The following is a 139,099-nucleotide window of genomic DNA, read 5'->3' as shown; positions in this document are numbered from 1 at the left end:
CAAAACAAAATCAAACATTTGAAAATGTGTTTCCAGGTGTTTTGAGTTAATTAGACGATTCAAGTGATTTGTTTAATACCCTACTAGTATACTTTTTCATGATATTCTAATATTTAGAGATAGGATATTTGAGTTTTCTTAAGCTGTAAGCCATAATCAGCAATATTAAAAGAATAAAAGGCTTGCAATATTTCAGTTGATTTGTAATAAATCCAGAATGCATGACATTTTTGTTTTTTTAATTGCATTACAGAAAATAAAGAACTTTATCACAATATTCTAATTTTCTGAGACAGTCCTGTATATATATATATATATATCATTATCATTTACTTGTGTAAAAGTATTAGCCACAAAAGAAAGTAAAAGTACTTGTTTTGTTGTTCTGTATTGGTCAAAGGAATAACGTACATACTGACAGAAGCCACCAATCTGAGGGATTGTCAGATGATTAATGGAGAAAAGAAAAACAAATAATGTGTAATTATTTATTTTATAATCATGGCTTTTTGTCAAATATCAAAGACATCATATCATGTTTTATTTAAATATGTATCTGAAAAGTAAGCAGTAACTATCAGGTACATGTCGTGGATTTAAAAGTTAAAATCTTCCCTCTCAGATGTCATTGAGTAGAAGTACAAAATAACATAGAAAGTAAATACTCAAGTCAAGTACCTCCAAGCTGTACTTGAGAAAACCTACTTAGCTACGTCCCGCCATGTCCTGCTTGTATGCTGGAACACCAATCTCTGTTGGGAACTGTCCTATTTCTTCTAATTCCATCACACAAAAACAGTGATCCCGACATTAAACCGTACGATAGATGCGCCCTTACCACGAGCTCGTCCCCCTCCTCCTCTGCCCGGCCGAGGCTGAGATGGAAGGCAGAGAAGACGGCGGTGCCACAGGCCGGTCTGGACAGAGTGGCGAAGGCCCGTCCCTCCGGCAGGCTGTGGCAGAGCAACCCTGCAGAGGCTCCCCGAGGAGGCGTCTGTCTGTAGAAGCAGTGGGAGCAGAGGCTGTCGGAGTCGTCCTCAGCTGGGAGAGACAGGCCCGGGCCCAGAACAGCCAGCAGCCAGACTGCAGCAGCAGCTGCCCTGACAGCAGCAGGACACGGCATGTCGGGGGTGAGCGCAGAGCAAATCCCTCTCTCTCTCACACAGAGAGCGAGACGGAGAGGCGTATAAATAATCCAGTAGTTTCCGGATATAGATGGAAACGATAGGGCGGCCAAGGTCGGCCGCTGATGCTTTGTCGTTTCCTTATTCGCGGCTTGTTCTCTCCTCCAGTTTGTGTCCAACCATGTCTGCCGTCTTTTGAACTCAGCTGCACTGTGTGTTGCAGGCACAATCTTGCTTACTCCTTTCTTTCCCTGACAACCTCGCCCCTCCTGTCAGTTCCACCCTGTGACTCTCCCTCTGCTGTACCTCCACTTCAGCCCTCCCTCTTGAACGCTCCATGGTTACACCTTTTACTCCTATTACGGTTATGTACACAAGCCGAGCACACACCCTTAGAAAGCTGGCAATTACCTGTAAGGCTGCATTCCAAAACAATGGTCATTGGACAAGCCAAGTCCCATGAATGGCAAACTGCTAGTATTCTTGCAGCACATTCCATCATAAGATGATTCTGTATGCAAGTCAAAACAGTGGCTTTAAAATACTTCCATATCAAGCAGGTCTTCACACTTGAAGCCCCAGGTAGAACGTGGGCGACTGAGCTCTTTAACGTCAGATCATGAAATCCTCATTAAAGCTTAATCCTGTCTGAACCACGGGTCATTGCTTCACTCGGAGCAGTTCTTGATTTAACTAGCCAGACAAAACACAATCCCCGTCATGCTTTGCAGAATAGCTTTCCTTAGTATTAGAAACATGCCTGTTGAGACAATACTGGCACAAATTGTTCTGAACATGTGCATTTGTCAGAGTAAACTTGAACAAAAAACTATCCGGCTCTCTTTTTGACATCGAGAAGTGAAGCCCTGCCAGGCTGCCTTCATGTTGCGTAATTATGGGAAATATGAGCCATAAAATACCCCAGGGCTGTTCTCAAGAGAAGCAGAGGCCAGGCGTGCAAAGAGCATGAGCAAAAACCAAGATGGGCTAAGTTCACATGAGCGTTCCTGGTTCATGGCTTCAGTGCAGTGACTGTCGTCACATGAAGCGCATGCACCAAGTGATCACAGGCTGGAGCATACCTCAGGGACTGACTGCAGCGCTGGAATGATTTAAGGTGTGATGCTTTGGGCGGGGCATCAAGTCATACGATACAACACTCGATCTAAAATTATGCAATCAGAGTATTTTTTTTAAACAAGATAAAGACAACCTGAACTAGAATGGGCTCTCGGTAGAGCGCATACCTTCGCATATCACAAGATTGGGCATTGAATTATGAACATGTTGGCATTAGTTGCATGCCAATTGGATAAAAATTGACCGCGCTATGGTAAAAAGATTGACCTTTTCATGACCTTGACCTTTGACCCGATCGATCCCAAAATCTAATCAAATGGTCCCCAGATAATAACCAATCATCCCACCAAATTTCATGCGATTCGGTTTAATACTTTTTGACTTATGCGAATAACACTCGCGCATACAAATACACGGCGATCAAAACATAACCTTCCGCATTTTCAATGCGAAGGTAATAAATTGACTTATTTAAAATAGGGTGTGTAGCATGTCGTCAGAAGAATCTGTGAATGAAACTCGACACCATTTAACTATAAACAAAAGCTTTTAGTGATCTGAAATGATACGATTTTACATTGTATTCTGACGCACACAATTAGATAGGAGCAACACAAAATACATCTCAATTCACACGACGTAGCTTTGATTTTTCACAAGTTGTTGAACAACAAACAGTAGAACGACAAAACTGCATGTACGAGCAACGTGGATGTAACATTTGAAAAATCCAAATCATACTCAAACATCTTTAATGGACTGCAGTATTAACGCGTTCCAAGTGTGAGATGGTGAAGGACAAAGGAAAGCCGTCTTTGTGCAGGACACACCGAGTTGCAGTCACAGTTCATAGATAGCTCGACTGTTTAGTCAAAACAGAAACGCCTTAAAAAGCAAAGTATCCTATCAATCCAGGGGCAGCGGATTGTTCTTAAAGCTTATAAACTCTTGTTTTTGTCACGGATTTATTTCTGAATATAATTAAAACCGTCGCCCTCCTTTTGTTGTGAAAGTAGCCAACGCGCTATGAAATATACATTCAGTCTCATTCTGTCTTTCGCTGTCACACACACGGATGTACAAACCTTCCACCCCTTGCTTAGAAGCACATCAACACACACCGGCTCTCACTCATTAGGGATGTCAATGACCAGCTCAGCCTCGTCTCCCTCCCCTCGGTCTTCATCTCCTCTGTCGCTGTCTCCATCGCTCTCGCCCTCCTCCTCAGCTGCATCCCCACTCAGCATCTGTCTGGGAACCCAGCTGAAGGGGCCGCTGGCTGCCGGAGGGACCGCAGGGGCTGATGGGTAATTAGCTGCCATTGCAACCTGAGAGACATTTTAAATGAATATAGGAATATATTTAGGAATGGCAATGCCGATGTGATGAAGGAATGTGGGTCATGGCTGGCCGGCTGCATCACAGCTGGACAAAGCATGCAGCAAGTACATCAACGTACAGAACCAGAGGGTCTTTGCAGCGCAGTGACAAACGTACATGTCTTAGCGACTAAACATAAATGAGTTGATGTGTCAACATTATAGGTAATATTGAATATAGTTCAGTTCAATGTATATGAAAGCCTGTCAGCAATATTGTGCAACAAAGTCAAATTCACAGTAGAGTTTTTTGGACTATCTAAGAACATAAAAGTCAACCCATATTACTTCCTATTTCTAATGTAAATGTGCTGCAACCAAAATATAACCAACTGTAAATGGTCTAATACACCATCAAATATAAATGGCACATTCATATGAAGGATGTAAAAAGCAAGCGGCTTCTCTGTATGAGTATTATTTGTCCCCTTTTCTCTCACCTTTCCCGTTGTGTCTCTCTTGTTTTTAGGCGTCTTTGTTTTTCTCTCTTTCTTCATTCGTTCAGCTGGAGGAGCCAAATACTCTGGTGGGAAGGGCATCTGCCCAACACGCATGCGGGTCCCAAATTGCCAAATGACCACACAAACACACATGCACACAGGCATGAGCCATTTACAAGACAGACAAACACACACACACACAAACCACAGAAGAGTGAACAATGCAAGGACAGTGAAGCTATAATAAGCATCAAACAAAAAACTAAACAAATAATAGAGACAAAACAAACTTGTGGATAGAAGGACAAAATAATCAAATTGTATAAACAATGTCAAATCAAAACAGGGATTATGTTTGCTGATGAGGAGATGACAGGAAGTCATGCAAATGTTGCTTCGTCAGAGGAAAGAAAGGGAAGAGGAAACTCACGGTGTTGAGGTAGGGTCCAGAGCCCGATGACGGCAGGGGATTTATACCGGGACGGGAGAGCAGGGACAGATGAGGGGAGGATGAGGAGGGAAGACACGACCCAGGAATATTCCTTCGCCTGAAAAAAAAAAGAGTAGCAGAGAAATGTATAGAAAGTCATTTAGAGCTTAAAATGTTTTCCCCACATTGGTCCATTTGGTTCAACGAGTAACAGCAAGCCGGCGTCATAAAGTTGTATCCTTCCCTTCCATTTGGTACTATAATGCATGGTTGGTCCTGCTGATGCCCCGCCCACTCCTCCTCTCTACCTCCATCTGCCTGATGGATCATGGAGGTCTGGATCGTGGTCCATGCCTACTACCAACTATTCATACACTCTGTCATACTCATTGAACGTGTTGTAACTCTGTAATGATTCCTTCTGTACACATGGCATCTATTCTTCTGTCCATCCGGGGAGAGGCATCCTCCTCTGTTGCTCTCCTGAAGGTTTCTTCCCTATTTTAAAAAAAGCAATGAGGGCGATTACTTTTTTGCTCCGTCTCGTTCTCGTTCCCTCTCCCTGGGGCCTTCTCCTTCGCTGTTGTCTGAAGAAACTGTTGCTTCTGAATCTGCAACAGAAGACAAGCACACCTGAACCAACGCCGGAGACGATCGTCTTCGACTCTTCACATAGAAATGACAGTTTGCCACCGTGTTGCAGACTCAATGGTTTCAGAGGTCATAACTACCGGAGGAGTCTTCATCCACCCTCTCGTACTGCAGCAGTCTGTCCAGGAGGAAGCTAGAAAACAAGTCAATGGCAGCGCGGTTTACACATGTTAGCACGGTTGTGTAACTTTATTTCATTTATTTAAACAGGGACCGTACACATTAATCAACCCAGGGGTAAATGTGTCAGTCTTAGCTAAGGCTACATTTCAACTGTAGTCCCTGTGGTCAGATATTACAGCCGTCACTAATGAAGAGAAAGGTTATCACAGAAACATCATAAAAAACATCATAAAAAAGCAATAAACATACAGGTTACGATCAAATACTGGCCATCATAACATCATTAATAAAAAATCATAAAAAGCAACTCCCACACATCTTTGTGTGACCTCACCTTTTGTCTCTGGAAACTTTGAGAAGTTTTCTCTGCGACCTCATCAGCTCCTCCTGAAAGCATTCCTGCTCCTGGGGAAAGAAAAGCAGACACGTGTTTGTTTTAGTAAAAAGCTAAATGATGAGCACGAGCTGACCCTTCAGACTCGGAACAATCGTACTCACGTAAACAAGAAACTTTAATTTTCGTTTGAGGTTTTTGTATTTCCGCTTGTAGTCGACTTCAACGTCAGCTTGGCCGTTCATCTCTGAAACAAAACGTGCACGACGAAACACTGAAGTCTACCGGCTGCTGTAGTCGGCACAGTGGGAGTTACGTCCTGAAGTCGCTCGTCTGTGAAACTACACAGCGGAGGTACTGTGTGCTAAGCTAAACAGCAGCTAAACAGGAGCTCAATAGACATAGCTGGTCTCACAGGCTCTAAACATATACAACCGGATGTATTTTAATTGTGCACGTCATATTAAAACATGCTTTCGGTGTATCACATGGATATGTTGAAGCCCGTGTGGTACCTCTTGACTGAGTCTGTCTGTTCGACATGCTTTTGTTTACTTCCGTGACGTCGTCGTAGTTTTCTTCTTCTTCTTCTGTTGCTCCTCCTTCTTCGGCTTCATCTTCTTCTTCTGCTCGGGTTTTAATGGTAGCTATCGTATTCATTCGGCTCATTACCGCCCTCCTCTGTTTCTCATGTGTACCACTGATTAAATCCCATACGCGCTCCTGTTTGGATTATTTGTCTGATCGAATCAAATAAATTCAACTGGTTATTTTATGTATTACATATTTAATAAATTCAACTGTTATTTTATGTATTACATATTTAATAAATTCAACTGTTATTTTATGTATTACATATTTAATAAATTCAACTGTTATTTTATTTCATACATATTTAATACATTTGGGATTCCATCCTTCTGGGAATCTTCTTGAATACTTTGCCTTTCTTGTTAAATATTTACAATACATTAGACTAAATGACGCAGGATGCAGAATATGTTTTAATTTTTAATACGAATAAATAAAATGTAATTATGAATATAATTTTTGTTTTGCTATGGAGTATTTAAGAGTGACAATACAATCTGTATTGTTTTATATATATATGTATTAGTTTTAATTTGAAATGACATCCATGACTTCTTGCAGTGTTCCTTTGTATTTTATTGAATCATCCTCTCAGTGTCCCCTCTAGCTGCCGAATACTGTAATGCACCAATGCAGCTCAACCCCGGCTCAGCGCAGTGACTTGCCACAACCGAGCACTATGAATTATAGATGAGGAACATTTGCAGATGCTGCAACAGTGCACATACCCATAGCCAGACCCCCCTGTGAGTCGATGGGGAGACCGGCACAAACCAAAAAATAAGTAGAGGTACAACAACTTGAGATAAGAGGCAGATACAAAGAAAAAATATTATTGTCTGGGCAGTGGGATGCACATACAGGCTGTACTCCTATAGATGGGAAGAGAATGGAAATGCTGTACGTAGAGAAACAGGGCCCCCTCAGACGATATGAAACCCAAGACGGAACAGACAACAAAACAAGCACTGAATCATCTCACCCCCCATAACATTAAGGGAGCCACCTTGCAAAAATATACCTGCATTGTCACCCTTCCAGGCCAAACAACTGCAGATATGAAGCACAGTATCTGCCTCTTCCCAGCGGCAGATTCTTCTTTGATTCCAAAGACACTGGCAGACAGAAATAGACTCTTCTCTGTCTACTGCCATAAATCACTGTGCTGCCAGCCAAACAGCAAGCCACACGCCCTCCTGGCAGCTAAAGTCATCTGCCTCCTTTCCACCCCTCCTCCATATCCTCTACGCTCAATAGATCCATATATTCTCAGGCTGTGGACATTGATCTTTGCTTGTCAATACAATTTCTTCTGTTAATTTGCTGCTTGCATGTACATCCTCTTTGCTCTATTAGTATGTACTCTAACTGTTGTTCTCACCGTGCTGGCATGTCTCTCTCTCTCTCTCTCTCTCTCTCTCTCTCTCTCTCTTCTCTCCCCCTGTCCTTTGCATTCTTGTGCCCTCAAATGTGTCCCTCCCTCACGTCTATCACTTTTATTGTACTTTTCTCAGGAGTCTTCTCAATTTCTGTTTGGTCCCATTTGAAGAATCTGGAATGTACCGAAACCAAAGCACAGACACCAACAGCCACTGCAGCGAAGGCCTTCTCAACGATCACAAGGTAAGCGCCATGTTTTATGTTGTACACCTGCTGCTTTTAGAACAGCTGACGCTGGACACTCTCTATAATGTGTTCGTACATTTTATGGCCAAAGAAAGTTGATTTAATCATTAACAATCCTATTCCGTGTGCATTTGTTCTCCAATGCTGTGTCTCCTTTGTGTGTGTGTGTGTGTGTGTGTGTGTTGCAGAGAAAGCTTATCCAGTCTATTAAAAGAATCAAGCACGAGGTAGATGAGAGCAGCGAAGCACAGAGTGAGACGTACATACAGTCCGTGAACGTTGAGGTACTGTTGCTGCATTATTAATCTTTGTATTTTTTTAAAATACACCCTTTTCACAGTGATTCCAGTTATCACAGACTAAACTAGAACGGGCACTCGGTAGAGCGCATACCTTCGCATATCACAAGATTGGGCATTGAATTATGAACATTTTGGCATTAGTTGCATGCCAATTGGATGAAAATCGACCGCGCTATGGTAAAAAGAAGATGTTGACCTTTTCATGACCTTGACCTTGACCTTTGACCCGATTGATCCCAAAATCTAATCAAATGCTCCCCGGATAATAACCAATCATCCCGCCAAATCTCATGCGATTCGGTTTAATACTTTTTGAGTTCTGCGAATATCACGCATACAAATAAATAAATACACGGCGATCAAAACATAACCTTCCGCATTTTCAATGCGAAGGTAATGAGTGTGTATTCATGACAATCACACTGGGGCCAATTTTGAATCGACTATCCACATGGTCACACTGAAATAGTAGTCCAACGTAAAGGCTGAATTGATAATCATTCATCCTCCTCTCCGTCTTTCAGAACTCTTTTGAAGACCTGGAACGAGAAATCCGAGCAGAGTTTCAGAACCTCCATCGTTTCCTGGATGAGGAGGAGTATAACGACCTGGAGCGACTCGGGAGGGAGAGACAGAAACAACTGAAGCAGCTGAAGGAGAGGCAGAAGAAAATAGCAGCGCAAGGGAGAGACCTGGAGAGAGCCATCGGAGTGCTGAACAGCAAACTGACCGAGGAGAACAGCCCGACGCTGCTCACAGTGAGGAAGCACTTTCATCTAGAACAAATAATGAACAGGAAGAGATGTCATGTGACCAGCACTTCTGTTCGGCTTTCACTGTAACTACACAAAGTGGCGATGGGGTGATTTAAATGTGGAGCTAGAGGGAGCTAATGTGTGAACGGGGACAGAAGGGGGAGGTGGGAAATAGTTTGGACTCCCTTCATAAAACATTCTGTGGACTTCTCCTCACAGCAGCAGAGCCACATGTGGGGTTTCCAGGGTCACTGGGAGCCAGTACTTTACTGAACTGACTCATGACTTGTCAAAATAACTGTCTCTAATTGCTCCTCGTGTTTGGCCTCCTTTGAGCTGAGCGCTGCTGGGAAATAATGTGACTGTGCAGGTTTACATCAGAGGGACCCATTCCCAGAGCCGCGGTGCAGCCCTGCCTGTCGGCACTCATTTGATCAATTATAGACATTGATTGTTTAAACTGTTGACGTTCCTAGTTTTAAGAGTCGCAATCAATTTCTCTTTTAAAAGTGAAAGGACTAAAGGAAGTCGGCACATTAGTCAGCAGCTAGGAATGGGCAGCACAAGGCAGTCAGGCTGATGTTTGCTTTTGGAGTTCACAATGTGGTTGATTTTAATGTTCCTCTCATTGCAGGAAATTCAAGATCTCATAAAAAGGCAGGTTTTCTTAACCTACTTTCTTTTCCCTCCACTGTCTTCCCAACGTCTCATGATGCATATTTAACATTTCCTCTCATACAGTATCTGTTCACTAACCCGTCTCCATAATCCTCACCGTGGTTATATTCTACCATTCATCATTCAGTCCTCCCCTCTTCACATCTGGTCCAAGCAGGTCTCAGGTCAGCTTTGTTCCTCCAGCAGAGGTGCACAGTGAGGTGCGCTCCGGCCAGTTTGTGGGGCCCATCCAGTACAGGATATGGAAGCACATGAAAAGCTGCCTCTACCCAAGTATGTTCACACGTCACAGTTTACACATCACATGCAACACAAGAACCAAACTCACCTTACTTAATCTCTAACTGCCTACAGATATCACATCAATGACCATTGACCCTGAGACAGCCCACCCAAATCTGACCCTGTCCCAGTCTTGCACTTCAGTGTGGTATGAAGAGGACAAGGACACCAAGCAGTGCCAGGCCAACCCACAACGGTTCCACATGTATTACTGTGTGTTGGGCCATCAGAGCTTCACGACCGGCCGACACTACTGGGAGATGGAGGTTGGAGGAAAGACGGCGTGGAAGTTGGGTGTTGTACGAGAAGATGTCCCAAGAGGGGAGACGCGTACTACTGGCAGCGCCAGTGGCTTCTGGACTCTGGCCCTGATGGGCGGATCTGTCCAAGCCTGCACCGACCCAAAGCCCACCAAGGTCAACGTATCCCTCCGACTCGCCCGCATCGGCGTGTTCTTGGACTGTGAAAAGGAGGAGGTGTCTTTTTATAATGCGGTTACCATGGCGCCAATCTATACCTTTTCTATGGGACTGGTTGAGGTTCCTCTGTTCCCCTTCTATAATCCATGTGATGCAGATGATGGGAAGAACACGGCAGCCATTAAAATCTTCAACCCTTCACTATGATGAGCGGCTGCAGCGAGAATTATTCGGACATTTAGAGCTGAAGTGATTAGAAAAAAATGATTGGGATTAATGGTTAGTAGGCAAAATTATCAAACACGAGATATATGCTTTATTAGGATTTATGTGAATAGTTTGGAAATGTCAAGATGGACAGAACAATCCATTTGAAGCCATTACCTTGGATCATTTTTCAAAATGGTATGACTTTTTATGGACAAATGTATTAATTGGTAAAAGACAAAGACAATAATTGTTAGTTGGAGCTCTAATTATATGATGTACTTGCTGAAACTATATAATAGAGAAAGTCCACAAGAAAATACATAACACATTGCTGTTACTATACCCACAGACATGTGTATCTGTTTTAAATGCAAATCTTCTTCTTATGTGATTAAGGTTAGTGGAAAATAAAGGTGACGTGAAAATCGGATGCTTCGATCTTGAGCCGATGTATTTGTAAAAAGAATGAAACAAAGCGCCGGTTGTAATCTGCTGCTTAGCAACAGCATTATGATGTTACCTTTGGTCTGGTTATTAATATCCCTGTTGTGCCTGCTCAGCGATGATGTGTGCTGCCTGCCGATGTTATGGAAGCTGGTGCTAGTGGGACTCGAGGCCTGAGGGGGGAGAATGTGACACGTCACATAAATGATGACTGACAGCGAGTGAGACGCCTCTCTGACATAAAATAGACCGCTCCGAGACAGAAGCGTCCTTCTGCAGAGAAAAGGAAAATCAAAGACAACGGGACGGCGCGTGTCATAATCGCTTGTTTATTCGTAGTATTCCTTTAGACATGAAATAAAGAAAAAACGATTTTCTTTACAAAACATCTGTGTGAAGTGTTGTGCAAAAAGGGAGTACAGAGAGAACATGTGGGCTGTCACACCACACCCAGGCCAGAACAGCAGAAGTAAACAGAGAAGATCGGGGCAGAGACGACTCACGTAGTGCAAGAAGTGCCAGTAGTATTAAAAGTAGTGGTGTGTGTTAGTTATCAGCGGTGGGTAATAACTCCAACCCCACTTGACTAAGCCTTCTTAAAGATGCTGGTAACGTGTAAACCAAAGGCTTGTCCCGTCTGCCTCTCTCACACCCCGACTCCCTCTGGAGTGGTCTTACAGCCACTGACAGGATACAGTAGAGGTGACTGATTTAACAGCCTTACCACAACATAACCCCGAAGGTTACCAACATAGAGCTTTGTCCTTCATCTGCTGCTGTCATGGATTCACTCGTGTACTCCTACCTGTGCCACAGACTTGATTAATGTAATGGTTATACACCCTCTCTTACAAATAGAGCACACTCAGCACTCCTAATGCTACCCAACGTCACCTAGAAAACCTGGAAGTTCGACTTTTATTATCACTTTCAATACATACCTGTCACATATCTCCAACACGTGAGCATATCATAGGCCAGTGAGTGGTGCAAACAGCTTTCTTGAATATCCTTCCCATTAAGAAAAAGGTGCCATTAGGAGTGTCTTCAAATGAGAGAATACAGGTCAACTATCCAGTACACGTTTTAGGCACTAAACAAAGAAAAAAGTCACTCAAATATCTAAAAGTTACAATATCTTTTACAATATGTTGTGGCATTAAACATTCATACTCATGACTTCAACACAGCACACGTTGCAAGACGATTTAAGCCGGCACGTGAATACCTCACAACGGACGGATGAGCGCACAAGACGTGGAGCTGTGTCCTTCTGTACAAACGGCTTGTGCATAGGTTCAACACGCACAAACACTCGGTTGTAAATCATCACACTTAGACATATGTGCACAAACGCTGGAACAGAAAAAGCCCAAACACACAATGATGGCAACAGTAAAACATCACTCATCTGGTCACAGACACAACTTTCGGACAATAAGAGCCTGTTTTCATGTTGTGGGCATGCTGCAGTCGGTGCTTTCAGTGGCATAGGTTAAACATTTGAATACAATATGTAAATACAGTGAGAGGTGCCGTATGCTGTGAGTATAGTCAGGTTGTAATGCAATAAATGCAGATAATTGATCTCAAAAGATCTAATAAAGTCTCGATGGATTTTTACAATATTTGGTTCTTAAATTAGTTTAAGACGTTTGTGAATATTAGTTTATATAGTACTGTATGTGTATATATTTTATATTCTGGATTTAAGGTTGGTGAGAGATTGTAATTAGTTTTCTTCTTTATTATCAAGTATAATACAATAACCATTCTATACACTAGGAACATTCAGCCTTTAGAGGGTTAAACCGGCGTACACATGCAATATTTACAAGGCTGGAATGTGTGTGTGTGTGTATCTATGAAGAACATTGTCTGAATTGGATTGTGGTTATTTCAGACTTTTTCTATTAAAATGCATTTGTTAATGTGTAAAACATCACACCAGCTGATAATGTTTGTCCATTTCACATGAAAGCCTCTTAATTTGATCTCTTTTTTATATATTATATTCAATGATCTTAGTGTCAAATACTTCATCTAAACATATCTTCTAATCATCTGGCTTCTTAAAATGCTGATGTTTTGCCTGACATCAATTTATTAAGACAGCAGAGCAACCCAGAAAGGCGGGTTGGTTGTAGATGCATCTACCTCTCACTATGTCTGTCAATGTCTACTTATTAAAAATTAGTTTTGGAGATGTCAGTGGTTTCTCAGTGGTCGGTAAAAACACGAGGTAGAGACGTGCATTTAGTAACACAAAAATGAATCTGCACACCTCTGTCCAAGAGTTTCAACTCGGTCTGATTTGTGTTGACTGAACATCCACATTGATGATGTCGTGGCATTGATGAAGACCTCTTTGCAGTATTTTGGAGCCATTTAAGATGCAAGGCATTAATGTTCAAGCTTGTGCCAACCGCCAGAAGGCCAAAGACCCAGACGCTGTCAACTCAACCAAAAATATCTAGTTTAAACACAAAATCATGACCCTAACCTCTGGTGAAGCCTGTGTACTCAAGAAGTTAGGAATGGTGCCGAGCAAAGGAAAAGAGAGGAAGGAGGAAGGAGAGAAGGGGAGGATCATTGAAGGAACAACGTACACAGGAACAAGGGAACGAGATGGAAGAACGGAGGATAATTAAAGGAATTCAACGCAAGCATTTTCACGTAGGCAGATGTACAGCAGGAACACGGTGGTCCCATTAAGTGCCGGAGTTGCTGCTGGCAAGAGTTTGCTATTAAACTAAAGAAATAATGTGTTTTATAGAGCCACGGGGAAATCCAGATCAAAGGCAGTAAAGTGGTTGATCCAGACTTCAGGGATCAGTCTGCAAAACACATTTAATCATCTGAGATATCCACTGGGAGGCTAAAAAATAGAAGGGTTAGTAGTATTAGTTTATGTTCTCGTAAAGTCACGTTTAACAAATATTTTTTCTACGTGTGATGATGCAGATGTAACTGAAGCGTATGACACCCATACGTCAGCGATATGTACAGTGTGGGATCAGGAGGACTTTCATTTCCAATTTGTAGATGTCCAATCTAAAGTGTTGAGATGACATTGGCTGAACATTGCATGCATTTAGTCTTTTCTATCCACATGCTGATGAGAGGAACGAGCATTTTAAATGGTAGTTAAGGTCAAATAAGGAATTCTAGAATATTCCTGTTTTAAAGAAATGCTGTGAACCTTTCTGGATACCTCACTATGTTAGACATTTTGCAAAAGAATTCATTTGCAGTCCATTTTTCTATAAAGTTACCATAAAACTGCAAGTGTTACACAACTTCAATGTTTAACAATCAACAAGCCGCATTTGTTACGTGAAGATTTTTGGATTAGAGCGTCTCAAATGTTATGTGTTAGTTGGTGAGTGCGATACTGTTATCAAAGTATTACTGTGTTCAGGCATTAAACATGTTAAAGTCTTTGCCCAAATTTCAGTGGTTTCTTCATTATTTGGGGGCCGGGGGGGGTCGACCGTCTCCAGAAGTGTTAGACGGAGAAGATCTCCAGGGCGTTCCTCTGGTTATCGCGGGCACAGTCCTCAAGTGGTGGTGGTTGGATCCTCAGCCACGGTGTCGTCTTTGCTCGCCTCCAGCGCAGGACCACTGGATTTCTGCTCTACTTCGGGGGTCTTCGGGGGGGCTGCTTTTGGAGCTCCGATAACATCATGATCTGGGCTTGATTTGGAATCCGGGCCTGGCTCAGGTGTACCGTTGGTGATAGGCTCCGGTGTGGTTGGTTTGGGGGACTCAGGTTTGGGTGTCAGAGCGCTCTTACTTTCCGGTGTGGGAGTGGTGGCTTTAGGAGTGGCTGGTTTCGGCTCTAGGCTCGGGCTGGATGCAGGCTTTGGATCAGCTGGACTCAGACCAGCCTTGGGCTCAGGGCTCGAGGCTGGGCTGAGCTTAACATCTGCTGGTTTGGGCACGTCCAACTGTGCTTCCACTGGCTGATCGGGGGTTTTCTTGGTCTCCGGTGCAGGGCAGGCTTTAGTTTTAACTTCTGGACTGGAATTAATTTCCACAGCTGGAGGAGCGCTTGGCGTGGACTCAGCGGCTGTGGCAGACGGTGGACTTGGTTTGGGTGGTTCAGAGTCAACTGAGATGCTTACGGCCACGGAGTCAAGGTTTTGATCAGGGGCATCAGTGTCAGTGTCTAGTGGGAGGGCGGTGTTGAAGCCGACTCCGGAGTCACTGGTGTCTAGGTCACCGACCCCAACCTCTTTAGAGGAAACCTCCAGACCCTGAGGTTCACAAACAACAAGGTATGGCATGAATAGTTTTATAGCGCCAACAGGAAGTGCTTTCCAGGAGACAAGAACGTATGTTTAGACAAGATAGAACAGACACACAAGGCAATAGAAAGGGAGCATATATATATATAGGATGTAAAAAGAGTAAACAAAACTGAAGGTAATAATAAGATAAAATTGAATTAAACAGGAGAATAAACATCACAGCTCAGCGACAGGGCAGTGCAAGAATAAATAGTTCCAAATGAAATGAAATAAGAGGCAGAGGCAAAGGGAAACGTGTCAAGCCTTGTTTTAAAAGAACTGAAATTTGGAGCAGATCTCAGGTCTTCTGGGAGTTTGTTAAAAATATTTGGGGCAGATAAAGTGCATCCCTAATATAGTTTTGACTCGGGGTACAGTAAGCAGGCCCGTCCCAGAAGACCTGAGAGGTCTGGAGGAATCATCACATAGCAGCAGATCAAAATCGAGGTTTGGACCTCAACCATTCGGTGCTTTATAAACCATATTATAAAAACAATTATCTGTTACACAGGAGGCCACTGCAAAGATCTGAGACCTGGACTGATGGGATCCACTTTCTTGGTCTTAGTGAGGACTCTAGCAGCAGCGTTCTGAATAAGCTGCAGCTGTCTAAACGCAGAAAACAGTATGAAATGGAGACATTATTAAATCCTCTCAAACACTCAGTTTTAAGAAGGAAATATTCAAAACCCTTACTTTAATATCCACCTCAGTGCTCTGAGATTTCTCTGTATTGTCTGCCTGGGAGGGCTTGGTCTCCTCACTGAGTTTGGTGATGTTCTTGACCACCTGCACACAGAAAAAAACAGTTTCATTCATAATATTCAGACACACATCATCACCATTGTCTTCTCATTGTCGTTTGCATATTGGTTCCTCCGACCTGTCGGAAGGCCTCTCCTTCATCCTCTTTGCCAGAATTCTGGGCAATCTTCTTCAAGTCAGCAGCCCTCTTGGCCCTCTTCTTCACTTTGATCAGGCAGGACAGCAGACAGACCAGCAGAAGGAAGACCAGCAGGCCCATCAGGGCAATGATGGCCACATACAGGGACTCCAGCTTGTAGGCTGCATGGAGATAAGGCGGGAAAGGGAAGAGAAAGATGGGAGTGGGAGAGTAAATATTTCAACTGACCCGTTATTGATAGTCTAATACAGAAGACAAAAGAAAGGGATTATTCTTTCTTTCTGAGCCACACAACAATGATTATTGTTTTAATACCACCCTTTGACAGCAGCCATAACAATATAAACCGATTGTTTATTCAATGTTTCAACTGTCCCATCCTTACGTTGTAGTTCCAGGTAGATGCTGGACACAGTAAATCCCAGTATGTCAGTAATTTTGAACTGGCCCCGGTCTGTAGGCTTGATATGATCCAGATAAACCAATGAACCCTCCGTAGAGAGACGTTCCTCCAGACCCAGCTCGGTTCTGGCCTGTAAAAGACAGACATCATACACTTAACTCAAAAAAATGAACCGCAAAGATACATACAACATGAATGAATGATGCAATATAGAAAAAGACGTAAACACCAACTATAAGCGTTAAAATTTAGAGTTAAATTAAAGGCACACACTAGAAAAAGTCTAAATGGATTTGTCAGACATCCCATAGGTCTGTATATGTTGTTATATATATGTGCATAATTCTTAACCACAACAGTGGTGGGATAATTAAAAAAATCATTACACTGGTAAATTCCCCTCTGTCCAGCAGCAGACGGGGTGTGGGGTCATAATCCGGGCTGTAGTAAAGGTGGACCAAGGAGCTGTTGAGGATCAGGTTGATCTTCAGTCGTTTACCGAGTGGCAAGGTCACAAAGTGTTGGTGCTCTGCGAAGGAGACGGACAAAGAGAGGAGGAGGTACAATAAATACACCATTTTAACTGCACTGTTCACGGCCCCACGGTTCATCTAAAAGGCATTAGCCTGCTTGAGCCCATTAACGGTTGTGTCTTTAAAAAGCCATGATGTCGACAAAGAGCGTCCTTACAAGAAGAAAGGAAACAACAGCGTCCAGATTGAAGGTGCCGACCGTTTGAAACAGGTCAAGCACGGAAGAAGAAAAGATATCCGTCCTCATTCGGGCTCTCACCTCTGACGTTGAGACACTCCTTCCTTTGGATGTTGCCTTCAGCGTCTCTGATGGTGTAGCTCCCTTCGTCTGCACCCGTGACCGCCCTGAGGGTGACGTGGCGCTCGTTGACGCTCATTCGACCCTGGTAGCCGTCCCTGGACATCCCTGTGCTGGTGAGCAGCACCAGAGCAGGTCTGTAGCAGGAGAAAGTCAGAGAGGATGAACATTGGAAAAGGCCATCACTGATTCTGTTGGGTTAAAATGTCCGTGTCATTTGGCTGGCTCTACTTAGAGGTCTGGTTGGCCTCCACAGCACTGGGCCTGTACTCCAGGGTGATGGGAGGAGTGATGCCTGACAGCGGAACATGGTAGTTGTCTCCATATTTAATGATCTGCTCGTTGGAACAATCTAGAAGATGAAAACAGGGTGGTTAACGGTTTGTTCTTGAGTCAATGGAAGCAACACGGTTATTCAAAGAGGAAAGGAATTGAATTCTTCCTTAGTGAAGGAAAAAATCAAGTTGACGAGCGGGAAAAAAAAGGACATATGGGAGTGAAGAAGAGGGAGGAAGAGGGAATAGCTTGACAGAAAGGGGGACAGAGTGTCACGAAAAGAGCACTGATCCAAAATTATCAGGCAGCTGAAATGAAAGGGTAGGAATACAAAATAGAGGGAAAGGCAGCGAAGACAAGATAAAGACAGCAGGGAGGAAGGAGAGAGGAGTGGGTTGGTGGTTAAAGAGCTGCATAATTATTGCCTGGCTTCTTCTCCGGCATGCTCACACACACACACACACACACACACACATTGCTCCCTCCATATCGCACATCCCTCGTATATTGCTACGCTACAGTCGCCTTTATCCACGCTGGGTTTGAGCCCACCTCCTCCTCCTCTCATGTGTGTGTGTGTGTGTGTGTGTATCCAATCTCATCAGAGCTGCTGCAACTTGTAACCCTCTGAGGAGAAACAGGATGTGTAACCCAGACGTTTATCTGGCTGCTGACTGCATGATTAAAGCAGGAGAAGAGGCAGCACCTACACCACCACAGCTCTGACTCTAGATCAGGAGACATATTCTTCATCCTGGGGTTGAGGTCGTCATCCAGTTGTGAAGGAAGTATTTTAGATACTGAAACTTAAATCTAAGTAACTATACCGCAATGTGAACACACTCCATCATAAGTAAAAGTCCAACATTTGAGAGCATTGAAGTATTATCAGAAAAATGTATTTTAAGAATCAAAAGTATACAATGAGGAAAAGGGTTATAGGATTAAATATCATATTATTGGATTATTATTGTCATGAAACCTACAACATAACAATTAATTTAGCTGTAAATGTTGTCAAGTCAAAAGTATCTCATATTTCAGAGATTAAGTTACATTCCACCACTGAAGTAGCACTTTTATTAAAAATGCTGCTATTTGAAACTAGAGCTGAAACGAGAGACGAATACTGTATTAGTCCATCAATTATTATATATTATTTCAAGCAAATATAACACTTTTTGCTTTTGGACCAGACAAAGCAAGTATTAATGTCAAAAACAAGATCTCTGCAAAATTGTGATCGATATGTTTTCCCTGTTTTGTGACATTGTTCTGACTCAACAGTATAAATTAATTTAGTTGAAGTAGATTATTCAATAATGAAAATATTCATTCTTGATGGTATGATTCATAAAATGAAAAACATCCCCAAATTAAAACAACAATTGCATTTTTTTATTAATTTAAAGATTCCACAAAAGCAAAAACTCTAATTCTTTAAATAGAGAAATGCTTATTTTGGATTTAAATGATATGTTGCTGGTCTGTATTGTATCGACAGTGCAATTGATAGGTCTATTAATGTATAAGAACCCCCACTGGTGACATTTAGTTTCCCAGATTAGGTCGTCCAAAAGGTATCGAAATAATTAGAAGATGTTAATAAGAGTTTTGAGTTGAAGTCCAGTTCTGCTGTGAGAGTGAAACATGTTCATCACCATTCCTCGTGTAACACGCACTCCTTTGATCCCGTACCTCGGACAATAAGCGTGAGGCGTCTGACGTCGTCTGGCTTCTCTGGATTCTTCACGGTGTACACGCCCTCGTCTCCCTCGCCCACGGCGTCTATAATGAGGTGGCTGAGGTGGCGGTTGAGTTTGGCCCGACTGTTGACCACGATGCCGCCGCGCATCAGGAACACGTCGCCCAGCCGCGGAGTCGACCTGTTCCAGAACATGACCTCCAACGCGAGTGAGGGCAGCATGATGTGGAAATCCTCCCCGTAGAACAAGGTGAAGGATTCCTCTTTAGCTGGATGACATATATGATGGACAAGGAGGAGGAGTTGAACACATCGGAGGGCAGGGAAAGTTCATCATTTATAATAGATGAGTGACACACTTAGAAAGAAATGTACGTCTTACCGGTCACAGGCGCAGAAAGAGCTGGAAGAGAGGATGAGAGAAAAGTAAAAACAGATATGACTTTTTTTATCATCAGTGTCTTTTATCTCTCTATTAAAATCAAGTAGTACTTTTGTTTTATACACCTTTTCTCACGTGCTCTTCTGGATTACTAGTGTCTATTTTTTATTTCATTTTTTTCCTCGTTTTTTTTCTATTTCTTGGGAGTTGTTCCTGATCCGATGTGAGGTCAAAGGTCAGGGATGTCGTATGTGTACAGATTGTAAAGCCCTCTGAGGCAAATTTGTAATTTGTGATTGTGGGCTATACAAAATAAACTGAATTGAAATTGAAATTATCCAGCACATTTAAACTGAAAGTAAACTGTGTGATAAAGCAGTGCTTCCTGAGCAATTCATGAAGTGTTATGATCAGACATTGGTGGGAAAAGACAACATTTCCATATTTCCAGATCTCTGCGAGAGGCAGCAGCCTCACGCGTGTTTCTGAACTCACCTGTGGAGAGCAGCAGGCTGAACGCGATCACACTGACTGTCGCCATCCTGACTGATTGTTGTGAGCCTAGAAAGAGACAAGGAGGACGTGTGGGTTAACAGAGTGGTGAAGCGTCCACTGAGGCCCAAACAGTGAACGTCACACTCATGCAGAGCATTGAGAGTGTTGCTTTTGATTGGAAGTGTCAGTTTGTCTTCATACCAGATTTAGATTATTGTCACATTTGAATATTGGCTGAAAATACAATCACAGCCTTCTGGCTCAAATCATGCAGATCACCCTCAAATTGTATCATTGTTCTTTCGATCTGTGTCTCTATTGGTAATCTGTTCATCGGTGACACAGATTTCCTGCTGTCATATTAGCACAAACACTCACACACACCATCTCGACACAGGTAAAACAACACCAAAAATGTCTCCTCGCTTTACTATCAAGAGAAAAACTGTAAAATAATGAATAATAAAGCCACTGCAGCCAATAAAGAATACATTGACACATTATTCTTACGTGCTTCCTCGTTCAGTGGTGTCACTGGCAGTATATTAATCTAAGGTATAACATATTCCTCACAGTATAAATCTCTTTGCTACAGAGACTCGAAAAAATCTATTCTGCAGCACTGTTGCTTTAAAATGTCTTCCGGAGACATCCAGAGCAGAAAGAGGGAACAGCATCATTTCAACCAGCAGCTTTCTGCAGAATCCTGATCGATCGCAGCGCTGAGTTGGATATTGATGATGTGAACGTCTCTCTTCTGCACTCGGACACCACAGGAAACACATCAAGGGGTTGAGGCAAAATAAACTCTCCCGTGGTTTTCATATACCGGGAGGGGAGCAGGAGGAAATACCTGCAGTGCTCACAGTCAGCATGCAGCCAAGGTTATCGATACGCCTCAAAACTGTCCTTACTATGGGAACGTATACAGCCTTATGATAATGAAATGCATATGCTTCATTATTCATACATTGCAGACGTCTTTCTGTCGTCTCTTCCTCTATAAGTTATTTAAAGTGGATTGGATTAAGAAATGCATTAGGCTATCGAATCGCACTAAAGATCTAAAATAAAACTCCCCGAAGATAATCTTGTCGTCCCTGTAAATACAATTCAGAGCATTGTCTGGAGGTTATTATTGGACTTCAGAGGATAAAGAAACAGCCCCATGATACAACTTTGGTTTAGAAATCAAAGGACAGTGTCAAGATAACATGACACCTGCACTCAATTTATACCCTGAACATGAGAAGGTTTATGGGTCAAAGTTAGTGTTGTTAAAAAGCCATAACAACAGGCATTTATGTCCTAAAGGGGCCATTTAAGTGGATGTGCATGTTTACCAGGGCCACCTGGCAGTGGCTCACTGGCAAGACTTGTCTATTGATTATGTGCCTGATTTTAAACACAGAATAATTCATGAATCTTGAGATAATTAGAATCACGGGTTTTGAGTGACGACTGCTGCGCTGGCCGAGTTCCCAACAGCAAATGTCCAGAACGAGAAGCGCCGCGGCGACAACACACTTCCTACAGCACATTAGGACGGCTTAATTGCAACACCGGGGAGGGGGGTTACGATGATGAGGCAACACATCAAGAGAGTTTGTGCAGAAGAGATTTTGCTGCGGTTTTCATTCGCTACGCCCAGGAGGGAACTTGGAGGGAACACCTGCAGTGCTCACAGTCACACCTTACAGCAGATAATAAACATGCAGGACAGATTAAAGCGTCTCATTGTAACACAGGAGACACCAGGAGACACCAGGAGACACCCCATTCCTGCTGGATATGACGAAGCATTCAGCCATCTTCACGCTGTGTATCAGCCTCTGTTTGACTGCTGTCTGTCTGTCTTTGAGCAAACGACATCTGAACATATTTCTTAAAGAGCAGCAGCAGAGAGGACATGTTCTCTTATTGTTTAATATTTAAAAAGTTTGCATCCAATCTGACAAAAGTTGAAAGTTGCTGATTCACAGAAGGCTTCACAGCCCTTTGCACTGTCTGCATCATCTGCACAGCAGACTCAGCACACTCAAGGGCCAAACGCCCAACGATTTTATTGTATTTGAAACCAAATATGCAACAAAGCTGCGTCACACAGAACAATGTCTCTTGGCAAACAAACATGTGTTGTCCTTTGCACCAGTCCCTGTGTGTTGAACACTGCAATTGTATTACTGCAGTCCCCATCCTTGTTCCAGGAATGGATTTGCTTTCTTCTCTGTATTTCAACATGCATGTGAGGCCATAACTTCCAACTGTAAAACGGACTGTTGACCCCTGTAGCCATCCACGTTTAATTAATGCAGCATTCTGAGATGTAAGTTGGCTCGAAAGAAGGGGAGAAGTGAACCGTGTCCATCTGTTTGTCACAGCAGCCAATCTGGTGTTTCTTCACAAGATCTGTGAGGCAAATAAAAACTAAAAGCCTCTCTCCTTCATTTGTGTGTGAATGTGTGTATTTGAGGCCAGAGCTGAGGCCTCAATGAGCTCCAACATGCAAGCACACGAAAACATATGCAATAAGCTATATTATAACTGGCTTATTCACACACTGCCCTCTGGGCTGTCTCCCATGGACACAGACGAGTATGCCATCTGCTATCGCTCCATGGCTTTCCCTCCCTTCACTTAGCCTCAAGTCTTAATTTTACCTCACTTGACTCTCAACATTCTTCCCTCTCTTCTTCCATTTCCTCACATCAGTCACCATTCTCACGTCTCAAAGTATTACTTTCTGCCACCGTTACGACCTTGTCCAAGCCTCCCTGTCCTCTTCTGTTGCCTCTCATAACTTTATGCACCTCTGATGTACAGCTCTGCATCATCTCTCGCTTTCTGTCCACCACACTTTATCTTCTCAGTATGGATCTTCGCAACCCAAACCCTACGCTGCTGATCTCGTGACACCTCTCTCATTTACTCTTTTCTGATCGCTCTCTATTTGATCATGTCTCGTAAATTTTTTCCTCCTCCTTATATTATATAACCCAAGCCAGTGCATCCAACTCTGAAATCAAAGCCAGTGCCTGTGTTCCTTCGAACTCCAGCCTCCCTACTTACTGGAAGGACAGACTGGTCTTTGTACGTGTGGTTTAAAGAGGCGGAAATGCCTTCAATGACTGCAGATGTGGGGTCCCTACAAAGCCACCTCTGTGTCTTTACCCTTCATCATTTCGCTTTCCTTTGCACTTTACTCCTTTTCTTTGCATAAGTGATGAGGAGAAATGGCTCTACGTGATGATGAGGCGGCATGCGAGAAGGGATTCTAACAGCACTCGACATTTATAAATTATGAGGCATCAAAAAAGGGGGGGGGGGATCGCTGCACCGAGAGACAAATGTGGAAAATGGCAGGAAGTTTTAAAAAGTTCAAAGATGCAGTTTCCCTTTGCTAACATGAGATGACTTCAACATTCTATTTTCTTCCACTCTGATTATCCCAAATGCCCAAACTGGTACCGTCTGCATCACAAGAGCACACATCACATTTTAGAAATGATGCATGGCTCAAACCAGCAGAATATGTTGTCGAGACAAAATAAAAGAAAATGACATTTCTGAAGTGTATGGGAGAGAGCCTGTAGCGGCTGGCACATATTTCCCTCCAAAGCTGCATGGCTGCAGTGAACTAGAGGAGAAGACAGGGTTTCCACCATATTGGCTGCACCTGTCAGATTCATTGACCTCTGTGGACGTGAGGGAGGAGAGGGGGAGCTGTGTACAGCATTGACAAAGATGCAAAAAACAAGAGCACAGGAGAAGGAGAATGTGCTGTTGGTAAAAGATGAGATTATCATCGAGCCATTGCACTCATGGGCTTCGGCCTCCGTGCAGCTGGTCACTTTCTGAGCAGCATCACTGCAGGCGGAGGCAGCGCAGCATCAGGCTGGCGCATCCTCTCAGATAATGGATGCTTTTAAGCTTTTAAGTGTTAACTGTACTGGAAATATCGACTACTGACATGACCTCCTTAAATGAAGAGACGGCAGCCTCAGGAGATAAGATATATGAATTAAAAATAATTAAGCTTTTTTTTTCTATAATAGAAATAATGCAGGTCGTGATAAGTTTTCTTCTTCTTCCATGTTTCAGACTAATGACCAGCATAGATTGAACATAGACTAACCTGGTTTTCTTAATGTAAGCCGGTAAAAAAAACGGTAGTCTAATAAGACACATCTGACATCATTCTGCATCATACAAAAAAAACATGCGTTATATTTACTCTCATATAGGAAGACTGACTAATGTAATGAAATTAACCCAAAATATACAATAATGGCGAAGCCGGCTCCATCCCGGGACCGCCCCGGTACACGGTGCCGGGATTAACACACGTCTATATAGTCCGATGTATAAATATATATACGCATTTATAAACCTTTCCTCATTGACAATAATGTCTAGTTGGGGACAAACCTCACAGATGTAGGTCTGTCCAGTCCCCTCCGAGCCAGGATAGTCGATTAAGCGCATCAACCAAAAACCTGCAGAATTTAACCCGTCGCGCACCCGTCAGATTCAGGACACGCATCCAGCCGCACATGCATGATCCGGGAGGAAAAGCGGCGCAGTGCAGCTCACCTACCGTCAACGGGCCGGTCGCAGCAGCGGTGCGGTCCGCGGAGACGTCGGGATGATTTCAGAGGAATAAATCTGGACGTGGCCCGTGTCCTCCCTTCGTCGTCTCCTTCTCTTCCAACCTCGCCCCCCTGAAGATCTGCACTTCACGACTCGGGCTCAACATTCGGAAGGTGTTGAGAATAAATCGGGCTCTGCTCTCTCTCTCTCGGAGCCACTCGACAAGTGTCGGCAAACACCGGCCAACCTTCGCCCCCTGAAAGACACCTATATGGTGATCCGACAGCGAGGAGGGGGTTTATTCCACGAGATGTACCACAGGCGAGCTCCAGAGGAAGATGCTGATTCAGCACAAAGTTATGCGCCAATAAACAAATTAAAGCCATGACATGATGGCCAAAGAGGGTGATAATGCGTTCGGATTAAACTACATGGATGCTCTAATGCATTGCTTCCCATCACATCACATTTCATTTTCCACAAAAACAAGAGCATTAAATAATGACTTGAAAAAAATGAATATCATGGAATTCAGCCAATAAGATACCAGAAATAAAATAACTAAAATCTGCACATTTCAACCTAAAATCGTAACATCTTTTCACCGATCAGTCTTAAAATACAAGTCAGGTACGTTGGAAGATGCTCATCTGTTCAGTGCAACCCAAACATCAGGAACTCTTCAACACCTGATCATCAGTGATCCTCAAGCTACAGAAGAGATTATCTGGCATATGTTTTACATTCTATGGATGAAGTGAGATCCTCTTCTTGGTTGATGAGCTCTCCGGCTGCAGTCTGTGGAACTATGAAGTCCCGAAAGCTGCAAAGTCAATTCTGAGCTTGAAAGTTCACCATTTGATAGAAATGATAGTTTGCCATACAATGTCCTGTTTTAATGTGTGGATACATGTTTTTACCTTTTACTGCTGTTCTGACTGATGAGTCACCAACTTCATTTCGGTGTATGTTTTTACAATGAATACACATCCTTAAGTTACTTCACATGTCCACATCAAAGCCTAAACCACACAGATAATCGTAACATGGCTGCATTATAAAATACCAAAATATGCAGATAAAAATAGTTTCAAAAATAAATACACATATAGTTACACATAATATCAACAGCATTTAATGTTTTCATAGGCAATAACTCTTTTTTTTTTTACAGATATTAGCTATTTGGTAGTTCTAAAAATCAAGTTGAATTACAAGCTAGTGGATCCACTTTTAAAACACCAAATGGTACAGAGATATGTCAGGAGCGAGTTCTGTGTACTGGTCATTTTGAACATCGCATGGACACATAAACACATCGCAGATCCACGTATGGCCATGAGATATCGCTGAGGAAGCATTCAGGCTCCTGAATATCACGTCTCACCCCTGGATGGATGAAGTGGGAATGGAGTAGGTGATGGTCGTTAATGAGTAAGAGAAAAAGACACAATAGGTTCATGATTACCTCGATATAAAAAGACACTCTGCGCTTATCAGGACGGAGAAACAAGCTTATTATTTCATCCACTGGCCACCGTAGCTGATGCATTTAAAACCCGCCCCCCCCCCCCCGCTTCTACTACTCCACCACCCAAACATGATTACACAACTCCCACTTCATCGCTGGTTACCTGCCAAACTGGCGGATTGAGCCAAAGCACTCGGCACGCAGAGAGAGCAGCCGCTATTCACCGTGGCAGCGTTAATTCCTGCTCCGCTTGTTACCGTACAAAGAGACTTGAAACGGTCGATGGGTAATTATGTCCCACCCTGCAGAGCATCAACACCGCTTTAAGATTTTACAACTTTAAAATCACGTGCAAGGCAAAAAGGACACTTGTAAGAATAATTTACCAAGACGGACGTGGCAAGTTATGTTTCTTCCATCGCTGTCTTACAGACCGGTATGCTGCGCAACAGCTGAACCTCTTAAATTACACCCACTCAAAATCCACAATATGTTGCAATACATTCTTCAAGTCTTTCATAAAGACAAACAGCTGGCCCACGACTGGATCGACTACACTCTGATTTTAAATGGAATCTATGTGTCATGGAAAAGCTGCACTGTGGCAGACTTCCTCCGTGCAAATATTTAGATTTACATGACAACTTACTGTTGTTTTTATTATATTATACAGTGTACCCTAGCGGTGCTACGTCTTCTTGCCTCGTCCCCTTCCTCCTGCGAGCTGTAGCGGCTTTGCAGGGGCGGACAGTTTGTGGGTCTGGAGGTCGACTTTCTGCCGAAGGATCCCTGTGAGAATGAATTCCGCTGTGACCACTGGGAGAGATTTAGAGAGGGCCGGGCCACAGAGCGGCCAGTCCTCCTCACAGGAAATCACCACAGTCTGAGGCTGAGAGGAGAGGGGAGCAGTGAATGATCACAGATATGTCGGATAATAAGATATACAGTGGATACGGAAAGTATTCAGACCACTTTAAAATGTTCACTCTTTGTTTCATTGCAGCCATTTGCTGCAATAAAAAAAGTTCATTTTATTTCTCATTAAATGTACACTCAGCACCCCATCTTGACAGAAAGAAACAGAAATGTAGACGTTTTTGCAAATTTATTAAAAAAGAAAAACTGAAATAAATGAATAAAATGAACTTTTTTTGATTTGAGCAAATGGCTGCAATGAAACAAAGAGTGAACAATTCAAAGGGGTCTGAATACTTTCCGCACCCACTGTATAGACAGACTATCATACAAAATAATGATAATTTACTGTATTCGAGGTCTGGTGGAGAAAGTCTGACTGGTACCTTGTGAGAAGAGGGCATCTTCGAAAGGAAGGTCGCTCCACTGCAGGAGATTATGTCTTTCATGTGAACCGGCTCTGGCTTCACTGACTTGGTGACATGGATCTCATAGCCCTAAGAGAAAGAGAAAAGCAGACGAGCGATGTGGTACACGACATGCGTCTCTGCAAGCCTCCTCAAATCAATACGCAGTAAGGCCCTTAGGAATGAAATGTGGTATTTCATGTAAATACCTGCTCTAATTTGAGCTAGTATCAGCATGGTAAGTGCTATTGAAGTATCTCTGATACTGATCTGAACAGCGCAGGGTAGAAAGTGGAAGAGAAATGGAAACATTACTGCCTGCATCCATCCGCAAAGTGCCCATAAAACATAATTGGTGCTTTAACCATGAGTGTAAACTTACTGACCACAAGCCAAAGTGTAATGGTGAACAATCTTCACTGACCATGAGTCCTCGTGTTATGGTTAACAATCGAGCCGATTGTGGCGAAATATCAAGGGGTTTAGATCTTTTGTACACACTAAATTCCCCAGTGTTAAAAATTCAGTGTCAAAGTATATTGACTCTTTCAGAGTTATTACAACACTAGCAAGAGTAAATAGCCCCCAGTGTTGGTGTAAATATTCAGAGTCAAACATGTGTGTAAAGTATTCAGTGTTAAAGTGAATGGAGTGTCAGAGTCATTACAACTAGAGCTAGAACGTTCACTGTTACTCTGGAAAGCTCCGGCCCCTCCTTCTCCTTTCAAATTCAGTTTCATCACGTGCGTTTTAATTCTAGAAAGAATTTCTCTAAATCAGTTTTTTATATCAAATGTTGATATTCCAGCAGAAGCAAACATTTTGAAAAAAACTCTATTCTGTGTTCAACTTACACTCGAGATGTGTTTGTGTCCTGAAATATCGAATTGCAGAAGACTAACGTGAGTCAAAAGCTACACAGTAGAATTAAAGAGTACATTAACACTAAGCCAGTAAACATATTTACTATCTACAGATTGTTAAAGAGCCACTGTGGGTCAGAGGTCAGTGGGTAGCAGGTCCGTCTTTCAATCAGGGGGTTGGCGGTTCAATCGCCACCCTAGTCGATGTGTCCTTGAGCAAGACACTTAACCCTGAATTATTCCCTGTTGCTGTTCTACGGAGTATGAATGTAACATAGTTGTAAGTTGCTTTGGATAAAAGTGTCAGCTAAATGTAAAGTAACACTGAACAGAGTGATATTTATATCAACATGTACACTTCTCAGTGTAGTGCAGAGTAAAATAATAACTCTTACCAGAGATTCGTTAACTCTGAAATGTTAACAGTATGTTCAGTGTTACTTTAACACTCTAAGTCTTCACTTCCCTGGCCTCGCGCGCGCATGGCCCCCGTTGAACTTAACCAGGCCCGACTCTCTCACCCACCTCTCCCCAACAACTTCTTCGCTCTCGCGCTCTCTCACTCCCCCCCCCCAACAACTCATCAATATTCTGTGTGGCCCTCACCCCCCCCCTGATTTTCTTTATTACACTTGCTACTGAAGTTGAATAGCCCTGCTCTACAGATAAGGGACTATGTGTTCACTGGTTAAATGTACTTAAAATGTACTTTTAAGTGTTATTAATTGACTCTGCCAATTGTACTGTGTATGTTGAAGATGGTTCTGACTCGTGTCTGGATTACACAACTCACTCTACCTCACTGTGTCATTATTGTTCTCCGATTGTGTGCCGTCAACCTCTCGCTCAGAGAAGGAATACGAGCACAGGAATGCGTGAAGCGTACCTGCAGGAGACGCTGACTGCCGGCAATCCTCAGAGACTCCTGCAGGCAGAAACTGAACTTCTTTTCCTGCTCGGGGTCCTTCACAACAAAAGCATTAGGAGACAGGAAGCTCCCAGCCTTACCACTCTGAAGCACGGGGGGAGGGGAGAAAGACAACAAGATCAGGCTTTGTGAGTGGAGTATTTCTGACTATACTTCCACATTCATTTATCAGAGAGAGAACTGCCCCAGACTAGTTTCAAACAGCTAATATAGCAACTGACCTCATCCAGCCAGAGAGTGTTGACAATGGGGACTCCTTTCGCCACCGCACACAGGAACTTGACCGTCCGGCGCACCTTATCCGTCACCAGGTAGTTCATGTCGGCCACTCCTTGAGCCATGCCGCCTCCCAAACTCTCCAACACTCTCTGCCCTTCTTCATCCACCACACCTGTGAACAGCACCTGAAGAGGGACGGAGTGTCAGTTCAGAGGGCGACAGCCACGTTAACCAGCCCGAATCCCACTGAACAGATTTCTGGTAATCGGTCATCCTGTGAGGTTAAAAGTTGAAGAAACGAGGCATTGAAGCAAATCTCACTGTGGTTCCTGTAAGCAAAGCGCGACGCATTTTGGTTCACATTAAATCATCACTCCCAGTGTGCTTAGAGGAAACGTAAGCTAAAAAGTAACAATTTATTTGCACAAACAAATCAAAACTAACATAAATTCTGTTAAGTTTGACTGAATCGCTATAAATCCTAAAACAAAAAGTATATGTACTGAAAACCTCAGGGATCAATTATCTGGTGAGTTTCTGTAGATTGCGCTGGCATCCAACAGCACTGGAAAGGATCTCGTCGTTATCTTTGATCAGGACTTGTCCTTTACCTCCCACGTCAAGCAAATCTCAAGGACTGCAGTTTTTTTCATCTACATAACTTTTAAAAAATCAGACACATCTTGTTTCAAAAAGATGTAGAAAAAAACGAGTTCACACGTTTGTTACTTCTAGAAAATTCTTCTCCTCACCTACAAAGCCTTGATTGGTGATGCTCCATCATATCTTAAGGAGCCTGTAGTACCACGTTGCTCCACTAGAGAGCTAAATGCAGGGCTACTTCACCCCTCCTCTCTACCTCCTCCTCATGGAGGTCTGGACATTTTCTTTCTATCCGATGTGAGGTCCTGGGACACTGATGTCATATGCGTACAGATTGTTAAGCCCTCTGAGGCAAATATGTAATTTATAAAATAAACTGAATTGAAAATGTATGAAGATTGTATTCCCCTAGGAGAAACTGCTTTGAAGAAAACATATGAAAGAATATCAAGAAAATGTAAAAAACATATATCATGTGATATAACATCATCATGATGTATTAACAATTTCATGAAAAAAAGCATCATTTGGGAAATTAACAACTCTTTAAGCAGTTGCAAGTGATGCCTCTTAGTCCACATTCCTACATCCTAAAGAGAACATCGGGTGGAGGGGATCAGCTGTGAGCTAAATGGATGCTGTTATCTTGCCACCCAGTTTAACAACCCTGTCCGGTCTGTTCTTGTTGTGTTCAAACAATCCCACCACACACACACACACTGAATGCAAAGATCAACATACTCTGAATGAAGGTCATGTAAAACAATATCAGCATTGCATAATATGATGTCATTTACGGTAAAATTGGCCTTTTCTGCATGATTTTGACGATCTGACAAACATGACCACATGTGCACCAAGACGTATAAACCTTGTAGGCCTGTCTGGCAGCTCGTGATTGGCCGCCGGCTGCCGGGGAAGCAGAGGAGGAGCGGCAGGTCTTGGCCACAGGTGAGGCGTCCACAAGAGCCCGTCGCTTCCGGGATGCCATGCTGGTCGGAGTCTGGGGCCGTATGATGGAAGAGAGAGATGGGGGAGGGGAGACGAGGACAAACACAAGCATGGAAAATAAAAGGAGAATGATGAGCAATATCTCTCCTAGAAATATGTGCATGAAAGAAAGCAAAGCTCAAACAACGTAAGAGTGGGTTGTGAACGCGAGACTACGAAACCACTTAATTCATGAGTGTATTTATTGCGCGGCGGACCGGTCAGGATGCTCTTATTGCCGAGAGAGTTGAGAGACGCGGGCGGCCTCGGATGTTGATTGCAGTACATTATGAAGGCTGGAGAGGCTGACTCGCAGAGAAACACGCAGCAGGGCCTTTTAGCCAAGATGAAGGCCTCCGCTCTCAAGGACAGGCGTTCCTGGACACTCATTATATATATATATATATATATATACTCAGCTTTCCACATTCCACTTGGTCTGATTTATTCTTCAGCCCGACTGTCTTCACGTCTCACTCAAACAACAACTTGGTTCAATGTATGTTTAAAACGTAAGTAATGAAGTCACCTCTGATTCCTCCTGGTCAAAAGACGCTCCGCTTTCCTCCCGCTTCTCTCTCTTCAGTATCTGGACCACTGATGGCCGACCTCTGACTCTCCTCTCAACTCTCCCCTCCTCCATGTTCTCACTCTCCGATTCAGCGGAGGAATCTTTAGCATCCTTCTTGGCCCGAGCGCCGGATGCCCGACCTTTTCTCTTAACTTGGACCTGACTCTCATCTCTCGTTTCCCCTTCTGCTGCCTCGGTCGTTTGGGCTCTCGCCTTCCCTTTGGGTATTTTGGAGCTACAGATGGCATCATCCTCATCCGGATTCGCCTCCAACTCTCTTTTTCTTCCGTTTCTTTTCCCTTTCGCCCGCTCCCCGCCACTGACTGCAGGAGCTACTGGTGTCTCCACAGTCTCAGTCTTTACCACCCTTTGGCCTCGGCCCCTGACATTCCTTTTAGGCAGAGGTGAATCTTCACGGGCGCTTGAAGGGGACGTCTTATCCCCAGCAGAGGGTTTAGAGACATCTGCATGAGCTCGCTGTCGCCCTCTAGTGGTACGAGCCTGCTGACCCTCGTCTTCCTCGTGGTCAGGGGGAACCTCGTTAGAAGATTCCTCTGCTCTCCTGCCTCTGGTCGCAGGTGTGGGAGCCACATTCTGGCCACTCTGACTATTGATAGGAGGGATGGAGTCTGATTCTGCCTTCCTTCCTCTTCCTCGCTGCCGGCCTCCTCTTCCTCTGCTTTGAGAGCCCAAGCTGTAGCTGGAAATCTCAGAGCTGGTGGAGTTGGACCTGGAGCGCCCTCCCCGAGGTGGAGTCTCATAACTGTCCTGCTGGGTTGGCTCTGCAGCTACAGTCCTCCGTCTGTTGCTTCTTCTGGCGATGGCTGCCGGGGGCGGGGCACCGGCCCTCTTGGCTCCTCGGCCCCGCCCCCTGCTCTCCTGGGTGGTCACGCTGGAAGCAGACCGCTCCGAGCTGACGGAGTTGGAAGAGTTGGAGCGAGACCGGGTTCTCCTTGCTGGGACATCATCAAGGGCCATCTGGGTGGAGCTCTGATGGCGTAGCTCTGTTGCACACGGGGCCGCTCTCCCCCCTTTTGTTTTGGGGGCGTTTGCTTTTTTCTTTTTTTCTTTGGCCTCTTTTTCTTGTTCCTTCCTCTCCCTCTCAAGTCCTTCTTCTCGTTCCCTCTTTACCGTCTTCAATCTCTCCTTTTCCTCCTCCTTTAATCTCAGTTTTTCTTCCTTTTTCCTTTCTTTTTCCATTCTTTCCATCTCTTCTCTTTCCCTCTCTAATCTCAGTTTTTCTTTCTTCTTCTTTTCCTTTTCCATTCTCTCTTTTTCTTCCGTTTCTGCCCTTTCACGCTCTAATCTCTCTTTTTCTTCCTTCTTCCTTTCTTTTTCCATTCTCTCCTTCTCTTCTCTTTCTGCCTTTTCACGATCTAATCTCATTTTTTCTTCCTTCTTCCTTTCCTTTTCCATTCTCTGCTTCTCTTCTCTTTCTACCCGTTCCTTCTCTAATCTCTCTTTTTCTTCCTTCTTCCTATTTTTTTCCATTCTCCCCTTCTCTTCTCTTTCAGCCTTTTCCCTCTCTAATTTCTCTTTTTCTTCCTTCTTCCTTCCCTTTTCCGGTCTCTCCTTCTCTTCTCTTTCTGCCTTTTCTTGCTCTAATCTCTGTTCTTCCTTCTCCTTTATTTCCCTCTCCAATTGTTCTTCCGCAGCCTGCACTCTTTCTTGCTCTTCTTTATCTTTTCTTTCCCTTTCTAATTTGTCTCGTTCTTCCCTCCTTTTTTCTTGTTCCTCTATCAAGTTAGTTTCAGAGTTGTTTCTTTCCGTTTCAAGCGTTTCCTCCTCTTCCTCGCTATCTTTCTGATGCCTCGTACATTTGTTCCCTCTAGCAGGTGTAGCCTGCTCTACCTCCTCCTCCTCCTCCGCAGGCCTTGAAGTTCCCCTCCTTCCTCTAGTAGTTGGCAAAGCCTTAATTTCCCCTCTTGCCGGTCTCTTGGGAGAGTCAGAACACTCTGCCTGCTCCTCCTCTTCTCTTAATCTTGCCCGTGTCCTTCTTCTACCCCCAATACTCGTGCCACTGGTTCCAGTTTCAGGTTGTATCCCTCTTCCACGCTGAGATTGTCGGACAGTTTTAGTTTCTTCAGTGGAAGCCTCAGAGTGTGTGAGTGGCTGTGTGTCCTCTTGTTCAATTGGCTTCGCTCTTCTTTTTCTTCTTCCACCTGCCACCAGGGGCTGGCTTTCATCAGCAGAGACCTCAGACATTGTGAAAGACTGTGTCTCCTCTTCAAGTGGCAATGGTTTTGCTCTCCTTTTTCTAGGACCTGGAATCAAGTCCTCTTCATCACTTTCTCCCTCTTCACCTGCGATCATGGGCTGCGTTTCGACAGTGGTGAGCTCAGAGTGTGTGACTGGTTGTGTCTGCTCGTCTTCGAGCCACAGTTGCTTGGCTTTTCTTTTCCGTGGACCTGGAATTGAATCCTCAACATCGCTTTCCTGATTCCCACTTGTAGCCACTGGCTGCGTTTCAGCAACCGCAATGTGCATCGGCTGCGTTTCAGTAAGTGAAAACTCACTTGTGAGCGATTGTGTCTGCTCCTCTTCCAGCTGCTGTGGCTGTGCTCTTCTTTTTCGTGGAATCAATTCCTCATCATCACTTTCCTCAATTTCACTTACATGCATGGGCTGAGTTTCAGCCACAGAAAGATCACCATGGAGGTGCCTCTCCTGAGGTGGAGTTGCCTCCATGTGTTCTTCTCCCTCTTCTGTTACATGCTGTGGGCTGGACTTCACTTGTCGTACAGAGGAAATAGGATTTTCTTCATCAGAACTCTCCTCGTCCTCCTCCTCTAAGACAAACATTGGTTGGGTTTCAGCCATGGCAAAAGTAGATGAGGTGGGAAGGTAGAATGGCTGAGTCTCAGCAGTAGCAGTGTTTTTTTCCTCATCTTCATAAGTTTCATCCTCTGAACTACTGTTGGGCTCTGAGATATAAGCCTGTGTTGCTTCCAGGGCTAAATCTTCTTTTTCAGACATTGCTGGACATCTTGCAGGTTCCTCATCCTCTCCGTAGGCCTGCAGATTTGAATCATCCTCCAAGGAAGTTATGTCTGCATATGCTTGGGTATCTTCCAGATGTGTTCCCTCCACCACAGAGACAAAATCTTGGGTGCCCTCATTGGCCAGAGCTCGGGCCTGAGCCTCCAGGTGGCTGCTGTCGGACAATCCCAGCTGGAAAGAGCCTCCTTGAATACAACGTTTGTCTTTTTCATCATCAGAGGACTGGGTGGGGTCCTCGTTGTGGTCCTCTGGAGGGTTGCCCTGGCAGTCTCTGGTCTGAAGAATGAAGGACTGGGTCTCAGCCACAGCACACAGGTCATCCTCCAGGCTGTCGGTGCAGGGAGACAATTCTATAGGTATGGCATCTGGGAGACAGAGAGGACACAATGAAGAAGTGTGAGTACGGTTAAATGAATGCTTTACCTCTTGTATACCCATCTGTTTATAAACAGACACAAAGTTATGTGTAAGGAGTCATTTACTCACGTCCAAGTGGACATGATGAGGGAATCAGGAACGCCTGAGTCTCCATCTCTTCCAGTCCTCCTTCTGGAACCATCCCAAAGTGAAAATAACCAAATTAAATATTAAAAAGGCTTTTAACCGGCTTATATTTCATATCAAAATGCCAAATAAATACAGTATATTATATCTTAAAATTGAGAAAAGGAGGTCCACTATAAATGGATCACTTAAAAAATATAAATAAATCTTAGTTTTTCTTGATGATTGTGATTATTTAACCAGACATTCTAACCGCTTTCTATTGTGTGCCAAAAACATGTATTTTTCTTGTTTTATATTGTCATTATTTTCGTTCATCAACAGTGTTTAAGTTGTATTAATGTTTTGTTTTCATACCTAGGAAGTTATTATATAAAGAGCCACTGCAAAATGCTTGTGCTGTCAATAACATGTATAAAAAGGCTTTGTGTCAAATCTTTACTGATGATTGGGAGTCTTTAATTGTGTAGATGTAAATTTATTTTATTTGTCATTGTTTGTACTATTGATACCATTTTGTGCTATTTTGTGTCTAAATACCAATACTAACAACCTGAAACAAAAATATATACAAATAAACGAATATGTAATATATTCTAGAGCTGCAACAATAAGTCAATCAAGAGAAAAAATTTAAAAAAAACATTTTGATGATCGCTTAAATGTTTTAGTCATTTTTTAAGTAAAACATTTCCCAGTTCCAGCTTCTTTAATGTGAAGTTTTATCCTTTTCATTGGAAACTGAATATATTCTGGGGTTTGGGCTGTTGGCTGACCAAAACAAGCCGAGAGAATACGTTTCCTTTGGCTGTGGATGAATAATATGGGAGTTCTTCGACTATTTTATCATTTTTTTTTTTACAATAAATTGAAAAAATTAGCGGCAAATGAAACAATACTGAACACCACCTGTAGCTGCAGTCTAGATGCATTCCATTAAGTTCACATTTGAAGATGGATTGGCTGATTACCTGACACATGAACCGGCGTAGAGCAGTTCTGCTGAAGGGGAACCAGCAGCCCGGGTGTATTTTCTCTGCGCAGGCTAGGAATCTGGTTCTTACCTGCCTCGCCAAACTCCACCTCCTTATCTTCCACGTCCGTGTCACTGTCCACTGGCTTGACTGCGCCCCCAGCAGGGGGCACGCTGGATTCATCAACATCTGTGTCTGCGTCAGAATCTGACTGAAGAGCTTCTGACCTGGTTCCAGGATCGACAGACGGGGTCGAGACAACCACAGGGACGAGCGGCGGAGAATCGTCTTCCTCCTCTGTGTCACTGTCCGACAGAACCTCCAAACCAGCTCCTGCAGCCGCAGTGGCGACAGACCCGGCAACGGCAGACACCGCCGAGAGGTCACTGACGGCAGCGGCCGGAACGGCTTCATCATCGGTGTCGCTGTCTAGATTCAGGCTGTGAGGCGCAGCAGCCACGGATTCAGGCCCGGTTGGCTTGATATCTAATCTCGTAGGAGTTTCATCTACTTCAAAGCATGAATTATTTGTTCCACATTGCTTTCCTTCTTCTTCCTCATCAATATCTGTGTCACTGTCGAGGTGAAAATCGTCTGCCGCGGGTGTGCTTTGAAGTGACGTTGGTTTTGCTTTAATAGCAGCGTCTGACACGGAGTCATCGTCCACATCAGTATCGCTGTCCATAGTGATGCCTTCTGATGGAATAACTGAAATAACATGAGGAGGTTTAGCGGGGTCAGCAGAGGAAGGCGCAGATGTGGGAACTCCGTGTAAGGCATCCTCATCCTCATCGAAATCTGAATCACTGTCCATGTGAAACTGGGCTGTGTTTGGTGGCTGATCAGCTTGTTGGTTTGTAGTCAAGGTCACCGGGCCAGCAGATGCCACACACGCCTCCTCTCCCTCCACATCAGTGTCACTGTCACTGCCCATGTCAAATACAGGGATCGCATCTGTTAAGACTGCTGGGGAAAATACGGGCATTTTATCTTCTCCGGTGAGACTGACATTGCTTTCCTGTTCCCCTGGCACATGCTGTTCACTTTCTTCAAAGTGTCTCCCTTCCAGCGCGGCTCTTTCTTCCTCCTCGTCACCGTCGGCCACAATTTTAAGTGTCTTCTCGTTCTTTAGCTGCTGTTGCCTCATATCTACGTCTGGCTCCTCCATAATGAAGCTGACATGTCTGGAAGGCCTATTTGTTGTGGAGGAGGACGGTGTGATGGGACTTTCATCCTCACTGTAAAAGAGTGGAAGAAAATGTGACCAGCATTATAATTCAGAAATAGAAAAAACAGGAATCAACTGTTTCGATGCGCATACTTACAGAGATTTGTAATGTCTGTGTTACATGTTAATATGTGATGAATGTACACATTTTAAAAAGCCTAATGTAAGATGTTACTAATATACCTTTCAGGGACGATTTTGTTTGTTGGACTCAGGAATGTTGAACAGGTGGGACCTGATTTAAGGGAGTCAGAATCGGACACTGCAAAAAATAAATAAAGATGTAAAACCACGATACGAAAAACAGGGCTTCATTTCTAGAAGTACTTGGATGATTTAATATACCTGGAGCCTTGCGCCTTCTTTCCCCTTTTTCCTCGTCTGAGTCCGAGTCAGATTCTGGAACCAGGGACCCCTCTGGCTGGGTTGGAGTTTGCTCAAAGGAAAGGCAACTGGTTCTGACAGGAGTCTTCCTTGTGTCCTCCTGACCAGGTAATGGCACCATAGACCCATTGACACATTTCTTGCTGCCTGTGCTTGTGTCACCTCCCTTTTCTCCCACGGCATCTGGCATCCTGGCATTTAACCCTGAATTCCTGCTCACAGGAGTCATCATGTCCCCTTTAGATGAGACTGTGTCTATCGTGCAGCTGACATATTGACATGGGATGTCTGCCACCACCAAACTGTCACCTTCACTGAGGGCATAGCGTACGTTAGGAGTCAGCTTGAAGCGGCCCTTGCGGGTCCCATTCATGCTCCCTAGGTCCCAAATCAAAGCCTCCATGTCGACGTCATTGCGACGACCTCTTCTCTTGTGGACAGAGAGCCTGATGGTGGCGTGCTGCTTGGATATTGAGGCTGCTGACAAGGGCAGGTTGCAGGTGTTGGGGTCGCGGCCCACCACATTATCTCCCAAAAAGAGGGGCAACTCTGGATGACAGAGAACGTTCATTAGAAGAAATGCAGAGACAAACAAGACCTGTTTATGCAAGTTAAATCAACAAAGTATTGGTGTAATAACAGCAGTAGTAAGCCACGCACCTGTCTCAGGGATGTGTTCATTTTTTAAGATGCACAGTTTTGCCAACGGCAGTCTCTTCTTGTTTTCATTCTCCTCTTTAGTTTCTTCCTCATCTGACTCCAAGATTGAGTCACTGATCAGTTGAGTGGCTTCCATGGCTCACACAGGACAGGGTAATGTTGACGTCTGTTTCCACCAACAGTCGCTTCAACTGGCCCTGAAAACATAAACAGTTCATAAACACGTCCAGACAACGGCATGCGGCGAACAGCTGATGGGTGATCTCTTGTGTTCTGGCTAATTTCCACTTTGAAGCATTAATATAAGCCGATTTAATTTACAATGACCGTGTACAAACGTGTCCGTTAATGCAAAAAGCGTGAGAACTAAAGTACAAAAAGATCTTAAACACTTAATATAGTTAGCGTAGCTCAAACGTCAACATCACATCCTCATTGTTATAGGAATCCCAATAACCCATTGTGTAATCAACGCTGCGTCTTTATTATGAATAAATAACATTGCGAAATCAATTAACAATCAGGACAATTAAATCTAACGTTACCTTGAAACTAGGCAGGAAGTTTAACGTTAAGAGATGCTCCTAGGGACTTGACCGTTAAACACCAAACCGACTGCATGCCGACCTTTTTACAATGAGCTCGCATATGTAATGTGTGTACATAACAAGTTTGTATTTGCATATTATTAGAAAAGTTGTACTCATGCCTACCTTCACACGCTTTACTCGGTGGCGATATACGAAAGGGAAATAAACATACACATCCTGGAAATAATAGACCACGCCTACAAAAGGCGTTTCAACCGCAGGTATTGGCCAATATACCCATCACTCACACTGGAATCTGTTTCTATTGGTCAATAAATCCCATTCCAACATTAATAGACTCTGATTGGACCACCATTTCCCGGACATGGGTGTCTTAAAGGGACAACCAAACACCCTTAACTCACAGCTTTGGGAAATGTTTTGATAGTTAGAAACATGCATAGTATCCAGTAGTTTAGGCCTACTTCATTGTTTTTGTTACTAAGTCTTTTTAAGTTTGCTGTTAGTTACATTTCATGAGGTGTTCCAAAGATATATTTTGTTTTAATACAGTCCAGAAGTTGCTTAATCTTCCATAGTTATATACTTTGTATACGGCTACACATATGATATATATACAGTGGTGTATAAAGTACCCAAAAGTCATACTTGAGTAAAAGTAAAGATACTTGACTGGAAAATTACTCAAGTAAAAGTAAAAGTCACCTATGAGAATACTACTTGAGTAAAAGTATTAAAGTATCTGATTTTTTTTGTACTTAAGTATTGAAAGTAAAAGTAAATGCTGTTAATAAAAAAAACAGAGGGTCAGAATTTTGAGAATTATGAAGTTTATTTGTTTGGGTGCTGTGGCCGCCATGAACAAGGAGTATGAGCTCGGATGAACTTAGCAATATATGAATACTATGAAATTACTAAAATATAAAAACACGATTAACACAGAAAAAAGCAGAACCAAAAGTAACAACCAGAATCATCACTTTAAAGTGAAAAATGTATTGTTCATCTTCAAAAGAAGTTGATTTTCAAAATGGACAGATTTCAGTGTCTCTCTTCTGGGGCTGAAGACGAGTCCTGCGATGCTGAAGAGCCGTTCACAGGCCCTGATGGTGCAGGTAGAGTGTGTCTAGCTTCACAGGCCCTGATGCAGGTAGAGTGTGTCTAGCTTCACAGGCCCCGATGCAGGTAGAGTGTGTCTAGCTTCACAGGCCCTGGTGCAGGTAGAGTGTGTCTAGCTTCACAGGCCCTGATGCAGGTAGAGTGTGTCTAGCTTCACAGGCCCTGGTGCAGGTAGAGTGTGTCTAGCTTCACAGGCCCTGATGCAGGTAGAGTGTGTCTAGCTTCACAGGCCCTGGTGCAGGTAGAGTGTGTCTAGCTTCACAGGCCCTGGTGCAGGTAGAGTGTGTCTAGCTTCACAGGCCCTGATGCAGGTAGAGTGTGTCTAGCTTCACAGACCCTGATGCAGGTAGAGTGTGTCTAGCTTCACAGGCCCTGGTGCAGGTAGAGTGTGTCTAGCTTCACAGGCCCTGGTGCAGGTAGAGTGTGTCTAGCTTCACAGGCCCTGATGGTGCAGGTAGAGTGTGTCTAGCTTCACAGGCCCTGGTGCAGGTAGAGTGTGTCTAGCTTCACAGGCCCTGATGGTGCAGGTAGAGTGTGTCTAGCTTCACAGACAGCAGCACACAGTTGGGAAGCATTTCAGCAAGTCAACGTGATCCACGTCTCCATCCAGCTGTTTGCTGCTGTCATGCGCTTGAGATGACGAAGAAGAAGTCCTCTTCATCAGATGAACTGGACCTGGTGGCATCACATAGCTGCAGGGAGGGTTCTTCCATGTGCTGCTTTATTAGTCCATTCCTGAAATAAAGTGAGAGTATTACAGACATGATAGAATTAATAACACTTCCTAACATGTCATGACCCCAACCTAAAGTTTTGTACAAAATAGTTTGTTTTAATTTGAAGTTTATACATTTAGTTTCATGCACTGTCCGTGCATCCAGAGTTGATTTGTGAATATGTACTTGTATCTCTGTAGTTAAACACAACAGTCCCAAATCAATATCGTCGCCATTACTGGACCGTCACTCTTATAATATTAATACAAATAATTATAATAATGCTGTAATGATTAGCATTATATTATAGCTAAGACGACTCAAATCAACAAATTCTCACAACTGTCAACACTTCTTCAGCTCATTAACTCGCTAGAGATCCGTCTACTCCACTCACGCTAATTGTCTCATTTAATTGACGATAGCTAGCGAACGTTAGCCTAACATACAACATGCGTAGGACAATCAGACACCTGCCTCCCCTCTCCTGCCAAAGATATATCGTACTCCAATCCTGAGGACAACACTGCTAGATATCTTAACAGGTTTATGATGACCAACCATTAACGTTGCGGCTCATGGGATTAATGTTAATTTACCTCAATGTGTTTCCTGAGGTTGGTGAGTTGTTGAAGGCCAATATCTCCGTAGCTTTCGGTCGGCATAAGAGGCACTTCATCCGGTAGGAAGAAACTTTCACTCCGACAAAAGAAAAGAGTTCGCCCAAATATGGCCACGGACGTTGATCTTGGTCACCGTGGTTGTTCGAGTAGCTTCCATTGCTGCTCCACATGAAATTAGTCGTATCTGTAGCCGCTCGCTCGCTAACATCCTGGGCATCACTGGGAAGAGAAAACACGCGGCAAGGACCACTGATCCCCAACCTGGTGCTCGTGCTGCGTTCAGGTGCGCTGCGGCGTGTTCCACAACAGTCCACGATGTTTCTCATGATTTTTTTTTCCGTAGTAACGAGTAACGATACTGTTTCAGGGGAAATGTATCGGAGTAAAAGTACAAGTTTTCATTGCAAAATGTAGTGAAGTAAAAGTAAACAGAAATATAAGTAGTAAAATAAAGTACAGATACCCAAAAAAACTACTTAAGTAAAGTAACGAAGTACTTCTACTTCGTTACTATACACCACTGTATATATATACATACAGTGCTAAAGCACAGCACCCTTGAGAAGGGCCTTGAGGTAGGTGCTGCTTTATTATCATTAAGGACATGTCTTGTGAGTCACTCGGCGTTTCTCAATTCAAAATACACGAGCACGAGTACAGATTTGTGTTCTTTTGGAGTCTGGACTTGGGAGTCACAAATCTCCTCTGATGCATCCTCCGGAAAGTGGGAGGATCAAGTCACATCCGGGTGTTTTGACCGTGCTTTGCGAGAAGCGAACTTTGAATTGGAGCATGTACCCGGGCTGCGACTGATGACGTTTCACGAGTCACGAGGACACAAGTAGAGGAAAGTACGCACAAGTACACATATTGAGAAACGCCGACTGTGTCAAGTCAAAGGTAGTTTAAGACCATTACTATTTAAGTTTGGTGATTATATTTTGGCATATATTGCCAGACAGTAACATTGGGGCGTGTAGAAGCAATATGGGAACAGCAGCTAATGTATGCCCTGGTGCCTTGTTGCAGGTTGAGCCATGCATTCTTTGGGCCACAGCAACAGTTTGAATTATTATATTTATCTCAAATAGTAATAATGTTACTATTACTTTTGGTGCACCTGCATCTCTACTTCCACTTTCTCCAAAGGTATTTGAATGCAAAGCCTTTCAATAAACTATAAACACATACAATTGTTAGTATTTGTTGAGTTGTCAACATATTTTAGTATTTCAAATCAAGTATGCAACATTGTTGCTTGGTGTAAGTGGAACGGGACTTTTGAAGTTTTATAAAGATCATATAAATGCTGCTGGGGTGCAACATGTATTCATAGATTTTAGTCATAGTGTAACAGTTTAGCTCCACACATTCCTTTTATTAGTTGTGTTCATCCTGTCTGCCTGTTTCACTAATTATCATGTCATTCCAGATCCTGCTTCCCATCTCGTCAATCCCTCATGCCCGTCTCACCTGTTGCCCAGTCCCTCATTAGTCTCTTGTCTACTTAGGTCCCCTCACCTGCCCTTGTCCTCTGCCAGATTGTTTTGTGTTCTTCCTGACCAAGCCTTCCAGCGTTACAAAGTGTATTTATCTCTTTTGTTCCTGCCGGTACTTGGAGTAAAGATAATTATTTTCCAGTTCTGTCTCCTGAGTCGTGAAATTGGGTCCACCCTAATACTGTGACATATAGTTGTGGGAATTAGTCTTGATGCAGAGAAGAAAATGGTCTGACTATCATCTTGCGAACTGTTTTATAACTAAAAGTTCATGTAACAGACATTAACCCTTTTAATCCATGCATGACAGTTAAATGTTGCAGCTTCTTTATTGCTGAAGGAAACGGCACATGAATGCACTTCAGAATCAACTACTGCAGAAACTGCTGACAACAGAATTAACGTTCATTCATCTGTGGAAATCGGTTTTGAAATGTGATTGAGATACGGTGGCTGAGTTGTAGTTGATTTATCAGACAAAAAAAGACAAATGTAATGCATTAATGAAAGCCACTTTTTAATTTGACAACTTTATTGGCAGTAAAACACAGTGGATGTCTATGCTAAAGTGTATTTCTAGAAATACTTCAGACACTATGTTGGTTCCTTTGTTACTAAGTGGTTGTTTAAAAAAAAAAAAATCAGATTTTCATTTCGGCATTGACGTCTTGACTTTCCTCTTTTTATCTTTAAGCATCATCGTCAGCCTCGTCATCAAATTCACCCTCTTCCTCTGCAGTGGCATCCTGGTACTGCTGGTACTCAGACACCAGATCATTCATGTTGCTCTCTGCTTCAGTGAACTCCATCTCATCCATCCCTTCACCTGTGTACCAATGCAAGAAGGCCTTACGTCGGAACATGGCCGTGAACTGCTCTGAGATACGCTTGAACAGCTCCTGGATGGCTGTGCTGTTGCCAATGAAAGTGACGGCCATCTTGAGGCCACGGGGTGGAATGTCACAGACGGCGGTCTTCACGTTGTTGGGGATCCATTCGACGAAGTAACTGCTGTTCTTGTTCTGGATGTTCAGCATCTGCTCGTCGACTTCCTTCATGGACATGCGCCCACGGAAGATGGCGGCAACGGTCAGATACCGGCCGTGACGCGGGTCGCACGCAGCCATCATGTTCTTGGCATCGAACACCTGCTGGGTGAGCTCGGGAACTGTGAGGGCTCTGTACTGCTGGCTGCCTCTGCTGGTCAGGGGGGCGAAGCCCGGCATGAAGAAGTGCAAACGGGGGAAAGGCACCATGTTGACAGCCAGTTTACGAAGATCGGCATTGAGCTGACCGGGAAAGCGCAGGCAGGTGGTGACCCCGCTCATGGTGGCAGACACCAGGTGGTTAAGGTCTCCGTAGGTGGGTGTGGTCAGTTTCAGAGTGCGGAAGCAGATGTCGTACAGGGCCTCATTGTCAATACAGAAGGTTTCATCGGTGTTCTCTACAAGCTGGTGCACGGAGAGGGTGGCGTTGTAGGGCTCCACCACTGTGTCCGACACCTGAGGACAGAACACACACCGCATCGTTCTTCGAGGAGAAAAACTCAAGGCAGGATCACCTCAAATCAAAACCCCAAAGGGTACGTTACCTTGGGGGAGGGCACCACACTGAAGGTGTTCATGATACGGTCGGGGTACTCCTCGCGGATCTTGCTAATGAGCAGGGTTCCCATGCCGGACCCAGTTCCTCCACCAAGAGAGTGGGTGAGCTGGAAACCCTGCAGGCAGTCGCAGCCCTCTGCCTCTTTGCGGACCACATCGAGGACGGAGTCCACCAACTCAGCTCCCTCAGTGTAGTGACCCTTGGCCCAGTTGTTTCCAGCGCCACTCTGACCTGGAGGAAGAGGAGGAGGAGCAACATACAGGTCATTCTCCTGCCCCGCTCATGAAAAGGCCGAAGTTATTCAGTATCGTGAGAATCTGGCTTTATTTCACTCACCAAACACAAAATTGTCCGGTCTAAAGATCTGCCCAAAGGGTCCAGACCTCACAGAGTCCATGGTGCCGGGCTCCAAATCCACCAGTACGGCCCGAGGCACATATTTGCCTCCTTCATGATAAATAGAAAAGGCAGAGAGAGAGAAAACATACTAATTCAATAATGCAAGAAACTAGTTTTTTAAAATGATACACAGGATACTTAATGTGAGAAAGTATATTATGTGTTCACCTAATATAACTATAGGTGATCTTACCAGTGGCCTCATTGTAGTAGACACTGATCCTGTCCAGCTGCAGGTCACTGTCTCCGTGGTAAGTCCCTGTGGTATCGATGCCATGCTCATCGCTGATGACTTCCCAAAACTGCGGACACAAAAATGTACGGTATCACTTGACAATTGCGTTCCTAATAGAGTACACTAGTGTCTACTTGCAATGCGGTTTATGGGACAGGAGACTTTAAACGAGGAATACAGCAGTGGGTTTTTGCATTCTTCTGAAAATAACAGATTTAGCTATTTCCTCCTTTCACCAAGCAATATATTAACCAAATTAAAAAGATGCTGCTGTTCTTATGTCCTGCTCTCTGAAAAGTTATCGACTAAGCAAAACGCAGTTCTTTCAGATGTGAAATGCAGAGGAGGGAGTACAAGGGGCTACAGATCACACTGAAAATGACCTCTTTTGGCAGGCAGTCACGACTTGTCTTCAGATCTGTATTCATGTCTTGTTCACTCTTTAAAGACCACACACACTGTGTATGCATTCAATCCCATCAGTAGGCGTGACTGCTGCATACACAGCCAGACATTTGCTTGCACATATCTTTGTGACATCTTCCAACCAAGGCTTTTTTTGGGGTCATTTTCTGCAAACAGCAGCAGTTGGAGGATTTACAGTAATCTGGATAAGCAGGCTGTATTGTTGCCCAGTATTTAAGAGATTGGGAGTCAGCTCTAGTCTCAGTATCATGACATTTAAATAAGACCATGTAAAACAAAAAATGACCAAGTGACCTCAATATGAGGGAGATCACAGCAGGATAAAGAGAACTAAGAGTTGAAAAAGAACGGCCAAAAGATGAACAAACTGACCGATATGACAGTGACAGCATAGGTGTCTGTCAGTAAAAACTGAATTTATAAGTAAAAGAATGGGGACAATAAGCAGGAAGGCAAAACCACACCCTGACATCATGCACCACAATGTCTTCAGCAACTCTGTTAATTATATTCCCTGGACATCTGAGCCAATAATTCCAGAGGAAATGGAAACCAATGTGGATCCTCACTCCCAGGAGTTATTTTAACACCACATTGGACATTACAAAGACACACATTGTGCTCCATGCTTTAGAAGGGCTGATTCACTGCAATGACTCCAAGTGAATAAGCATATACACTATTTACATGATGTGGTGCAACTGCTATACAAATGTCATGAAAGTATAACGGTTATATGTTGTATTTATTTCTGGAAGCCATTCTTTCAAGGCATTGTCAGCAATCGCATTTCAGTTGAGAACCCAATGACTTCACTGCGCATCAGCTGTCTCCTCCATTCCTCCCCCACCCTCCCCTAATATGGTTAAGAGGGGAAAGCAGCTGATTACAGAGGCAGGAACTGTACTGGACTAAAACCTCTCAGCAGAGCATCACAATGATAATGATGTATCCTGTGATATATCAGCCATTGTCTCTAAACTGTGTGTGTGTGTTTGAAAGGGCCCATTTAAATAACTGCTCTCTGTAGTAAATGATCAGTTGTAAAACAAAAGGCGGTTTTAAAACAGGGATAATAAGGGGGTGTAAAGACGTGTACTGTAGCTGACTGCGGTGGTGGTGTGAGGCAGACTGCAGCGCTACAGTGTGTCAGAACAATAAAGTGTCAAATGCATTCACATTAAATACAGAATTGACAAAAGCAAATATATGAGTGTATTTTATTTCTTAAAGCATAGATGATGCACTTTATCAGTCTATTTTAAAGGAACAATTCTTTCTTCACAAATGATCCATGCCACACCCTTTACAGCCCCCCCTCCCCCTCTTACTTTAGCACCAGCTGAAACAGCAGCTGCATATAGCCCATAGCGATAAAAACAAATCAATATGGGCTATTGATCCATCAGCCATGCTGAGGAGAAAGAACCAAGCCTGCCAACCCAGTTTCCACCTATTGTCTCTGAAATACCAGCCGTGTGTGTGTGTGTGTGTCAGCGGTCTGCTGCGTCACACCCGCCCACCGGCTACCGCAGTGCTCAAGATACAGGCAGAAAAGCGATTCAAAATAAAAATCAACATGAGTAATAATATGTTATGATCTGTGATGTGTTTGAATACACAAAGCAATATAAGTATGGACAAAATGTGTTTTTATTCATGCACAATGAGAGAAAATGAGTCCTTTGTCTTCTGACGCCAAACAATCAGCATCCGGATCAGAAAGACTTTAACAAACTAAATGCGTGTGTCTTGCATAATAAGCTGGTGGCTTTTTTTTCTCAGTGTGAGTAAACTTTATGAATGTACTTTATCAAATAAGTAATTTATCAAAAATGGTATTGTATTACCTTGGCACCAATCTGGTTCCCGCACTGGCCCACCTGGAGGTGGACGATTTCCCTCATAGTGGATGTGAAAGTAGTACAACGACGTGCAGACCAGTCACATGTGCCGCCGAGGAGCTGACTACAACACTAATGGAGAAGTGCAAGACAATGCGTATTTATAATGTTGGATCGTTTCCAGAGTGAGGCTGGGGCCGGGGAGTGGGCGTGGCTAGACCCAGACATAGCTGCTGCGACCGCGGATTGGCTGAGAGGACTGAGCCGCAGCCGGGATGAGGAGGGGCGCTGCTGCAGATCAGGGTGTGTGTTAATTGAGACTGATTGTGCTCCCAATTATTGTTTATACATTTCAGGTGTGTGTGTCATGTGACCACGGTCTATATAAGCTGATGCACCTGCAGACAATAAAGCGCTTGAGTACCATTCTTACAAACTTGCATCCAGTGTTTTTGTCCTCCCAAGTTTATATATGTTGAGTCGATACATGCAGTCAAGCTCTGCTTAACAGTGTGGATAGAAGATATTGAACATAATTGTACCAGCTGCTGCCCAGTAACAGCGGGTGACTGTCATGTAGTGATGGTTGGAGAAAGGGTTCATTTCTCGAAGCTTCATGTGCTCACGAAACCACCTACTGGCCAAGTGTATAATCACAGGCAGTTGTATCTGAACCACATAATGTGATGCATTGAATGTTTGTGTCTGTTATGGCTGTTGGGAATGACTATGAATTACGAAGATGTATGACCAAACCATTCTGTACATAAATTATCACATATGTGCATTATAAAATATTTTTTGAATGTATTCTGTGTGTGTAAATGTTCCCAAAATGGTAGTATCATATGATATGGCAGGTTGTGTAATAATGTTATTATGTCACTTTAGGAAAATGGCATGGGCTTAAGCAGGCAGAGAACAGTGAACGTGTGTGTGTGTAACTAGGAAGAGGGGACTGAATATGCTTGTGTAACTTGGACAGTGATGTACAGGACAGGGGACATTTTATTTATTTTTATTCAGAAATACCAGTTTCTCAACAGTTCCATCTTATCACCTATCCTTCTCTCCTCACTCTCCGAACTCTCCAAACTATCTCTCTCTCTAAACTCTCCAAACTCTCAACCAACAACCCACATTTTGAATGGAGCCTGAGGGGTTTATATTGCTGTCAAACCTCCAGGCAATATCTGAACCACTTCCCGAAGCAGTCACGTGGTACAGCCGGGCAGCGAGGCTTCGGACGTCATCATTTTTGGCTCCTCCCCTAAATGATGCAAGCCTCGATACGCGCTTCGAGGAAACGCCCCCTCCATTACTCGACACACGCTTCGAAGCGTCGGCACATCTCGTAACAACACTACTGTCATGTATTGCAGTTTGTTTTAGTCCAGATTTCAGATTTTAGATTTCAAAGCTGAATAACCAATCAGATTAAATTCACTCTACTTATGGAGATGGCAGACGTTTCAGTTTCAAACCAGGGACAAGTTGGAGTCAGCCAGCTCAAGCCTCTCTCCTCAGGGTCCTTTGTCTCCCCATAAGACACATGTAATAGCTGTTCTGGAGTTGTTGTTGTTGTTGCTGTTGTAGTTTGTTTGTTATTGTATTATATATCTCGTTGATTAAGTTAGGAACGCTTCTGACTTCCATGCTGTGAAATCAGAATGTTAGGGCTCAGTAGGCCAGGATTCACGTTACACTGATATACTTTCTTCTTTTAAGACCTGCAGCTGAGTACTGAACGTGAAAGCAAATAAGATAACTGATGTGTTAAGATATGAAACTTAATCGGAACTTTACTGCTGCACAGGAAAACAATTCAACTTAATTCTGATGGTTGTCCCTAATATTGAAAACAATATAAACACATTTTCAAAATAAGAACATTTTTTAACGTGCTATCCAGTGTGCAAATACACAACATCAGCATCTAAGGTAGCAGCAACAAGGTCTGAGTATCAGTAGCAGGTCGAGTTAACAAAAACAATCAATTAAACCAAAGTTACTATTACAGAGGTCAAAAACACTACAACAGGTAAGAAATCATAATAAAATACACAATATATTAAATTAAAAAATAAAAATGTATGTAATCCAATGCCAGTGAAAACAGATAAGTCTTTCATTTCTAAACAACTTCACCGAAGCAGCAAACCATGCTGCAGAGCACTCCATGGTGCTAGACTGCCTCGAATATAATGTCCTGTAACGCCTGCCAGAGAGGAGAAGGGACTTCACTCATCCTCAACTCAACAACCTGACAGAAGGGAGGAGGAACAATCTTTGCTCTCGGTAACCTCACACCAGGGCAAAGAGTCTGGGCTCCATGCGGTCTGGCCAGAGTGGACAGGATGAGTGAGCCAGGAGGTCCCTGCAGCTTCCATGAGACAGGAACAAATCCAGAATCCTCTTTGTGCTATACTCAGATTATAGTTTGCAGATTACAGAGTTATTAACTAATCTCTGCTGCTGGAAGATTCTTATTTATAAAATAATCTCTATCTTTATTTATTTTCCTAATAGAAGCGGCAGAAGTCCGACCACTGAGTCTAATGGTAATGCAAGACTCCATTGCAACTGTTCACATTATTAATATCGTTTCTAAATACATGAAATACACGTTGATGTGCACCTACGTCAGACGTTATTCCAGTGCATTTATCAAGTAGTTTTCAATCTGACATAAACCTTATCTGTGTTTTATTACTGAGGTCAACGTTTAAGGGGACTACTGCGAATGTAAATACGTTATATTGATAGGTGTTTCTGATTTGTTCTTCATTTTCATTAATATACAGAAGAGGCAAAATATGTAGCATACAACACTTTTATACAGATCAGTGCAAAACCATCACTAACTCGGACTTCAATGCAAAAATATATAAATTAATATAACAATTCGAGACAATGAAAAAGACAGACAGATATATATTATTTATATATATATATATATATATATATATATATACAGGACTGTCTCAGAAAATTAGAATATTGTGATGAAGTTCTTTATTTTCTGCAATGCAATTAAAAAGAAAATGTCATGCATTCTGGATTCATTACAAATCAACTGAAATATTGCAAGCCTTTTATTCTTTTAATATTGCTGATTATGGCTTACAGCTTAAGAAAACTCAAATATCCTATCTCTAAATATTAGAATATCATGAAAAAGTATACTAGTAGGGTATTAAACAAATCACTTGAATTGTCTAATTAACTCGAAACACCTGCAAGGGTTTCCTGAGCCTTCACAAACACTCAGCTGTTATAAATCTTTTTTTCTACTTGGTCTGAGGAAATATTAAAATTTTATGAGATAGGATTTTAGAGTTTTCTTAAGCTGTAAGCCATAATCAGCAATATTAAAAGAATAAAAGGCTTGCAATATTTCAGTTGATTTGTAATGAATCCAGAATGCATGACATTTTTGTTTTTTTAATTGCATTACAGAAAATAAAGAACTTCATCACAATATTCTAATTTTCTGAGACAGTCCTGTATATATATATATATATATATATATATATATATATATATATATATATATATACATGTGCAGTTATTATGATCCACCACTAGATGGAGACTAGCGGGTGTTTTAGTGAAGATGGGCGTGGTCACTGCACACTTCCCCCTCTCCCAACCGACATGTTTGCCATTCCAGTTGACGGGAAAACGGCTTAGTGACGGACCGTTGCAACGTGACACTGACCTCGATTCATTTATTTAAAAAAAGGATTTTTCTTTGTGCATTGACCGGATATCGGTAAGTGAAACGGGGCGATCCTCTCGGCTCGGCCCGTCAGCTAGTCGTCGTGAATAAACGCGCAGTCGCCAAACGATGTTTTTCACGGATTGGTGACGTGACCGACCCAGACCCGGTTCTGCTGCCTTTCTATCAGCTTCTGAGAGCCACCGGCCTCCTCTGCTAGACGGCTATTCGGTTATAAACTCCGTTTGCTTTATGTCCGACATGTATCCGTCGAGCTGCGAGGCGTTATTAGCTGGTCTAGCTATCGCTGCTCCTCGTAAACATGGTGCTCGATGGAGGAGCTCTGTTGGTCATGGGAGGGAGTGGCGAGCTACTCTTCAATCCATCAATTTACAAACTAACTCTTGAGATTACGATACTAACATATTAACAATTGTGTGATGGTTAATATTAGTCATTGTTGTATCGTAATGCCATCAATTTAAATAGTGTAATAAACCCATAATAGTGTTTATGACCATTGAGCAGTGGTGCATGTTCTCTAAAACACGAAAATACAAATATACTTTGATATCCATCTTTCTAGTTTCAATTATACAAATAACCCCAGTGATATCTATGAAAACATGGAGCTGTCTTTTTAGCTCACCCATATTTTGACACTGTCTTGCTTTCATTTTTTGTCCCTCAAATTAGAAATCAAGATGTTTTACACGTGTGGACCCAATGAAGCCATGGTGGTGTCAGGTAAGATATGTTCTCTTATCTCTCCCAATAACACAGGATGGTAAGAAAAGTTGAGTAAAGAAATAAAGACTGGTAATGTCATATTGTCACACATTTCCAGAAGGCCACTGTGCTGTAAAGGTTCATAACAATCATGTGACGCAATAGTTGTGATTACAGTGGAACAGAATTATTGCCATGTGATTTAATCATCACATGGGTTGTTAGGAAATGATATTGAGCAACACTTAAAGTCAGTTTGGAGTAAACTAGGACTGATCCATCTTGCTGGGAAGTGTTCTCTCAAGCTGTGGTGAATAAATAGCATGATATTTGTTGTAATACTGGTATCCAAGTTAAACCAGATCCTAGATCCAGTTACTCTATGAGTGACTAGCTTTATGTTTCTGAGTGGTCAGCTTATGTCACGTGTTCTCCCCTCCCTGCTTTCTCTCCAGGCTTTGGCCGTTCTCCTCCTCTAATGATTGCTGGAGGAAGAGTGTTTGTCCTCCCATGTATTCAGAAGATCCAGAGGTGATCCTGTTTTCAGACTCTATTTCTCATTGCTGCTTGATTTTATGTATTGGTCAGTTAACAAGGAAAATAATTGTTGAAAGCTATCTGCTAATCTTTTCTGACTGCCGTATCCATTACCGGCCTGCTTTTTTTTTGTTTTTTTGCGGCTGATAATTGACTTAATTTCCTCTGCCTCTATTTTATTGTGTTTTTTCATTCTTGCTTTTTGTTATTATATCTCACCCGTCCTTTTATTTTATGCCTTTTTCTTCTCAGAATTGCCCTCAACACCCTGACTCTAAACGTGAAGAGTGACCGAGTCTATACCCGTCATGGGGTCCCTATCTCTGTCACTGGCATTGCACAGGTATGCTTTAAGAATGAAAATACCATATGTTTTTTATTAAATTGCGTAAAATTGCTCTGCAAAAAAAACACCTGTCTACAGAAATAGCCTCTTGTGCATACAGGTTTGATGCTCTCTGTACAACTGATTAATTTACTGTATGAGTGGATGAGAATAAGTAACTAATGTGTAATTACATGACCAAATACAAAATATTGAAACACAAGTATATTAAGGAGGAAAGACTCCCAATGCCGTATATAAACCCACAGCATACATATTCAGTTAGTTTGATTTCATGTTCTGTGAGTAAACAAGGGAAAGGAGGATGACACTTTTCTGGATGGAGAGGGTCAACATGACAGATAGATAGATAGATAGATATATACTTTATTAATCCCCAAGGGGAAATTTGTCGTGACAGTAGCAGCAACACACAAGAATAAAAAACAAAACACAAAATATAAGAAACAGGGATGAAAGATATAGAAGTATACAAGTAAAATAGAACGCATTGTGTGAGTGCTTGGCTATTTTTATAGACTTTTTTTGTTGTTGTCAAGTCCAAAATAGACAAATCACCTGTCTGGCATCTCTAAATTTTTGTGAAAACATTTGTAAATTAAAAACTCAGTGAACACCAGATTTCTTTCACATTTATTACCTTCCACTTGCTTTCTCACATTTTCTTTTCCTGTCTCCATCCAGGTGAAGATCCAGGGCCAGAACAAAGAGATGTTGGCCACTGCCTGCCAAATGTTTATGGGCAAGTCCGAGGCTGAGATTTCCACAATTGCACTAGAAACATTGGAGGGACACCAGAGAGCCATCATTGCCCATTTGACAGTGGAGGTTGGTGTCCGGACAGTGGCAAATGGATTTGCTTCACATTTTCCATCCATAAAATATTGTTATGTTTATGACTCATCACTGACTTATCCAAAACGTGAATGCCCATCTACAACTATGGATCTATCTTTTCTTGTGTCCAGGAGATCTATAAGGACCGTAAGAAGTTCTCTGAGCAGGTCTTTAAGGTGGCCTCCTCTGACCTGGTCAACATGGGAATTGGTGTCGTCAGCTACACGCTCAAAGATGTTCATGATGATCAGGTACTTCATGTCTGTTTGGGTTAATGTGCGAATGCTAATAGAAAAATAAAGAAATGTTAAAAACACCTCGCACTAATTACTGGAGCAGTAGGAATCTTAAGTGTCGCTTTGAGCCTGAATGTTTTTTATATGAAAGCTTTTAGTGTCACATGATTTCCTTTGTTACATAATGGACTGAAGTGATGGTATTGACTCACTGTCTCTGAGACTCCCAGCTGCTCGTTTCATTGGTGATGAATTAGGTCTTCAGTGGAAACCACACCATCTCTAGTTTGTGTTTGCCTAATGGCCTGCCATCCTTTTGACTGCTCCAGATGTGTTGCCTGTCTCTGTGTCCCTCACCTCTGTCTCTCTCACAGGACTACCTTCACTCTCTGGGTAAAGCCAGGACAGCCCAGGTGCAGAAGGATGCCAGGATTGGGGAGGCTCAGTACAAACGTGATTCTGTCATGAGGGTAACATCTGCTTCTCTCTTCATCCTCGTCACTCTTCCTACATGCTCATATGGACAATCTAACAATGAACAATCTTTTGTTTGAAAAGTATACCAACATTCATTGGTGTCCGACCTGCTTCACGCTCTTTACAGGAGGCTCACGCGATGCAGGAGAAGGTATCGGCTCAGTACAAGAATGAGATTGAGATGGCAAAAGCCCAGAGGGACTACGAGCTGAAAAAAGCCGTCTATGATGTTGAGGTCAACACAAAGAAGGCCGAGTCCGAAATGGCCTATCAGCTTCAGGTACAGTTCATCATCTGATCTTCTAGGAGTTGCTTTAAGTTTGATTTCCGTGTGTCGTGCCGGTGACATTTAGTCTGTTTCGCATGTGCACACACATTGTCCACACATTTTATTGGGCTGGCTGGTTAAGTTTGTACTAATAGGACCAAATCCAGTTTATAGCTGATACCCTTTCAGTGATTGAGATTTTCTTTTTCTCCTTCTTCCTTCATCAGGTGGCCAAGACCAAGCAGCGCATTGAGGAGGAGAAGATGCAGATTCAGGTGGTGGAGCGTACCCAGCAGATTACACTGCAGGAGCAGGAGATCATCCGTAAGGAGAAGGAGCTGGAGGCCAAAGTTAAGAAGCCGGCAGAAGCAGAGAAATACCGCATGGAGAGGCTGGCTGAGGCGCACCGGTGAGGCCGGGAGGACTTGTCATCTAGAGGAACACATAGGAATCACTTGATGTGCATCCAACATCTCAACAACACAAAGAAGGACAGCATTCAATATGAAATCACATTTAAACACGCCTCCTCTCCTCTCTCCTGGCAGCCTGCAGCTCATCATGGAGGCCGAGGCCGAGGCCGAGAGCATCAAAGTGAGTCCCGGCGCATGCTTTAAATTTTTCTGTAAATATTCCATGTCATTTCCTCTTCACCCCCCCCTGTCTGTTGCCCTGTGCACTTCCATTGTAATAGTAATGATGCACATGTGTGTGTGTGTGTGTGTGTGTGTACAGATGAAGGGCGAGGCCGAGGCCTTTGCCGTGGAGGCTAAGGGCCGCGCTGAGGCGGAGCAGATGTCCAAGAAAGCAGAAGCCTTCCAGCAGTACAAAGATGGCGCCATGGTGGACATGCTGCTGGAGAAACTGCCACTGGTCAGTCTGATGAGAGAACGAAGAGAGGAAGATGAAGAGCTGTGTGACGAAATTCTGTGTGATCATCAACCCCTGCTTACCACGAATGACCATTTTCACAGCTTTGCATTAACACAAGTCAACATTACGTTCGACTGATGATAATTTCTTCACATTTTGACTTTTTTAAATCCCCCGTTCTCTGCATTAATGCGTCGGTTGTTTCCGGTCCTGCAGATCGCAGAGGCGATCAGCAAGCCGCTGTGTGAGACCAAGAAGATCACCATGGTGTCCTGCGGTGGCTCCGAGGTGGGAGCGGCCAAACTCACCGGGGAGGTGCTCGATATCATGACCCGGCTGCCTGCCGCTGTGGAGAAACTCACCGGAGTCCGCATCTCCCAGGTGAGCTGGAGCGTGAACGTCCGACGTGAGACCGGACACGCGGCTGCAGGTGGTAACGGCCTCGTGTCTCGTGTGCTCCTCTCGTCCACCCAGCAGATCGTAGGGGCGGCCGGCCTCGCGCGTTAAGAAGAGACCGAGAGGAGAAGTAATCAGGCGAGGAGCTTCCCGCCTCCTCCGCGTGCCTCGAACCACTGCAGAGCGTCGTCTTGTCGTCTCTGAGCATGCATGTTCCACCTGTTGCTCTGGCTCCTCCTCCATCTTAGCGGGAGTTCTCGTTTCTTATGTCCCTGAGCTGTTGTGCTTTCTGCTTTAATTGACAGCGACAGTAGCTGCAAGGGATATAATAATGAATTAAGATATTTGTTTTTACCTGGACACAAAACAACCCAAGGAGGACTTCCTGTCTTTTCTGTTTTATACGTGACCTGAAGTCTGCAATTTCTTGTCAAATCTAAACCAACCAGCCTCATTTCCTCTGCATAGGGACTTTATTAACCGACTGTACTTCATCTTTTTCCCTTTTAATGTAGACAATGTCAGCTGTAGTTTTGTGTGTGTTTGCCTGAGTTAATTAAATGTACCACAGCATCACCTCATAGTTGTGTGGGTGAACTGTTGCCTAGCTCCACGTCTGCTTGCGTTGTCCACTCGTCCGTCGTGAGGTCAACGGTTGGTATTGATAGTGTAACTCCACGTCTCTTTTGTAGTTGCTGGGCCCAAAATCACACCAGTGGAAATATTTGATGTTTCAGAATGAAGGGGAAGGAAGTGGTTGATGGGATCGAGTTGCTGGGTTCCTAGTGAAAGAAGTGAAAGTCTGTTGTGGTGGAGACACACAGTGGACGTTGCCGCCGCGTGTCCAGGAGTCTGGCCTCCTGCTCCCGGGACAGGAGGAGCTCGCATGGTCTGCTGCTTCGATGTGCTTGCTGTCTGACACGTGGGAGATAGTTTCTTTTATAGAGTGTTTTCTAAGATGTCATTGAGTATTATAGATGTTGACACATTTAGCCCTCGCCTGTTAGGCGAGTAATAGTTCAGGGTCCCTGATCAGGAGATCTTATTTTCAGACTAACAGCTTTGCAGCTGCCAAGCCATATGCATTTTGTTATCGCCAAGTGCCTGGTCAAACCACAACTGTCAAGACGAGTTTACTTCCTTAGATTAAGCTTATTACACTTTTTCTGTCAGGGAAAGCTGATGGTCACTAACGACGGCCGTAGATAAAAGCCAAATCCGTCTCTACTTTAGTTTCTCCTCGCGACTAATCTCTTATTACCCTTAAAATGTGTTGTTGCATGTCTGTACTTTAAGTTGACACATGATATAGCTTTAAAGTAGTGTACAATATTTATCTATAGTGAAATGTTCCAACAATAAAGTGATGCTTTAATCAATGTAACCTGTTGTCAGTTTATTTATTTACTTCACTGAAGACCACATGGAGCAGACTAGAGATCAACAGAGTATGAACTGTATTAATATTCTAATCAGTCAAGAACAATTAAAGTTCCTCATCAAGTGCAGAAGATTTGATGCTTTTCTGTTTTCCATCATTGTGAATTAAATATGTTTGTGACTTGGTCAAAATAAGCAATCTGAAGTCTCAGAAAATCTGAACGGCAATTTTCTACTTTGTTTTATGAAACAAACAATCACCAATTACAATAGTCACAGCCCTCTTGAATTTTTTGAAAAGGTTAACTTTATTAAAACATCTACAAAAATAGACAACGATGAATTACCATGGCATCAAGGTAGCAAGCGTTCTACAGAGATACAGAAGACCCCAAATGTTACGAAGAGTTTTCCATATATTAGTAAAGGAAATTACAATTCTGTCCTTAATATGTACATACTATTATGCTCAACCTAAAAAGACACACACGACGAAATCGAACATCAAGGAGTGTCCAAGTACATAAAGTATATATAAAAATATGGGTTTAGTTGAACTACATCGTATCAAAAATGACTCAAATGAACCAACCATTGACGATCAGTAAACATGGATTAATGGATCCTCGGGACTGATTCACTGCTATACGCATCAGTCAGGTAGATAGCATCGACTACCGCGTCAGCGTAATATACTGACATGGGGAAAGTCAGAATTGTGAGTAATAACGTAACAGTGTGTGTTTGGAAAATCGAAAAAAAAAGTTTGCCATACATTTAAAATGAGATGAATTCATGGTGCCATTCCTTTAAAATAAACATCTCATGGTTTGGCGATGCCTTGAAGGGAGAGGACTTAACGAGGAAGACGGACCGTCCCGATTTTTGCTCTTCATTCGTAAAAAAACTGAAATGACTGCAGGTGAAATGCATTCGAATCCACACCGACAGGAATCATATCGGGCAGAGAGGAGTCCGTCGTGGCCTAACCCCGACCCATGTAGGATTTAAAGTGCAGCTGGTTGTGGAATTCTCTTTCTATCCTTTGTGTCTGAGTCGCTGCCAGATACAAAGATGCCAAAACACCCGAGCAGGCGCATCGGAGGATGTCCCGCCTCCGCCCCAGGTGGCAGTATCGTCTCCGTGTGGAAAAAAACCTTTCCATTTGTGGGTCCCGTCTCATCGGCAGCAGCAGACCCTCCTCTGAGCCCCTTCCTCAAGTTTTAGAAGTCCACATTGGCATCGGGGGCACAGTTCTTCTCTCTGGCTTCATGAGTTTAAAATGGCTTGCAACTGGCAGGGGGGCGAGGGGGGGGGGGGTGATAGCTGATGTAATTGCAATGCAGAAATACTGCCGTTGTCTGGTCCACATCATTTCACATTAGTCCACAATAACTTGGGAGTCACGGCTGTGGATGAGGGCCACTGTTTTTTTGGGGTGAGATGAGGAGTGTCGAAAGTTGTCAATCAGCCATGTCTGAAAATGTTTTCATCGACTTGGTCAAATGATCATGTGTTGCGCCTCAGCGTGGAGTGGTCTAACTGATTAGGTTATACATACTATAAGTACTAAGACAACCCCTGCACGTGCACTTCCATGTCTAACCAGCAGGTGTGCCGTTAGCCTGCATGTAGCCCCAGCAGCTTCCTGTGTCCTCAACTCTACAGCAGCAGCAACACAAAGCCCCCGAATAATAAAGCACCCGCGAGGAGAGAGAGCTCCTCTGCAGACTGCACCCGTCACCAGTGAAATGTCGCTCGGACTGCTACCCGTCTAAGCGGGGGTTAGTTTTGCCTTTGGGGTCGGGGGGGGGTCTGATGTGGAAATACACCGAGCCAGCGGCGCCTCAGCCCCGTCCACCCACTAAAGTACAAATATAAAAGCGAGCGAGCGACGCACGCCGCCCTCTCTTCTGCCTCCGCCACGCCCCCCTCCCCCCCGGCAGCAGGGACGCAGAAAGGTACGAGGCGTTTCTCCTCTTCCCTCCGTGTCCTTCTCTACACCATGTTCATGGCGTCCTCGGTCAGAAAGGAGTGGATGTCGGCGAAGGCGGGGCGGAGCTTGCAGTCTCGGTTCCAGCAGCTCAACATGAGCTCGTAGAGACCCTGAGGACACACCGCCGGCCTGCTCAGGTACACCTGCGAGCGAGAGGGGAGAGGTTAGGAGGTGGGGATCATTGGATTGAGACATTGTTTTAAAATACACGTTTAGATAGATTGATTTTGAACATGTTACAATAGTGAGAATACATGTGATAAAGTCCACCTGTTTTCAACTCTGACGAATCCCTAAATTTATTCCAACACAGGTCATCTCCTGGATAGAGAAAGTCTTTCACTGTTCTTACGAATAAGAGATGTGGCTCACACGCCGGCCACTAGAGGGCCACGCACAGCATCATGAAGCTCCACAGAAATGGAGTCTGAGGTCAGTCCCACAGTGAAAACATCTCAGGAAATGAAGCGCTGCGTCATCGTCTGAATGAAGCGGCGGCCCTCCGTCGTACCTGTCGGCTCTGGTCTCTGAAGAACTCCCCGGCGTTGTCGATGACTTGTTCGTCGGTGAGGTTGGAGTACGGCTGCTCCTGACACACGCTCAGCATCTCCCACAGCGTGACCCCGAACGCCCACATGTCGCTGGCCGTGGTGAACTTACCCTGCCAACATACGACCACACAGATGACACGGTGCACTTTACATCAGGACCGCCGCACGAGCAACATTATTATCTGCATCATTATCATAGGATGACTCATTATTGGTCTGGGATGACACGTTTACTCGATTTCTTGTAAATACGATCATCATTATTTCACCTTTACATATTTTATCATTTATCTTTCTTAACGTTGAGTCATTTTTGTTAAAATGACGCCTGATTCATGTCTGTGGATCCAAAGTTTGCATTTCCTGCTCCACAAAGACACCGAGTGACGACCGAGGTTTACAGTAAACAAGCTCCTGTTTGTTGCACAAACAAACATTGGCCCGTGAAATAAACTGTTCAACAAATCAAATTCATTTTTGTCCCTTTTTTCTCTTCAGATGGTTATTTTACATAGTGGAAATAATATTATTAAAATGCTCACATGGATTTTTGGTAAAAAATATTTTTTCTTATTCAAATTTGACTAGTTTATTTACTCAAATTAAACAAACAAAATATATTATGTAATATCTAATAATATATATATTGTCGCAAGTGCAGTAGATCGCTGGAGATCTTGGTACACTCTGCACTTTAACCTGCTGAAAACTCACTTTGGTCACTGCCTTGTGCATCTATTTGGTATTTTTCTGTATATTTAGTGTTGTTATTGTGTTTTGTTGCTGCTCTAATGTGCACCCGCTGCTGTGATCCTTCAATTTCATCACTGTGGGACTAATAAAGGAATATCTAATCTAATCTTTTATCTTATTATATAGTTGGTCCTGGTTATACAGTATTCCTCTCACACATTCCTGTCCTCTCACCATGAGGATACACTCCCAGGCCATCCAGCGTATGGGCAGCACCGCCCTGCCCTGGATCCGGTAGTAGTCTCCTGCGTAAAGGTTCCTGCTCATGCCAAAGTCGGCTATCTTGATGTGACGCTCGCCGCCCTGATCCTCTCCGCTCTCCCCCCGCTCGCCCCCGACCAGACAGTTACGCGTGGCCAGGTCCCGGTGCACAAAGTTGAGCGAGGCGAGGAACTTCATGCCTGACGCGATCTGGCTGGCCATGGCGATGAGGGCCGGGTAACTGGGACATCGACAGAGAAGAATGAATACATCTCAACTTTAAACCGTGTGCTCATCTGAATCAGAAAACAGGTGCGATGTGTGTGCGTGTGTGTGTGTGTGTGGGTGTGTGTGTAGTTCTGGTTCACCTGATGGTCGGGGTGTTGTGTGAAAGTCCCGTCTTGTCCAGAAGCACCCGATGGGACAGATACTGGTTCAAGTCTCCACACTCCATGTACTCGGTGACCATGCAGAGGGGGTCGCTGCTCACACACACGCCCAGCAGGCGGATGATGTTCGGGTCCTTCAGCCGAGACAGGATCTTCACCTCTTTCAGGAAGTCGTTCCTACCACGACAAGGAGGAACCAAGATGAAGGGATATCGCACAGGAAAGATAAAGAACGAAACATGCGGATTCTAGGTAACAAAAATCAATACAATATATATATATCATTTTCATCAACACTCCCTCCTGCAGCTCTGGACGCCTGTCCACCTCATCGATTAGGAAGTCAATATATTTCCCTGGCTCCGGCTACACACCTCTAAATATACCCAGAAATCCAACAATTCCACGTACAAATAAAAACAATGACTGTCCAGCTTCTGTTTGGAGGAAGTCCTCCGTATGAGCTGACTGAAAAACATCCAAGGCCCTCTGATTGGAAGTTAAAAATACTAAATCATGGCTGTTGTCTCCATCAGGGTGTGAAGTGTGACAAGGACATTGCAAAACTCCATGGGTCATCTGACACTGCAGTTCAGTTCAAGATGAGTCTTCAAAAGGGGAACGAAGAAGAAGTGTGGACCACAATGACGCCCAGCTCGGCTGTGTATGACGTTACAGACCTGGCATTCTTGGAGGCGTCCGGGCGGAGGATCTTCACGGCGACCAGAAGAGGGCGACCTTTCCTCACATTGAAGGGGAACTCCAAGTTGGGAAGGTCCTGAGGGTTCTCGATTTCACACAGGTGAACCTTGAACCAAATGAATACAGACATTGTTAAAACCACACACACACACACACAGACACACACACACTCCTCACCTCTCCAAACTGTCCCTCTCCCAGCTTCTCCTTGAAGATGAGGCATTGGCGCGGCAGCTCCGGCAGCGGGGCGCCGTCGGCTCCGGGGCTCGAGGAGGCCAAGGCGGGCACGGCGTAGGTGTTGTTACCGCTGACCCCCTGCAGGCTCACGATGTCCGCCTCGGCGTAATGAGGGACGCTGGGAGGCATTGGGGGAGAAACGGGGGGAGACAGGGAGGGGTACGGAGGAGAGCCGGGGTAGGGAGGAGGCTCCTCTTGGGTGGTGGGGAAACCCTTCTCCATGTCCAACCCACAGGCTGCAGGGAGAGGAGGAAGAGACATTAAACAGAGGTCAGAAGAGCCGAGTGGTTAAAACACATCTGTTTGCTTTAAGACGATTTGTGAGTGAGAGAATGGCACGCCATCACAAACTGGTTATTAAAAAAGGGAAAGTTTGGAATTTCATTAGAAAACTAAAAACATTAATTCCTGAGCGTCTGATCAGCAGGTATCCAAATCACGAAGAACACATCACCGATGGCCCGTTCTGGGACATTGTATTGATCCGTTCTACTTTCTTTAAACTAAATATTACATTTTACAAAAGCTCTAAAAAGCTAACAAAATCAGCTTCAATGAGGCGCTGACAGCTCATAAGTCAGACTGGTGAGCGCTGTGGCTGAATACCAAGTTGTTACAACCGTGTTAAGATGATAATGCAGACAGCCACAAATGGGAATACTGCATCACAATGTAACAGATAAGATTGATGCTGCAGTCGCACAAACGTTGCACGGATATTGTACACAACCCTTAATTGGTACAGCAATGCCTATTTTCCTTCTGCATGCTCACATCCAAACAACGTCGGTTTGTTTTTGTTCAGCAGGTTTAATGTTTAACATGTAATGTTATGTCTAACTTACTTTAGCATGTTAACATTTGCTGATCAGTGCTGACCATAGTACAACGCCTACATTAGTTCAGCAGGTATTCAACAGATTAAAACCTAACGATGGAGCTAGAAGTCATCAAGTTCAGGAGGATTCATCCACTGGGCACCTGTACAACATCCATGTTGACTCAATCAACAGTTGTCGAGTCAGCCAGGAACAAACTGATGAGCCAGCAGTCAGACATCAGAAGAGACTAAATAAGTTTGAAAATCACGACAGTTCCCCAAATACCAAACTATCCCTTCACAACAACGTTATTTGGAGTGGTGAGTGACTAATTATGTGAGTAACAGGAGGGATGATGAAGGTCAGACACATGCAAAAGACTGTCATCAACATCATATCCCAGAAGCATCTCGGTGGCTCCGCCCCCAAAGGTAGGTGTGGAAAGAGGAGGGGCCTCTTACCCTGCGGCACATTGAGGCTCTTTTCCTGCGCGGCGCGGGGGACGACTAGGGGTCTCGAGCCTTTTCTGTGATCTGACGGGAACAGGTGATAGGCTGGTTGTTTACACACACACACACACACACACAGGACGAGGCGCGGTGCAGGCAGGAGCCGTTAGACGGATCTTACAAAGTGGCACATGACACAAAATACACAGACGATGAAACACGATAACAACCATCAGCATGACACGGTTAGCATTTCCAGTATGATATAAGAGGAGGAGGAGGAGGGGGGGGTTGCACAGACATGTGGAGCACAGAACAGAAGAGCAGAGCGAGAACAGGCAGTTAACACGACTCTCACAAGCATAACAAGAAAGAGGATTCAATAATGTTTCTGTTTCTCGTGTTATTTCAAACTCACACAGGCGCCTCGTAAAGACGACATGCAGACCTCCAGTGGCGCGAGGCAAGCGAAGGAATGCCTTTCCTCTCTTTACTCCTCTTTTTCTCCTCCCTCTCTTCTTGTTCTTCCCTTTTCCCAGAACAATAGCTCTTTTGTGCTCCCCTCGACGCGTTGCATCTTTATGGAGGCTCTTCCTCCCGGGGCGTTTGGTTGGGTTTACTTTTGTTTGGTGTGGTCAGATACTTTGAGGCCAATGTTTGATATGCAGGACACATTTCACCCCCGTTGCACATTGGTTGGCTCAACAAATGAAAAGCACGCAGACGTGAAGTCTTCACAGACCACATGCCTGGTGGAACTTTCAATTCTGCACATATGAAAAGTTGTCATTGTTTCACTTTTTTTCCCCACTGACTTGCCAAATGTGTGGCCGACGATCGATCAGTGTCGGTCCACGTGTGTTCAAGCGTGTGGACGGTGTGTGGGCGTGTCCTACATCACGCTGCTAAACTACAGACCCGTGATATCGACAGATGGACTCCGTAACGGAGCGTTTGAAACTCACCTGTGCCGTCTCTGGGGTCCCTCGGCCGCAGCAGAGCGCTGGGCTCTTGATACTCTCCCTCTCCCTCTCTGTCATGGTCGCGGTCGTCGGGGAAAGTGTGGATGCGCTGGTAGCGGCTGGAGTAGCTGTGTGTGTTGTTGATGACCACGTTGTCCAAGGGGACCGACAGGTGAACCCGCAGCTCGTCACTGGAGAGGCTCCCCTGGGCCTGGGGGGGGGCAGAGGATTCACAGGTCATGCAGGGAATACATGAGTCCTGTAATAAACCCTGTCCATGGTCAGAGAGGTGTCGAGTCCACTTCATCGACCATCATGTCCAATCCGAATATATTTACGAGGGTGGGCTACATATTCGCACGCACACCTCCCAGTGGAACAGAAAACTACCCCTTAACCCCTCTTTTTCTGACAGTATGAATGGCTGTTTCACACTGCCTCAGTTTGGCCGACCTGGCACCGATTGCAATTGTATAATTTGAATGTCTCAAGCAGATGGTGATCACACTGTGGAAACAGCCTCTATTCTTGAACTATTCCCATCCAGATGGAAATCCAGTGGTGCTCCGCCAAAAGACTGGCAGTTGTTATCTCAGCCTGTTATCAATCATTTAAATCGGGCTGGACACAGTTCAGCCCAATCACACAAGAATACATCTTCTCACTAAGAGTTATTTATTCTGTAGAAAGTCGTCACAATGAAAGCTGTTACGATCTGTGGATTATCCAGAATAACCATCACATTGTTTCTGGACAAGCGAGCCGGTTTAGATCTTCGAGCAAAACAAACAACGTTTATTTGACCTCGATGGCACTTGGGGGGGGAAACGGAAATCTCAAGATAGATGGTCCAAAAGTTTGCCTACTAAAAACAAGACTTCACTAGTTACATCCATGACAATGGGTGAGAGGCGGGGTTTGCTAGTCAATAATTACACATGCAGGCGACCATCATGCTCACATTCGCACCTACGGACAAAGAACTTGCGTCCACATGAGTCCAGTCACCTTCTTACTGCGCCGCCCACGACTAGTTACACACAAATTACCAACTGCAACAAGGAGTGGCTGTGAAAACACATGGCTATGTTCCCATGTTGACTCACCTTGCCCAGTATCTTCTTCCAGTACTGCCTCCACAGAATGACAGCTATCACAGCCAGCAGCAAAAGGATGATGCCCACCAGGCAGCCAATCAGAATAGCCGTATTACTGCTGTCATCCTTGGCTACAGGAAGCCCCGCCCTTGGTGTGATGGCACCAAATTCGGCATCTTGAGGAAAACACAGGCGGAAATGTTACGTTTCTGCATGTGAATGAGCTTGATCGTCTGTCACCTGGCGTGTGCTTTGTAGGTCTGATGGAATGTGTATGATTACTGAGCAACACGGTTTGTTCCACTGGGTGTTGACATGCTGGCATTAATGCACAGTTCAGTCTCAGTACACCCCCCCCCCAAGGTGAACTCTGTTTTGCTTCAGCTTTGCAGTTAAATATTAATCAGAATGATCCAGTTATTTGTTTCTCCCTTGAAGGTCAAAACGTGGCATGCCATTTGAATGACGGATGGAACTGAACTCTTCAAACAACTTTAACAGAATAAGTGACAGTTTGCCAAGGATTGCTCAGTTAAGCTTTAGTTTCCATGTCACGGGGGGGGGGGGGGACATCGAGGTGACATGTGGGCTCGGCATTGTGCCTTTATCGTCATCGGGGAAATTATTATAAAAGACGTTCAGACAAAATGCTATATTAACACGTAACATGGTGCTTTCATGTGTATACAGAAATATACACCTGCAAGCACACACACACACCCACACACACACACACACACACATCCAAGCCACCACGTTGTCATAACAACCGTCCCAGTCAGTTTAACACCATGCAGGTAATAAATAAAGCCAAACAAAACCAGGAACACGGACAAAGAAGCATACACGACACAGAAAACCCATTTCCATTTTTTTTTAAAAGCCTGTTATTGTTTAGACGAGTCGAACAGGGAAAGATTCCCAAAAAACAACAACATGCAGTTTTTGAGACCGCAGGAACCCATGTTGTTATTGTACATAAAGATGATGTACTTAAGCTGCGTTAGTTTCTTTTCCACAACAGCTGTATAACTTCAAACTCAGGGGCCAGAGTCCAGTGCCAAAGCCTGCAGCCCCTCCTCCATGATCCTCCCTCCACTCTGCGGAGCAGTGGGACAGCGTTAAGGCGCCGGAGGAGGGGGGCAGCAGAGAGTTAGCCCCCGTCCCTCGGCTCATCTCCTCCCTCCGTTTCATCGTTGTTTTCTGCCCTCTCACCTGACAGCGTCCAGTTACCAGTGGTGTCCATCATGAAGGAGGAGGTGGGGGGTTCTGGAGGAGCGAGGGATGGACAAAGGAGGAATGTGTGAGAGGACAGGAGGTGAAGACTCAGAAGAGGGGGATGAGCAGAGGAAGTCTGGAGGCTCTTTTGGCTTTTCATCCATGTAAAATCTAAATCACTCAAAGTTCACACCAACTTTTTAAAAGCCAGACTGAGATGATAAAAAAAACTCAAGAATTTAAAAATGAAACATTTGACCTTTAATATTAAGCCAGATTTCTCTTGCCCTTTAAGTACAATGACATCTATAAGATAAACATCCGGAGTCGACTCGAGTCCAGCAAATGTTTGGCTCAAAGCCAAAAGATTACAGAGCTTGTGATAAAGAGACGCGGGCCTCCTACACACTGCAGCGCAGGAGACGGCCACCGAGGCTCGAGGGGATGAGGGAGAGATCAGGGAATTAGAGAGTAGAAATGTAAATGAAGGAGCACGGTGGGTGAAGAAAGGGACCGCTGAGAAGGAATGGTTGGTGGAAAGGAAGATAGGTGGAGAGCAGGGAGATGAAGACGAAGAGGAGGAACAGCAGGACTCACCTGAGGGGCCGGCAGTGGTGTTGGGGGAGCTGTGGTTGGACGTGGGAGAGGAAGAAGTGAGGTTGACAAGAGAAGGAGAGGAACTGGTGGTCGTGATCTTGGGAGGATTGGGAAGAAATGAATCCTTCTCTGTTGCATCCTCCTCAAACGGCTCTGTGGAGAGAGAAAGGGAGAAAGAGGAGGGGGAGATCATTTAATTTAAATGAATCTAGTTGTAACCCTAAATTAACTGGCCAACCAACCATGGCTGTTTTTTGTTTTAATAGCAACATCAGCTGTCCCATATACAAGATTAGGCTGCGAGATGTAGTGACAGTAGCCGACTTGCCATGCCAGATCATTGCCGGGTCATTTCATTTCACAGAGTACGGTGTCACTAAGGAGCACTTTGACGATTCTCATCACACTAAAACTGACTGATTTGTCACATCGATCTCAGTCGGAGAGCAGCAGAGGTCCTCTGTCTGACTTCCAGTCGAGTACGCACACATCCCGTCTTTACAGAAGACATCAAACCCCTCTGAGTGTTTGCTGCAGGCGTTCCAGTCCGTTAACAGGACCACGAGGGAGATAACAGACAGGACAAAATAACTCTCCGAATCTAATTATTTTAATTCAAGAGGGTAAAAAGACGGTTTAAATGTTTTTTTGTCAAGGGAATCCGCATCATGTCTGCCTTGATACATTCAACCAATTAAAAGCAGACAAAACGGACAAAATCAGATCCAGTTCACAGAGTCTCTCCTGACTTGAAGAATGCCGATTGGACTTACACCCCCGATTACAATCCTCTTCAGGTATCTCCTCTCCTGTGGCGGCTGTCTATATTTAGACATTTTCTGGAAACAGACAAGTCTCTACTGGACCTCCAGGACAGTGCTGCGCATAGTTGATAACATGAGTGTGACAGAAAGGTCAAAAGCTTAGTAGAGGGAATAACTTCCTTTCAGAGACACAGAAACACGTTCCTCCCATGTGAAAAAACAAATGGTTGCTTCAATTGCGTTTCCTACCCGAGAGGAAGGATATCTCGCTGATGAGGAGCCAGCTGTCGGCAAAGTAGAATTTGCAGCGGAGGATCTGAGCCGGCCGGCCGCCCAGCGGGAGGGTGATGGGTCGCGAGGAGGGGTCTTTCAGATCCTCAAGGGGCACGGGCAGAGTGAGCTCCGTGGACCAAGGCTGGAGGAGGCCCGGCTTGAAAAGACACTCGACCTTGCTGAAGACTCGCACGCCCTGAGTGTGGCGGTTGTTACTGTGCACCTAGAGCGGGGAGACAGAAGAGGAGATGTCCTTCAACTATCCAAACACCAGATTTAGCTCGGCCCTCGTGCGTTAGTCCTTTATTATTCGCACATAAAGATTCAGTTAACACCTAAACTAATGACGCGTTCTCATCCTGTTCACACGTAAACGCTTCGGCGCAAATTTAGAAGAGCCGAGCAAGACGACAAATTAAACAAAATTAGAACACAGGGGGGGTGAAGAAAGGATGCGGGAAAAGAAAGTGTGTGACAGAAGACGGATGGAGGGGAGCAGATGAAACAGCTTTCCTGCTTTTACAAGCAGGCGAAGGCCAAAGAGAATCCAAACTCTAATCTACAAGGCAACCTTGTGGCTGCAAGGAGGATTCGGAGCTTGAGGAGAAGAGGGAGGATGAGGAGGGTGATTAAAGGAGCGAACGAGAGGTCAAAACTATAGTTGATGGAGGGAGGTTCCGCTAAGAGAGAGAGAAGGGGTGGCTGCTCTGACAGGTTAGCTATTAACCTCACACTTACAGCGAGGCCAGCCACTCTAACCTAATCCACATGTTGATGCACACACACGGCAGAAAGAACAGCTGCACCAGATGCAGAGTTGACGTGCAACTGATTCTATTTGAAAGAGGACATAAATAGGTGGGGGGGGGGGGGTGTTGTATGTGGATGCTAGTACTGAGGGACTAATAGGTCAACAGAACCAAAGTAATTCTCTCCTATTAGGAAACAGCTCCAATGACCTGCATGAAGCTTAATTTGAGAGCATACCAGTGCATTCATGATGTTTTGCTCGTTTCATCATAAATCTACATTCACGAGTCCCCTTTGATCTTTTTATTTTATTTCCCCCCTCTTCCATACGAGTTTACATAAAAAAAGGTTTTGCATAATTTCCCAGAGGACAGAACTGGATCTTTACAAATATTTGGGGTCCTGTTAAAAGGTTGTGTAGGCAGTGCAGGTTATGACTAACTAAAGGTCAAAGAGCAGATTTCCCTTCGGGAGTGATTAGCTGCAGGTTAAGGAACGACAGAGACAATACAAGCCAGAATTAGGGTCAGGTTCCCACTCTTTATTTATTTGACCTGTGACATATCCGCTCTGCCAGGCCAGCATAACGGTGTATGTCAGCTGAGGTTAGTGGGGGAAAGCCCTGGGGAAAGGCAGGAAAAACAGGATACACCTTGGAAAAACAAGAGGAATGCCGCTGGGAAAGATTTTAAAAAGGTAACTGAGAAACTCTAAATAACGGCAATGTGAAGGGAAAAAAAGCTGAGAGAACATTCTGATATTTTGGATCGCAATCAAGACCAAACCTCTGAATTAAGATAACTTGTCCCTTTACAACACTGACTGGGGATTCATGCTGTTCAATATGCACACAGGTCAGGGAAAACCCAAACCCCTCCCCCCAATCGCTCCATAGTGTCGTTGTCGTCGTCGTCGTCTCTCTTCCCCCCCCCCCCCCCCCCCAATTGCTCCACAAACCTAAAAATAAAAACACTAACAAACTGTGACGCAACTTGTTGGCACCCGGAGAGCCAAACCATGATAAACAATGGCACATTAAAACTAATTAAATGGCTGCAGAGCTCTTCCAGTTTAAATGCCGCTTCCTGGTGAGACGCACAACTTCTTCTTGGAGAGGTCGTAATGGAGGGAGCAGCAGGATTTGATGAGGAGTTTCATCAGACACTAAAAGAAACAATCAGCCCAATATCCTGCTACAATCAGTATGACATGCTTTCCTTGTGCTAATGAGGTCATTCTTTAACCAAATATGGGCATTAATCAACAAACCGGTCAGAATACTGGTCTTTACGACACACACAGGAAGCAGGGTCTCATTTTTTAAACATCAAGGAGTTCCATTCCATTCCATTATCCATACCGCTTATCCTCATTAGGGTCATGGGGCGCCGATCCCAGCTGACAGGGCAGGGTTAACCCTGGACAGGCCGCCAGTCCATCCAGGGCACATATAGAGACAGACAAGCATTCATTCTCACATTCACACCTACGGGCAATTTAGAGATCAATTAACCTGAGCATGTCTTTGGACTGTGGGAGGAAGCCGGAGAACCCAGAGGGAACCCACGCTGCCACGGGGAGAACATGCAAACTCCACACAGAAGGACCGCCCAGACCGGGAATTGAACCCACGGCCCTCTTGCTGTGAGGCGTGCAGCCCGCATCACGGCGTTATACAAGTTAAATACAATCAGTTTGACTTCTTTCAGTCAAACCATCTCCTCTGAAGGGGAAAAAGATTGCATTGTGAACTAATCTTATCTTTGAAATGAGTTGTTGGCACTGTAAATGAAAAGGTTGTTAATATGGTGACCGTTTCCCTCAAGCATTTATTTTGTAAGTCCCTTTGCATGTTTTATTTTGAAGCTCTTCTGGCGAGATCATAAGTAGTTGTAAATCTCCTAACATGACATCGCAAAGGTGTTTGTAAATATTTTTCTGAAGGAGCTACATAAGTCCCTTTATGAACGGCTAAGCACGGAGCTGGAACCAGAACACGGTACCGTCTGTTTGATTTGGGCTTTGACTACATGTTTAGTGACTTTATTTTTAATGAACTTGTCAAATGTATTGTCCTAAGATGCTAATGCTAGGTCTGAGCTATATGTGCCCTTTAACAAAGAGACAGTGTTGTGATTAATGTCCACACGTATACATGAATGTGTCATGTAATTCATATTTACACTCGTAAGAGCTCATTTCTGTTTTATTTGTTCAATAGCTCTTTCTGTGATACTGGACATTGACGGAAAAGGAGAAAGTGATAAATCTATGTTCGTCAATAAGGTTCATGGTTGAATATGAATAAAAGCAATCCTGGAAACATCAGTATCCTTCGCTGGGGTCCGCTGCAGGCACTCCTTCCTTTACTGGACAGTTGACCGCTCATGTGCAGACCATAAAAAGCAGGGAGAGAGAAATGACCGGCACCTTAGGCCCTGACCGTGTACATTCACTCCAGAAAGACAGCGTGGTCAGATCTGACCAGCGGGGAGATAAAAGACTGAATATGCATTAAACTTCACATTCTCTAGATTCTGCATGTTTCTTGGCTTCAGTGACTTGTGGACAAACTGCGCTGCAGTGCCTCTTAAGCCCCATCAGAGCATGTTTTATAAAAGGCCCCTGAGGACACGGACCGGAAATCTGGGCTTTTAGCCTCAACGGCGTCTCTGATTTACAGCTCCGTGCTGCCTGAGGTTCCAGTGGGATAATAAAGTCCTGCAGAACCCTCTCGCATTCCTTCACAGACAACTGCACACCAAGCTTCACGGCCTACCTGCATGTAGTGGAAGACACGTGGCTTCTCAAAGTGGAACTCAATATCCACGCTGCCGTACCCGAGGGCTTCCCGGCTCCAGCCCAGGTAGTCGTACCCCGGCCACACCCTCAGCTCTTTGGTTTGTATGAAGTCGTCTCCTCCTAGGACGCCGTCACACAGCTGACCCAGGCCGCCAAACTGCAGCCTGCACAAACACCGGACGGGTTAGCATGCAGCTCTGGGTCCGTCACTTTCCATTTACAAGCGTATTCATGCAAAGATGCATAAATAAGCATATGACACACGCACACACACACGTCTGGATTACATCAAACGTGTTAACTCACCCGCTAGCAAAACATTTCAGCCCCATTACCCACACAACTGAGGACCCCCACCAATTCCTAGTCCAGCCCTCCTTTGCACCCTGCCAAAACATTACAGCCAGGAAACGCGCCTCAAATCCCAGAGCGACTAAAAAAAGGAAAATGTAATTCCCTTTCGATTAGGCCAGAATTTCTTCCAAGAAAAGATTTGCCCGAGCCTCCACTTCAGATGTGACGAGCGCTGCGGAGGAGTTTCTGGCATTCCGTTGCTCGCTCCACGTTGCCGACCGTCAAAACGTTTTACTGTTTATTGTGATCACATTTGTAGAAGCAGTGTTGCAATTTGCACCCACTGCCGCATCGGTTTCATTATGCATTCCCATTAAAACGAGATCCAAGAAGGAGCAGTTTAAGGAAATGTATGGAGATGAGATACTTACTCAGACACAGAAATGAAAGTGGTGATAAAAAGAGAAGCGCATTGTGAATGTCTTACCCTTGCTCGGTGCTCCCGTCGTAGGTGGTGTCGTTCAGATAGACGGGCATGCCAGATATGCCAGACAGATGCATGACGTGACCCACTGGAACCGTGTAAGCCGTCAACCCATCTGAGTGACACATACACATGGACCAATATTCAATACTCGGCGTGTGAACGTTCAAATTAAACATTGCATGAGAAACTAAATATATTCATCATGAGCAGCAACACGTTTTACAACATTAAACAGTAGTCACTGCTGCGGAGGAAACGGCTGTAGCTGTTTTTTTAAAAAGGTAGTGAAACCAACGGGCCTGAACAGCCCACACAACATTTACCGGAGAAATTCAAGCCTCTCGGCCCCAGCGTACAGCGAATCAGCCCGCGCCCCGAGAGCAGAGGCCACGTCAGCAACAGCCCATCGCTCTGCTCCCCACAATAAACTAAGCTTCACGTCACATTTACAGTACAAGCGTGCAGTATTCTCCGTTTGCACATAAATGAGTGTGTGTGGACGTGGTTATGCACGTGGATGTGCGCTTCATGTCGGAGCGAGTGCAGGATTCTGAAAGTGGAACAATAAACACGGCAAAGACACCGCGGCGCCATCACATCTGATACGACATGAGAGGAGAGGCGGGTTGTGTGTAAAACTTGACTGAATCCTCTATACTCTCTGGATTGTGGGAGCTGCAGAGGGCACATTAGAGCACACTTTAGAAAGATGGTCTCCCCGAAGACCCGGATCGGGACCTGGGGCTTTCTGGCCTCTGTGACCGTTGTGATTTACAGGCGGCCAGATGCTGTCGGAGGGCGGTGGATGAGGAGGGAGCGGAGGTGAGCCGGCCATAAATACTCAGCTCGTCAGTGGAGACGAATACAATTTATTACTGTGTGGCTTCTTTCAACCGGGAAACCCTCAGCGGGTCTGTTAATGTGTTGCAATGCCTCCAATCAATACACGGGACGCATGGCGAAAACACACTGAATCATTACCATCTGAAATCCCCCTTGTTCCATTTGAATACATTTAGAAGGACCCTGACCTCAGTCACCTTCACCATGAAATGTGATCTGATAAATCAAGGTCTTGGGGAGCATGTCCCAGAATACACAGACGGATGAATAACAATAAGTTACAACAAAAGAAGGAACATTTTGTGTTTGGCTGATCCCTTCACAAACACTTACCATTCCAAAGACAACCGTAGAGCTCCACCCGGAGACAAACGCTCATAACTCGGTCAGCCAGTGGGTAGAAGCGCACCATGCGGGCCACGATGGGGGGGCCCAGGTCTTTCAGAACCACATCATAGGTGTTCTCGTTCCCCGACACCGCCTAGGGGCGAGAGGTACACGTATCAAATCACACAGTCCATCGCTCGTCTCCTGTTGTCTGTGGACTTGTATGATTCTTACAGCGTGAGCCTCTGGTAGTTTTTGTTGGCGCGGTCCAAACCAAAAGATTTAAGTTGGCTGGAAATGTCTGAAAATCTGTTGCTTGGCAATGTTCTAAAATAATAACTGGAAAAGGGGGACAAAACGGTAAGAGACCTGAAACATTGGCTGTTGGAGGTCTAAATTCCCATGCCATCATGTGGTAGTCGTACAAAACAATGCAGAGCTTAGTCAACAAAGAAAATGTTGGACATTTACCAAACACAGTGAGAAGCCTTTATCTGCACGAGGTGAGCCCTCATTGGAGCGTTGGAAACTGCCATTGAAGGCACATTTTGTCCAAGGAGAAAAGCTCGTGGACAGAGTTCAGCTGCTGCATCGAAACGGCTCCACTTCCCGATAATTGACAGATAAATCAAAAGCAGATGAATAATCCAGCCCTCTGCTTAACAAGACATTCATATTAAACAGCCGCAGGACATTGAGCTGTTTTCTATCAACCGTGGAGCCTCGGCCTCATCTGTACGTTCCTCTGTATGTTCCTCTGTATGTTCATCTCTATGTTCCTCTGTATGTTCCTCTGTATGTTCCTCTGTATGTTCCTCTGTATGTTCATCTCTATGTTCCTCTGTATGTTCATCTCTATTTTCCTCTGTATGTTCCTCTGTATGTTCCTCTGTATGTTCCTCTGTATGTTCCTCTGTATATTCATCTCTATGTTCCTCTGTATGTTCCTCTGTATGTTCATCTCTATGTTCCTCTGTATGTTCATCTGTATGTTCCTCTGTATATTCATCTCTATGTTCCTCTGTATGTTCATCTGTACGTTCCTCTGTATGTTCCTCTGTATGTTCCTCTGTATGTTCCTCTGTATGTTCCTCTGTATGTTCCTCTGTATGTTCATCTCTATGTTCCTCTGTATGTTCCTCTGTATGTTCCTCTGTATGTTCCTCTGTATGTTCCTCTGTATGTTCATCTGTATGTTCATCTGTATGTTCATCTGTACGTTCCTCTGTATGTTCCTCTGTATGTTCCTCTGTATGTTCATCTGTACGTTCCTCTGTATGTTCCTCTGTATGTTCATCTCTATGTTCCTCTGTATGTTCCTCTGTATGTTCCTCTGTATGTTCATCTCTATGTTCATCTGTATGTTCATCTCTATGTTCCTCTGTATGTTCCTCTGTATGTTCATCTGTACGTTCCTCTGTACGTTCCTCTGTACGTTCCTCTGTATGTTCCTCTGTATGTTCCTCTGTATGTTCCTCTGTATGTTCCTCTGTATGTTCATCTGTATGTTCATCTGTACGTTCCTCTGTATGTTCCTCTGTATGTTCATCTCTATGTTCCTCTGTATGTTCCTCTGTATGTTCATCTCTATGTTCCTCTGTATGTTCCTCTGTATGTTCATCTGTATGTTCCTCTGTATGTTCCTCTGTATGTTCATCTCTATGTTCCTCTCTATGTTCCTCTGTATGTTCCTCTGTATGTTCATCTCTATGTTCATCTGTACGTTCCTCTGTATGTTCATCTCTATGTTCCTCTGTATGTTCATCTCTATGTTCCTCTGTATGTTCCTCTGTATGTTCCTCTGTATGTTCATCTGTACGTTCATCTGTATGTTCCTCTGTATGTTCATCTGTATGTTCATCTGTATGTTCCTCTGTATGTTCATCTCTATGTTCATCTGTACGTTCCTCTGTATGTTCATCTCTATGTTCCTCTGTATGTTCATCTCTATGTTCCTCTGTATGTTCCTCTGTATGTTCCTCTGTATGTTCATCTGTACGTTCATCTGTATGTTCCTCTGTATGTTCATCTGTATGTTCATCTCTATGTTCCTCTGTATGTTCCTCTGTATGTTCATCTCTATGTTCATCTCTATGTTCATCTGTATGTTCCTCTGTACGTTCCTCTGTACGTTCCTCTGTACGTTCCTCTGTATGTTCCTCTGTATGTTCATCTGTATGTTCATCTCTATGTTCCTCTGTATGTTCCTCTGTATGTTCATCTCTATGTTCATCTCTATGTTCATCTGTATGTTCCTCTGTACGTTCCTCTGTACGTTCCTCTGTACGTTCCTCTGTACGTTCCTCTGTACGTTCCTCTGTACGTTCCTCTGTATGTTCCTTTGTATGTTCATCTCTATGTTCCTCTGTATGTTCATCTGTACGTTCCTCTGTACGTTCCTCTGTACGTTCCTCTGTACGTTCCTCTGTACGTTCCTCTGTATGTTCATCTGTACATTCCTCTGTACGTTCCTCTGTACGTTCCTCTGTACGTTCCTCTGTACGTTCCTCTGTATGTTCATCTCTATGTTCATCTCTATGTTCCTCTGTATGTTCCTCTGTACGTTCCTCTGTACGTTCCTCTGTACGTTCCTCTGTACGTTCCTCGATCCCATAGCTTAAATAACGGCATTCAAACTGCTGCCGTCCTTCATCATGTCCTCGTGGAGGAGTGGGCTCTGCTTACCGCTTTTCCCCAGCGGTCCTTCCAGGTGATCCATTTCACTCCGTCTCGGGAATAGCGGAGCCGATAACTGCGGGCAAACTCCTGGCCGTGCCCGTCGGCGTGACGACCCTGAGTACCAACCAGAGCTAGGAAGTGGAGTTTGTGCAGGTCCACCTGCAGGAGACGGGGAAAACATCAACACACTCGTCACTCACTAGAATACATGCAAACAGATCGAGATTCAGATAAAAGGATATTGGGAAATCATAAAAAAAAAAAAATTACGTTTATTGTACTACATTTCTAAATTCATAGGTAGATTTAAAAGAGGCGCTTGTGCAGTTGAAGTGCTCGTTGCAAGTGTATTCATAGCTGATGAGTCACTCTAAATATTGGCCTTGAGTGAATTAATGCTATGTAAAGAGTCTTTTACAGATCTATGACTAATATCATTTTCAATTAATTCTTTTGAAAACCAAAAACGATTAATTGAGCTCCACTTCAAAAGTGTAACGGTGTGAATGATAGCAGAGTAAACCAAGCATCTGACCTGAAGGTATTCTGATCCACTGGGGAACACGGCTCCTGCAGGACACCACGCCCCATCCCCCTCTCCGGTGCTCAACCTGCGACAAGCAGAGGCATATTAATGTTGGATAATAAAAAGGTGAAAGAAAGAAAAAATGACCCAAGAAACATTGAAATAACAACTTTAAAGTCCACCAAATCCCAGTCCCACACATTCCCATTCAGAGATACAAGCACACCCACAAAGAGACCCACAGTGCCACCAACACGCAGGCCGACTGCTGAGAAGTCAATACAAAGGCTCCATCCCTCCTCTACCAGCAACGCATATCGATTGCACAGCAGCCAAACGTTTACACATAAATGGCTATGGCTTAAGGTGCACAGCAGGCCGTGGGGAGGGGGGGGGGGGAGGGAAAGAAAGAAAGAGAGAGAGAGAGAGAGAACGAAAATACAGACGCATGCAGAGTTGAAAAGAGATGACGAGTCTCTTCAAACCTCACAACAACATGTAAAACACCAGGACCGATCTCCTCGGGCGGCCATGACCACACACGCGCACCACTAAAAGATGTTCGCTCAGTGTGACCTTCCTCCATCCAGCCTGGGGAGAAAAGTAATTCTGCCGCCGCAGACCGGCCACAAAGAGACCACACGCTTGGCTTGGCGCGTCCGTGACGTCGGACAAACTCTCACGAGGAGCTTTGGAACCGGCGCCAGGCCACAACCGCGCTCAGACCACCACGGGGCTGCTCTCAAAATGAAAGCTGCTGCTCAGACCGCCGAAACAAATAACTAGATCCACTCGGTCACACCGACGGTGGCGCAATAAGTCCCCTCGGGGGTGAGACCGTGCAGCCGGAAACCGCGAGATGATATCACATTAGTGCTGCACATCCTGTGATGGAGACGAGGATGATGAGGGAGAGAGGAGGAATTTGGCCGGGCAGAGTCCAGTCCCCCGCTCACCAGCAGGGTTGACATTACAGCAGGCTGTTCTGCCAAGTACCTCATTATCCTCCTCTTCCTCTTTGTCTTTCACTTCCTACCTAAATACCTGCCAACAATTCATCCCTTTCACGGTGTTCTCATTTCGGCTTTCCCCTCCAACTCGTGTCCACTCCCTCACACTCCTCTGATGTTTCACTGCCTCAGAGTAATAACAGCTGCTTAATACCCATCAGCTCTGCAACCCTCCCTTAACCCTACACCTTGCCTCAAACCGCTGTCAGCACAGTGATCCACCTTTCATTTGTTTTCTCTTTCTGCCCCCCCCACCCCCGATGTCTCTTTAAAAAAAGCTTGGGCTTATAATCATTTCCACATGTTTAAGACACTCCGCCAAGAGACCCAGCCCTTACATACCAATGGAGACACATTAACACACATACATGTTGTCATGACTATTGGGGATATTACATTGACTTGCATACATTTCCTGGAGACTGACCCAAACCCCAACAATAATGGGTACAAGCCTAAACTTAACCCTAAAGTTGAAGGAAGTTTTCACCCTAAAATGTAATGAGTTATGTTACCGGGGCGTGCAATTGTGGTGGTCACATACTCCCCCAAATGCACGGCTGAAGTATGTCGCGGTCGAGGCTCGGCTCTCATATATCTGACCTCCCTGCCAGGCAGACAGTGGGAATACAACAAGCCATTAGGCTCTACAAAGACACACCATCATCTTCTGTCATTAACTATTAGACAAATGACTCAAGCGTGGTGCAAGAAGACTAAAGATAGAAGCAGGCAGACACAGCCAATAGTCCACAGTGACATGTGTGAGTGTTCCAGTATTAGACTGTAATTTATTCTGTTACATTCTAACCTGTACTGCACTAATGAAGTAAATAAATCAGACCAATTTATAAATGTGTTACGTATAACGTGTTCTACTGAATAATAAAGTGCAGAACAAATATGGGCAGTGATTCAAGTACCATCCGACAACTATGTAGCCATTCTGTTTTCTATGTGAGACGCTTTGTGAACCGACTGAAGGATTTCAAGCCAAACTTAGAACTCTGTGGTTTTGCCTGTTTTATAACAATAACTTCACATCACAGCTCCTCGTTTTACAAATCAGGAGGCTAAGCTTTAGAAAACTTACTCGAGTTGTGTAAACCATCACAGCTAACCAGTGTGCCTCGATGGTACATTCATGGTCATGGAGTTTAATTGCAAACTGATTTGAAAAGTCTGCACTGCATTATCCCAAAGTGTATGAAAGCCAAAACGATATTGTCCTTTGAATGAAACTTTATCTTCATTAAAACTAAATCTAGCAACTTATCTCCAGCTCAAAGTGCTTTTGGCAGACTGTCAGAGGTTCACTTTTCACTTCGCTGCAGTGATGCAGACGCGTGCACGGTACGCCGTGACATCACTTTGGGGTGTGGTCACAGGTGCAACAGGGACGCTGGGGGGATCAGCTGGATGAGAAGCTACTTTTAAAGCAGAATTATAGTTTTCAGACTGTAACGACGCAAAGTGCAGTAAGAGAAAAGTCCACTTGATTACTGTGGTGGGAGTATTGTACCTAGTAACACACACACACACACACTACCTTCCATGTTTGGCCTCAGTCGAGTCCGACCAGGCGCTGGAGGCAGTGATGTCAGAGTCTGGGATGGCGCCATCCTCCATCCCGAGGGCGTACCGACACTGAGCTGTGGGGGAAAGAGAGAAAGAAAGAGCGATAAAGAGAACGTGGGAGAGAGACACATGAGCAACATTCTCATTCGTATGGAGAACTTGTCCAAGGGAAACTTAATATTTCCATAAGAGTGTCAGCAGTCATTATTGGTCACGGAGCATAAAGTTGTTATGTCTTCTCTGGGAAAACTTCCGGACGCCATGCTTCATAACTCACACAGACGGCGAGAGGAGGAAAAATACCAAACTCCACAAATCATGTTGCTGTCCTCTGTTATTTATTACAGAATCTCTCGGGGAGATTATGTACTAATGAGTTAATGTGAAACGTAATGGCAGCGTTTTGCATCCCTGATACCTGGGAGTCAACAGCAAAGATAGTCATTAACATTCCTCTGACGACGGTGTAGCCGGTGTCTCCGGTGAGATACCGTGACCCGTCGGCTCAGACTACAGATTTCCGATTCCCCCCCCCACACACACACACACAAAGCCCCCTGCGATCCTGCACAGCCCCCGTTATGGTTACCACCGCTCGGGGAGTGTGCAGGAACAGAACTAAAGAGAGAAAGAAATCAAATGAAGGGCAAATGAAAGAACACAGGCGGGTCTCAGATGTCGGCTCGGACTATCAAATGATCCAGATAGTGTGGTCCCAGGCAGGGATTAGCCTCAACCCAGCTATCCGCTCTGAAGTCAGTCATGGGGAGGAGTTGATGGAGAGGGCGTTTGTGATAAAGTGGAAAGGGGTACTGAGTGACAGTGATATGGAGGGGGAGCCGAGGGTGACAGAAAGAGGCGGGGGGGGGGGGGGGCGTCCAACTCCGTTTCTGTCATTGAGTCAGCGAACAGGAATGTCGGGCTGAATGACAAACCCTTAAAAACCACAACGGCTGCAGCAGACACACACTCTCTCTCTCTCTCTCTCACACACACACACACACACACACACAATTACATCATCACCCCACATCGCCAGTCAATACCCCGCCATCTGCAATCTTCTCACCTCTCCCTCGCTCCGTGTGTCCTCTGCTTACTTTCTCCTCTTGTTATTTTTTATACAACCTTTGGCCCACACACACACACAACTTTCCTGTTCACACTGTCAATATTGATTCTGTTGTTTCAAATTGTATGTGTGTGTGTGTGTGTGTGTGTGTGTGCGCCTGTATGCGTTTCGACAATCTAGATTAATTGAGTGCAGTCACGATTAGTCAATAAATCAATTAGCAGCTTAACAGACAGTATCACCATCACAAGAGCTGATTGATTGACTAATTGATTAATGTTAATTGTTTTACCTTGCATTAGGATAATCTATTAATCATATGAGATTTATAAGTCCAAACATCTGATGGATCCAGTTTCTTAATAATAATAATAATAAATATTCTCAGTGTAGATGGTCGGCCGCGCTGCGAACCGTGATCAGCTCACACCTGGCGGGCCCTCGTTCACTAACCCCTCATGCACTCACTTCCCCGAACATTGTGACTGACACTTTCATGAGCGGCCTGTGCATTAGCGGGCTTGGCAAGCAGGGAGGGAGGAGGGTGGCTGGCTTTCTCATTCTCCCATTACACACGACACAACTGGCTGGCAGACAGGGCGAGGACACAGGATAGCCTGTTGATAGCGAACAGAGAGCGAGCCTTACTGATCTGAGAATGTGAGGAGAATGTCGGGGCAGCAGGACGGACGATGGCTGTGCCCCGTGGACGCGAGGGGGTAAAAAGAGGGGAAGGGCTCGAGTATGTCGTAATAAAAACCTGTAAAAACATGCCAACTGCATTTCAAATGTGTCATTCTTTTTGGGAAGGACGGACAAAGAAAAAATAAACGAAAGAAAAACACAGAATTTGAGTTCATCCATCACCAATTCACTCTTTGTGTGTATACGACATCTTACCTGGGTTAAAGTCCCACTCATTGTCCCCAGAAGACGACACCAGCGCCACCAGGACCGTGACCACGGTGACAGGAAACAGCCGCAGGGTTGGCAAGGCCATGACGGCAGCAACACACCTGGTTACCTGTCCGGAGACGCACTGATGTCCACAGGCATACCTGTCGCAGAAAAATAGATAATTAAATTAAATTAAATTCACATCCACTTTAGGATTCTTCACTGCGTTTGTAGAAAATGCTCCGACCACCATCAAAACCACAAATGATTATATTTTCACTCCTGCATTCATTATGCACACACACACACACACACACACACACACAAAAGAACACACACATTTACTCTCCAGGCTGTTGAGCTCCGGGCTCACTTTCTCCATCATTAACTCCCTCAATCAAATCCTCTCGTCTAAAGCACATGGCATATCTCGCAGTCACTAATGTGTTTTTCTCTGTGGCAGCAGGATGCGGTGAAATAATAAGACTTTGCTGCCTGTAGAAAGGGTAAAAACAGTTTGGTAGTTGAAGATGGTATAATGAGACGACTCCATTTACTCTCAGAGAATGTCTTATTCCTTCCGGATGGCACGGAGTGTAATTTGGATCACCCGGTCGGAGAGGCTTGTTTGGAATAAATATAACAAATGAAGCTGCGAAGATTGGAGGAAGAAAAGCCGATGAGTGACAACGTATTTTGAGTTAATGGAGATGTAAACATATGGTTAGGTAAGAGGAACACAGTGTACTTGCTCATAACCTCGTCACAGACATGTTGGATGTGATGTTGAGTGAATTTGAAGATGCACTCAGTTTATTAGGCAATTCTACCTTCATGAAGGATCTAATGCGAGAGGATTCAACTAATGATCATGATGGAGGCTGTAGTTTGTGGTGCTGTTGAATTGTGCTGTACACAGAGGTGTTTCTAAATGGAGGTCATCCTCACTAATATAAATGGGATGGACAAAATAATAGCAACATTTCTCAGTATAACAAAACAATTCAATGAAGCAACAAACTACAGCCTCCAGAATACCCCGCAACAGTTTCAACTGAAACTCAACATTAAAACCTTCATGAAGGTAGGATGTTAGTACACGACTGTTGTATTAGACTGAATTAGTTTAAACTAGATGTAACTGCAGTAACAAACTCATATTTGCAAAATAACGTAGCGTACGCAATATGTGAAAGAAATAAGCACATTTCACTGCTTTAACCCTTATTTTACTTTTGAGATGTGTTCAAGGAAGACGACCAGTGGGCAAGCAAGAGGGAAGGAAAGAAACCTCGTGATAAGTGGACGGCTGAAGTGGGAGTGACAGCTGGGAGAGACAGAGAGGCCAGGCTGTCTTCCCTGTAGACCCTCTGTGTTTCGGCTTCATCTATCCGACGAGACTGGGACAGGCCGGCAGCTGACACACAGCTGTAGTGACAGAAGATTGGAGGGGAGTGGGGAGGTGTGTGTGTGTGTGTGTGTGTGTGTGGGGGGAGAGAGTTGGGGAGGGGTACGGCATGGAAACAGAGTGAAAAGTATCGTGGAGTTAACTCAGGAACAAGAGGGCGGAGACAGTGGAACCAGAGCAATTATGACATGGGTACATGTGTGTGCGTGTGTGTTTAAGAGCAGGGAGGTGGTGTGGAGAGGGTGACTTTTGACCTTGTACGGTGTGTGCGTGTGTGTGTGTGTGTGTGGGACGTGGGTTGTGTCTGTGGGCAGAGGAGATCTCAGGGATATCCAGCCAGTGCAGCTGTCCTGAACGGGAGACACGACGCAACCCACACATAGTTCATATGTTCGAGTAGGGAAAGGAAAGACAGGCGGACATTGGCAGAAACACACGTTGTCCAAATGACTAAGTATGTGTGCAAGTATGCCAGATCACCAAACGCTGAAATATGGAGTTTATAGGACTAAGCTGTGTGTACAAATCTGAGCTGAAAATTGGATGACTGGGGCCACACATTTGAGGTAATCAGTAATCACCATAACAACCACTGTGTTGTCAACAGACATTATCCTCGACAGCGTCTCATCACCGCTGTGTCAATGAAAGGGGAAACAACCTTTTATGTTTCAGAGAGACAAAGAAACAAAGAAGACCTTCCAGACAAATGCTTTATCGAGCCATCGGAGAACATTGTTGTTGGACAAGTCAAGTGGTGTCGGACAGCTGTGGTTCGCGCTCGGCGAGGCCGGAGGACCTGCTGTGATCTGGAGGAGGCAGCAGAGTGTGGAGCCCAATCTACACTTTAACATTTTCTCTCCGCTAATCCAAACGCAGCACTAATGAATACTTATGAGCAGCTGCCGTTTCCGTCCCGCACGACAAAACGCGACAGACAAGAGAGTCAAGGGCAGAGAGACGCACTGGGAAAGACTTTTTAGTTAGAAGTCATTACACAGTCTCTATAATTAGATGTCTTCAGTGAAACTGGCAGGACAGCGTTGGCACTGGTTAGTGTCTTTTCTAGAAAGCCCCTTATGTTGGACCCAAATGTTTGCATTCGTTATTCTTTCCAGTTGTATAATGAAGCCGGTCCAAAGTGACCTAGAGGATCGTATTCAGGTTGGTTCGCATAACCAATTAAAATGCCAAACTGTGTTTGCTTTCAATCACTGCAGAGAATGTCATAACTATTGGTTTTTATAGACCATACAGCCATTAGTTTCAGACCGTTTCAGAACCGTATAGAATAATCTTGCAGAGGTTTGAAACCTAGGAGAGGTAATCAATCACATTCATCATTTAGTCCACTTCTTTTTTATTACGCCAACATAATCAACATCTGAGACTCAAGAGAGCTGCTGCAGTATTTCAAGTCAGAAATGAGCAAACTTACAATATGCTTGATTTTGGAATAACAAATCATTTGAATGACATGATTCTTTGCAACTTGAGTTTTTAAAGCGACCACCCCTTGTCTTGACTAAAATATCTTTAAAACTATAAAAGATGGAGTGCCGTGAAATGTGGTGCATACATTCACGTCGCCCACAGAATTAAATGTAATCACGTAACCTTCCCACAACCTGTTGAACCAACATTCCCCTCAGCCTCAACTGCACTTTGTCGACAATTTATAGGACAGATAAGGAAAGTGACCTGCTAAGCATCAGCATGGTAGCCGTGTCACTGGGAGCATGATAGCATATGCTTAGCACAGCATTTACCTGCAGCCTAACAGAGCCAGAGCATGGCTGTAGACACACTCTCCAGTCACAGACCTGTGTAGAGGCTCCGGTCACAGACCTGTGTAGAGGCTCCAGTCACAGACCTGTGTGGAGGCTCCAGTCACAGACCTGTGTGGAGGCTCCAGTCACAGACCTGTGTGGAGGCTCCAGTCACAGACCTGTGTGGAGGCTCCAGTCACAGACCTGTGTGGAGGCTCCGGTCACAGACCTGTGTGGAGGCTCCGGTCACAGACCTGTGTGGAGGCTCCAGTCACAGACCTGTGTAGAGGCTCCAGTCACAGACCTGTGTGGAGGCTCCAGTCACAGACCTGTGTAGAGGCTCCAGTCACAGACCTGTGTGGAGGCTCCAGTCACAGACCTGTGTGGAGGCTCCAGTCACAGACCTGTGTGGAGGCTCCGGTCACAGACCTGTGTAGAGGCTCCAGTCACAGACCTGTGTGGAGGCTCCAGTCACAGACCTGTGTGGAGGCTCCGGTCACAGACCTGTGTAGAGGCTCCAGTCACAGACCTGTGTAGAGGCTCCAGTCACAGACCTGTGTAGAGGCTCCAGTCACAGACCTGTGTAGAGGCTCCAGTCACAGACCTGTGTGGAGGCTCCAGTCACAGACCTGTGTGGAGGCTCCAGTCACAGACCTGTGTGGAGGCTCCGGTCACAGACCTGTGTGGAGGCTCAGTCACAGACCTGTGTGGAGGCTCCAGTCACAGACCTGTGTAGAGGCTCCAGTCACAGACCTGTGTAGAGGCTCCAGTCACAGACCTGTGTGGAGGCTCCAGTCACAGACCTGTGTGGAGGCTCCAGTCACAGACCTGTGTAGAGGCTCCAGTCACAGACCTGTGTAGAGGCTCCAGTCACAGACCTGTGTAGAGGCTCCAGTCACAGACCTGTGTAGAGTCTCCAGTCACAGACCTGTGTGGAGGCTCCAGTCACAGACCTGTGTGGAGGCTCCAGTCACAGACCTGTGTGGAGGCTCCAGTCACAGACCTGTGTAGAGTCTCCAGTCACAGACCTGTGTGGAGGCTCCAGTCACAGACCTGTGTGGAGGCTCCAGTCACAGACCTGTGTAGAGGCTCCAGTCACAGACCTGTGTAGAGGCTCCAGTCACAGACCTGTGTAGAGGCTCCGGTCACAGACCTGTGTGGAGGCTCCGGTCACAGACGAGTGACTCGCTGCCTCAGTCCCACGTGACTCGCGGCCGCTGGGCGACTCAACGTGGCGAGCTCTTTGTTTTGGATGTCCGTCAGCGTGTGAGGACGCCGGTGAGATCATACGCACCACTAGCCTCCGAGTCCTGGAGAGTAGGAAGTGTGGATTAATCCCTGAACTCCACAACAGTTGGAAACGAGGTCATGTGATGGATTTCCTGTAAACAGTCTTGTTGCTGGTCCCGGAGGGGCCACTGTTTCCTGGTTATTACTACCCACTCTAACACACTGAGCAAGTTGACAAATTAACAAATGTTGAATAGATTGTTTGAATGACGGTTATTCAAGGTTGAAAAGTGAAATTGAAGCACATGTCTAGTCTTAGTTTAGCAACAATCTGTTCACAATAAGAGTAGACACAGTCTGTGCATATGGCAATAAATAAACCGTTATACTAGCTACGCAGGCGCAGCGCTTATTTACAGGTGTTAATGCGTTTTAAAAATATGTAAGGAGGCTTTGATAATACGGTTAGAAAATTGAGCTGTAGCCAATACATCTCTTTATATCAGAGCTAAATGATGCAATGTTGAAAGTGGAAAAGGCAGGAATTTTTGGCTACACCAGTCTGTCCATGCGATTACTTTTTTCATTTTGAATGAATTTTCTTTAGCTTGCATATGTAAAAATTCTACTTGGTGTAATATTGTCTTCACTCCAAGCAAGAAAACACAACTCCTCCCCCACTGAGGACAGAAACCAGGGAGCTCGAAAAACTGAAAAGTAAGGCGGTGCACTTCTAATAATAACCTCCACTGACATCAACAAATGAGCCACGATATCTCAGGAAGCTGCAGAGAAAGTCTGATATGCTGTTAGTCATAGTGCTGATAACATGCTGGTCATCAAACTGTACAGCTGCGCGTCACAATATCCAACTATACAGGGAAGTGCCAGTGACGATAGTGGAATCTCATCTTCCGGAGTTGTACCAGAGGTTAAGGACGCAGGAGGGAAGATGAGTCACTTAAACAGAATAATGGTGAAGGCAGCAGCGGTGGCTGAGTCAGGAAAACTAATTAAACCGCAGCAACAGGAGAAGGAGAAAGTGTGACCAAAGGTTGACTGAAAGAGGCGGTGATTACGATCAAACGGCAAAGGAAGCACGGAGAAGGGATCGTAAAACAAAACCTGTGAAGAATCAAGTTGTGCTGAACTCATGAAGCCCGCTCAGCTTCACCCCACAAATACCCATCTCAGAGCACACTGGTCAGAACACATATCATGAACTAGAACGGGCACTCGGTAGAGCGCATACCTTCGCATATCACAAGATTGGGTATTGAATTATGAACATGTTGGCATTAGTTGCATGCCAATTGGATACAGATTGACCGTGCTATGGTAAAAAGAAGATGTTGACCTTTCCATGACCTTGACCTTTGACCCGATCAATCCCAAAATCTAAGCAAATGGTCCCCGGATAATAACCAATCATCCCACCAAATTGCATGCGTATCGGTTGAATACTTGTTGTGTTATGCGAGTAACACGCATATAAATAAATAAATACACGGCGATCAAAACATAACCTTCCGCATTTTCAATGCGACGGTAACAAGCCGACACCGGATGACTCACGGGTAAAATAAATAAATAAATAAAAACGGGTAAAGAAATTGGCATCCTGAAGCTGAAATCGCTCATAACTTAAGAGTGAAACTTCCATCTTCTCCCTTTTCGCGGCCCGCTTTAAAACCTGGAGCGGGTCCACTTGGCGGCTGCGTTGCAGCAGTGCTCAGCATCTCTGCATCGTGGACAGAGACCAACGATGAGCGATTACCTCCGGCTGGTCTGGCAAAGAAGAATGCCTTCATCAACAGCCGCCACACAAACCACTTGGAGCCAGAAACACTTTTTGTTGGCCGGTAAAAGAAACACTTTGGTGGGAACTTCATTTGACAGGTTTATGATACGTGTACAATGACGTAATTCACAGAATAGTCACATTTATTCAAGATCAGAGGCCAGAACAAAGACGGTTCAAAAACTGGATTATGTAGGAGTCTGGTGGAGGTGGGTCATATTCTACATGTCTGGGTCATATTCTACATATTCTTGTTGTAGATAATGTTCAGAGCTAGAATATATCAACTGATATGGCGTATTGCCGATATACAGTGGTGTATAGTAACGAAGTAGAAGTACTTCGTTACTTTACTTAAGTAGTTTTTTTGGGTATCTGTACTTTATTTTACTACTTATATTTCTGTTTACTTTTACTTTTACTTCACTACATTTTGCAATGAAAACTTGTACTTTTACTCCTATACATTTCCCCTGAAACAGTATCGTTACTCGTTACTACGGGAAAAAAATAATCATGAGAAACATCGGGGACTGTTGTGGAACACACCGCAGCGCACCTGAACGCAGCACGAGCACCAGGTTGGGGGTCATTGGTCCTTGCCGCGTGTTTTCTCTTCCCAGTGATGCCCAGGATGCTAGCGAGCGGCTACAGATACGACTCGTTTCATGTCGAGCAGCAATGGAAGCTACTCGAACAACCACGGTGACCAAGATCAACGTCCGTGGCCATATTTGGGCGAACTCTTTTCTTTTGTCGGAGTGAAAGTTTCTTCCTACCGGATGAAGTGCCTCTTATGCCGACCGAAAGCTACGGAGATACTGGCCTTCAACAACTCACCAACCTCAGGAAACACATTGAGGTAAACTAAGATTAATCCCATGAGCCGCAACGTTAATGGTTGGTCATCATAAACCTGTTAAGATATCTAGCAGTGTTGTCCTCAGGATTGGAGTAAGTTATATCTTTGGCAGGAGAGGGGGGAGGCAGGTGTCTGATTGTCCTACGCATGTTGTATGTTAGGCTAACGCTCGCTAGCTATCGTCAATTAAATGAGACAATTAGCGTTAGTGCAGCAGACAGATCTCTAGCGAGTTAATGAGCTGAAGAAGTGTTGACAGTTGTGAGAATTTGTTGATTTGAGTCGTCTTAGCTATAATATAATTCTAATCATTACAGCATTATTATAATTATTTGTATTAATATTATAAGAGTGACGGTCCAATAATGGCGACGATAATGATTTGGGACTGTTGTTGTGTTTAACTACAGAGATACAAGTACATATTCACAAATCAACTCTGGATGCACGGACAGTGCATGAAACTAAATGTATAAACTTCAAATTAAAACAAACTATTTTGTACAAAACTGTTGGTTGGGGTCATGACATGTTAGGAAGTGTTATTAATTCTATCATGTCTGTAATACTCTCACTTTATTTCAGGAATGGACTACATCAAGCAGCACATGGAAGAACCCTCCCTGCAGCTAGGGGATGCCAACAGGTCCAGTTCATCTGATGAAGAGGACTTCTTCTTCGTCATCTCAAGCGCATGACAGCAGTGTGGATCACGTTGACTTGCTGAAATGCTTCCCAACTGTGTGCTGCTGTCTGTGAGGCTAGACCCACTCTACCTGCACCATCAGGGCCTGTGAAGCTAGACACACTCTACCTGCACCAGGGCCTGTGAAGCTAGACACACTCTACCTGCACCACCAGGGCCTGTGAAGCTAGACACACTCTACCTGCATCAGGGCCTGTGAAGCTAGACACACTCTACCTGCACCATCAGGGCCTGTGAAGCTAGACACACTCTACCTGCACCACCAGGGCCTGTGAAGCTAGACACACTCTACCTGCACCATCAGGGCCTGTGAAGCTAGACACACTCTACCTGCACCACCAGGGCCTGTGAAGCTAGACACACTCTACCTGCATCAGGGCCTGTGAAGCTAGACACACTCTACCTGCACCACCAGGGCCTGTGAAGCTAGACACACTCTACCTGCATCAGGGCCTGTGAAGCTAGACACACTCTACCTGCACCACCAGGGCCTGTGAAGCTAGACACACTCTACCTGCATCAGGGCCTGTGAAGCTAGACACACTCTACCTGCATCAGGGCCTGTGAAGCTAGACACACTCTACCTGCACCATGTGAACGGCTCTTCAGCATCGCAGGACTCGTCTTCAGCCCCAGAAGAGCGACACTGAAATCTGTCCATTTTGAAAATCAACTTCTTTTGAAGATGAACAATACATTTTTCACTTTAAAGTGATGATTCTGGTTGTTACTTTTGGTTCTGCTTTTTTCTGTGTTAATTGTGTTCTTATATTTTAGTAATTTCATAGTATTCATATATTGCTAAGTTCATCCTAGCTCATACTCCTTGTTCATGGCGGCCACAGCACCTAAACAAATAAACTTCATAATTCTCAAAATTCTGACCCTTTGTTTTTTTTATTAACAGCATTTACTTTTACTTTTACTTTCAATACTTAAGTACATTTAATATCAGAAAATTACTTTTGATACTTAAGTACAAAAAAAATCAGATACTTTAATACTTTTACTCAAGTAGTATTCTCATAGGTGACTTTTACTTTTACTTGAGTAATTTTCCAGTCAAGTATCTTTACTTTTACTCAAGTATGACTTTTGGGTACTTTATACACCACTGCCGATATACAAGTCCAAACAGGTAAGAAGTAGTTTACTTTAACTGTAAAATGTTCTGGGAAGTACAAATAGTGGAAACAAATCTTTAATAAACATATTCAAGGGATCCTTATCAAAGAGGTTTATGTGATATAAAAAAATCGGATCGTTTCAAATCTCAAATATGGTTACAAAAATCAAGAGTAAGTTCCTGGTGTTTCCCCGAGTATTAGCTTTAAAACAGGCTTAATATTTAAAATGATTCAACACAATAAATGCACAAAGCATCTGGGTCTCGCCTTAATAAACGAGGTGTCTAAATGCTGTTCTGCAGGATCCAGTTGATCCAGAACTTCTTCTGCTTCCTGCACACCAGGTTCCACATCTCTCAGAGCAATGCTGCATATTTGTTCCGGTAATGTGGACTTTTGGCAGACAATTTGTCCCACCTATGTTCCAATTAAGAGCTCGAGAAGAAGGTGACCTTTGCAAGTTTGCCTACAAATCAATAAGCTGCACACACGGTGCAAACACAATGTTGCATCTGGATTCCTTCATTGTACTCCAATCACTTGGCATTTGAAGATAGACTGTCTGGAATAAACGTACAAGAGTGCTAAGAGTGAACTATAATTAAACAATATATGTTTGGTGACAGCTGAAATGTGACACTGAGCACAAGATCCCCCCGAAGAGAAAGACCACCAAGCGAAGGCCTTGTGAGCCCCTCTGGCTCCCAGGGGCGGTTCATCAGCTCCTCTCCCTGTGCACCCAAAGGACAAAACGGGAGAAGATAGTGTACAAGTTCTTTTGGAAAACTGTTTTTTGATTGACAGCAACTGGGCTTGGCGCTTCGGACTTGTCGGTGCACGAAGTTTAACCGTTCTCAGCTCTTTTTGTCTCTGCGTTAGGCATCTGGAATGAAAGGAGTGGCATTTCACTTTCTGGTGAAAGTGAGTTCATGAAAGGCTTTTCTCACTTTGCTAAAGAAGTTAGAAGATAGAGTTTCACGCTGCTGCACGAAAACGAGCCTTCACCGCTACAGAGGGGAAATGGATCTAGAGTTTGACCTGAATTGAAGCGTGCGTGTACAAATTATTAGGAGAATCTAGCAGGTATGTGGCAGCATTAGCACGTTAATATGACAGCAGAGAGTATGTGTGTGGTTCGAGTGTGACCGCCGTCTTCGGGCTGCAGTGTGACAACGAGCCGCCGCCCAGTTCACTGAATTAAATTTGCAAAGCCTCACTGCCACTTGTCAGAGAGCGAGTGAGAAGCAGAGGGGAGGATGGGGTGGAAGGAGAAAGGGGAGGCATGTGGCAGCACAGTGCTACTCTAACAAAGAGCGGAGAGAAAACGGCCTGCGAAAGAGATGCAGGACGACAGACACAAGAATGCCGAGGCGGACAAAAACTCTGTCCGGTAACCAAACGAAAAGACTCAGAATGACCGCGCGGGACAAAAGGAAACTCTTTGCCCGCATGAGGGTGAGAATTATCAATCCAGCAAGCAGCTATTGAAAAAGAGGAGGGAAAGAAGGAGGGATGGCCTGGAGTGGAACTGAACCGAGCGGGAAGAGAAACTAGGGAGGCCAGATGAAACGGGAGTTCAGTGAGACTCAGCATTGAGAGTCACAGTGAGAAGTCAGCCCTCTCACACACACACACACCTTCTTCTCCGCTGCAATGAATCACCGCGGAGCAGAGAGGAAAGAAGTCAAGAAGTCTTTGAGCTGTTCAATGTCTGGCTACTGCAGTGCATGGGGAGGCTGAGAAATACTCCACATAAGAGAAAACGTGGATGCAAAAAAGTTTTAACCTGATTAATATGGAGCCAGGGTCCTCCTCCTCCTCCTCCTCCTCCTTTCTAACCCCTGGGAGGGAGAGACAGGCCCCACCCCACTCAGCGTGGATATCATTACAATTCTAATCCATCAGAAGAAGAGAAGACGTATATAAAGAGAATTTCACCGTTGATGTTTAACACAATTTTTCTTCCGTGTTCCAACAAGGTTTCAAAAGCACCGACTTTGCCAGAAGCAATTAGTAATTGTTAGTTATATAGCGAGCCACGAGAGGCCGGGTGTGCTCGCAGTTCGCGACAAAAACACCACCTGCGTGTGAGGATTCGAATTGAGACGACTAAAATAAATAAAAAATGATCAAGAACGAGTTAGAAGTAGAGAAGCGAGCACGCACACCAGCTTTTAAGTTTGACAGAGTTTCCATCTTTCATTAGGCTCGTCTGGTTCTTCCCGTTGTTGGGGAGACGTGAGAAAGAACTCCACGTGACTCACGGCTGGTTTCAGCTCACAGGGTTCACCCTTCACATCATTAACTCTACCTCATTTGAGTTCACAGATGTGTTGACAGATACAGGGAGATCGGCTGCACATGGGAAAACAAGTTGGAGGCTTTGGTGGGAGACTCATCAGGCCTCTGCTGATCAACGCTCATGGGCACATCAGCCGCCATCAGGATAACCGTTTAAAATACAAAAAGAAACGACAAGAACAAATGGCTCAACTGTTCTTCTTCCTTTCCGAATGTCCAACAGAGTACAGAAGTGCGATGCTAATAAAGCAGTGGGCGACTTTTTTTAATGATGATTTTATTATTTAAGTCATAAACATGTAATGCAGTTGTGAAATTAAAACATAAGAAAAAGTGTTACATGCCTGCTTCTACATTGCTGTACTTTTCATGTTAATGAATGATATCATTCACATTTAGCACCTCTATTCAGGCCAAATTGTTGGCCATATTTGCAGGTTTCTGAGTCAACAAGCCAAGATCCTGAGATACTTTGATAATAAAGTGTGAAAATATAACCACAGTTTATTACAGCCAAGCAGCAACACTGTTATCTAGGCAGAGCAGAGCACCCCCAACAGGAAGCACAAACAGATAAATGAGGAGACCCACAAGGACGAGAGGAGAAGGGAGGCTGAGATGGATGAGCAGAGGGAGGAAGATAAATGAAACATCTAGCGCTGCTTCAAAGGGAATGAGGAGATACAGGATGAAGAGGGAGAACATGTGCTGCATGTAGAGCGAGAGACAGATTATCAGAGTGATCCATTAGGGGGATCAAAGGTATGCCGGGTGTCAGAGAGGAGTCGAGGCCTGATCCGATAGAAGGTAAGACTTCAGTGACGGAGATTCACTGAGCGCAAATCAAATTGAGACAACTAGAGCCCAAGAACACCCCGGGTCTCACTTTGAAGTGTCACCACCCAATACTGCGGGAGTTTGTTCCTCCGAAAGTCTCGTCAAGCTAGCTCTGCGTGTGAACACACACACACACACACACACACAGATGCACACGCAATGCAATTGAAAAGTCAAGCTGTCTAGACTGGAGGGGAAATTAGTTTATAGAAACAGGGTGGACAGTCGAGTCGTGCCATCAATTGGTTTCATTTCCCATTTGCTGGGAACTTTAGAGATGATAGGGGGATCTTAAACGAATTCTTCCAATTGCCTCGATCGGTCTGTCGGGAGCCAATTAAAAGCAAGCACAGAAGTTAGCCGAGTTTCTGCCTAACACAGGATCGTTGTCAGAGTGAAAGGCCACTCTTCTGGATGGAAAGCACCATGATCATCATCATTGTGCTCCTTGATGTGGTTAACGAGCCACGCGGCCATAAAGATCAGGCAACTGTGGAAAACATTCACCGGGATTGCACGGGATCCGTCTTTGGGTTTGGGATTCCTCTCCACCTGCTCAGAAGTCTTTTCAGAACGGTCAACAACCAGAAACACAAAGACTAAGTCACAACGCATGGCTGCCGCCCGAACAATGACGCAGATGGAAGGACAACAGACTGAGGTCAATGATCGACCAGACGCCACAAACCCGTGTTCTCACCGTGGAGACCAATCGTCCCCTTGGTCCGTCTCCGCGTGAGCGCGCTCGTACACAGGCCCGCATCTGGTGTGTATTTTGTGGGGAATAAACCACCAGCAATAATGCAAAACCGCAAAGAAAACTTGTTAAATATTTCTTGTGTACATAAAAACACATTTCCAAGACCCCTCCCCCTCCCTCCCCCGCAGGCTAATAACCAAACTAAACAAATGACAAACAGCCATGTCCCAGACAAATGACTTTGTGCTGTACATGCCTCTACACAAATCACATGATGCAATTAATGTCATTTTCTCCTTAGGCTGCCATACACAAACAAATCAATAGAGAGAACTGTTCCAAGTGTGTGCCGGCACAGTTATACTCACAGAACTGGACTATCCAGCGATTTCACGTATTCTGCGTCACCTCTGCTGGACTGCACAGCTGATAAATAAAGCAGCTATGCAGGGCCAACGGCTCTTGTGGGATGCTGAGGAGGACTTAGCGGCCAGATGCCCATTAGACAGGGATCCGGCAGTTTGCTGGGAGGGACTGTGTATCCACACCGAGGGCTCCTCCTCACTTCATGCCCCTAAAGAGGGGGAATTGCCTTTTACGTCCTCCTCCCAACATGTCAACAATGCTACACCTCCTCTGGGCTGCCTGCTCAGTCCTCCGGCCAACAAACCCACATCGACAGGTTTTAGTTTTTCGACCGTCCGCTGCACTGCACACCCACTAAAGCCCGTTGTAAACTCCTCCATCAGGCCCTCCGCCCATCTGCAAGCACTACAACGTGCACAAACACACAGGAACAAGCAGGCAACAGTAACACAATCTCACCCACGTGTTCACCGCTCTCCTTCGGTCTCTTTCTGATATACACAAAGTGAGGCAGGAAGATGATAATATGCAGCTTTTGAGTACAACGTCTTGTGCTCTCTTCTTTTTTTTTTTTACTCCTGCGCCATCTCTTTAACAGAAGATGAGAATCATGGAGCCACATGTTTAATTCACTCTCGCCGCCCCTTTCTTCTGGCTCATAAAAAAACTCAAAATGTGATTTCAGTTCAAAGTCCAAACCCCCTGGCAGCTCCTCCACAGAGTTTGAATATGTTTTTCCTGTATCGATACAGTTTCTCCTCTCCAGCATCAGGCCAACATGGGATATTATCCAAGTTTGCTTCGGATGACGGATTAACTCTCCAAAAGGAGGAAGCATCACAATTAAGGCCAGAGGTGAATGAACCCAGAGCAGATGCCCTTATTGGAGGTCACCTGTGGTGCTGAGAGGTCGCAGGGTTGATGGGGGGTGTGATGACCACCACCTGGATGCTTCAAGGTCTTGACATTAAACACTTCAGCGACCCATTCATCAAGACTGCTGCTGCTGCTGCTGCTGCAGTTTTAAAGCTTTGCAGGTCAAGGAGAAACACTTTTATTCGACTCAAGGTTTTTGTGTGTTAGAATAAAAAGGTGCCATGTGAGAGTTCAACAGTCTGCCACCAAAGACTTGACTGGTGGTGACACCTTAACCAAACCATCACCTCAGTGTGGGAGTCATCATCATGATGGAATAAATAAAAAGTCAAATGACGATAAATCTGTGAAAGCAATCTAATGAGCACAAATCAGGACCGAGTGACTTTTCCTCCGCTGCACAAGACCCGGTTGAGCGAGCTGTTGCTCAGTCCTCGGTGGATGAGGACCATGGCGCTCACTGGCAGATTATTCCAGCTACGCAGAAGGCGAATGCCACAATGCATCTGCCACACAAATGTGCGCAACGTTACACCGCATATGTGCGCTTCCCGGCAGCTCGTGGCTGACGTCCAGCGCTGCCTGCCCGCCTCACACCGAGACTTCAAGACGCCACGCCACAGTCAGACAGACACGCAGACAGACGGAAATATCCCCCCGCAATAATATTATAGTCGCTTCATGTGGAGCAAAGTGCGCAGATAAGAAACGCGCGAAGGGTCCGGAGGAGTGTGTGGGTACTTACCTCAAAGACACGAGAGGTGTGCGTTGACAGCGGTTCAAACTTTGAGACGAAGTCTGTGTTTGACGAAGTAAAGGTGTGTTATACCCTGAACCACGCGCGAGTCCACTGAATAATCCAAGCGGCGCTCCGTCGCGCTCAGTGAACGACCTCTGGCCAAACTCGGGAAACAAGAAATTATCCGAAAACTGCTGAGCGCGTGCGGCTGATGTTAATAAACCAACAGCCTGACTTCCACTGGACACTCGTAGGAGATAATGTTGTTTTTAAAACTCTTCCGACAATCAGGGAGAAGTCGTTGTTGATGTTGTTGTTGTTGTTGTTTTTTAAAGCGAGTTACCGTCCAGGGTCCACGCGCCTCGGCCGCTCACTGAGTCTGAGCCCCAGTCTGGGTTGAGCAGCTCCGGCCAGCAGCAGGCGCCACCAGGTGCTCATTTACATAACTGCACCGGCTGTGTCCAATCACGTCTCCGAGCAAGGTGGTTGGTTGAATATTCCAGCAGGCACGCGGTCCAATCAGATCCCCCCGTGGGCTGGACCTGTGACCTTAACCACACTGGAGAATGAAATCCAACGAGGAGCCTTTGGGGGCGAAGGGAGTTCCTTTGTTGCAGCAACACTGAGATTTTGGGAATATGACATGTGATACAGCAGCAGCACAGAGAGCGTCCACCTCGTTAACCATTCGCGCGGAGGATGATGTTGCTCTGCTGCTTCAAAAAAGGATTACTTGCTAATGTAAACTTGAATCATCTGTCCTGCCTATCAGCATCTGACCTGGGCCATTACGCGTAGACCCACAATCCTTTGCCTTGGTATTTACCTCTAAAGGAGACTTTATTACAGAGTATTGCTGGTGTAACTGTATACCATTAGTGCCATGGGGCTATAATGACTCAGATTGAAGGGTTTGCAGTCAAACACAGCAGCGGAGCTGGAACCAGGAGAGTTGTTGATATGGGACCCCGAGGCCGAGCAGGAGTGAAATGTGAATTCATGTTTTGAAAAAGCCACATGTGGGTATGTTTATGCTGAATTACATCAAAAGTTGAACCAGTCAGACATGCAAGGCAGAAAAAAACCTCTGTGTGGGAGTTACAGTATGTGTTGGTACTTGTCCGACTGAGAGGAGGGAAACTTTAGCTGGCACTCAATCAGCAGCGAGCCAATAATGGTCATTCACCTCCATCTGAGCTCGAGACACGAGGAACACAGATACTTTCTGCCTAATGTTTACTTTGGTGTGTGTTTATAAATGTACTGTGTGTGTGTGTGGGGGGTGTGCATGTTTCAATTAGCACATTATTTCACAAATCCTTTTAAAGGTGGTCTCATGTGATGGTTTCATGTCATGTGTCAAAGTAACATTTCACGACAATACATTTATTTAGTTTACGAGTTAATTTTCACATGTTAGATACTAAATAGCAGCCTGCATGATGAGTACTTTTTAAACTTTAAGAGCATATGTTGTTAATACTTTTATAATTTAACTTCAGAACATTTTTAATGCAGGACTTTTAGACTTTTTAAAGTATAGTTTTTTTAAATTTGTACTTAATTATCTGATCACATCTTCCACTCCTGACGTATTTGAAAATTAGAGAAAGTTTTTGTTGACAAGTAACACACGTGTGTGCGGTTGAGGATGTGAGGTTTTGCATATTTTCAATGTGTCTTTTTATCATATTCATTATTATGATGAACATTGAACAAATCTAATAAAACATAATCAGATAGAGAACAATATAATACAAAATCAGGTTGAGCTGCATTTACATGCAACTAACAATATCTTCTGTTTGTCAATCAATTCTTAATAGATTTGATGAATTTAAGCTATTCATCTTAATTTTTGGGGGGTTTCTTTTCCATTAGGACCAATTTTACCCAAACTCACCCTCCTCTTCCCCGTCCTCACCCGTTCACCGTCCTCCCCTCACTCTCCAAGAGTCTTTGAGTTTATACAGACTTTAGCTGGACTTTTGCCAGGCCTGGCTTTATTAACCAAACCAAAAACACTCTCTCTCTCTCTCTCTCTCTCTCTCTGTCTTCCTCTCTCCCCCTTTCTTTTTCTTCCCTCTCAATCTTTTTCTCCTTCTATCTCTCTCCTTCTCTCTTTCCTTCTCTCTCTCTCTCTCTGTCTCCCTCTCTCCCCCTTTCTTTCTCTTCCCTCTCAATCTTTTTCTCCTTCTATCTCTCTCCTTCTCTCTTTCCTTCTCTCTCTCTCTCTCTCTCTCTGATTCAATGTTAAACCTCCCTCCTGCAGTCCATAAAAACACATTTTGAAAGCAGATATTTTTTCAGCTGATGTGATTGTGATGTATTGATGTTTTCTGTTTCATACGGGCATTGATGTTTTTTCTCAAAACCGTGTTATCCAATAATGCTAAACAAATAAAAAGAAGGATGTGCTTCAAATAAAATTAAAGGGATCATGAAGAAATCTTTGTCGATATCTGAGTAACTCTGATTCCCAGATATTATTCTGCTGCTGGTTGCAGTCATTCTCAGCTCTTGTTCTCTCTCTCTCTCTCTCTCTCTCTCTCTCTCTCTCTCTCTCTCTCTCTCTCTCTCTCTTCCCCTCTACTGAGCCGTTCCTTTCTCTATTCAGCCTTTTCTCTCACATCGTCCAACTGGCTGTGCTTTGTTCGTTGTCCGGGCAACTGCAAATCCCCCGGCAGAAATTATTATCTTTTTCTCTACGGTTTCCTCTCCACCCTGCACCACCTCGCTCCTATTCTTTAACTTTTCACAGATCTTTTTTCATACTTCTTTTCTTCCTTTTTCACCAAATATATACTTAGTTCTCACAGAGTAGTTTGTTGTTCACTAAACCCCCTTTCCTCCCTTCTACCTTCTCCCTCCTCCCTCTACTCCTTCTCACTTTAAGTGAAAACCAGTGGCGCATAAAAAGCAGGTCTGATCCTGTGAGGAATTCACCATGAGAGAGAGAGAGAGAGAGAGACACACAGAGAGAAAAGTTCAAATTATGCAGCAAGTATGAGTCAGCAAGGACAAGACAGCACGGTGTGTTATGGGTAAGGAAAGATAAGAGAAGGTAAAATAAATGAGTTGCCCGGAACATCAATAGTCTGGTACACGAAGTACAAGAAAAGAGGGTTTCAAAGGAAAGTGTGTTCAAAGTTAAAAGAAAATCTTTACTTCTCAGAATAAGGTTGCTTTCAGCAGCAATTACCATTTTCACCCAAACAAAGGGGATGACAGATGTTCTGTTGGCTGTCATTTCTAAAACACATTGAATTTATCACCTGTCTTACATCACTGTGGGCGAAAACAGCAGGATCTAAATTATAAATAGTAGCGTTCAACTCAAAGGCATCTTACAACACACACATACACACCCACACCCACACCCACACACACACACCCACACACATACACACAGCCTGTTCACCCCCTTTTGTCAAACAGCTGTGCAGGCTGCATGGTTCAGACAACACTGATCAGTTGCAGAATGTAAAGCTTGCAGTATGTTGAGAACCGGCGTAAAACTAAATACCGAGCATATTTTATATATATATCTGAACATGTATCACTGGAAAACCCCAAAATGTCTTTGATTTGCAATGATCAACAAAACCTCCAAAGGGCCTACCCGCTCCTCTTACCACAACATACTGCACACAAGTGTGACTACAGGTCCAGGGCTGACTTAAACATACATGGAAGTGTGTGTGTTTGTGTGTGTTGTATGTGTGTGTGTGTGTGTGTGTGTGTGTGTGTGTGTGTGACACGCACCTCTGTGTTTCCCCCTCATGTCTGTTCACTGGTCTGCGCTCTGTCAGTATCCGTGGCACAGGCTGAGGGCGGGTTTTATCTGATTGGCCCCTGGAGAGGATCTGGGAGCGGTGGAGGTGTCAGGGGTCACAGGGTCACCGTCTGCCTCAGGGAGAGGTTCCTAGGTGGGGGTCAGGGAGTTCATGAGGTCTCGTTTTAGGTGTTCGGTGTGAAAAACGCTCATGTCAGCTCCTCTCACTTTTCGGCAAAGCTCCTATTTTGTCCTCTCTGCTTGTCCCATGTTTGTATTTTAGATTGTTGCTCATTTTCTCAACAAGACCAAGAGTCTCTATGGCCACGCTAGCAACTCACTGAGGCAATTTTACTTTAGGCACAGCAATGCTTCGAGCTAAAAGTCAGGGGATCCCCAAAGTTATAAGGATAGGTTGTTAGAGACACATATGGTTGGTCATCCATCCCAAAGTTGTTGCTTTATTTCAGTCCGACCCAGCGCACAGACACAGCTTGGTGTTTCACGGTCTTCGTCTTCAATGAGGAATGTCAAACTCATTCAGTCAAACATTTTCTCTTGCTATAAAATCCTCTCATATTTTTGTGTTTTTAATGACATTGTTAAAGGAAATTACACTATTTTCAAGCATTTCTTTCTCTCTTTTTAAATAAAACATTGTTTATACACCGACAAATACTTTTACTCCTAATTAATTAGTTTTGCTGTCTGACGCCGTGCAGATGGTCAAGTGTCTCGTGGATAAATCTAATCCTGCCTGGAGGGTCATCATGCAGCAGGAAGTGTGATGAGCTCAGTGTTGTCAGGGGAATGTGGGGAGAGAGGGGGTGTGGTGGGAGTGAGGCTGAGGGGAAGTGGGACTGTTGGTGTGTGTGTGTGGGGGGGGAGACAGATGACCCCTCACACAACCAGGAGTCCCTGGAGACCCTCTCAGCTGGAGCAACGCACTTGTGTCTCTTCTTCCTTGTGGCTGGACGTGGAGGGGGAGAGAGGGAGGGAAGCAAACTCTTTTTGGGTGTCAGGTTACTCCCCCCCCTCTAAAGAAACCCCCTCTGTACACATGAACACACACATCTGACAGTGTGGTGGACTAGAGCCTGTGCTATGGCATTTGGGAGGCTTAACTACAACTGTCGCCCTCTGTTCAAACACTACCCGTCCAGGATTTTTCTTCCCTTATTCCTCACCCCTTCCCTCCTCTCCTCACCTGCCGGAGCCAGCCGTTGAATGAATGGCCTTCCTTTCTTCTCCAATCTCTCTGTGCTGCTAACAATAGAGTTTTGGAATGACTCACTGTAACCGGCATCGGATGTGCTCTGATTTTCTTTATCTATCCCTCCCCCCTGCTGTCTCCACCAATTACATGTTTAGCCTTTCCACAGCTCGACCAGTAGTTTAACTTGGCGGAGCGGCCATGTCATGCAGGGTCTCTGTGAGTGTGTGTGTGTGTGTGTAAAGACATATAAATACAGCTACCCTTTAGTTATTTTAATTAATATTCAAATTGGACAAGGCCCACGGGAAACAAAACTCATTTAACATACTAGAGCAAGTTTGAACGCCTTATCGCCGTGGTAACCCAAATCTCTGCCGCTGGATCTCAAACTATCTCACTTAAAAGAAGAAGAAAAACGTTCAGGCAGACTGTTGCTGGGTCCTCCTAGTGAGAGTGAATGTTGTGGCGGATTGGAAGCCGCCAAGGACGCAGTGGGTGAAGTGGGGAGGGCAGTGTGTGTGTGTGTGTGTGTGTGTGTGTGTGTTTGTGTTAGAGACTCAAAGGGGTGCGAATGAGTGCCATTGCAATCCAGTGAGAGGTGGTGCTAAAAATACCTCTTGACACATGGGCTCCAACTCACAAACAGGGTCACAGACAAACACACACACCAGTGACCAAAAGGGTCTCGTTATGCAGAAAAACACACATACAACACATCATTGGAACAATGAAAATACACAAAGCCGCCACTATTCACAGTGTAACTTAACTGTCACATACTGAATCCCTCTGAGTTTGCGTGGCAGTGCTTTTAGTCGTGGAGAGCTCTGTGCCACATAGAGAGACGGCCCTTTTCCACACTCAACTGAGCAAACAAGCCCAGCTGCCATATTGTGACCCTCTGCAGGAGGAATATGGGAAAGCTGCTCTGTACACAGTGTGTTGAAAACCTGCTGTGGACGACATTGTGTCTGAGTTTACGTCATGATGACATGCTGCTGGGACGGTTTGCCACGTGTCGACCAGCTCGGGGGGTTGCGGTCCGTTTGCAGAGCCATTATCACAAATTATAGGTGTGGTGTTCACCTGGGCGAGTTGTTCTGTTTATACCAGCCAGTACAGATCTTTTTATATATCTGGCCTGAGAGAACTGAAGGCACCTTTAACGCAGGTTTGTAACAATACATGTAAACAGCACTTTGCCAACAAAAACCTCAAATTCTCTCATTTTTCAGAATCGATGGCCTTTTCAAACTGATTTTAAGTGGTTGAAGAACCAATCAAATCATTTTCCCTTCAGTAAAAGCACCAAAAACATTATGAATATATTTCATTACAAGTAAAACATTCTGCAGACTGATTTCTCATGACATTTTTATTATAAGATAAGATGAGATAAGATAAACCGTAAAAAACTAATTAGAAAATATAATTGTCGACAGTATGAATGGCTGACTTCATTATTGCACATATGAAATAGGAATATGAAAATGTAATATTGCAGAGAATATTGATGGCATAGTGTGTTGTGCACCGACAGATATGCTAGAGAGGTTCATGTCATTTATGTTAGCTTTCTCTCATTCCAGGCTTCCTGATTGTTTTCACCTGTCATCACACCTGTCTCCTATGCTCATCAGTGTCAGCCCCGCCCCTGATTGGTCCCACCTGTGTCTTGTTACCATGTGCTTAAATTCCCCTGTCTCCCAGTGTTCCTTGTCAGTTCGTCTGGTCTTTTGCCATGATCAGGTCGGGTTATGTTATGCTCTTGAAAAGTTTTTGATCCTCACCACGTGAGCGCTTTCATTTTGTTCACTGCCGAACCGAAAAATAAAGTACTTACAAATACTTTATCTCTGTCTCCGGTCGTGCAATTGGGTCCTACTTCCTAAGTGTCTGAGGTCGTAACAGAACGAACTGACCACATTATGGACCCAGCCGACCCAAGAACGCTTCACGCCGCTCTGTCGGTACAGGGCGTGACGATTTTTCATCACGAGGAAAAACTGGACAAAGTCAGCCGGAAATACAAGAGCTGAGAGGACGCCAGGCGGGGTTCAGGAAGAATTATCTACACAGATGCAACAACTGGTTGCCCAAATGAATAATTTTTCACTCATCAACAGACTGCTCCTCCGGTGACGTCATCCACAGCTGAGAATTTGCCTGTCAATACTCCAGCTGACGACCCAGGTCAGGCTGTTTCCTCCCATTACGGCTGGCTCTTCCGGAGAGATTTTCCGGAGACTCTTCGAATTGCAGAGCCTTTCTGGTACAGTGTGATCTGCATTTTCAACACAACCCAGCAGCTTTTTATCTGAGCATGGTAAAGTGGCGTTTATTGTGTCTCATTTAACGGGAAGAGCTGCAGCCTGGGCTACTGCAGAATGGTCTAGAGACACCGAACTATGTTACTCATTGGCCGATTTCATAGAGACTATGAGGCGCATTTTGACCACTCATCGCCTGCTACGGAGGCCAGCAGAAGACTGTTTCAAATCGTCAGCTCAACCGTCAGGTGGTTGATTATGCCATCGAGTTTCGTACAGCAGCAGCGGACAGCGGATGGAATGTTCCGGCTCTTCGTGACGCCTTCATGACAGGACTTTCGCAACCGATAAAGGACCAGCTGTCTTCACTGGAGACACCCGGGATCTGGAATCCCTCATCGCTGTGGCCATCCGGATCGATAACCGTCTTCGAAAGAGAGAGGAGCGTCGACGCAACCGAGATGTTATTCCCAGCTTCCAGAATTCGCCTCGGAGGGTCGCGCCGCCAGCGGAGGATTTCCAGCTCATGTTACCGGACCATCAGAGGACTACACTTCCGAATGACTCCGGTGAACCCATGCAGCTTGGAAGAACCAGGCTTTCTCTGGAGGAGAGGCAGCGCCGTCTCACGGGAGGGTTGCTGTTTCTACTGCGCCAGCCGGGTCATCAACTCGCTTCGTGCCGGGAAAGATCGTGCTCACCAGTCAAAAGGAGGGCGCTGGTGAGCAAGTTTCCAGCAGACTTCCCTCCTCGACCTGTTACTCAGGTAGACATTTGTATTAACAATCAGACCATTGACCAGGGTGTGTTAATAGACTCAGGGGCTGACGAAAGCCTTATAGACTGGGGCCTAGTCAAACAGCTAAAGATAAAAACTGTCCCGCTATCTCATCCTGTTAGTGCCAGTGCCTTAGACGGCCGCTTGTTGTTCACAGTTACCCATTGCACTGAGCCCATACGGATTACTATAAATAAGGACCATACCGAGAGCATGCAATTTCATATTTTGAGTCGAATCAGTACCCGATTATTTTGGGGTTTCCTTGGCTGAAGATCCACAATCCTCACATAGACTGGCCTTCAGGAAAGTTAAGGAATGGGAGAGGATTGTAAGGGCAGGTGTAAACTTCGCAACCTGTTAATGCACCAACAGACTCTAGTAGGATCATTATAGATCACCCTGACTATCCTGATCTACAGAAGGTACCTTCCTGTTACCATGATTTAAAGAAGCTTTTAACAAGTCTAAAGCCTTGTCGCTACCTCCTCACCGAGATTTTGACTGTCCCATTGATCTCGTGCGGAGCCCCCATTCAAGGGGAGACTTTACTCGATTTGAGACCTGAGAGAACAGCAATGGATGAATACATCTCCTCTTCACTCAAATCAGGGATTATCCGTCCTTCATCGTCTCCAGCCGGGATTCTTTGTGGAAAAGAAAGACGGGTCTCTGAGACCTTGCATAGACTACAGTCCACTAAATGACATTACGGTGAAGAACCGCTATCCTCTGCCACTCATGTCATCTGCTTTTGAACTGCTTCAACGGCCAAGATATTCACCAAGTTGGATTTAAGAAATGCATATCACTTGGTTAGAATAAAACAAGGGATGAGTGGAAGACTGGATTCAACACTCAGAATGGTCACTATGAGTACTTGGTAATGCCTTTTGGACTGTGCAATGCACCGGCTGTTTTCAAGCTTTTGTGAATGAGGTTTTGGGAATTCTTGAATATTTCAGTGTTTGTGTATCTGGATGACATACTGATTTTCTCCCCAGACGCTAAATCTCATGTTAACCATGTCCGCCAAGTTTTGCAGAAACTACTGGATAATCAGCTATATGTCAAGGCAGAGAAGTGCGAGTTCCACACAGAAGAGGTGTCTTTCTTAGGATACATAGTCTCACCTAATCATATCCAAATGGATCCTGCGAAAGTCAGTGCAGTATCCCAGTGGCCCACACCAGACTCCAGGAAAAAGGTTCAGCAGTTCCTAGGATTTGCTAACTTCTATAGGAAGTTTATTAGGAATTTCAGTTCTGTTGCTGCTCCTCTGCATGTTCTGACTTCTCCTAAGGTTCCTTCAAGTGGACCCCAGGCGGATCTTGCTTTCAAACTTCTCAGAGATAGATTCACATCAGCTCCCATACTCACCATTCCAGATCCCCAGCGCCAGTTTATGGTCGAGGTGGATGCTTCCAATGAGGGAATTGGAGGAGTACTGTCTCAACGTTCTGCAGAAGACAACAAGATGCATCCATGTGCTTACCTGTCGCGGAAGTTGACAACGGCAGAGCGGAATTATGACGTGGGAAACAAGGAATTGTTAGCTGTAAAAGCTGCCCTCGAGGAATGGAGACACTGGCTAGAGGGTGCAGAGCAACCGTTTTAGTCTGGACAGATCACAAGAATCTAGAATATATAAGAAAGGCTAAGCGTCTCAACTCCCGTCAGGCCAGGTGGACACTTTTCTTTAGTAGATTCAACTTCACACTCTCTTTTCGTCCCGGTCTCAGAATCAAAAACCCGATGCTTTGTCTCGTCTTTACGATCCCGAACCACTTGCGGTAGAGCCCAAGACCATCCTTCCACTTAACCAGGTGATCGGAGCCTTTTCCTGGCAAGTGGAGTCAGACGTTAAAGAGGCAAATGTCATGAATCCAGCGCCAGTGTCCCAACAATCTGCTGTTTGTTCCTGAGGCTCTTCACTCCAAGGTCATCCACTGGGCTCACTCATCTGTGCTTTCGTGCCATCCGGGAGTAGCAAGAACAATGTTCAGGATTCAACAACGTTTCTGGTGGCCATCCATGAAGAAAAATGTGGCCGAGTATGTAGCGGCTTGTCCGTGTGTGCGTGTAATAAGACCTCATCTCAAGTTAAGATGGGCTTGCTCCAGCCGCTGCCGATTCCCCATCGTCCTTGGTCACACATTTCGATGGATTTTGTGACAGGATTTCTCATCCAGAGGCAAGACTACGGTTCTAACAGTGGTTGATCGATTTTCAAAGATGGCTCACTTCATCCCATTGACCAAGCTTCCTCTGCCAAAGTCACCGCAGAGGTCATGATGAATCACGTGTTCAGGATCCATGGATTCCCTAATGACATTGTTTCCGACAGGGGTCCACAATTCATTTCCGCCTTCTGGAAAGAGTTTTGTCGACTCATAGGTGCCACCGTCAGCCTGTCATCAGGATATCACCCTCAGTCAAATGGACAGTCGGAGCGTCTGAACCAAGAACTAGAGACTACGCTACGTTGTCTCGCCTCCCGAACCAGACCACCTGGGTGACCACCTCACATGGGTCGAGGTTGCCCACAATACCCTTCCCCACAGGTCTCTCTCCATTCCATTGTGTCAATGGTTTCCAGCCTCCACTTTTCCCTAACAACGAGGAAGAGGTGAGGGTTCCATCGGCACATGCCATGATCAGACGTTGTCGCAGAGTTTGGGCTGGTGCTCGCCAGTCTCTTCTCCAGTTCAGCTCGGATGAAGGCTGTTGCGGACGTTCATCGCAGGGTCGCTCCCTCCTACAGTCCAGGCCAAAAGGTTTGGCTCTCTACCAAAGACTTACCACCCATGTCGCCTCAAAGAAACTGGCTCCGAGATTTGTGGGTCCGTTTCCAGTGTCCAGAGTCATCAACCCGGCGTCGACGCTTGCAACTCCCAGGACCTTGAGAGTGCACCCAACGTTTCACGTTAGTAAGATCAAGCCGGTGTGAGAGCACACTTGTTCCCGCCTCAAGCCTCCACCGCCCCAGTTCTTTGAAGGGGTGACGTTTACAAGGTCCGTAAGCTACTGGAGGTCCGTAATAGGGAGGGCAAGCAATTCCTGGTAGACTGGAAGGGTTACGGTCCTGAGGCTAGAAGCTGGATAGCTGCTTCATTTATCGTAGACAAGACTCTTATCCACGACTTTTACAATCAGCCTGGGCCATCAGGAGTTGGCCCTAGAGGGGGGGGTACTGTTGTGCACCGACAGAGATGCTAGAGAGGTTCAGGTCATTTATGTTCGCTTTCTCTCATTCCAGGCTTCCTGATTGTTTTCACCTGTCATCACACCTGTCTCCTATGCTCATCAGTGTCAGCCCGCCCTGATTGGTCCCACCTGTGTCTTGTTACCATGTGCTTAAATTCCCCTGTCTCCCAGTGTTCCTTGTCAGTTCGTCTGGTCTTTTGCCATGATCAGGTCGGGTTATGTTATGCTCTTGAAAAGTTTTTGATCCCTCACTACGTGAGCGCTTTCATTTTGTTCACTGCCGAACCGAAAAATAAAGTACTTACAAATACTTTATCTCTGTCTCCCGGGTCGTGCAATTGGGTCCTACTTCCTAAGTGTCTGAGGTCGTAACATAGTGTTATACATTGATAACTGATGCAATAGTGTGTAAGAATGTCTTACTGGTGTAGCTGATGGAGGTCAGCTCACAACTATAACTATATGCTGTAGTTGTTTCCAACCTGGAGGTGAAGCCCCTCCAAAGATAAACACAAGGGGCCATGAGATGATTGATTAGAAAGGTTTCTCTAATGTTGTTATTTTGTGAAATGATGGAGAATTCCATTTCTTTTGGATTGAACAGTAATTTAAAGTAAAGCTTTAAAAGAGGGGAAATTGTTATTCTCTTCTCTTTTGTGGAATTGCTATTGTGATAAGGGGTCTTTTATCTCACCAGCCACATGACAAGAAGGTTGGGAACCTCTGGTTTAACCTTCAGCGATATTTTAATACGCTTTATAAAACTTACCAGTAACAAGAACAAGAACATTTGTTTTAGTCAAATGAAAGGAAATGAAATGGAAAGACTCAACTTAAAAATGTACCAACAAATACGTGAGTAAATATAATTAGTTATTTTCCACCACTGTGGAAACCAACATGGACACGTTCAGAGCCGAGGCCTCGCCGCCCCCACAGCGCTGCTGGAGGGACAACTGCCCAAGTTGTAAATCAGTGTGTGTGTGTGTGTGTGCAGAATAAGGATTTCTAGCACAACTTCACATACTTCTCAGGGCCCAAAGTCCAGGGACTCTTGTCCAGTGAACAACAAGCCTGATCTGTGACACTAACTGAGTAACTTCACTTCATGCCCTGTTCTTCATGTTGTGCTGCACTACATTCATCAGCTGGAGTTACTAGTTTGTTTTATTGCCAAATAAAGTTAATCCTTTAACATACAACGTATTATACAATGTAATAAAACCAAGAGAACAAATATATGATTACAAAATGTCATAGCAGAACCATGTTTTTGTCTTTCCTCTCCCATCAATCACCTCATGACCCCTCAGGTTGACCCTGTGACCTTTTGGAAGGTTTCACCCCTCAGTTTGGGACCGCTGGACTAAACTACCTGACTGTGTCGTAGTTTGAACGAGCTCCACACAGCTGCAACACTAAAACACGCTGATGCATTGTTCCAGTACTGTGAACTATCCCATAATGTCATATGATATATCACAGGGGACATTTTACTGCCTGGATTGTTAATTTATCTGATTCACTGCTGACCCTCATGACGGTTTTTGACCCATCTTTTCTAATGGGAATAAAACCGATGGTGGTTGTAAAACATACTTCACATTCACACTATTAACACCCCGAATGAGCAGCCAGTGTGCAATCACGCTGCTTCACCTGCGTCACCTGCCTATTAACCAGAGCCTCATACTGAAGCAGGGTTTGATCGCCCTCTAGTGACCACACAGGTGTACCTGCCAGCTGACATGTAGAACTATAATTACTAGTGAGATTACTGCGGTCTGGTTGTCGCCGTACGGCCAGCTGGGAAACGTTATCTGAGTTATTTTGTCTTTAAAGGAAACGCTTATACACTTGTGGCTATTGTTTTTCTCATGACAATTACTTTTTGCAAATTCCCACCAACTCTCTCTCTCTCTCTCTCTCTCTCGCTCGCATGTGTGTTTGTGCAGCTCCCAGGGGACCGAATAAAAAACCAGACTAATACATTTTCCAGCTCTGCTTATGCTCATGCTCTCAAATGAAACTAATTCATGACTCCTCCCCCAGTCTCACCCACCCATATGCTGGCTACGGGGTCACATAGGGAGCAGGAATGTGGCAAATAAAAGAGGCTGTGAAGGGATGGAGGACCAGAGTCCCCACAACAACCTGATGGCGTCATGAGAAAGCTTTCCAAGAAGAAAAAAAGATCTGATTCAAACCACATGGGCAACAGATGGAGATGGCAGCTAAGACGTTCAACACAACAGAATTTAATTAACAGTTTGGAAATTGACGGTGTCATGCTCCAGTTAATCTGAGGTCTTTGTCTGGCCGTAATTATTGCCACACATGGTTTGAGGGCCACAACATAGTGAGAGCTCTCGCTGGGGAAATTAAGCAGCTCAGAGCTGCGGCTGCTAATCGTAAACTCTCTTCCCTCCTCTGAGTTTATCTAGTCAGCTAACAGCATCTCAGAGTATCACACAAGTTGGCACTGAATCCAAATGATGCGAGATGAGGGGGGTCTCCACCCACTTCCATCACGATGAACATATTGAGATAATAGCTGAGGCGTCAAGAGTCAATAATTGGACAAACACTGTCAGTAGCCATCCCATAATGACAATGACAGACGGTGCTTACATCTCGAGGGCATTTTCAACACGGCTAAGGAAATATTTTCATTAAAAGCTGGAAGAGGTGATAATTGCTGAAGGCAGTGGCGCAGTGGACAATGCTCTTTGTTTTATTAAATGTAGTCATGACAGACAAACAGTGGGATGAACACGAAGATCTGATTTGATAAACTAGTATAATCATAGTAAACACAAGTCTCCCCTTGGCTCTCCCTCGCATGAGGGCAAATAAATCACAAGCAGTGGGCTTCGGGCATCGCTGAGAACACAACTTCCTTTTTTATAGTCGTCTTCAGAATGAAGTACTGTTGTTGCAGAAGCGTATATGGTTTAATTTTGGACCATGCATCCATCCATTTTCTACACCGGTTAGTTTGCAGTCTTTTCCTTCCCAGGATGCATTGAGCCAAAGGCAGAAGAGCACCTGAGCATCAGAGCTTCAAAGACAAACAAACACACATTTAGCATAACGTCAGTTTTACACGTATTTAAACATTTACATGATTATAGCATATGAGCCCAAGTTTGTTAATCGATTAGATTATCCAACAAATGATTGGATTATATTCGGTTCATTTCACTTGGTTGCTCGCTATCTGCTTAAGATATCACCCACCTGGAGGACTTTAATTAGATCTGATATGGCGGAGCAGTATCAGCACGTTTTATCACTGTCATTATCTGTCTATGGTCAGATTAAGTCTCCTAACTAATTACAACACAACTTTTATTATAACGCACCAACATTTCCATGAGAATAAATGTAAAACTTTGGCATCCAGTTTATCCAAACTGTCCACAAAGTTTACTGTTCATCTGTTTGAAATGTGAATGGGTGGGCATAGTGTGTGTGTGTGTGTCACTGACGTTTAAAGAACTCAGAATATATTAAACTAGAACGGGCACTCGGTAGAGCGCATACCTTCGCATATCACAAGATTGGGCATTGAATTATGAACATGTTGGCATGAGTTGCATGCCAATTGGATAAAAATTGACCGTGCTATGGTAAAAATAAGATTTTGACCTTTTCACGACCTTGACCTTTGACCCGATCGATCCCAAAATCTAATCAAATGGTCCCCGGATAATAACCAATCATTCCACCAAATGTCATGCGATTCGGTTTAACACTGTTTGACTTATTCGAATAACACGCACGCATACAAATACACGGCGATCAAAACATAACCTTCCGCATTTTCAATGCGAAGGTAATAATCAGCTTGCAGTATTTCAAACGGGTTAAAAACGCCTTCAAGACATCTTTAAATAAAATAAAACAGTCAAGACAACTACATGATTCAGATATTTTTATTTGTATGCAGAAAGCAGTCAAGTCATCATGAGGTGAACTAGGAGTGAAATGAGGAACGGCACAAACAGCCTGAAAACACATGGCAACCGAAAACATTTCCCATCCACAGAACTGGAAGTCTGCTGTGCTCCTGCAGCGCGGTCGTGTCGGTGTCTGCGTTACACCGTACCAACGAGTGTGTTGCGTTACACAGTAACACAGCACGCTGCTGCACAGCTCCCTCGGCGAGTACATGAATGAGGTACAACAGCACGCAGTAATACAGCACTCAGGATCGCAGCAGGCCGTCACACAGAACGTGAGAGAGCGGTCAAACATGTCAAAAGTCTCGAGTTTTAACAGAAAACGAGATGAAAACAAGGCGTGGACCAACGGGCAGCATTGTCTGCGGCGTGCGTCTCAACGACATTGAAAGACCTTGAAGTTGAGCCCCGTGTCAAAGTCCTGGTGAGCAGCAACGCAGCTGGAGTGTGTCATGCTCTTTGTCATGATGGGCAGACGGGAGCAAAGATACTCGCCTCTCTTTCTGTGTGGGGAAAGGAAAGTTCAACGCGTTGCTCAATACGCTTATTCACTTTCAGTCAAGTGAGAAGATCCTTATGACTTCTCTCTGCACGGTGAATATAGAAGCATTGCATCTTGTCAAATTAATAAAAAGATCAGAGGTTTTCCAGGGGCTGTGAACTGGACTATTTCTTGGCATGGGGCTGTAAGTCGTAAATGTGTCATTGTTACGCTTTTTTGTCCAGCTTAAACAAATAAGATCATAATGTGGTAATTGGGGATCTTGGGAGGAGGGTTTTTCTGCTTTTGGACATCGATCTGTTTCCTCCCGTTTCCAGTCTTTTGTCAATAACTCCGTATTTATTGGACTGATACAAGAGTGATGTCAATCTAGAGCTACAACTCTGGGGAAGAAAGCGGATTTCCCAAAATGTCCAACTATTCCTGTCATTGATTGTTAAGCAGTCTCGGTCCGATCCAATCCGCTGCCATATCATCTTGCTGAATGAGTGTACCCAAAATCCTGGACTCAATATTGTAGCTCTCCATCTGCGTCTAAGGATAATATATGTAGTAGTTAAAACACTACAAGTTAAGTTCCTGAAACAGCCTCGTCCAGCAACACAGGATTCAACAACCCTCCCCTCCCCTGACACCAGCTGACTGTGTAGAACCACACCAAATAAAATATCACTCTCGAACACAGTAATATCTAAATCAAAAGCAAGTTCAGATAAACGAACCTCTAAGAGAGCCTTAATACTGATAACTGCAAAGCTGTGTGTAAAATGGTTCATTGGTTCCACTTCTCTGGCCTAACATCTCTCACAGCCCATCCCCACAGCCTTTAACCAAACTATGGTCTGCAGAGAAGATTTAGAGTCATGGTCCTAAATCTCCAGCTGCTCCAAGAGCCAAATGGCGAATCCAGTGAAGGACATCATATCGACAGTGCATCCGATTGGTTCTATCATCCTTCCTTGAACTTTGGCGTCTCAGCTGTAAAGTCAGTTGTAAATAAAGAGATTGAAAACCAGTTGGTTGACTATTCCAGACTGAGGGAAGCCACAAGCAAACCAAACCAAACCCATTCCTAGAAGCAGCACTAGAGAACACGCTTCATGGATGAACGAGCAGAGGCACAGCATGGGTACACGAGTATGCTCTGAATAGTATAGGGAAAGGGGAAACATGGTGCGTTTATTAGAATAGATCATGTTAATGCACAGAGAAGGTCATGACATGAGGAGTGGAGATGCAAGAAAAAAAGAAAAGCAGATTTCGGGGGAAAAAAGGAATGAAAAGAGAGAAGTCAGGGAACAACTTGTGCTTTCCTGCTCGCCGTGCCCTCCGTGATCACTCGCACTCATTTTCACGAAGAACATTGTACATGTTGACAGTGAAACCAGACGGCTTATCTTCCTTCGGCCTTGGGTGTCCAAAGCCTTCGTCTTCATCATCTCCATCCTCATCATCGTCCGCGTCCCGGTCTCGTTCTTCCTCGGGCTCGGTGCTGGACTCTCCATCGTCGTCGTCGTCGCCTCCCGTTCCTTCCTCCTCTGTCCTCCCTTGCAGAGCCACGATCTCGGCCAGATCCGGGTGATTTTCCCAGTGCTCTGTCGACCACGAATAAAGCAACAAATAAATAAATTCCAGCTCACCTGCCGTTCGAACCTTTCTAAAACGCTTGAAGCTAAAAAGAGGAGTCACGTTACCCTTCAAGCAGCTGTAGCCAGGTGGTTTTAGGCAGAGGCACAATCTGCCGTCAATGGCCAAGCGCAGGAGACTGTTAGCCGCGCGGTAAACATCGTTGCGAGCTGCTTTTGCCGTCTTGTAGCCTCTCCTCTCCGCCCAGGCTAAAGAACAAAAACACAGATAGAAGATGGAGGCATGACTGGTATTAGAGAATGTATTACTCATCATGGTATTGGCCATAAGAAGAATGTATAAGTCCAACTAATCTCTCACATCCCTTGCTCCAACTTGGAATTGGCGTTTTACTTGTGAATAGTAAAGATATTGATATATTATTGATAATGGGCCATAACTTATTGAGCGAAAATGTGCCATTTGACTCTGTGTTTTAGTGTACGGAAGTAGTCGTGAAGTAGCTGAGTGTGCACATACTGTATGATTCGTCAAGCTACGCATTAGAATACCCTTACCCTCACACACATCCCAGGCAGTCCAGCTGAGCCCTTCAGACCCCTCGTTTCTCTGGTGGGGCTTGATGTCCATTAAACTGGGATGTTTGAGTTTCAGCACAGAGAGGAATGGGGTCCGTGCACACAAATAACCAACTGAGCTGTAGGGCTCCTGCAGCTGAGCCACGGGGTAGATCCCTGCCAGGATCTAGGGAAATCAAAAAGGCAGAAAAGAAATCAAAGAAAAGATTGCACTCTTTAACTAAATTAAGTTTCTATTGAGCCTAAACAGACAAGTCAACTCAAAGTTACATCCGCTTTCAAGTACAATAAAGTGAACTTGTACCTGCAACTGTTTATTCACAAGGGAGGGAAAGATGAGTCCAGGGCAGTCACAGAGTTTGACTGTCGGGGTGAGGTAGTAGGTCTGGAAGTATTTGGTGTGGCCTGGGGTTCGGGACACGCTCACTACCTTCCTCGCCACTAGGCTGTTCAGAACAGATGACTTACCAACATTTGGAAAGCCTGCAGGAAAAAAAACAAGTCTGGGTGAAGGTTCAGTCTTTAAGATCTGATGCCGCTGTGGTCTGGGATGGCACTTATGGTGCTTTTGTGGTTCGACTGAGTTGAGGAAGTGTTGCTTCCTGTGTTCTTGTTGTTCTTGGTTTGTACTCTAGGTTGAATGCACTTATTGTGAGTCGCTTTGGATAAAAGCGTCTGCTAAATGACATGTAATGTAATGTAATGTCTGCTGATGCAAACATGAAGAAAAAGGTGCTTAATGTGGTAAGATCTTGAAAAAATATCCCAATTGAGACATTTATTAGAAACTGCTTTTCATTACTATATTTTGTTTGGGAATGGTTTTAAAGAAACGTTCTCTACATCTGGCTGCAGGGTTCGATCAGATGCATACCGATGCAGCCCAGTGTGAGAACCCCGTCTTTGTACAGCTCCTGGGATGGGCCGCCCATTTCCATAGCCCTGTCACTTAGATGCTCCATCAGCACCGACTCTGCTCCTTCGTCCGGCTGCTCCCCATCCAGTCGCAAAGCAACAGAATCTCTCTTAATTTTCTGCTCCCAGCTGGATAGGTCAACTTTAAAAACAAGGAGGCAACACTTACAGGATCAACACAAATTCTCAGAGTGGACAACTAACTTAATAAAGCCATAATAACTCAGGCAGTAATAAGTAGAATGACACTCACCTCTCCCCGCTGTGATCTCCCGACAGGCCTTCAGGATGTCTAGAGGACCTCCAGCGTGACTCCAGTCCGCCTTCTTCCTCATCCTCTTCTTTTGGAGCACTACAAGCCAGCAGACGGACACACAGTTTTTCTAATCGCAACGAGAGCCAGTCGAGTTATTCTGGTGATATTGCACGAAAATAAATTCACCGAGTGGCAGGTTTATTTCAATTTCAATGTCACTCTGATGTTATCTTTTCTGTGTTTCAGTCAGTTCTCTTCCCATCCCACCACTTTCTTCATACCTCCTCTTCTCCCTCTTCTCACCTGTGCTGTAGGGCTGTCCACGGTGGGAGGTGAAGCTGACTAAATGCAGGTGGGGGAACTGGGAAGTCAGGTAGTGTTTCCAGGCAATCACCAGCGGAGGAGGACACAGGTCGGCTTTGTTTAACACCATGATCACGTGCTTCTGGAGCTCTCCTGTGATGTAGTGGTAAAGGGTTGGCGGGAACTGCAGCACCTGGGAAGGTTGAATGAACACAAACCCTTATTAAAATAGTAATGATAGAATATTCGACAAATAAACCACAAAATCATATCTTTATTAATAGGAACAAGATGGGTTGTGCTGTTTTTACCTCTATATTAATAATAGAAACTCCTAATAAGGAAAGTAAATCCACTTCACATTACCTATCTCCGACTTGAAGTACAACTATCAGATGGCATAATACTTCTTTATTGTATTTGCTTCCAAATCTACTATGTTCAGTGATAAGTCTTTAAATCTCTCCGTCTTGTCAATATTACTTGTATTTTGTCTTGAAAGTTTCCAACATTCAGGACTAGACGTATCTGTCTTGTCAGCATTAAAATAAGGTCTGCTATAATGGGAAAAAAGATTTTAGAAGACCAAATTAGAAAACCAATACATGACATTTGAAAATGTGCATCAGCTAAATAAACTGACAAATAATAAAAAACATATCAGATATTTAGATGGATGTTGACAGTGTCTCCATCTGGTGGTTGGATCCATCCTGCAGGATTCTGCTGACGAGACAAGACGACCTACCGGGTGCCTGATGTCCACGATGATCAGGATGATATCTGACATCTCCAACACTCTCCATAGTTGCCTCCATGTCTAAAAGAATCAATTTTAAAAAATGAGTGGGAAGTAAGATTAGGTTTAATATTGTAAACAAAAAGAAAGTATAATCTATGAATTCACCTTTCCTGTCCTTATTCAGCATGACAAATGATTTAAACTACTTTAAAAGGACCAGTGGGTAGGATTTAGTGGCATCCAACAGTGAGGCTGTAGATGAAAACCTCCTACAACCTCCTTTTCCAAGTGTGTAGAGTACAAAAAGAACGTTACAAAAGGCTCTTGCCAGATCCATTGTTTTGATGGGGCTACTGTAGAAATGTGGAGGTAAAACATCCCTATGTTGATATGAAGCGTTCAATTTAAGATAAAGAAAACAATTCTCAGTTTCAGGTGATTTTCTGCTAATAAAAAACATAGTTATGATTAAAAATGTTCACGGATTTCCCTTAAATCCTACACGCTGATCCTTTAGGATACTATTTTTTTTATTGGGTTTAATTCAACGCTCTGTTTTAATACTGTAGAAATGATATCCTCTCAAACATCTTGAACCTCCACTTAAAAGGCCATCATCTCTGAACTACAGAGAGTCATTTATTACACCACCAGCTGCTCAGGCCTGACTTCTGCCGCCATGCGCCTCCTGAGCTCAGCCCACGCTTCTATTAAATGATCTTTGATTTGGAAAAATAGTGTTTTTACAACCTGGGCACAACTGAGTAAAATCCCAGCTTGTAAGGCACGGTGGAACTTTGTTCCCAGTGGAAAATACCAGACAATACGCAGGCACGTAATACAATTATTAAAGATGCCCACATGATCCAACTTTACCAAAATGAAATTCAGTTCATGTTACATCCTGGAATGATATGCCGGATAACAGCCTCAACAGTTGTGTATTCATGACGAGTGGAAAAGCAAGTCTGCTGGATAATCATCAGTTTACAGGCGACTCCTAACCGAGCCGGATTACTTCATGCTGCGTTCTGTTGTCAAAGGGTTTAACAGGATTCATAAATATTAATTTCTCATGGAAAAGGCGCTGGCAGCCTGAGCTTTTGAAACCATTGATAATAAAAACGGTTCTGTGGCTGCATGCTAAATCTACCACTCTCAGCTGAGGAAAACTATTTCTACCGAGGGCAAAGAGGGTCAAACGTGTAAAATAGTGAGAAAATGGAGATATATATGAACTAATCCTGGATCAACAGATACTGTGTGAGGTCTGACCTTTATTAAGGGGTGATTTAACACAATAGATGGAGTTTATTTTAGACATGCTAAAAGTACACAGACTGGCACATTGAACTGGGGTATTAAAATTACAGAGTTAATGGCAAGTTCACCAAAGACCTTCAAGTGTACCTTTATCTGAATTAGTGTTGCTTGATAACATAAAGTTGAAACTTATATAACTAAAACTTAAGGTGCATCTTTTATCATTCTCCACATTCGATTTTCCAAACAAACTGAAAATAAATAAATAACCGAAAAAGGAATTTCTGATCCAGCCGAGGCGCTGTTGGTAAACAAAAAAAAGCCCTCAAGAGTTTATCAATTCAGCAAATTACCTCCAGATTGTGCTCAAAGTGGCTGAGGGAGCCAGCTGGGTTTTTGGCGTACAGGTCGTCCAGGTAGTTTCTGTATGACTTCTCCTCTTTCCTAAGCAGGTTCTCTCGTGTCATCTCATAACTCCAGGACGGTCGTTTTGGGAAACCAAGACCTGGCAGTGAATAATTAAGTTTAAGCGTGTCAAGCAGTGACCCACTCCATTAACCTACTCTGATCATCTGTTCGGCTTATTTTGAGACCGTCATGTGGAAAGCATTAAAAAACAGGCAGACCTTTCTCTGAGGGGAAGATGTCATCGATGTTGATCTCGTTTTCTTTTTCCGAGACTGGCTTCAGCACCTTCTCCATGGCCAACTTCTTCCCCTTTTCCACTTCCTCTTTACTCTCCCTCTCAAAATGCAGTCGAAACCTGGAGAGAGGAGGGGGGCGTCAATAAGGCTTGCCTAGCATTGCGTTGCTATGTCTCCAGACGGATGATTTCAATTCTTCTCAGAATATGCATCTACCTGATGATATAACCTTTCTAGATTCATCTTCACAATACACACTGAAGAAAAAAATGTCTCCATCAAAATTAGATAACATTGACAATACAAAGTATGATGTTTTCTACTGTCAAATTACAGCACGAAAGAAAGACAATTCAAAACTAATAAAAGACAAGTTAATGTATTTCTTATTACCCGCATTCTCTGACATCATGCTCCAATTAATGATCATAGAATACCCTCTTTATTATCGATTAAAGCATCCTACTACTGCTCCAGCCAGGAAATGTATTTTAGGTACCAGTGACAGAGACCTAATGCAAAATGTGCATTTATTTCAATTTCAGCAGCATCTTACGTCTTTCACAATACCATTTTTTAATGAAAGATGATGATAGAACTCACCTGTTGGGGTCATATCGACCTTCTCTGCCTGGCTGCTGATTTATTCTCCTGACATCCGTGGTCTCACTGTCAGACGTGTCCGACTGTCTCTCTCCTCGCTCCACACTGGCATTGCGGCTGCTCGGCCCTGCACCCGTGTCACCTGGAGCAAGTCGGGGGCAAATGTTAAGGGATCATAACAAGCATACATCCAATACCAAGATCTACCTCTCCCACTTATAATTGTCTATTACAGATCACTTTATGCTTCGAAATAGTCCCAATCCAGCAGGGAATGCGGCATCCTCACAAGGCCAAATGCTAACAACTTACATTGTGATGAACTGCAAAATGATATAATTGAAAATTAAACAAATACACACTTTCGTGACAACTGGCTCTACAATGGCCTCGTGCACTGATGAAGATATGTTAGGTTGCTCGACCTAGTTATGTACATTAAGGAAGCATCTCGCACTTAGATATATTAAATTAAAGCTCCAAACTGAAATCTCTACAAAATGTTTTTTGTTGAGGAATGCCATGACTTGATTGAGTGTTTTACACTGTAAAAGACTGGCCTCGAGTCTAAAATGAATAAGTCACGGTATAACTGAACAAAGAGGCTTATTGACATCGTCAACGAGCTGCTATGATATAATACTCCTTAATATTTCAAAACTGTTCAGCGGTGAATATTATGATGTCCTGTGCTCCGACATCTTTGAGCCGACGTGTCATGACTTTGAAATGCCGTTTAGAAATGACTCTCTGGTGACAGCACACGACCCGATGGCCTCTTCTAATGTGGCATTATAACTTGTGCAGTTAAGGGCTATAAAAACACGTGATGACGCAAGTTGTGACGCTTCTTTAACAAAACCGCAAGCATGTGCTGTTATTCTGATTAACGTGACTCAAGTCCCATGGCACGTTATGTCACATCGCATGTTATTACAGCCAGCAGAACACAGAATGTGGTTTTAATGTGCAGGCTGAATGCGTAGTGTGATATTATAATGACAGACGCTTAATTGGCTGCTGAACCACATTTAGCTGTGTAGCAAGAACCGTTAGCTCTCCGCTAAAGCTAGCATAGCAACGCTGACGGTAAAACGTGCTGTTACCTCTCTTTCTGCCCCGTTTGACTTGGAGCTGTTTCTTCTTCTGTTTGTTGCTAAATGGCTTTTTCCGGGGCATAGTTGATCAGCGGATGAATACGGCTACGTACTGCTGCGTATCGCTACCCACAGGGTGTCACACAGCTTCTCTTCTTGACGTTGTTTACATGGGTGAAGTTTCTCGACTCCTACACTTTTCAGTGACGCCAAATCCACTGCAGACCGCAGAGAATGGCGGACGGGACCACATTTCGGTGTTCGCACACTGCCCCAGCCTTGATAGTTTTGACTTTATTCAGATGATATTATTGAGAATGAACGTTATCGCGAATAAACCAATTTACTCAGAGTGGAATTATATATATATATATCAAGAATATGTCGCCTAAACTGACATTGAACCCCCGCCTACTCTTTAATGGACTAGTCCACTTTTGTAAACACCTCAACCTTTGCACATTCCAGTAGGGCAGACATGCGTAAAACAATAAATATACCTGGATGCACAAGAACATCATTGATTAAGACTATAATTCATAATAGAGGCAGCATGGTGTTTGCCTCTCTGTTTTCTAGATGGTATATAGCTCAAATATCCTGTTAATACAGTGTCTCTTGACAACAAAAAACACATTTGCATTACATTTATGCAGAGCTGCAACAAATAATTTAGTATCTTGAAACGTATAACACATTTGATCATTTGTTTATTTAAAAAAAATCTAAAATGGTTCCTCAGATGTGGATATTTGATATTGAATATTTAGGTTTAGCTCGCAATCTAAAAGGTGAATGTGGGCTTTGAAAAGATTGTTTGGCATTAAACTGAAGCAGAAAAAACATCAATGAGAAACATATCAGAGGGTTTATTGTATTATAAGCCGGAAAAAAAGACACATTTCAGATGTGTCAGTATGTCTATAAAGAAGTATTATAAACATTGTTATCGTGGTAGTATAATAGCAAGAGCACATTTGGATAACATTTCTTTTAGGACATACACACAAATCAGTACAATAGGATTACATGAAACGTGAACTGGCTCATCACTTCCCCAAAGGTCATGTGAAGGCCTGTGAATGGGTCTAAATAGGTTATATGGATTACCACATCCTTTAAACACACAATCATACATTATAAACTGGTAATATATACAGTATATCTATATATACTTGATTGACATTTTTATTTCCTGAACAGGAAATTTCCTCTCTTCCCCTTTAAGGTTAAAAAGAATTAATTGTGGGCATATATTTTACAACATAGTAGAGCTGACAACACTGATATAAAAACTGAAAGTCTCTGCATGAAAGTATTAAAATTTACCTTCACAGTCAACTTTCAATTTCATCAACAGAGCCCCTAAACTGCTATGGCCAACGCCATATTGTTCTTGTTTTGTTGGGAAGAGCAGGAGTTGATAAAACAATTAAGAGAAGCACTTTGACTTTCTTCTTATCATAAAACCATCACTGTGATGGACTGAAACATACTTTATTGCAGCCTATACATGCACTTTCTACTCAGACAGGACAGCTTAGTAAAAGGGGAAAACAAATCAAACAAGGCAGAAAGAAAAAAAGAGACAAACTAAAAGAAAAAAAGAAAAAATTATAGTCTTCGGTATTCTGTGCCAGGATATTGTTTGTCCGGTCTGCCTCAAACCACAGTTCAGGCACAGTCATGTGTTCCTAAGTTATTGTATCACCTTAGTATTGCTGTTATTCTTTGACTCTCCATCCTTAATTTCTTGAATTAATTTTACCTTCCCCACTTCCCAAACTTCCTCGTTTGGTCACCTCTAAGAGTTAAGGTGCTCCACTTGAATGGTGGATGCTGACACAGTGAGACAGAGGTCCTTGTGGGAAGTAATGTCAGCTATGCTGACAGGTTTGTACTGGATGTCACTAGCAGACACTGTCTTGTACTGGTGCAGGTCAAATGGACAGGATATGGACTCTGTCTGGGGGTAGTTGACCTGGCTCTGTCCCTGCTGGCCTCCGCCCGCTCCTCCGCTTCCGGCACCCCCAGCTCGGCTCGATCCTCCATCTGCGCCGTCTAGCCGGCTCTGACCCGGAAGCTGGCTTTGGTTCTGTTGTGCTGCCCGCGCTGCTGCTGCAGACAGCTGGTCTGGGTTGTGTTTCTCCATGTGTTTTACCAGATACGTCTCCTAAGATGAGGGGAGGATAGGTAAATGGAAAATTAGTGTACACGTTACTTCATTACATAAAAAAGCTGCCAGGTGTCTGATGCAAGTGAGGGGACTCATCGTGTTTCATGCTCTTCAGAAATGGACATTTGTCTTACTGAGGTATAAGTGCGGTTGCAGAGACCACATGAGTAGATCCTGGCGTGCTTGACTGTATGTGTGGACATGTGCACCTCCAGACTCGCTGCATCGGTGTATCCTTTATTGCAGTTGGTGCACTTGTAGGGCTTGTCTTTGTTGTGTTGACGCCGGTGGGACTGGGAAAGAAATGTTTATTGGAAACAAAACAAAAACCTGCTCAAATGTTTTACATAGTGAAAGACTCAGGTCACCAGCAACACATGCACTGTATAAGAAGAAAACTAAATTCTTTCACACCTGTAAATTTGAGAGTTGCGTGAAGGATTTCTCGCAGCCTGGATGGATGCACTTGTAGGGCCGATCGCCGGTGTGAATCCTGAATGGCAAACGCAAAAAACACGTACATGAACATAGACGGTTCTCCTATCAGTGTCATGGTGACCTAACCTGACCGCAGAATAACATGGAGGCTGAGGAGAAACCCAACACCAGTGACTCACTTACCTATTGTGCTGCTGAAGATGACTGAGCTGTCTGAAGTGTTTTTGGCAGTAGGAGCAGGTGTAGGGTTTCACTCCCGTATGGATGCGGACATGTTGGGCCAGATAGCTGGAGTTGGCAAATGACTTGGAACAATGGGGACACTTATGAGGCTTTGACTCTGTGTGGTTCCTGATGAAGGCAGACAGGAGGGGGCAAAAGAGAAATGGGAACAGGATTGTAAAGGTAGATTGAGAAAAGGAAAACACATGATGCTGTGCTTCAAACCATTCCACACATGTAAAAAGGAGATTGTAGTTTTAAAATATTTGGAAACCATTAACAAACGCCAACAATAATTCTATATCATTTTACACTTAACTTACACTTGAGTGTCAATTGCAATTGATCTTCCTTTAAATGTCCCGTGTTCATATAAACATCACAACATAACACATCTCAATCACAGAATAACAAAGCAAAATAGGAACATTATTCAGAATCTGTCCTTTTGACATATATCCTTGTGCCCTGGATGATTTGGATGTATTAACAAAGAGTAACAAAATATTATGTGTAATAATTATGATTTGAAGGTTTTTACAAATGCATCCATTTAGATTGACATTCCTCCAGAAATGACATGTAAATTGATTTGATGAAAGCCAAAAAGAACGAACAGCAACAGATGACGACACAGTGAGCAGAGCAGGAAAGCAGAGCGTGGCAGCAAGTTGTTTCTGTCGAACATCCCAATTCAATGGAGGAGAATGCAATAAATAAATGTAATGGGAAGTGTACCAAACAATAGCACAATGGGTTGGATGGGGAAGCACAGTGGAATTAAATCTGCCTTCAAAGCTTCAATGTAACGTGTCATTCTAAATGTGTGCATTTCTGTTGAAGCACTGGCAGGGAAACGACAGAACATGCGGACAAAAGAAAGATGAAAAGTGGGGAAAAGCTATGAAAATGCAATGCAAACAAGTATAGAGCACACACACACACACAGGAAAAAAATATGATCATTGTATCAATTCATATAAAAGAACTCCATGCATTTCAGATGGCCATTCTGATATTGTATAGATTATGGAAAATAATGTTATGGAGAAAGCCCAAACTTTTTTTTTTAAGTGTAATTTGTATTAAAATTTTGGGATAAAGGTCACTTCTGGATGGAACTGGTAGCATGCGACCCAACATCTACATGGCAGTGTAATATGTGCTTTCACACCACTCCAATCTCTTCCCCGCGAGGAAGAAGATGACATGAGTCTGGGCTTCAAAATGGGAACTTGGCAGGACAAGTTAAGAGGACAGGGGGAATATGGTACGTGGTCGGTAGCGGGGAGGAGGGGTCTGCAGTACCGTGTGTGCTGCTGTAAATGACTGAGCTGCCTGAAAGATTTCTGGCAGTAGGAGCAGGTGTAAGGCTTGGCCCCGCTGTGGATGCGGATGTGCTGGGCCAGGTAGCTGGAGTTGGCGAATGACTTGGCGCAGTGAGGACACTTGTGAGGTTTGGCCTCTGTGTGCGACTTGGAGTGGATCTGCATGTCAGACTTACTGAGGAAGGTCGCCGCACACATCCGGCACCTACAGGCGGAGAGACACAGAAATGGGAGGGCGGGATGGAAGAACAAGAAGGAAGAAGAGGGACACATATATAGAAACATAGACACGAGAGAAGACAAAAGGAAAATAAGGAGATGAAGTTGGAGACAGGGGAATGAAGCATCGACCCACAGAAATAAATAAGATTTGATAGAAAACGAAACTCACGATGAAAAGGGAAATGAATTACAAAAGATAAATGAATGAAGACGGACGGAGGGGGTAAACACAAGGAAAGATGCCACGGGAGAAATCAGTGAAAACTGACAGGGAAAGGTACGTAGATACTATAAAAAGTGAAAGAGCAGGACACAAGAGTGCTTGAGAGTTTACAACTCAAAGAGCATGCTATATACAGACGAAGAGAAGAGTAGAGGGCAGGTAGTCCAATGTGTGCAGAGGTGGACAGAGCGCCTACGAAGCACTGATGCATTTGTATCTCAAATACATTAAGAAAAGGAATCAACCATCGACTAGAAAGCAGGCATGTTCTGCTACAACATGCAGTGTGGTGTGTTCAGGAGAGCTGTATGTGTGCAGCAGCGCCTACTTTATCGATGAAAGCTGAACATCTCTATTTTGATTTATTTTGACAGGACACAGGAACAGGTGTGTTTGCATTCCACAGCTAAAGCGGGAAGAAATTCGGGAAGCACAGCAGGTGTTTGCTTTCGTACGCCGTACCTGTACGTCTTCGTGCTATCTTTCGGCCCGTGGTCTTCCTCTTCATTTGACAGATCATATGGGTCTCCAGTATGATGCTGCAAGGAGGCCAACTGTATAAAAAAAAAATCACACACGTTATTCGATCGTCTTTTTATTTTCCATTTTGTCATTCGATTACCCTTTCTACATCTGTGGGTTCTTACCTGGCCACCGGCTGTCAGGTGAGCCAGTATTAGTGTCTCATTTCCTAATCCGCCCACAGGACCGACCCTAGACAGGGCCATCTTCTTCTTTCTGCCGCGTTTGGAGGGCGCCGGCATCACGACCACATGGGACGCCACGTCCCCGTCTTTTCGGTCTACAACAGGATCCCCAGCAGCCGGTTAATAGAAGACGATACTCTCGAGCCCTCCTGTATATCAACTGTTATCTACATCTGTGGTTGTATTGACGCTGAACCAAAAGTCTATGCATGCTGCAAAAAGTATCTTTTTAACTGTGCTTATTATTTCAGGTGTAATTGACATTTGAATTACTGCGGATATCATTGCAACAAAAAAAAGCTTGTCGTTGTATTTCTAACTATTTGAAATGTTCATGAAAGATTTAAACGGTTAAAAGTCCCAATAAAACAAAAGTTTGATGGATTGCCCAGAGAAGTTACAAGAGGTATTCAAATAAATCCTGAGCATCTGAAGATATCTTTTGTTGCTGATGCACTGAAACGTAGAACCATACGTTTCTGGCACAGCTCGGATAATAAATGAAGTCATTAGCTGCTCTTTTTTTGCTCAGTGCTCAGTTGGGTTCATAACTCGGGAGATATCATTAAGAGCAAATTGCAACAAATCTAATTAAATGTTCTCTATCGTAGAATAGTCATTCGTCAGTGAGGACGCTCACAAAAGCACAATCACTAAAACTTTAAAGATTGAAGAATTTGATATTTAAAAATGTGGTGTGTCCTACAAATATATGTTGCATACATAAACCATCAAGCATTAACATTTGGGAAAATGCTGTTCTTTAGTGTTGCTATTATACAGTATTGTTAGTTTACATTATTATATGTAGTTGTAACTGCAGATGCACCCAAGAAGCATTTGATCATGTAATATTACTTTATAATCAAATTATACATTGTAATGAAAGTCTTAGACCCAGAACATGTTATTTAGGCATTACATTTGGGATCCATAATAAATAATAATCATTTATTTTATATAGCGCTTCTCAAGGCACCCAAAGTCGCTTTACAGTCCAGTAGTCATACACACACACAGTCGTCCCGGTGGTGGTAAGCTACATCAGTAGCCACAGCTGCCCTGGGGCAGACTGACGGAAGCGAGGCAGCCAATCAGCGCCTCCGGCCCCTCCGACCACCACCAACATGCATTCACATCCATACGATCCGGGGTGAGGCTGCGGTGCGTGTCTTTATGATGGTGAAGGAAACCGGAGTACCCGGAGTAAACCCACGCAGACACGAGGAGAACATGCAAACTCCACACAGAAAGGACCTGGAACGACCGGGACGACCGGGATTCGAACCCAGGGCCTTCTTGCTGTGAGGCGACAGTGCTAACCACTGAGCCACCGTGCTGCCCAGATATAGATCAGGTGTGTGCTTTACCTGCAGAATGGAGTGCTGAAACTATCATGGTGGTTGCTGGATGACCAGAGACAAACGACTGAGAGCAGGTGGAAGAGACGAGTGTTCCCTGAGGAGTTGTGATGACCAGACCAGCTTCACAGAATATGACAGAAAAGAAACAGAAATAAATAGTCTCTCATCACAAAAGGTGACTACAGGCAGTACAACATTCAAGAATACTAAGATGATCCGTGTGGGCAGTGTTCCTCCCATAGTTACAGTAAACCTGAGACATTCCTGGACTGCTCTTTTATTCCCTGGTATTCAGAAGTATCACCAACCAGTTGTGTGGGCCATATGCTGAACCTGTAAGTGTTCAGATGGTGCTACGAGAGTGAGACAGCAGTGCTACTCGTGTGAGAGAAAAGCCTCATGTTGGAGCGTAGAAGGAGACACGCAGGTGTTCTCAAAGTCGACCTGCTGGCAATGTGTGCTCTGAGCCCACAGAGCTGCTTGGAGGTAACTGGGATTTGTTGTTTCTCTCATTAACTGCATTATTTTATAAAAAGTTATTAAAATATGGTTTCTAACTAAACTTAATCCAGCCTACACCTTCATGTGTTCTTCTGATTCCAGGCTGTGCTTTAACCATTAGATTGTATGTCTTGTATTGTGAGGCAGGCTCACCTGCTGTCATGATGCCTGTGGAGGGGACAGTCAGCATGTTCTGGGTGCCGTGAGCAGGGTGGAGGTGCGCCACACCGCCAACCTGCCCTCCTCCATCTATCTTTGACCCAGGGGTGGGGATGGTGAGGAGCGCCGTTTGGTAGTGGGATACAGGGGATGAAGAGAAGGAACCATTCTTTTCCTGTTGCTCTTTCATTTTGTTCAGGAACATGGCGTTCTCAATCTGAAGAGAGGAGATGTGTCACTTGATCAACCAGGCCGGATTTCCTCAATCCTCTTCTCGTCGTCACAAAACACTCCTCAAAAAGGAACTTCTTCTTCATGTCAATCCTAAAGAAACTAAATAGTGTTGATTTCTTGTCCAGACTTACCTGTCCCGGTACAGTTGGGATTGGAGACCAGAAATACGATGAATTAAAATGAGAGTCTTCCATCATTTCTGCAATGACAAAAAATGCAGAGACAATTAAATATTGTAACGACCTAGAAAGAACTACCACTGGTTACTTTGCAGTAAGAAATACAACAGTGTGACCTATGTGTCGGAAATAAAATGGAATAGGGTTGAGAATGAGCTCCTTCGCCCATATTAATCTTCCAAACCTTTGCTGTGTGGGAATTTTATTATACACAATTAAATGTCGGAGTATATGTCTCGTATGCAAAACATCCATATCATATTTCTACTTCTCAAGGCCTGTAAACACACATTAATGTGAATCAGTACATGAGCCTCGCTTCGTTTCCACCTCATTGTCAGGTAATAAAGCCATTAGCAGGTCAATCGCAACTGTATATACTGACAAGTACTCCACATTAATGGAGGATTAATTCGGTTTCAGTTTAATTGTTTTAATAATAGTGCATGCTGGCTCACTTTCACCATCTTCCTGCTATGACAAGTCAAATATCTTACCACACAAACTAATTGCCACACGGTGAGGGGGGGCGAGGGGGTTAAGGGCCCCTGTAGATGCGGGGCTCTTATTGCAGTGGCTCACTCGGGTCCTGTTGGATCCTAATGGCAAAGCTCTAATAAAGAAAACAAAAACAGATAAACAAAGGAGATTAAAATAGTCTTTGGATCAATACAAGTCTCAAACGCACAGGTTTACATTGCATCATGACGTGTGATGCTCCTGGAATGCTAATGGCATCGATTGTCTCTAATGTAATGTTCAACTTTCTCTCCTGGGCTTCAACTGAGAGCTGTGGGTTGTTTTGGGCACCAAATTACACGAACTGACCTCGGGCTATTCGCAGCAAATTCAACTTCTTAGCCTTAAGTTGGCTCAACAGACGCACATCCCGCGTGATGAACTACGCCAAACCCGAAGCTAACTTTTATCAAATGCCACCAAAGGACACAGTGTTTACTCTGCGCCGCGGCAGAAGGACTCCATTTCGGCTGCTCGCATCTTGTAGTTAATCAGGCCCGACGTGCTGATTAACATACAGTTAGCTCGCAGACAACACACCGGCTCTGGAGTGCCCTCCTGCAGCTGCTTGGGGGGGAAAATAACAAGCAAAGCAGAAGAAAAAAAAGAAAAAAAAGCAAAGGATAAAAAAAACTGAAGCGAAGGGGGAAAAAAACCAATAGACCATCCTCACAGACTTCCGGCTGTGGACGGGTGAAGAGGCGGCAGCAGAGTCATGCAAATCTACCAAAAAATACGAGCGACTGCATGGAGAATACTGGCGTTTACCGGCAACGACGACTCCGTCTTCCTCCCCGGAACTCCCGCAGCTCGGAACTATTTGGACTCGTTTTGTAAATATGTCCAAATTCCTTCAACCTGGCGAAGTTTTTTTTTTATCGCCTCTTCGGTTTTTTTTTTCCTTTTTTTTTCGTCTTTTTTTCTCCCTCTGGTAAAGCAGCTGCCTCGTCTACAGCTTCACTTCCTCCGGATAAAGTCGTCAGACAAAAGGAGTATCTGTGTTGATGTCACTTCCTGTATCGTTCACTGAGTGGCAGTTTATTTAATTAAAGTATCTACAGTGTAACATGTACTCGGCTGGTTGTTTGGCATCATTAAAGGTATTTTTAACCGGATTTAAAACGCACCCTTCTGGGTTCTTCGGGTCCACTTTGTTATATTTCAGTTCTCAGGGGAAGCGGCCAGCATGCTGCGCTGCATTCACGTGCTGTCGGAAATAATAGTGTCATAAGTGTCAGGGGCATAATACACTTTTTATAGCCTAAATCTTTCCGCCTAATATATTGCATAATCTGACAAATGCATTCTTAATCTAAATATTCCTATTAATAAATTACACAGCTCATACAGTTTCCCCTCAGTTAAGTAAATTATACCGATTCATTTCCTTGGAGCTTATGACTGAAATTACCAATTCAATCAAATGCATACTTGTCTACCGTAATTCTATAGATTGTTTCTCCTCACACCAATACTGGATTACCCTGGAGTGTACACGAGACAGTGGTCGTAGGAATACTTGAATATTTTTTTTTATTTGAGGTCTTTGGGGTCTGGAGCAGTTGTCCCATCCGACCTTTTAGTCTGAGGGACCAGGGAGCACTAAGACTGCCCGCAAGACATGTCCAACCATTGTGGGTGATACTATAAGACTCAAGCTGCAACGATTAGTCAATCAATGGAATAACAAAACATGAATTAACAGTCATTGGTTCAATAATTAATAATAGAAAAAAATGACGTGCATAAATCCAGCTTCTCAAATGATACCAATATTTGTTGATTTGTTGATTTCCCTCTTCATTGGAGTAAATGGACCATTGTTCCAAAATCTCGAAATCTGCCAAATAAAGATACTAGATAATACACTATACTGCACTATCTTTTCCACAGATAACATTTTTAGAGAATGCTTTGTTAACAATCAATTGTAAAATTAGATTCTGCATATATACTAGGCTAATGTGTATGTCCATAACAACTAATTTAATTATGTGTATGGCCACATTGAGTGGTACTTTGTTGCCAAGCATGTGTTTGTTCTATCCGATAACACATTAACGTATGAATCCCTTTCCTATGACATCCTTTATCATTCTTAATCTTATTTACGACGCGGAGTCTCGAAAATCGGAGTTGATAGATTAGCACTTGAAGGCAGCACAGTGTTACCGTCCTTCGTCCTCAGACACAGAGGGACTTTTAGTCAGCTAGACTTTTGTTTTGAGAATGAACTTCATGCAACGTGTAAACCGGGACACACCCGCGTTGCTCAAGGGCAGTCCCGAGAACGTCAAAGCACTTTATTGATGTATTGAGTGGTTCCCGTGTGTCAATGCAACATGCCGTCTGTCCGCATGGTGTCGCTGTAAAGACAGTGAAACACGCCGACGGTACCATCAACATCCGGCGACACGTCCCCCAAGCACACTGCCGAGCCGTCTGACACATCCTGATTTACTTCAACCGATCCAGACTTTTCATTCATGGCCAATGTTGCGTCTTTGACACTTTCTGCCACCTGTGAGTCAGCCGCACAGTTTAAAGTGCAGGTAGCTGCCCCGAGCGTGAGATGGGGGAGGTGAGGAAGCTGCAGAAGAAGTTGAGACAGATTGGGAATCTGGAAATACAAATGAGTCTTACCCCAGAGGAGAGATTCAAGGTACAGAAACTCCTCATCTGACAATGTTAACTGCGCGCGTGTGTGTGTGTGTGACTTCTGTAAATCCTGAAAAGATTTCCCTCATGTGTAACCACAGGTTATGACTGGAGGATTTTTACTACAGTTCAGACTTCAGACACACATTAAGTCAACATATGAAATAAAACATTATCCATCTTCAGCAGCTGATTTATTCAGTAGAGTGTAGCTGTTTATTCACACAACAGTAAAGTATATCGTTGGAGCCCAGCTCACACCGTTAAATCAAGATGACGTTTTAATGTTGATTTGTGAGGCTACAACGTTATGAAGTAAGGTGTCTTAAACTAGGGATAACACCACAAAGAAGAAACATATGGGATTAGCATGAATTTATGAAAGAGGTGTAATGAATGATATGACAGCTTTCGCCCTATGAAAGCTCTCCCATTGAACAGAGTGCATAGAAAACATAAATATCAGAACCTTCAGGGGCCTCAGTAATTTTATAAATTATTGTCATGCCCTACAACAGTTTCTTTCTATACTGCACTGTTACATTTCCTCATTGGAAAAAGGAACATAAATAATCACACTACATCTGAAGATCATTCCATACCCATCATTTATTTCTGTGAAAATTTTGCTTTTCCTTTGTCTGAATTTATTGCATATTATGAAATGAGCCACAACTTATCAGAATGATTGTTAAAATGAGAAAAAAACACTGAAATAGGTCCCCTAAAAGTAGGACTACCCTTAATTTAAAATATAATTAGAAATAATGATCTCCGCATATAAATAACAGACATAAATGTTTATGTATAAAGTAGTGGTACATATACGTTTAAGTACTGTCCTTAAATTCAGTATTGCAGTATTTCTACTTAACTTGCTTATTTAAATGGTAAAACTACATTTTACAGGTAAATATTTAAATTTTTTACGATCACTACATTTTTCCGACAAATATGGTTACTTGTTACTTGTCAGACAAAAGATGAGTTTATGAAATATGATGTCACTAAACTACCCAACAGTGTACAAAATAGTATAAAATCAAAGTCAAAGTCATCTTTATTGCCAATTTTCCAATGTTGAACATACAGAAAATCTAAAGTATATTTGTCTCTTTTTGTCCGACATAAAGTGAATAACAGTATCGAATAAGCTCAAACCAGAACACTCACATCATTGAAATGATGCTGATATTGTTTTCTATTAAAAATGTATTAATATCGAATATACCAACAGGGTTATTTAAATCTAGGACTTGTACTATCTAATGAGGTTTTTAATAAAATATGTTCAAACTAAAGAAATGCGCCCTCTGTAAACCCAGATAAATTAAATTGGTGAAGTGCTCCTATAACGCAGAAAAGTATATCAAATTGACCTGCCTGATGAATTCGTTCATGCATATTTCATAATCACAATCAGTCAGTATGAACAGTTGCCAGTTGCAGTCTCATAAATGAAGACAGGCGGAGGAAGTTGTTTGTGCATATAAACAACGTGTGGATTAGTGGTTTGGTTCACAACCAATCTCGTGTCTTCTTCCCTTTTAGATCTCCAGGAAGGCGGAGCTGCGCTCCAGATTGGCTGAGCTTCAGCTGCAGCTTTCTGGCCTGGAGCAAACTCTTGGGATTGTGGGAGACGGAAAAAAGGAGAAGATGAAAAGACAAGTGTAAGGAAGTGAGGGAGAGGCAGCAGCGAGAGGGGGCAGATGGAGAGAAACATAATTCTTCAAAAGCAACAACATTTACTTTGAAGCCTGTGATCTTTTTTTTTGCATTTCTATCCAAACACACTGGAGGTCAAATACGGCTACGCTTTAATAAAATGAGAATATACACTATGCATAATGTGTAATGTAAACATCATTCAGGGAAGTCATTCTCCCTATTAAAGCCCCTCAGGGCTTTGTGCAGATCACTGAAAACATGTATTGACATCAAATTGAATGAAACACTCATATTCCTCCAAGGACTATGGGCTCATTAAAACGTTTTGGTTTTGTCTCTGGGAGACTTGGAGATGTTCTGCTGGTACCCCCGTCCCAAAGTAAACCATGTGCCTATGCTTTTTGATTATTCATTCAACCCTCACGTTTCTGCTCGGGCACAGGGAGGATGCCCCAGAGGCCCGTCCATCGCAAATGCCTCCGGCTTCCAAGATCCTGAAGGGAGAAGAGCCGTCCAAAGCTAAAGCAACGCCGGCTGCCAGGCAGAGGGAAACAGGAAGCGGAGCAAAGATAAGCGGGCAGGAGGACAGGACGGAGCCGGCCAAAGAGCCAAGTCACAGAGACGTGTCAGGAGGCCGCTCTGACGTTGACGCGGAGCAGCGACAGAAAGGTTGGATTCATTAATCAAATCATCACAGTTTATCGCAGGCAGCTAAAATCTGATTAGACGTGGGAGCCTTGAGGAGTCTTAATAAGCTCATGTGGCGGCGAGAGTTAAAACCAAGAGGCTGCATTTGCTTCCCTGAAGGCAGGACTCACGTTTTGCATCCCTGGATGCTGAATTATAGCCCCGTGCGTCGCAGTGGCAGACTAATCCATATTGAAGAACTGTGCAGATTAACGAACTGCGACGCTGATGAGTCAACGGTGCTAATTGGACAAATCTTTTCCTTTGCAGAAGCTGAATTTGCATCCCTCAAATCGTCCTGGGAGAAGGCAAAGTTCCGCTTGAGGTTGCTGGAGGGTCACAATGACATCGTCACCTGTGTGGTTGCTGTTGACAACCTAGTGGTTTCTGGAAGGTAAAGCAGGAATGGAGCCTCGATTTGCATAATGGATGTGCAAAGTGAATATTTCACCTAATTTATCACTCTATGCTCCCGCTCTCTCTCCCCGCTGTCTGGCATGTTTGTTTTTCTTGCCCTGCCTCGATGCCTCGGGCGCAAATCTCTCAATTTCTGTCTCAAGGTTTTTAACTTTGCCTGTTTAAGCGTTGAACGTGTTTTCTCCTTTTCTCCCTTCCTGCATCCTCTCTTCCTCACTCCGTCCATCCTCCTCCTCGAAGCCGAGATACAACGGTGAAGGTGTGGCATGTTCCCACGGCAACGGAGCAGAAGAACCTAGGGGGTCACTCTGGTGGAGTCACCTGTCTGTCCGCGCCTCCCCCTGAGTACTGCAAGAGGCTCGGTGAGGACTCGCGTGCACACACACACACACACACACACACACACACACACACACACACTCACACAACCGTCCATGTGCAGCGAGAGTAGTGCCTGTGTCCTGCAGTCTGGTAATTATAGGAGCAGTTCATCAGATCAACCCCGGTGAGAGATAACCTCAGCTGACTCTTCAGAGAGTTCACCGTCTGTCTGCAGCGGTTCCTTCCATCACTTCAACTCCAACGGCCTCTCCGGCTCTCCTCCTACACTCCTTCGCCACCTGCTTCCCTCTACTTAAAATACCAAGTTGAGAAGTGCAGTGCAGAGATGATGCAGCTCAGTCGACCTCACAGTCACACTGTGTTCAAAGACTAATTATTTGTTGTTGTATTTGTTTTGCCTCTTTCTTGCAATCTCTTTTTGAACGTCATCATTTATTTACAGCTTCCTGTCAGCTCAGTCTTTTTGTTATCTTCTCTCTCTCTCTCTTTTTTCTGATCCCCGTTTCTTCCTCCTCCTCCTCTTCTGACCCCTCCTGCTCTTCTGTCTGTGTTTGCCCTCTTGCCAGCCCGGTCCTTGTCTTTGTCTGACAAGGAGAGGTTTATTTTGAGTGGCTCGGCAGACTGCTATGTGAAGATCTGGGCCCTGAGCATTGGTACGCTTAACCACACACACACACACACACACACACACGCTCACACACACACATACACACACATACATATACACACTGTATATATTAAGGTAGACTGAGCCTCTGGGCTCTGTCTGGGAACTGTGTCTGAGTGTGCCTCATAACCAATGAATGCCTGTGTGACTGGTGGTCTGTGTGCTGTCAATGAAATTAGTATTTTGCTGTTCCCTCCAGGGCAGTGTGTGAAGTCTCTCTACACGTTTAACGCTGTGACTGCACTCTGCTTTGTGCCAGAGGAAGACGGCTACATTATCACCGGATCAGGTGGGTTTTTGTGCAGAAAAATACCGACACAGTGAAGTGAATAATTGCAGTTAGACTTCTGTACCTGTCGGCATCATCATCATCATCATCTGTTATTGCGTGTAGCGCAGTGCTAGTGGGCTGAATCGAGAGATAGGGGCACACAAATTAGGCCGTCAGGCTCAGGTGGGTCGAGCGTGACCAACAATAATGGCCGCCAGCCGGCTGTCAGCACGTGTTAACCTCACGCTCTGCCACCCCTCAGACGGGGGGAAAGTTCAAGCCTGGAGCTGGCACACTTTCGAAAACTGCCAGTCAATCAACGCTCACCAGGAAGCAGTCACTTCCATCCAGGTGGGTGGGGCGCTCCCCGACGGGCCGTGATGTGCTGTCCACGCCGAGACTGCTCGAGCTGTTTTTGTGTTTTTAAAGGCTGACGCTAAAAGTATGCCGATGCTTCTTTCCCTGGAGAAGCTGTCCAAAGAATTAAAACCCTTTATTTTTTTCTAATTTGTGAAAAAGCCCCTCCTCAGAAAATCAAACGGTTATATTTCTACACTCTTATCCTCACAGAAGCGTTCCTTATTTATTGCTTTCAAATGGAAATCAAAGATATTTGTTTGGAGCTCAACCAATTTTAGAAAGCATACTGTACATATTTTTTTCTTCTTCAATTTGTAATCATCAAAATATGCCGAAAGCATTAAAGCGCAGCGCATCGTTGTCCTCCTCTCTGTTGTTTATCATGCACAGCACACGATCCATTTATAACCAACAGCGACTTGGAAATGTACATTTAGAAACAGTTCGCACAAACATACATACGTACAATCACTCTCCCTTTTTCTGTTTATCTCTCTCTCTCTCTCACAAACAGTTACGCACACACAGACACACACTGAGTAAAGACAGAGATCACCATGACAACCATGTCTCCTGTGCCCTCCACAGACTCAGGGTCCACTGGTATTCAGCGGCTCGGCCGAGGGAGGGGTATCCGTGTGGGAGAACCGGTGGTCGGATCGAGACCCCCTGAGGCTGCTGCACCACTGGGGCGAAGAGGTGACGGGCTGCGGGGGGGGGGCAGGCGGGCGTCTGACACTCAGCCCACGGGGAGACAGGGCGTTCCTGGCTTACGGTCGAGCCTGGCTCAAGATCCTGCACTGGAGGACCGGTGAGCTCTGGAATGGGCAGACTGTGTGTGTGTGTGTTGAAAATAGATGAAGTACATTTGCATAATCTTTCCACCTAACATCTGTCCAATTATCACAGGAACCAGTTCCAGGCTGACCAATCACAACAGCATCACCGGGATAACAGATTGCGTTCACCAGACAGGGGGCCTCCTAATTGGCTCCTGCTATGATCTAGCGAATGGAGAGAGCTCGCTTAACTGTGAGTCGCCGAGTAAACCGCGAGCAACCACAAGTAGCTCGCTCCACGAAGAGAGAGAGAAAGCACATGGAGGGCTTGAGACCGAATCCAAAGCAGTTATTTTTCCTGTGTTGACCCCCATTTCCTCCATCTCCCTCTCCTCCCGCTAGTGTTCTCTGTGCCTCAGTGTCGGTACCTCGTCTCTCTGACCTGGCCCGATGCTCCCAGAATCCTCTGCTTTGCAGCGTGGACCACAGGGAGCGGAGACCACCGGTGGGTCACTGGAGGTCGCGACCTCATCGTCTGGGAGCAGCTCCCCAGTTCTGGGAAGCAGAGGTGGGCACAGTTCACGTCAACACCACTCAGTTTAAACTATTTTAATCTAAAATGCTCAATTATATATTTTTTATTTGCATATTTCTTCCAAGGTCAACTGCTCTGCTAATTATTAAGCTATACAGGGATTTATGAGGTGCTAATGAAGACAACATATTTTCGACACGCACCTCTATTGATATGGTGTTTAATTATTGCGGGTGTGACTGTTATAGGGGTGATGTCACCGCGAAGGACAGTATGTTGGAGTCGTGTTTTCTGGAGTCAGAGGAGGACACGGAGGATGACGAGGAGACTGACGGTACAGACACACGCGACGCAATCTCACACGTCCTCATGTCTTCATTTACTGACGGGCACGCCTAATGAGTAACCACGAAATTTCAGATTTCACTCTCATTTTGCATGTTGTGGTGAATCCTCATGACCTCCTTGTCAAATGTAGATTACGAGGATGATGATGACGGTGAAGCAAAGGACAGCCGGTCGGGCGGCGCAAAGGATGTCGAGTCCGGCTCGTGGTTTCGCTGCGTTCTCCAGTGAGTGCTGGTTTCTCATGCTGAGGACCACGGCCTGCAGCCGTGAGGAGGACATGAGAGGGAGGGGGCAGGGGAGTGAAGTGTGACAGTGAGGGTGTTGGAGGGGGGGGGCATATGGCTGGAGTGTGTTAAGTGTGAGTGATAGGCAGATTGTTTTCTCTGTAAATATTATTTCCACATACAATAAAGCTGTCACCTTGTGACTCTCGCCTCTACATTTGCCTCACTTGTTGTCTCTTTATTTTATTTCAATGTGACCCTGCCTCTTCTTCAGACACCAGTCCGTCGCTCCACTCTGCCGGCGCCACCTGTATAAATAAATGTAAATAAAATGTTATTCAACCTTTATTCCCCCCGTTCCTTCCTCCTCCTCCTCCTCCTCCTCCTCCTCCTCCTCCTCCTCTTTGCTGTCTGGGGTGTCCTTAATTGAAGAGTTTTCTTCAACCTCCTGCCTCTAAAATGAGCTAACCACTGTCTTCCTCAGTGTCATTTCTGTTTGCCTCGTCAAAAATAATTTATTTTCCTCGGCGTCCATTTAATTGAACCATTTAAAAAAAACACATAATTAGCATTTAAATCTTTCCTACAGTCTCTTGCCCTCCCTACATCTCTCTCTCTCTCCCCTCTCTTACTCTAGCAGACTCTACATGTCTCAGTCGCTAAGGCAACCGATGCTTTTTTTCTCACTTGCTCTCTCTATCTCCCCTTCTCTCTCTCTCTCTCTCTCTCTCTCTCTCTCTCATTCCCTCTCTTCACTGCCAGAGGTAGGCACGATAACTGATATGTGTCGGAGTGTGTGTTTGTGTCCGTCTGCTCGTGTGTGTTTCTAAGTGACATTTCTGTGGCATTTCGGCATCAGTTCTGGAGAGGAAGTTGCCTTTCGCCTCCCAAAGTGTTGGCTCCATGCATGACGCTTCTAATGATGATTAATATGCTGGTGTCTACATGTTCAGGTGTGTGTGCACTGTACATGTGTGTGTGTGAGAGCGCAGAAAGGGCAATGAGTATTTACTTCTGGGTGTTTTTAAATGCAGATGTGGATTCTGTTTCAACATGTGGCGCATAATTGAGCGTAAGATGCAAAAGCCCAGGAGAGTTTTTGTGCTTCTTTTTCTTCTTCTTTTTTGTAAACATGACAGAGTTGGCTTTCTGCCAATACTCCAGCTGGTGCCTACATGTTTTTTATCTGGCAACATAAAAGAAGAAGAAAAGCTAGACCCTCCTCCTTTCGCTCTCTCGCTCTCTCTCTCCCCCACTCTCTTGCCCCTCTGTCCTTTCTTACAGAGAGAGATGATCGGAGGAGCGGAGTCTCAGTGAACAGAGCGAAGCGATGGAGAGATGGTAAGATGGATATTTACTGAGGTGAAGAAAGGACGTGTGGGGATGCTGATGCTTGAAATGTCATGCTGAGTGATGACCGGCACAATAATCCATTTCAGAGCTGACGAGGTTGTGTCTGTGGACAATATAATTCCGTAGATAACTTATCTGTCAGTCCACCACCTCTCATTCTTTCTCCTCCACTTCTCTTCCAGCTCCATCTCTCCTGTCGCACGACTGACTGCCCTCCGCTTCCTCGTCTCCATCCTCCTGGTTGCTCTGGTGACACAGCCCTCCACCTGTAACCGTGACAATAGTGAGGGCGAGGAGCAGGCGGACGCCCTGTCTGTCCAGCTGTCCGTCACAGCCCAGGTCACACCCACGCCTCTGTGGGCGGTGGTCTGGGGTCCCACGCAGCCTCTGGAGGACGAGACCTATCACTTCCTCTCCAGCCAGGAAACCGACCCCCTGCACCAGCATGGGAATCAACAGGAGGCCAGCACCACCAAGTCCAACTGGCCAGCCAGCATGCAGCCCCGAGAGGAGGCGCCGCTGGAGTCCAAGGACCTGGAA

General features: G+C 44.4%; 11 protein-coding genes across 21 annotated transcripts in view; 3 read left to right on the top strand and 8 right to left on the bottom strand.

Annotated features, from left to right (window-relative positions):
• LOC130213450 (uncharacterized) overlaps positions 1-1,381 on the bottom strand; it is a 4,285-nt gene extending 2,904 nt beyond the window's left edge. Inside the window, exon 1 of the mRNA XM_056445098.1 lies at positions 839-1,381. Coding sequence (XP_056301073.1) covers positions 839-1,123 — 285 coding nt within the window. The 5' untranslated portion in view covers positions 1,124-1,381. The remainder of the gene's footprint in view (positions 1-838) is intronic.
• A 1,351-nt stretch (positions 1,382-2,732) lies between these two features.
• ino80e (INO80 complex subunit E) lies at positions 2,733-6,134 on the bottom strand. The gene is made up of 8 exons (XM_056445170.1): positions 6,077-6,134; positions 5,726-5,808; positions 5,562-5,632; positions 5,185-5,237; positions 4,983-5,064; positions 4,454-4,571; positions 4,024-4,122; positions 2,733-3,532 (listed from the first exon to the last, which is right to left on the bottom strand). The coding sequence occupies exons 1-8, from the start codon at positions 6,102-6,104 to the stop codon at positions 3,332-3,334; spliced, it is 735 nt and encodes a 244-aa protein (XP_056301145.1). The 5' UTR covers positions 6,105-6,134; the 3' UTR covers positions 2,733-3,331.
• A 1,241-nt stretch (positions 6,135-7,375) lies between these two features.
• Positions 7,376-10,852, top strand: si:ch73-54f23.4 (zinc-binding protein A33). 5 transcript variants are annotated; one of them, XM_056445153.1, is made up of 7 exons: positions 7,376-7,485; positions 7,667-7,775; positions 7,967-8,062; positions 8,605-8,838; positions 9,470-9,492; positions 9,671-9,786; positions 9,927-10,016. In XM_056445153.1, coding segments are annotated over exons 1-7 (603 nt in total). In that variant the 5' UTR covers positions 7,376-7,483; the 3' UTR covers positions 9,950-10,016. The 5 variants fall into 5 exon arrangements, with proteins under 5 accessions (XP_056301128.1, XP_056301127.1, XP_056301123.1 ...); XM_056445148.1 differs by having other exon boundaries at positions 7,383-7,485; positions 9,868-10,852; XM_056445151.1 differs by lacking the exon at positions 7,376-7,485 and adding an exon at positions 7,489-7,507 and having other exon boundaries at positions 9,868-10,852.
• Positions 10,853-11,181: 329 nt separating this feature from the next.
• Positions 11,182-24,992, bottom strand: si:dkeyp-77h1.4 (uncharacterized). 3 transcript variants are annotated; one of them, XM_056445082.1, is made up of 12 exons: positions 24,754-24,992; positions 20,157-20,222; positions 19,662-19,682; positions 19,273-19,548; positions 17,530-17,650; positions 17,260-17,435; positions 16,854-16,996; positions 16,450-16,597; positions 16,044-16,225; positions 15,857-15,949; positions 15,696-15,769; positions 15,044-15,127 (listed from the first exon to the last, which is right to left on the bottom strand). In XM_056445082.1, exons 2-11 carry the CDS (start codon positions 20,200-20,202, stop codon positions 15,737-15,739), a joined length of 1,239 nt encoding a protein of 412 aa, XP_056301057.1. In that variant the 5' UTR covers positions 20,203-20,222; positions 24,754-24,992; the 3' UTR covers positions 15,044-15,127; positions 15,696-15,736. The 3 variants fall into 3 exon arrangements, with proteins under 3 accessions (XP_056301056.1, XP_056301055.1, XP_056301057.1); XM_056445081.1 differs by lacking the exon at positions 15,696-15,769 and having other exon boundaries at positions 11,182-15,127; positions 24,750-24,988; XM_056445080.1 differs by lacking the exon at positions 15,696-15,769 and having other exon boundaries at positions 11,182-15,127; positions 24,754-24,988.
• Positions 24,993-25,865: 873 nt separating this feature from the next.
• On the bottom strand, positions 25,866-39,075 carry mdc1 (mediator of DNA damage checkpoint 1). Its single transcript, XM_056445020.1, has 12 exons — positions 39,009-39,075; positions 38,464-38,660; positions 37,765-38,352; positions 37,603-37,681; positions 36,189-37,429; positions 35,200-35,262; positions 31,672-35,078; positions 31,024-31,155; positions 29,552-29,734; positions 29,289-29,414; positions 27,519-27,629; positions 25,866-27,106 (listed from the first exon to the last, which is right to left on the bottom strand). The coding sequence occupies exons 2-12, from the start codon at positions 38,597-38,599 to the stop codon at positions 26,906-26,908; spliced, it is 6,267 nt and encodes a 2,088-aa protein (XP_056300995.1). The 5' UTR covers positions 38,600-38,660; positions 39,009-39,075; the 3' UTR covers positions 25,866-26,905.
• A 4,392-nt stretch (positions 39,076-43,467) lies between these two features.
• tubb5 (tubulin, beta 5) lies at positions 43,468-47,610 on the bottom strand. The gene is made up of 5 exons (XM_056445135.1): positions 47,487-47,610; positions 45,169-45,277; positions 44,913-45,023; positions 44,563-44,807; positions 43,468-44,473 (listed from the first exon to the last, which is right to left on the bottom strand). The coding sequence occupies exons 1-5, from the start codon at positions 47,541-47,543 to the stop codon at positions 43,661-43,663; spliced, it is 1,335 nt and encodes a 444-aa protein (XP_056301110.1). The 5' UTR covers positions 47,544-47,610; the 3' UTR covers positions 43,468-43,660.
• Positions 47,611-51,134: 3,524 nt separating this feature from the next.
• Positions 51,135-57,284, top strand: flot1b (flotillin 1b). 2 transcript variants are annotated; one of them, XM_056445139.1, is made up of 13 exons: positions 51,135-51,255; positions 51,898-51,948; positions 52,386-52,461; positions 52,720-52,810; positions 53,498-53,641; positions 53,782-53,901; positions 54,261-54,356; positions 54,491-54,643; positions 54,859-55,040; positions 55,180-55,225; positions 55,367-55,504; positions 55,721-55,885; positions 55,982-57,284. In XM_056445139.1, the coding sequence occupies exons 2-13, from the start codon at positions 51,906-51,908 to the stop codon at positions 56,009-56,011; spliced, it is 1,284 nt and encodes a 427-aa protein (XP_056301114.1). In that variant the 5' UTR covers positions 51,135-51,255; positions 51,898-51,905; the 3' UTR covers positions 56,012-57,284. The 2 variants fall into 2 exon arrangements, with proteins under 2 accessions (XP_056301114.1, XP_056301113.1); XM_056445138.1 differs by having other exon boundaries at positions 51,136-51,255; positions 55,979-57,284.
• Positions 57,285-57,564: 280 nt separating this feature from the next.
• Positions 57,565-96,366, bottom strand: ddr1 (discoidin domain receptor tyrosine kinase 1). Of its 2 annotated transcripts, none has more exons than XM_056445053.1 (19): positions 96,284-96,366; positions 81,559-81,716; positions 79,558-79,660; positions 77,008-77,083; positions 76,479-76,631; positions 73,800-73,947; positions 72,624-72,735; positions 71,820-72,006; positions 68,267-68,513; positions 67,254-67,406; positions 66,654-66,707; positions 65,448-65,614; positions 64,345-64,552; positions 62,050-62,345; positions 61,851-61,978; positions 61,150-61,347; positions 60,755-61,022; positions 59,788-59,937; positions 57,565-59,419 (listed from the first exon to the last, which is right to left on the bottom strand). In XM_056445053.1, exons 2-19 carry the CDS (start codon positions 81,656-81,658, stop codon positions 59,279-59,281), a joined length of 2,889 nt encoding a protein of 962 aa, XP_056301028.1. In that variant the 5' UTR covers positions 81,659-81,716; positions 96,284-96,366; the 3' UTR covers positions 57,565-59,278. The 2 variants fall into 2 exon arrangements, with proteins under 2 accessions (XP_056301028.1, XP_056301027.1); XM_056445052.1 differs by lacking the exon at positions 66,654-66,707 and adding an exon at positions 63,392-63,463.
• Positions 96,367-111,445: 15,079 nt separating this feature from the next.
• Positions 111,446-120,181, bottom strand: gnl1 (guanine nucleotide binding protein-like 1). Its single transcript, XM_056445086.1, has 12 exons — positions 119,988-120,181; positions 118,882-119,023; positions 118,261-118,397; positions 117,988-118,139; positions 116,378-116,449; positions 115,630-115,822; positions 115,324-115,422; positions 115,030-115,212; positions 114,460-114,638; positions 114,135-114,321; positions 113,685-113,825; positions 111,446-113,585 (listed from the first exon to the last, which is right to left on the bottom strand). Exons 1-12 carry the CDS (start codon positions 120,058-120,060, stop codon positions 113,326-113,328), a joined length of 1,818 nt encoding a protein of 605 aa, XP_056301061.1. The 5' UTR covers positions 120,061-120,181; the 3' UTR covers positions 111,446-113,325.
• A 651-nt stretch (positions 120,182-120,832) lies between these two features.
• Positions 120,833-129,344, bottom strand: znf384b (zinc finger protein 384 b). 2 transcript variants are annotated; one of them, XM_056445099.1, is made up of 12 exons: positions 129,019-129,344; positions 128,229-128,344; positions 127,684-127,751; positions 127,313-127,535; positions 126,665-126,778; positions 125,235-125,389; positions 125,050-125,141; positions 124,123-124,347; positions 122,776-122,943; positions 122,569-122,647; positions 122,289-122,447; positions 120,833-122,151 (listed from the first exon to the last, which is right to left on the bottom strand). In XM_056445099.1, exons 3-12 carry the CDS (start codon positions 127,747-127,749, stop codon positions 121,783-121,785), a joined length of 1,650 nt encoding a protein of 549 aa, XP_056301074.1. In that variant the 5' UTR covers positions 127,750-127,751; positions 128,229-128,344; positions 129,019-129,344; the 3' UTR covers positions 120,833-121,782. The 2 variants fall into 2 exon arrangements, with proteins under 2 accessions (XP_056301074.1, XP_056301075.1); XM_056445100.1 differs by lacking the exon at positions 124,123-124,347 and having other exon boundaries at positions 129,019-129,343.
• Positions 129,345-130,693: 1,349 nt separating this feature from the next.
• si:ch211-154o6.3 (uncharacterized protein LOC563854 homolog) lies at positions 130,694-138,515 on the top strand. Of its 2 annotated transcripts, none has more exons than XM_056445093.1 (14): positions 130,694-130,912; positions 132,460-132,578; positions 133,019-133,245; positions 133,534-133,657; positions 133,921-134,042; positions 134,589-134,675; positions 134,889-134,978; positions 135,223-135,311; positions 135,909-136,131; positions 136,230-136,352; positions 136,502-136,667; positions 136,883-136,968; positions 137,113-137,206; positions 138,491-138,515. In XM_056445093.1, exons 1-14 carry the CDS (start codon positions 130,823-130,825, stop codon positions 138,498-138,500), a joined length of 1,650 nt encoding a protein of 549 aa, XP_056301068.1. In that variant the 5' UTR covers positions 130,694-130,822; the 3' UTR covers positions 138,501-138,515. The 2 variants fall into 2 exon arrangements, with proteins under 2 accessions (XP_056301068.1, XP_056301067.1); XM_056445092.1 differs by lacking the exon at positions 138,491-138,515 and adding an exon at positions 137,639-137,914.
• Positions 138,516-139,099: the final 584 nt, after the last annotated feature.

The sequence above is a fragment of the Pseudoliparis swirei genome, chromosome 22 (assembly GCF_029220125.1).
Source record: "Pseudoliparis swirei isolate HS2019 ecotype Mariana Trench chromosome 22, NWPU_hadal_v1, whole genome shotgun sequence".
NCBI lineage: Eukaryota > Metazoa > Chordata > Actinopteri > Perciformes > Liparidae > Pseudoliparis > Pseudoliparis swirei.
The sequence above is the reverse complement of the archived record's forward strand: the minus strand, read 5'-3'. Positions and strand labels throughout refer to the sequence as shown.

What these genes read in the sequence shown, in the direction of transcription:
- ino80e (XM_056445170.1), bottom strand. Translation starts at nt 6,104, where the DNA reads ATGTCGAACAGACAGACTCAGTCAAGAG. An exon ending in CAGACAGACTCAGTCAAGAG is followed by an intron (nt 5,809 to 6,076) that starts GTACCACACGGG and finishes GTTTTGTTTCAG; the next exon opens with AGATGAACGGCCAAGCTGAC. An exon ending in AATTAAAGTTTCTTGTTTAC is followed by an intron (nt 5,633 to 5,725) that starts GTGAGTACGATT and finishes TTCTTTCCCCAG; the next exon opens with GAGCAGGAATGCTTTCAGGA.
- si:ch73-54f23.4 (XM_056445148.1), top strand. An exon ending in ACAGCCCGACGCTGCTCACA is followed by an intron (nt 8,839 to 9,469) that starts GTGAGGAAGCAC and finishes CTCTCATTGCAG; the next exon opens with GAAATTCAAGATCTCATAAA. An exon ending in ATTCAAGATCTCATAAAAAG is followed by an intron (nt 9,493 to 9,670) that starts GCAGGTTTTCTT and finishes TGGTCCAAGCAG; the next exon opens with GTCTCAGGTCAGCTTTGTTC.
- si:dkeyp-77h1.4 (XM_056445081.1), bottom strand. Translation starts at nt 20,202, where the DNA reads ATGGCGACAGTCAGTGTGATCGCGTTCAGCCTGCTGCTCTCCACAG. An exon ending in TCTTTCTGCGCCTGTGACCG is followed by an intron (nt 19,549 to 19,661) that starts GTAAGACGTACA and finishes TATGTCATCCAG; the next exon opens with CTAAAGAGGAATCCTTCACC. An exon ending in GGAGTGTCTCAACGTCAGAG is followed by an intron (nt 16,997 to 17,259) that starts GTGAGAGCCCGA and finishes TCTCCTTCGCAG; the next exon opens with AGCACCAACACTTTGTGACC.
- mdc1 (XM_056445020.1), bottom strand. Translation starts at nt 38,599, where the DNA reads ATGGAAGCCACTCAACTGATCAGTGACTCAATCTTGGAGTCAGATGAG. An exon ending in TACGCCGGTTCATGTGTCAG is followed by an intron (nt 35,263 to 36,188) that starts GTAATCAGCCAA and finishes GGATGGTTCCAG; the next exon opens with AAGGAGGACTGGAAGAGATG. An exon ending in CTCATCATGTCCACTTGGAC is followed by an intron (nt 35,079 to 35,199) that starts GTGAGTAAATGA and finishes TCTGTCTCCCAG; the next exon opens with ATGCCATACCTATAGAATTG.
- tubb5 (XM_056445135.1), bottom strand. Translation starts at nt 47,543, where the DNA reads ATGAGGGAAATCGTCCACCTCCAGGTGGGCCAGTGCGGGAACCAGATT. An exon ending in GGAACCAGATTGGTGCCAAG is followed by an intron (nt 45,278 to 47,486) that starts GTAATACAATAC and finishes TTGTGTCCGCAG; the next exon opens with TTTTGGGAAGTCATCAGCGA. An exon ending in CTACTACAATGAGGCCACTG is followed by an intron (nt 45,024 to 45,168) that starts GTAAGATCACCT and finishes TTTATCATGAAG; the next exon opens with GAGGCAAATATGTGCCTCGG.
- flot1b (XM_056445138.1), top strand. Translation starts at nt 51,906, where the DNA reads ATGTTTTACACGTGTGGACCCAATGAAGCCATGGTGGTGTCAG. An exon ending in TTGCCCATTTGACAGTGGAG is followed by an intron (nt 53,642 to 53,781) that starts GTTGGTGTCCGG and finishes TCTTGTGTCCAG; the next exon opens with GAGATCTATAAGGACCGTAA. An exon ending in AAGATGTTCATGATGATCAG is followed by an intron (nt 53,902 to 54,260) that starts GTACTTCATGTC and finishes TCTCTCTCACAG; the next exon opens with GACTACCTTCACTCTCTGGG.
- ddr1 (XM_056445052.1), bottom strand. Translation starts at nt 81,658, where the DNA reads ATGGCCTTGCCAACCCTGCGGCTGTTTCCTGTCACCGTGGTCACGGTC. An exon ending in ACTGAGGCCAAACATGGAAG is followed by an intron (nt 77,084 to 79,557) that starts GTAGTGTGTGTG and finishes TGCTTGTCGCAG; the next exon opens with GTTGAGCACCGGAGAGGGGG. An exon ending in TCAGAGACCAGAGCCGACAG is followed by an intron (nt 59,420 to 59,787) that starts GTACGACGGAGG and finishes TCTCGCTCGCAG; the next exon opens with GTGTACCTGAGCAGGCCGGC.
- gnl1 (XM_056445086.1), bottom strand. Translation starts at nt 120,060, where the DNA reads ATGCCCCGGAAAAAGCCATTTAGCAACAAACAGAAGAAGAAACAGCTC. An exon ending in TGGACAGCCCTACAGCACAG is followed by an intron (nt 115,423 to 115,629) that starts GTGAGAAGAGGG and finishes GCTGGCTTGTAG; the next exon opens with TGCTCCAAAAGAAGAGGATG. An exon ending in GGAGATCACAGCGGGGAGAG is followed by an intron (nt 115,213 to 115,323) that starts GTGAGTGTCATT and finishes TTGTTTTTAAAG; the next exon opens with TTGACCTATCCAGCTGGGAG.
- znf384b (XM_056445099.1), bottom strand. Translation starts at nt 127,749, where the DNA reads ATGATGGAAGACTCTCATTTTAATTCATCGTATTTCTGGTCTCCAATC. An exon ending in TTCAGCACTCCATTCTGCAG is followed by an intron (nt 125,390 to 126,664) that starts GTAAAGCACACA and finishes ATCCTGTTGTAG; the next exon opens with ACCGAAAAGACGGGGACGTG. An exon ending in ACCTGACAGCCGGTGGCCAG is followed by an intron (nt 125,142 to 125,234) that starts GTAAGAACCCAC and finishes TTTTTTATACAG; the next exon opens with TTGGCCTCCTTGCAGCATCA.
- si:ch211-154o6.3 (XM_056445092.1), top strand. Translation starts at nt 130,823, where the DNA reads ATGGGGGAGGTGAGGAAGCTGCAGAAGAAGTTGAGACAGATTGGGAAT. An exon ending in CCCAGTTCTGGGAAGCAGAG is followed by an intron (nt 136,668 to 136,882) that starts GTGGGCACAGTT and finishes TGACTGTTATAG; the next exon opens with GGGTGATGTCACCGCGAAGG. An exon ending in GGATGACGAGGAGACTGACG is followed by an intron (nt 136,969 to 137,112) that starts GTACAGACACAC and finishes TGTCAAATGTAG; the next exon opens with ATTACGAGGATGATGATGAC.